A 111,063-nucleotide genomic window follows, 5' to 3' on the forward strand; every position below is an offset into this window, starting at 1 on the left:
AGTATTATTTCATATTAGTTTCAAGGTACAGCATAGTGGTTAGATATTTATTTCTCCAATGAGGACATACATACCGATGGCCAATAGACCTAGGAAAAGATGCTCAGTTTCCCTAATCATCAGAGAAATGAAAATCAAACCTGCAATAGATATCACCTCATACCTGTCAGAATGACAATCATCAATAAATCAAAACACAACAAGTGTTTTCAAGGATGTGGAGAAAAGGGAACCCTCATGCACTGTTGGTGGGTTTGCAAATTGGTGCAGCCACTGTGGAAAACAGTATGGAGATTCCTCAAAAACTTAAAAATAGAACTACCTTAGGACCCAGCAATTCCACTTCTGAGTATTTATCCAAAGAAACACTACTTTGAAGGGGCATGTGCATCCCTATGTTCATTGTAGCATTATTTACAATAGCCAAGATACAGAAGCAACCTAAGGTCCATTGGTAGATGATTCGATAAAGGAAATGTGAGACATATATACCATGGAATATTACCCAGCCAGCCATAAAAAAGAATGAAATATTACCATTTGCAACAATATGGATGGACCTGGAGGATATTATGCTAAGTGAAATAAGTCAGACAAAGACACATAACATATGATCTCACTAATATGTGAAATATTAAGAACAAAATTAACAAACAAACAGCCTCATAGAAACAGAACAAACTGATGATTGCCGGATGGGAAAGGGGATGGAACTGGGTGCAACAGGTGAAGGGATTAAGAAATACAAATTGGTAGTTACAAAATAGTCATGGGGATGTAAAGTACAGCATAGGGAATATTGCCAATAATACTGTAGTAACTATGTATAGTGGGTACTAGACTAACCAGGAAGGATCATTCCAAAAATTACATAAAGTTCTAACCTCTATGCAGAGGCCCAATCTGACAATAAGAAAATTTGCTTGTCCATTTTGCTCCTTCTTCACAACCACTGTATTTAACATTGGATTTTGTCTGCCATCTAATGGACTTTTGGCAAATTACATGTGAAAACTACGGAATTCCCTGTAATAGGTTATCCAATGGACTTGTTTCTGAAATTTAATCTGTCTTTATCTTTACCCTGCACTTTTAAAGCACTTTCATGTGCAGATTATTTTTATCTCAAAATTTAGTAAGTGTTCTGTCCTCTTGCATTTCATACAATTTGCTTCTTGACTAACATGTTATGTGACCTAGGACAATTAATCTGTTTCCTTTTTTTTTTACCCTCCTGATTTTCCATTTACTTTTACACAAAATGAGGTTAACATCTGTGTTAGCTACAAAATCCTATGGCACTATAACACCTTAATAACAGTAAAAATCACTACAATTTTTTTTGTTGATACTCTTTCTCTAGTTTCATACCTAACTCTTCCCTACCCTTCCACAGATCATGCCTCTGGATCAGTGAGTTATTAGAAAAACAGAATTATGTGAAAAGTCAAATGATGTTTTAAAAGGTAGTTAATGTATATCACCTATGTCATGAGAAAGAGGATAAAAAAAATACCCAAGGAGAGAACCATTGAATCTACATTAAAAAAAATAATAATAACTTATAGAGAGAGTATATTTTTAGGTCAGAATCATCACATAAAATTTAATTTTCTATGCACACGATCTCTGTGAAGCCTGTAAAGCAAGTGTCGCGATCGCTGTTTGCCAGTGAGCAGAGGAACAGAAATACTTAGTTGATCAATTTCACAAAGGCAGGCAGTTGTAGAAAATGAATAGAATGTAAACCAGTCCTACTGCCTCCAGAGTGGCAGCATTCGGACCACGTAGGAGCCTGTGAGAAATGCAAACTCTTGGGTCCCATCCTAGCATTCTAACAAGATCTCCAGGTGATTCCATGACCACTAAATTTTGAGAAGCACCAATCTAGACCGAGAACCAGTTATCAGACCAGCGTCTCTTTCCAGGGTAGTTAAGCTAACCGTGTAATGTTTAAGGAGTGTTTGAATCAGTTTAAATCTGAACAGAAGTTTAAATATGAGGAAATAATTGTCTCAAGTGAGAGGGCAAATTTCAAAATAATCAAAGATTATAGGAGGTCTGACAATGAAGTTTGTGAACTTGTTGCAACAATGTTGCTAACCTTTTTTGATATCAGAGGGATTATTCATTATGAATTTGTACCAACTGGACAAACAGTTAACCAAGTTTACTATTTGGAAGTGCTGAAAAGGCTGCGTGAAAAAGTTAGATGTCCTGAACTTTTCGCCAACAATTCATGGCTCTTGTATCACGACAATGCACCAGCTCACACGGCACTGTCTGTGAGGGAGTTTTTAGCCAGTAAACAAATAACTGTATTGGAACACCCTCCCTACTTGCCTGATCTGGCCCCCAATGACTTCTTTCTTTACCTGAAGATAAAGGAAATATTGAAAGGAAGACATTTTGATGACATTCAGGACATAAAGGGTAATGTGATCACAGCTCTGATGGCCATTCCAGAAAGAGTTCCAAAATTGCTTAGAAGGGTAGACTACGTGCTGGCATTGGTGCATATCTTCCCAAGGGGATTATTTCGAAGGTAACTATAGTGATATAGCAATGAGATATGTAACACTTTTTCTAGGATGAAATCGGGATCTTAATTGTCAAACCTTGTATATTTAAAATATTTAATTTTTAAGTACTTTCAATCAGATTCTTTTGCAAATATAATCAGTGTTTTGTTCTAGAGTAACAATACCGTTATTCTTGTTTAATGCATTTCTTTAACAGCATATTATAACTAGCAAATCCTTTTTTAAAAATCTAGAATGTTCAAGATATAAAGCACTTAGGTTAGCTCAATTCCTTCAATTTATAAATGTGGCAAATGAAGTATTCAGAATGCTATTGGCAGTTAGGACTAAAGTTGTAGCTGCTGTCTGCTGGTCTACTATTCTTGAATACACTTTCCCCTTCACATGTAAGGTGTGATTAAAAAATACAGTGACTGTTTTAATAAAAACATTTATTACAGTGAAAGACTCATTGCCATTAATCCTCCTCAAAACACTCTCCCTCCCTTTGAACACTCTTATCCCATTGTTCTTGCCACTTTCTGAAGCAGTTCTGGAAGTCTTCTTTCATGAGTGTCTTTAGTTGTGCTGTTGTAGCTGCCTTGATGTCCTGAATAGATTCAAAAGGTTTACCTTTCATGGTCATTTTGACTTTGGGGAAAAGCCAGAAGTTGCACGGTGCCAGATCCGGTGAATAAGGTGGATGAGGACACATCGTACACTTTTTATTTGATAGAAATTGCTGTAGCAAAAGTGACGTGTGACAGGAAGCCTTTCTGTTGTGATCACAAAATAGAGGGAATGCTGCTGCCGAGTGCCATCCAACAGAAAGGCAGGGATCTTCAATATGTGAAACAGTACGTTGAACCTTAGTAACAGTGTGTGACAAGTTTCAACATGTTTGGTGCAATCGGGCGTGAGCTACAGTTGAGAGAATGTATGTTTTAAAGTGTGCCATAAATCATCCTCCATCATGACAACACTCCATGTCACACAGCACTTCTGGTACACAGCAATTTCTGTCAAATAAAAACATTACGGGTATCCTCATCCACCTTATTCACCAGATCTGCACCGTGCGACTTCTGACTCTTCCCCAAAGTCAAAATGATTCAGGACATCGAGGCAGCTACGACAGTGCAACTAAAGACACTCACGAAAGAGGACTTCCAGAACTGCTTCAGAAAGTGACAAGAATGATGGGATAAGTGTGTTCGAAGCAAGGGGGAGTATTTTGAGGGGGATTAATAGCAATGTGTCTTTTACTATAATTTTTTTAATTAATTTTTTTTAATTTAAACATTCACTGTATTGTTTGATCACACCTCGTATATGGATTATAATTTGTCTACCTGACCATTTCCCACACCTGTTTTACAAAACACTAGTTCTGCAAGTTGCTCTGAAAAAAATATATTTGAGAAATACTGCAAAACATAGTTCATTCTTGGCAATTCATGGCACATTCTTTTAATAAATGCGTGTTCCTATCTCAAGTTTTATTGGAACACAGTCACACCCATCAGAAGGGTACTGTCTACAAGTGCTTTTGTGATACAGTGACAGAGCTGAGTACTGGCAACTACCACAGAGCCCATATGAGCTGCAAAGCCTGAAGTATTTCTATCGGATCTTTTACAGTTAAAGTTTGTTGATTCCTGTATCAATAGCTTAAGCACATTTTAATCAATGGTAAATATCTTATTCAGCATGTGTATAAAACTGAGTCAAACACGTAGCTTTCATGTTCATCAGTGAACCCTGCTGTTCATATACATTAATCTTTGAGAGATTTTGGTTGTAAACATTTCTAAAACGTGAGAGTGAATTGAACTAGTTACTATTAATGTTTATCCCATTTAATGGCATCAGTGGTTAAACCCACACATTAACTTACCCATTTCATAGTTCACCTTTAGGGACCTTCCTGTCTGCTAGAGAGCCAGGAATTTTATCTCAGCATTTCTCACAATAGAATTTTGTAACTATTCATGGCCTTTGGTCTGCACAGACCTTGAACCCGTCTATATATCTTTCTCAACCAGTTCAAGTCTTTCTTTTCTCAATCAAATAATTTCAGGCAACTACTATCAGTTACTAAAAGAAACGTTTGCTATCTGGGCCTTATACTACATATGCTGTTTATAATTTGTTTATTTAGCAAGCCTGTGGAATATTTTCTTCATGTTTTTCATGCAGAGTTACTCCAAACAAAGAAACTTTTTGTTCTTGATTCCAATATAGGAAGTACAGTGTTGTGTAGAAAATTACCATGATGCAGTGGTCTCCAAGTACTACCAGGGCTATCCCAGAGTCTTGGAACAGAATATCTCAGAGAACTTTAGATTATCGAACAACATAATTTATTAATCAATTTAAAATACACAGTGAGAAGTTAGCAGAAAGAGATGGGGTAGGTTTACAAACTTAGGACAGGGTGGAAGCCCCACTGTACATAATATTCGTATATCCTGTCTCTGTCTCTCTGTTGCATCAGCCTTTCCTGCTGCTGATGAGGAGATTAAGCCTAGAGTTGTGGTTTGAGCAAGGCGGTACAAAATACAAAGGTTCCTGGTGTCAAAATCTACCCTTGTTGCATTGGAGAGGCACAGGGCAATTACAACCACAGCTGTGGAAAACCAGTGACTGATGGCCAGCCATGGTTTTGGTTTTGGTTTTATTCTGCATGTTACCAACAGGGGACAAATGGGATACCTCTATGCTTCACATAAATGTAATATATTATACACATTTAATGACTTATGTGTACTTGGTAATTCCATCCTTTCCTATTTTCAACAAATGTTTTACTTTATATCTAACATGTCACACTAGCTACTTACTTCCACACTAAGTTTCCTCCGTCCTTGTCATTTGTTTCTCTTATTAGCAGAGTTTAATACTTTTTTCTAATTGAGTTATAATTGACATATAACATTATATTAGTTTTAGGTAAAACACATAAACATTTGATATTTGTATATATTATGCAATGATCACTAAAATAAGTCTAGTTAACATTACTTTATATAATTACAATTTTTTTTCTTCTGATGAGAACTTTGAAAGTCTCTTCTCTTAGCAACTTTGAAGTATACAACAAAGTATCATAAACTATAGTCACCATGTTATACATTGCATCCTCCTGATATATTTTATAACTGGAAGTTTGTACCTTTTGGCCCCCCTCACCCATTTGGCTAATGCACCCCCACCCCTGCCTCTGGCAACCACCAATCTGTTCTCTGTATCTATGAGCTTGTTTACCTGATTCCACATATAAATGAGATCATACAGTATTTCTCTTTCTTTGAGTTACTTCACATAGCATATTGCCCTCAAGGTCCATCATATTGTTGCAAATGGCAAGATTTCATCGTTTTTATGACTGAATAATATTCCATTGTGTGTATGCATGTGTACACACACACACACACACGAATATCTGTTAAATCCATCGGGACTAATTTGTCATTTATGACCAATGTTTTCTTATTGATTTTCTATCTAGATGATCAACCCATTGATATAAGTGCAGAATTAAAGTCTCCTACTATTATTATGATGCTGACTATTTCTCCCTGTAGGTCTGATAATATTTATACATTTAAGTTTTTGTATGTTGGGTGCATAAATATGTATTTATAAATGTTATTTTCTTTTGTTGGATTGACCCCTTCATCATTATGTAATCCCTTCTTGGTCTCTTATTACAGTCTTTGTTTTAAAGTCTACATATATATATATATATGTATATAGTCTACATATATATATATATACACATATATATGTGTATATATATATATATGTTTTAAAGTCTACACATATATATATGTATATAGTCTACATATATATATACATATATATGTGTGTGTATATATATATATATGTTTTAAAGTCTACATATATATATATATATATATACACACACACACACATATATATGTATGTATAGCTACTCCAGCTTTCTTTTGGTTTTTGTTTGCATAGAATATCTTTTTCCATCCTTTTACTTTTAGTCTGTATGTGTTCTTACATTTAAAGTGAGTCTCTTGTAAGAACAATATAATCGTCTTTTTAAAAACTATATACATTTACCCACTCTAAATATTTTTATTGGAGAATTTACATTTAAAGTAAGTATTGATAGATAGGTACTTATTGCCATTTTGTAAATTGTTTGGCTATTTTTGTAGTTCTTCTCTCTTCTTTTATTCTTCTTCCTTTGTGGTTTTATGCCTTTATTTAATGGAATACTTAGATCCCTCGCCCTATAGGTTTTTGCTTTGTGGGTACCATGAGGCTTACATACAACCACTTATATTTATGGCAGTCTATTTTAACTTGATAACTGCTTAAGTGTGAATGTATTCTAAAGCTCTACATTTTTACATGCCCCCCTTACTTTTCATGTTATTGATGTCACATTTTTAAATCTCTTTATTTTTTCTATCCCTTAACTAATTATTGTAGTTAGGTATTTTTACTACTTTTGTCTTTTAACCTTCATACTAGCTTTATAAGTCATTAATCTGCTACCTTTTCTATATATTTACCTTTATCTGTGAGTTTTATACTTTCATATGTTTTCCAGTTACTACGTAATTAGTACCCTTTCTCTTCAATTTAAAGAAGTCCCTTGAACATTTCATGTAAGAATGGTTTAGTGGTGATTGTCTCCTTTAGCTTTTGCTTGTTGGGAAAACTTACATCTCTCTTTCAATTCTGAATCACTTTGCCAGGTATTCTTGGTTGAAAGTGTTTTTTGTTTGCCTATTTGTTTTGTTTTGTTGTTGTTGTTTGTTTTTGTTTTTTGTTTCCAGCAGTTTGAATATATTGTGCAACTCCATTCTGGCCTACAAAATTTCTTGTGAAATTTCTACTGATACTTCTATAGGGGTTCCCTTGTATGTAGCAAGTTTTTTCTCTCTTGCTGCTTTTAAGACCCTCTCCTTGTCCTTAACTTGGGCATTTTAATTATAATGTGTCATGGTGTGGGTCTTTTGGTTTATCTTATTTGGAACTATCTATGTTTACTGGATCTGGATGTGTTTTCTTCCTCAGGTTAGGAAAATTTTCAGCCATTATTTCTTCAAGTAAGTTTTCTGCCCCTGTTTCACTCTCTTCTCCTTCTGGGATCACAAACGTGAGTCTGCTTGGTGTTGTTTCATAAGTCTCTTTAGCTATCTTCACAATTTTTTGTTCTTTTTTCTTTTTGGTTTTCTGTTTGGGTCAGTTCCACTATCCTGGCTTCAAGTTCATTGAGTCTGTCTTCTGCTTTATCTAATCTGATACTGAATCCTTCTAGTGTATTTTTGAGTTCAGTTATTATTTTCCTTAATTCTCTGGCTTTTACTTGGTACTTTATTGTATTTTCTGTCTTGTTGTTGCTGTTCTCACTGTGTTCATTTAATCTTCTCCTGAGTTTGGTGAGCAACTTTATGATCATTGCTTCAAGCTCTTTACCAGGTAAATTATTTATCTCCATTTAGTTAAGTTTTATTTGTGTGTTTTTTTCCCTGAGGTTTTACCTTGTTCTTTTGTTTGGAACACATTTCTTTATTTCTTCATTTTTCTTGACTCCCTATGTTGGTTTCTATGCATTAGTTGAAATAAACACCTCTCCCAGTATTCAAGGAGGGCCTCGTAAAGCAGAGGAACCTTATTGTTCATCCATACCCTAGTTCTTGGTTGCCTCTCAAACCTTTATTATTACCAAGCAGTCCATTTTTTTAAATGGCTCCCAGTAGTTGAGGTTGTGACAAACATATTAGTGTCCCAAAGGGGAGGATCTAAGTGAGCACCTAGATTTAGGTTAACTGGAAGCCATACCTTAGGCTGCAGCTTTTAAAGTATCCAAATATATACAGTCTGGTGGGACCACAAGTGTAAGCCTCACTGGCCCCCACAGCCAGGAGTTCTGGAGAGGTTCCCTGGTGTTAGTTGCAAAAGACGGGCCTCCAGACAAGTGTATAAGCTCCTTTCTTGGAGATACCAGCGAGCTCTAGTGAGGCATAGGGACAAAGCAAAGATGGCATTCCCAGGCCTTTGTTCCCTGAGAGTATCTCCATAATCCCCTATATGTGTGCCAAACTTGAGCCTGCTCCTTAGGCCAAAGCTCAAGGATAAGCAAATAGGCCTCCTTCACAAAAAGACTGGAGATATATTCCAGTCTGCTGTCTGTGCAGTGCTCTGGAGGTGGTAGCCTGCCAAGAACTGTCTCTAATTGTGACAGTCCTATGGGACCCACGACACAAGCCCTCTGGTCTCTAGAGCCAGGTGATCAGGGGGCGTTTGGCAACAGCTTCAAATACTGGGCACCAGACATAAAAGCTCCCCTCTCGCACAGCAGAGTAAGAACATGAAATTAGTGCCCTCTGGCTAGAGAAAGGCAAAGGGAACATGCATAGGCAGTGCCTGCCAGCCTCTGTCCCTGGAGAGTATACCAGCAGGCCCCTAGCTGTGTGTTAAATTAGATGCAGCCCCACATTTTAAGATTAGCAAATGAGCCTCTTTCACATAAAATCTGGATGCTTCTCATTGGCTGCTTGTGAACAGGGCCCTGGGGCAGGTGAGTCCAAGTGTGCAAGCCCTTTAAAGCTGTTTCTCAGTTTGCTATAGCCTTTTAAGTCTTGTGGGTAAGAGACCTGCTGACTATTAAAGCTAGATGTTTGTGGGGGCTCCTTTCTCAGGTGTAGGTCTTAAAAGTTGTGGTGTCTGATGTAGGGTTCAAAACTTTCATTCCTCAGGGAGAAGCTCCAGAGTTTTGAGTTTCCTCCTGAATGTGAGTCACCATGTCAGGGGTGGGGTTTATGGCAAGATTGTGTATCAGACTCTTGCCCTCATCGATGTGTTTTTTTCTTGTTTGCCCAATGTGTAAGAGTTGCTCAGCTAGTTTTTAGGTTTTTGTTTGTTTGTTTGTTTGTTTGTTTGTTTGTTTGTTTTCTTTCAGAGGAAATTGTTCCACGTGTAGCTATAGTTCTAGTTTGTCTGTGGTAGGAGTTGCATTCCAGATGTTCTTGTGTCATCATGTTAAACTGGAACCATAGCTGAATATTCCTAAATAACACAATGGACATAACAATACAGCAAAATAACAATACAGCAAAATAACATACTTCAGCAGGAATTATTTGCAGGAGAAATTTCTGAATCCAGGTGACCTAACTCTGTTTAGTTTGTTACTCCAGTGATGTCCCTGTTTCCACTTGCACATTTACTAAACATGCTACATGTGTGCTGGGGTTAGAAGGGACAGGAGACTGCGTAAAGGGAAATTACTAAGTTAGTAGCCAATGCACATAACATTTTCACAAACTTATAGGGTTATTATTTTTAAATGATTAGTCATGAATTGCACGGGATCCTGTTATATTACAGATTCTGACTCAGTGGGTATGGGATAGAACTGAGATTCTGCATTTTTAACAAACTTGCAAGTGATTCTGGGGCTGCTGGCTCAGCTTTCGCACAATTAAAGAAAAAAGCTCTTAAAACACTTACGTTTTCACTAGCTTTGTCAGAGTTTCCCTTCAAGAGTATATAGAATGGAGCATTTATGAAATATGTAGACATGAGCTTACTAGCATCTGAGAACAGTTGGGAAAAGAGAGTAATAGATAACCCATGAATAGATAATAACAGCTACTTATAAAATTATAGTAGCAAAATCAAACAACATTGAAATCAAATACATTCAAATATTAAAAATGAAAAGCAGAATCATTTTTCTCATAGCAAAAGTATTTGCAGGCATACCTCAGAGATATTGTGGGCATGATTCCGGACCACCGCAATAAAGCGTTTATTATAGTAAAAGTGACTCAATCTTTTTGCTGGTAGAGGGTCTTGCCTTCAATTTATAACAAAAAATGCAACATCTGTGAAGTGCAATCAGAGGTATGCCTGTGATGTCACCAACTTAAAAATGCAGCTACCACTGATCCACAAAAGGAAAAAGCAGACTATTCTTGGATGTATTTGATACAAATATAAAACACTAAATCATTTTTAGTTCATTAGTTCAGCTCATGGCAAATAACTCAGGAAAACCAATCATAGGTAATTCTGTTGTTATATGAAGAAAGAGATAATGAACAGTGATTATTTAGGCAGAGTTCAAAATCCATTTAGAATGGTAGATAAGCCGGAAAAGTTGGAAGGAGAGTTGTCACAATGTTGCAAATGCATTGGACTTTACCCAGAAAAACTAAATTATTAGTTAGAGCACACCTAAAACAAACTCCAGTGAGAAAGATATTGTGTAGCTCAGGCATTTGTTACAGGTTAAAAGATTGACAGATGATTGCATACATATAAATCCAAACACAAATATGCTGCATGTTCGGAGTGAATTTTCAGGAATCACCTTTTTTTTTGCTGAAAGGATACTCACTTTACCTCTTTTTTTGTGTGTGTGAGAACTGTAAGCTATATAGTGGATTCTCTTTTTTCATGCATTTGTCTGCAACAATCAGCGTTAACCCATTTTCAGATGCTGTAGATACTCTAACGCATGCTATAGATTTTCAAATTTAAGTCGTGAACAATAATTATAGTTTTTGTGTGCCTGACCAATGCGCTGTATACCTGAAGAGCTGAAGTAGAATAATACTGAATATCAACTATAACTAAATATATATATACACACACACACACACACATACATATATGTATATAGTCACAGGATGTGGAGTACAACATAGGGAAGATAGTCGATGGTATCGCAACAGCTATATAAGATGTCAGAGGGGTAGTAGCTTGGGGGGTGGGTTATCACTTCATGAGGGGTTTAAATGTCTAACTATTACATTGCGTTGTACATCTGAAACTAATAAAAAAGGAAATTTTTTTAATTATAGTTTTTGTGGTGGTTAAACATAGTTTGAAATGAAAATATGTCTACCAAATGGTGCAGTTTTTCTATGTAATAAAGGATATCAATTCATCCATGTATAATTATAAGCATTCAAGCATTTACCCTCTCTGAACACCATACACTTTCTCTAGGGCAAAACAACAAGTCACATATTTAATACATTCCCCAAAGCGCCCTACTCCTCTCTCAGGGCACATGTGTGCCATTCTTTTAAAGAACTGTTTTTCCTACTGGGTACTTTTAATATAATCCACTTACCTTACTATATGGATTGTCTTTCCTCATGTACATAATTCATAGAATTAGAGAAAAAATGGTGAGGAATGATAAAGATAAGAATATACATGTATTTAGTTACATAATACTAAAGAGGCATAAGTCAAAATATTTTCCCTGATACATAAATACTATAATGTGCACTTCTGTGTGGAGATTTCAAATCTGAGTCATTGTTTGGATATACAGATCTTACTTGAGAAAGTGTTTGGACTGAGTCCGAGTGGTTCCAAGATGTGTGTCTGAGAAGCCACAAGCCCCAAGAACACACCAGGTGGCTGAGTGCAAGACATAGATTTGTGGAGACTTACTAACTGGGGAGAGTCTTCGGTGGTGACAGGTGGAAGGAGTACGCAGGCTGATCCTCATGTAGGCTGAGAAGAAGCGAGGTTATACAGGTACAGAAAACAAAGAGCATTCATGGAAGAAACCATCTGGCAGGCCCTGCTTGTATGTACACAGTGTCCCAAGAAGCTGGGAGACCTTGACTGCCAGCCAGCTCATTGCTTGTTGGCCAAGTCCTTACAGGACATCCTCATCCATTTCTGTTTAACAGCTTCTACTTTACATATTTCAGACCCACTTGCTTCAAGAATTAAAGATATATACTTTGTATTTCTCTTAGATCAACATGTCCACAAATATCCTAATGCTAAGAGAATAAACTTTAATTATCTGAAGAGCATTTCCAGAATCTATTCTTACATGTCAGTATCTTAGAGGAATACTTTTTTTACTATCCCAGTTAAATGAAAAGGCACTAAATCAGTATGCTTTAAGTATCCTCAGATTTTCGAAAGATCCCTCTGAGTTGGTGGTGTTTTCTTGGTTTGGGGTTTTCAGGATTTACCCTAACAGCTAACTTGAGGAGATCAAGTTATTCTTAATTTTAGTATCCAAGCAAACCAGTTATTAATACTCCTATGGTCCTATTAACCTCTCTGTTTAAAGCATGCCAGACCATTCCATCTTCCCTTTCTAAGAGGAGTTGTTTGGAACGATTGGTGCTCTCTGCAATAAGTGAACCCCTGCTTAAAAAAAAAAAAAAAAAAAAAAAAAAAAAAAAAAAAAAAAAGTAGGATGACCTAACAGTATGTCTCCTAATAAAAAGGAAACTCACATAGAACTTACGTCATGCTGCTATAATAATGAAACCAAATATCTGTTTGCTTTACCTCCAGTTGGCTCAAAAAATTCGCCTAGGACAATGGAACAAGATTAAATTAGTATATTTCAGAAGGAACTATGGATTCATGAAGAAATAAAGGATTCAGATGAAATACTTCAGACAGAAAATCAGGATAAATGTTTTGTGATGCAACAGAAACTAGGCAAGTGCAGGAATTCAGGGAAGAACATCTTTTCATGGTTGAAACCAGTTTTTCTGAGGTGATTGTTAAAGCAAGAGATACTACAACAAATAACTATTAATGCACATCTAGTTCTTTGTATTCGTTCATACAGTTCCTTTATTCTCATTTATATCTTTTAATACTAGCACAGTGTTCTGAAGTTGTGAAGCAGAAGTTGTAGGTAACTGAGTGGAACGATCAAAATCTACTCAGATTTCCAGAAGAGCTGCAGAATGTGGAAAATGACAAATTCCTTAAACATGGGGAGCCAAAATATGCTAACAGTGACATCCATTTGCGTAATCAGTGACAAAAATGTAAGCCCATATTGTTATAAAGAACATAATTGTATTGCCTGCTGTTGCTGTACAAAGAATTCCAGAGAGAAAGAAACTTATGTATAATGAATGACTCCCAGCTAATCATTTATTTTCCGTTGTTCAGTGTCCTTGAAAATAGGTGATGCTCATTAAATGTGATGTGCTGACAGGTCTGGGGGCTGTTGAAACAGAACAGGGTCACTCCAATAGTGTTTTCCCTTGAAGATAAGAGTGCAGCGTCCAGAATTTGTTCAGAAAGTCCATTCCTCTTCTGAATTTGTCACCAGGGAACCAATTTGTGATTCAGTACCAAATAAAAATAATCGGTTCATGCTTGAGTCAGGTCTGTAGAAACTGAAATCAATTCAGTTGTGTACATGATGAATTTTAAAACGTGCCAAGTTCTTGTTCAAAGTCTGGATTTTAATGACATCTTAATAATCCTTTAGAAATGTGCTGCTACTTAATGCAAAAAAATGAAAAATGAAATTGTGCCAGCATTTCTTCACCTGTAAGATTAGGTGTGTTTTGTAAAAATAAAGTATATGAAATCTTCATTTTTAGGTCAGTATTAACAAATGTCCTGATGTTGCTGTCACATGGATGTAAAGATACATTTGGTGCCTGGAAAGCAGAAGAAATGTTATTATTTATCAGAAAGCAGTGGAAAAATAAACACGTAATACTCAAATTATATAATCCAAGATATCATATTTTCTATTATTCAGCCCAATTTGCCAAGCTGCAGAGAAAATTTCTCTGATGAATTTCATGGGAACAATACAGGTTCTCATTGAAGAAGGATAAGCTTCCCCACCTGTACGTAGCTAGAGAAGGAGTAGTAGCTAATGAATCTACCTGGACAAACATTTCTACTCTTTTCTCTCCCTTCAGGTCATCTTCCATTTAGAGGTGTATATACTACTTTCAAAAGGGCTGTTGGCTTATTCTCTGTTGTTATCCATTGAATAAAATCACACTTCAGCTCCACCGTCTTATATTTTATTCCTTTTTGAACACCATTCTCCTCTTTTTTTCCAATTGTTTACAAATGTTTCCCAAAGCATAATTTTTATAATATTCAAAACTGAGGCTTGTTTCAGGAAATCTACATGTTGTAATTCTAAATCTAGCAAATCAAGGATACTACAAAGACAAATTTTCTTCTCTACTTGTAAAGAAGAAAACATAGTTTTGTAAAGGCCAGTGACTTCCTTATTATAGTTAAATACATAAGTAAAACTAATATCTTTGTTGACAGAGCCACTCTGGAAAGCTTTCAACTCCTTATCCTTTTTCAGCCATGTAGAGATCTAAGGAATCTGACATTCAGGTCTCACTAAACAGCGATAAAAGTTATCATGTAATTTTAATAGAGAATACTTACAGGAAAAAAATTGTAACTACTATACTTCCTTTTGAAAACATGCTTTCCCCACCAGAACAACTTTTTTTGTTGTTGTTTGCTTTTCAATGGATTATCTTATCTCTCTATTACACAAATGGCTATATGAATATGTTTGTTTAATCATAACTTGTTACTGGGCTAATGACATTATTTCCTTTATTATGACGTGAATATATTGGGCTAGCATTTTAAATACATTCTGTTCAAATAGATTGTAGGCAGAATTGTTCAGCCTTCTTCTCCCCTTAAATAAATAGTGGCAGAAATGATCAAAACAAAAGATTGGGTTACCTTCCTACACCCAAGTGCTGACTCTTTCACTCACACACACACACACACACACACACACACACACACAATACTAGTAAGAAAATTCCACTTTAAAAAAATCATCAATTTGACTGATTCATGCTTTGAGAATGGACAATTCTGTGCTGTTAAAATTTACAATTTTCTGGAATGTTTGCAAAAGATAGAATAGATGCTGATAAATCTCTGGCTGTTGGAAACTCATGAAATTGTATTAGGGATTAGTTGTGATAGTATATGTAAAATATTTAGCATGATCTTGGCACAGTTAGCAGTGGCGGCTCCAGAATTTCCATGTAAGACAGCTTAGGGTTCACAGTCTACTTGGAAGTAAAATAAGAAGACTTGTTTTGCAGTTGTAATTTTCAAGTAACTATCTTGCTTTTATTTAGATTGTTTTTTTCTTTTGTGGTACCTGGGAAGGGAGGGCTGATGAGTTCTATGGGGGAAGCAGAAAATTCTCCCCCACGGTCCAAAACCAATGGCACCTGTGATTATAAGAAAGGCTTCCATTTAGGGAAGATGGAGACAGGCGTTCATTCCTGTTTCTGTACAAGGGCGTATGGCACTGATATCTAAAACACAGAGATCTGAACCACCTTCCATCTTTGCTAAAACTTAAATGTTGTTCATATTTGCCTGGTTTTTCTTCTAACTTCTGAGTATTTTGGTTTCACTGTATCGAACACTATTTTCTCCTATTGTCTTGTATTGTTATATTCAAATTTCAGCTCATGAATTTTAGTTGTCCATAGGGCTTCCACATTAAACATCTATGGTTCACACCTTGATTTTGGACAAAGCATGGCCAGCATATCTATCTGCAGCAAACTTGTTTTTATATTAATGTTATCTTCATTTTAAATTTTCTTTTGCTTCAGTGTTTATTTTTAATAGAATATTTTATCTCTATCATTTATTATTGAGTTTTCAGTTCTCTTATTAATTTCTGGTTATTTTCTTTTCTCTTGTAAATTTTAATCTCCCCAAATATCTAACATTTTTTTAAATTTTACATAATCTTTCCTACTTGATAATATCAAATTATTTTGGATTTTTAAAATTAACTAGAAATAATTGAGAAATGAAAAGTCAGAATTTTGCACAAAAGCTATATATATGTATTAACTTTTCAAAGGTGAGAATTGTATCTTTGGTCCCATTCCTCCCCAAATGAAAGTTGTAATGTAGTGATCTGCTCAATATTCTTATTTACTCATTCCGTCTTCATTTATGTTTTCATTTGCATTAAGCATCTCAAAACTTCGAGGATGTATTAAAAAATGATAGTTAGCAAGACATATCCAGAAACATTTGCAAACTAATCAATAACCCCACTTTGATCAAATGAAAACAAGTAATATATAAATTAATGTTACTGGAGCAATATATCATATATATACACACACACACACACACATATATATATACACACATTTGGTATATACTTACTTATTTTGCTGTCTTTGATCTGCATGCACAGTATGAAATCATAAAAGCAACAAACATCACCACACCAACACTGAGTAAGACCATTTCTACTGTGCCAAGGAGGTTTATCTTTCCAGTCACTTGACTTTTGAACATTTCTGCCTTCTCATCACCAACGGTACCAGTCTGTAATCAAGTTAATAATAGCATTATTTGAGTAGATAAGTGAAGGGTTTTAAGTATTTTCCCATTAGGGAAAAATGTGTCACTCTTTTCCCTAAACACCTGTATAGGTGTAAGTCATCTGTACCTATAAGACAAGTCAGTGGAATTCTGTTTGTAGATTAAAGTCATTAAATGTCAAGATGGAATACAGAATGAAATACAACCTTCTCCTTTTAGAGGTGTTATCTAGCACTCTTCAATAATACTAGGCTCCAGTGATCTTTAGAATGGTTTTACTGAAATTTTCAGTTTTCCAAAGGTGTTTCCCAGTGACAGAGGGAAATGGCAAGGGTCAACAGTTCCACGTCCTCTAAAGGCTTATACAATGCACTTACTGATTCTGTGGCTAATCAATTCCATGTTTTACACAAAAAATATCTTGTCAGGCATTAGGATAGACTGTCCACGTCCACTCCAACCTGGCTTTCATGAGCTTAGTTGGCTCTTATTAACACTATAATATTCAGTGAATCTTGTGTTATTTTAAGTTAAATGTGTACGTGACTCTTGCCTAACATGACTCTTGCACTACAAGAAAAAATGTTTAATAGACGCATTTTGAAAATAATCCAAAATGACAGGAGGTATTTGTTTTTCTAAGAGAAAAACACTGAAACTTACACAAACTTGTATTTCTGTGTGGTTTGGTTCTCTCAAGTAGCTATAATTAATAATTTATAACTCATCCATATAGGCAATGGAAATGCACAATTTCAAATACTATACATATTTAATTTTGCAACATCAAAAGCATTTTTGTATACAAAGAAGTTTACTGCTTTTAAAGACTAATAAATAAAAATACTAACCTCATTAAGCCAAAGAATAGGCACAATATAGTTCCGCTTCAGACCTTTCAATGCTCTGTAATATACATTGAAAAAAATATGAAAATATATACTATATATGTTACATAAATAATAGAAATTTTAGTAATTATTAGTGTAAATAAATATTCAGAAATTAGTTGCTTTCGCAACTTTGTTAAGTTCCTGATTTCTGTTCCTTGTAATGAGTCATTTAAATTTTAATACAGCTGTTTCTCAGACATCTTTTATTCTAAAAACCTTTCTAACACAGATTTCTAATTAAATTGACTTTTTTTAAGCACAGATTTTCCTTTTGAACAAATTCTCCTTAGCAAAGTGAAAATATGAATTCTAGAAACTATTGTCATAGAACTATTTGGAGAGCTAGAAAAATAAGAGATGCCACAATATACTTAAAAACATTCCAAAATATGTGTAAATATAACGTCAATGAATGCCAGGTGTAATTCTGAACTACAAATGAAATTTATAAGCATTAATTATTATGCCAATAAGAATTTCAAGTTTTATATTCTTTTCACTTTTATAAATTTACTTACAATTCTTACAAGAAAATACTAAAAATCATGCAATGATAACTTTGTTCAAGAGACTCACTCAATTTTTTTCGCTGGCTTGACCAATATGTTGACCTGTAGCCGTTTTGCAAATCGTAAAGTAAATCCAGTTATCTAAAAAGAGAACAAACTAAAATAATTACTAACTTCTTTTTAAAACATTCTTTTATAATATCCAAAATTTATTTTTACTGTTATATAAAACTTAAGGTAAAACTATTCTACTTGAAGTTTGTGAAATTTATTAAATAATTGGACATATTAAATATATACCTAACTCTGTATAATTACATAATATGTGTATATGCATATGAGTATATATACATACACATACATATGTATACATACACACACACACACACATACACACACACACACGTAATTTCTTTGTCCAACCTAATGTCAAGATTTTAGTTAGATTTACAATATTTACCAGAAATGGTTTTGGGGAATCAACAAGAACAGCAGTACTGAAACATAAGAGCTCATGCAGTTAATTTAATTCCTGAATTGTGCAAGATCAAATATATATATACTCAGTCGGAATCTATATACCATCAGTTTAATAATACTACTTCGATAATTATTTAAATTGAAACATGACTACTAAAATTCTGTCATTTCATTTAACTTTTGAAAATGAGAATATTAAAATAATTTAAAAATTAAAACTGTTGTGTTATGGGAATTTTTATAGATTTTTCTTGACACTAAGTATAATAGATCTTGCCCCAAATTCACATATACCCACAAAATCTCTTTTGATTCCTCATAATATATAGTGTCTCTTGATATAAGCAGTACTTGGAGTTAAGTATAAAATAAGCATGAGTCAGTAATTTATATCAAATTGTTTTAAGCCAATTAGAATTATTTCTGTCATTGATATTCCCACCCTATGAATCATTAAAAAGGCTTACAAAGTTCCATACACTTAAAAACTGAAACTGAATTTCCTTGATATTTCATAAGCAATAGGAAAAATAATGTAATTTTCACTGAAATAAAAGTTATCATTATTGTGATTCAATAAATGTGATCAATAAATGTGACAAAGAGAGAATTTATTTTTTCTTTTAACTTCATTCTTTTAAAAAACAATATTAAACAAGTCAAATAAATAATATATTTGCTTACAGGTTCAACATCTAAGTACGTTTTATGTTCTTCTTCATTTGGATTTAAGCCTTCAACAGTTTCTGCAATTTCAGGACTTGCATGTAGCAAATGAGGAAGTGAAAGGATCACGGGTTTTCCTGAAAACAAGTTTTAAAAAGATAATTGGGGATAAATCATTTTCCTCATTTCACATACCACTCAGAAAAGATTCTTTGAAAAAAAAGCTTTATACATTAAAAAAAAAGGCATAGTTGGGTTTGCACAGTAATTCAAGAGCATGAGGGAGAGGGACAATTATAATACCTGATCACTGCTGTACAAAACTAAAATATAAAATTCTGCATCATCCTACTAACCAGTCAGTTGATTGTCTATTCATTTCTTGGGTGTTGATTTTTAATATGTAAAGCTTAGCTGCTGAATTCATTTTCAGCCATATATGTCCATGTTTCAGGCAGTAATATGGATTGAGAATTAACTTAAGAGGTTTTTCTTTCTTTATTCATTCCCACTCCAATATAAAGAAGTGAACAAAATTAGACTCAAAATTGTGTTTAAGTCAATTCTTGTTACAGAGACATATTGAAAATATGTTTGTATTTTATTTATCATGCAAGGAAAGAAAAAGCTAGAAAAATGGCAGATGGGTAAGTTGGGATTCTCAAAGTGTTATGGGAATTATTTTCATTTTACCGTAAATCTGAAAGGAGCAAACGGATTCTGCGTAGTAAAGGAAACCATCAAAAATAAAAAGGCTATGTCTGGAATGGGAGAACATATTTGCAGACCACATATCCAATAAGTAGTTAATATTCAAAATATGCATGGAATCCATACAACTCGAAAAATAAAAATAAAAAGCTAAAAAACAGCCCAATTGAAAAATGGGCAAAGGGCCTAAATAGACATTTCCCAAAATAGCCCAGGGAGATATCAGTATGATTTCATCTAATAATTAAGTTTTGCAGCACTGAAATAATTGGGATCTCAAACACAACACAAAATCAAAACAAAGTTTTTCTCTCATCACCCTTACTTTTTGCCCTTCTTGCTTTCTCACTTTAAATCTCTGGTGGAAAGGGATTCTGGGTAAAAGTTACATTTCAAAGAATACTGTAAATCATGTCATGAACTGTAATATTGAGAACATTTACTCACCTTCTTTGCACTTGCTAATGTCTAGCACACCAAAAAATGTACAATTATTTGAGACCTCTCTGTCTGTGCAGAAGCAGTGGTTGTCTGGATTCTGAACAGGAGAGGCAAAGGCTTTGGGTGGAAGAACAAATCTATACACGTTAATTCCTTTCAGATTAAGTTCCTCTGCGAACACAGCATAGATTGACCTAAACACAGAGAAGAAATAGCTTCATTCTGGAGATCTGGGTTTTTTTCTTATTTTTAGATTTTTAGTCTTGCTTTAACAGAGAAAAATCCAACATACTCTCGTTAGAATTCTTGTTTAACTTTTCAGGAAAAAAAGTTATTTTGAAATTTTAAGACATACCAGAACTTGATACCTGAGTATGAGTTATTCTTACCTTTGTTTTCAAAAGCTTCTAAGAATAATTTTTGGTTGTAAAGTACCATGGAGTACTGATACTGAAGATATTTCTCATAGTTTATTTCCTCTATAGATTTAATAATCTATATGACTCCCTCAAATCCTTTATTTGTGCCCCGTTCAAATGTAATAAAAATGTCTATCTTTCAAACCTCAGTCATGCAGAGAAAGGCCACTTACTTTCTGGGATGTGTGCATGTGAGTGTTTGATATACAGAGGGTGCCAAATAAATGTATACACATTTTAAGAAAGGAAAATTGAAATGTGTATACCTTTTTTTGGCCATATACATAGATTATATATCCTATACCTCTATCATTTCCCAAGTGTCCACCATTTCCTAGGCCATGTGGTAGGGCTCAGTACATATTTCTTCCAATCCCCAGATGACTCTACAGGAAGAAATACTGCTGTCTTCAATTTTGCAGATAAGGAAAAGATTCAGAGATATGAAATACTTGCTCACAACTACACAGTCTTTAGGAAGAGGGTTTGAATTCAAGCATATTGATGTGGGCTGCAATGCTTGTGTGGTACCTACAGGACCCCATCAATTTGAAAAGATGCTGTAGTGACAGAAGTGCATATTAATTAACATTGCTCTGTGACAGTGACAGCATCCTCTCTGGACATCTTTAGAAAGATTGGGCATAACTTGACTGTTATTAAACATATTACTAGTTTAGTAAAAAAAGAAAAACAGTTCTTGCTTAGAAAGGACAAGAAAAGGATGTGCACTATGCAAAATATCCTCCATCCTTCCATTTTTTAAAGGTAAACACATCATGAATTGCATATTGTATTCTTCATCAAGAAAAGTTTCTCTAAGTGTATTTTATTTTTCTCAAGTAATATTATTAAGTATGAGCTTCTTGGTTTTGTTACTTGGGGAAAAAAATTCTGGACTCACAGAAATTCATTGGTGTCTTTGTCTTACCTGCAAATGTCAGAGGAAAAGAATTGCAGTACCCGGGTCTTCTCAACAAAAGGGGGAAATGTGGCTGCATCTGTTTAAAAATTAAGCCAGTGGCAAGGGATTAGATATAATGTGTGTCCTAGAAAAATCTAGAAATTTCTATTCTAGCATAGTCAATACAAATGATAATGCAAATTGTATATGTAATTTTAAAATTCTCTAGTAGCCACATTTTGAAAAAAGTGAAAAGAAACAGGTATGTTTTATTTAACCCAGTAGATCCAAAATATTATCGTTTGAACATAGAGTGGCACTTTTCTTACCATGAAGTTCATTTAGAACTCCTTTTAGGTTTGCATTATTTTACTTTTGATGGTGATTCATTTATCTGCCCTAATGGCTGATTAGTATTTTAAAAAATCATTTATTAAAGTTCTCTCACTAAACAGTTTCTTGCAAATGGTTTGAAAATATATCCATCAAACTAAAAAGGGCATTTTTTGAGTGTACTGAATTTCTGCCATGGTTATGATCCATGGGACACATTGGATACGTGAACAAATAACTAGAGAACTCCTCCATTTGCTCCTTAAATGAAGATCACCAAAATGAGCCACCACTGAATGTTTTTGTTCAATATGGTAAGAGCCATCCTTCAGTTATGAATTCCATGTTTTTTTTCTGTTAAATACTCCAACCTTGTAATCTTATTGCCTTTACTTACACTCTTGTAATAAGTGAAATATAACAGAAAACCACAGTGGACTTCATCCTGGCATTGGGAGAACTAGATATTAAAGATTAGCTTAAACTCTCCAGATAGGTCCCTGAAAGGGTATTACCTACAACTGCCTTCCCTACGCCTTAACCATGAAGGAAAAGTATAGATTAAAAATGTTTTAAATCATTATCTGAAATATCACTGAAGATTCTGTCATAATCATATTAGCAATTACCATAAACCATGAATATCAAATATAGCTGATATAGCAGGGATTTTTTTTTAATTCAAATGTATATCAGTATTTTCATTTTAAGTCTCTTCAAACTTATTGAAGATGGTAGAAAACGAATTATAAGTTGTGCTGAACACATATTGGAATTTTTTGTTTTTCATTCATCTCCTCTAGTATTGTTACCAAGAATCTCTCTCACAAGGATCACATTGGAGTCCCCTGCCCTGTCCTATCTACCTCTGCTCCTAGTTTGCTTTACTCCTATTTTCTCATGCATTTATATTCTCTACTTTTTGCATAACTTTGTATTAAACTTTCTTTATCTTTATTATGTTGTCTTCCTACAGAGTATTTATTGCCTCACCAACTTTGTAAATATCGTTCTGCCTCTGCTTCTTAGTTGTTGAAAGCTCATTTCTGATTTAAATTACCTCATGGTATTTGATTGCCATTGCTCTTTGAAATCTTAATTCTTAAACTAATAGGCATATGTGTACTTTGCTTTTCCTCAAGCAATGTAATAAGCCAGACCTAGCCACACTCTAAGTTCAGAGAACCATTTTTTTTTTCCCAGTTCTAATTCAGGATGTCCATTTTTGCATACATTTTTTCATGGTTAGCAGACATCTAACCTTGTTTTTTTTTTTCTTCTCTCCCTTATTCTGACCACCTTATTCAAAGTAGATGGCTGTGTCTTATAACTTCACTGATGCTACTTCAGCTTGAAACCTCACTTGGAAGTACGATTTATTTTTTGAAATTATCTTGAGTTTTTAATTTTCTTAATTTCAAATTATTATTTGTACAGTATTTACAAAAGATGTGAATAGTAACTACTGCTCTTAAGTTTTTTTTAACCCATTATTAAGGCAGCTCACTAAGTTTTTACAAAGCAAATATTTCCCTAGTAATGCAGTAAAGACTAATGATTGGTTAATCTTTAGAAATCCTATTACATTAAACAGATATTTACTAAGTGTATATGAGAATAGAGACTGAATTATGTTGTGGGGATATAAAAACAGGTCAATACACCCTCGCCACCTTCAGAATCCTGCAGAAAAAATGGTGGATTTGTGGGGAAAGGGAAGTGAGCTCATTATGATTATTGCCACAAAACAAATGCTCTTACCTGTACCATTAATCAAGTCACAATAATCTGACCAATAGCCGAGAGTCCTTAGGAATAAAAAGAAAGAAAATGAGCAAACAGTCTCATTTTAAGAGCACCTTCCTCATATTACTTTGTCTATTGTTATTAAACACTTCTAAAATAATAAAGATTAGACATGACAAATGCTAAGTTTAAGAAATGTCCATATTTTCTTTGGAGTTTTCATCTTGTTGAGATAAATTAAGTGCCTGATACCATTAAGTGACCAGATTATAAAATAAAAACTTCCAAATGTTGTTAAATATAAACAAGTTGGAATAGACACATTTCTGAAAAAAAGAAAATTGAGAAACATTTACCAGAAATTTAGATCTCTACTTAGGGGATGATTATTTTTCCAATGAGAGAAAAAAATTATTTGGTAGTATGTTGTGTTCATACTGAATAGGAGGAAAATATTAAGTGAGTAACTGTTGTAAGGTCAGTATGAGGAAGAAAAGGGGAGTAGGGAGGAGGAAAGAGAGAGGCAGATGTTTGATCAATAGAGATTGTAAACACGTAGATAATCAATTTATACTTCCCCCCCTTTTAACTCTTGCATGAGCTGGCATTAAAGTAGGACACGGTTTATTAATTTATACTCTGCTGTCTAGAACACACACACACACACACACACACACACAGAAACACACACACACACAAGAAAGGTTGGACAATTAAGTTCATGAACTTTCCACCGTACAGAAAAGCAAACTTAATTGTCCAACCTTTTGTGTGTGTGTGTGTGTGTGTGTGTGTGTGTGTGTGTGTGTAAGGTGCCAAAAAATGTATACACATTTTAAGGAAAAAACGGTATTAAAATTGTAATAATATATAGTCATGTTTGACCTCTGCAATTACAAGAGGTGCTCAAAGTGGTTACCATCAGCGTCCAGACACTTCTGATTAGCTTGAGCAATGTTGACCAAAGTGTTAACATCTCTTAAAATGTGGATACATTTTTTTGGCATCCCAGTGTTGTATATGCATATACGGAGGATGTCAAAAAAATGTATACACATTTTAAGAAAGGAAAAGAACTATTAAAATTACACTGATGGTAACCACTTTGAGCGCCTCTTATAATTGCAGATGTCAAACGAGACTTGTAGTCATCTTTTGTCATTGGTATATATTGAGTATTATGATTTTAATACAGTTTTTTCCTGTCTTAAAATGTGTATACATTTTTGGCGCTATATATACATATATCTATATCTATATCTATATCTATATCTATATATATATATATATATATGCAATAATAACCATAGTAGTAATAGTTTATCTGAATCCTCAGCCACTTTTTAGTGATGGAAAAACCTTTTTCTCACTCCTAACATATCATCCATTGAGATGTCAATGCAAGATGATGCTTCTTTTTTAAAAAAATAATAAGATATTGATTATGCTCAATGCTGCTATGATCAGTTAAATTAACCTGAGCATAATCTTAAACTGATGTGAAATTCTTACTCCAATTAGGAACATTTAGAATCTCTCCTCAAAATCTCTCTCATATATTGAAATGGAAGAAATGCTCATGTTCCTCAGTATATAAAGAGTGATGTGATTTCCCCCGAAATCAACATTTAGAAGTATTTGTTCTCCACTAGACTTTTCTATTTAAAAAAATGTGACAACGGACTATGCAGAAGAAAAAGTACTATACTAGTAAATATTTAATTGTATCCAATTTTTAGATAGGAACTCAGTGTGAGGGAATGGTTTCTTATATTAACAAAAACATTGCATCTATTTTGATTACTTTGTTCTTTTTCAGGCACTAAGTTATATAAAAGCATATTTATTAACGTAGAGAAGAAAAAAATGGCTTTCTCCTCTGATATGTATTAGAATTCTTCCTATTTTACACATATGATAAATTACCTATATTGCAGTTGAACAGAGAGGAGCTAGTAAAAGAAAGGAAATCATGGCTATATGAACATATCTCATTCTGTTACAACCTCAAAAGAAGCATACGCTTTATTTTCAAGTTAAAATGTAAATTTTAAAACTACTTGAAATGCTAATTCCTTTTTTGCGTTGATAAAAATTTTAAAAACTGAGTTATCAACATAGAAAATCATTTCAAGAAATTTTTAAAGGGGAGAGTCATGAAAGTGTTTGCATGGATTCATTAAGCTTTTATCTTTACAGACACATTAGGTCATGTCAATGGAATGAACAATTTTTATTTGATATATTCAATAAAAATGTTTAAAAACCCAATGAAATACATTCTTCTCCCTGCTAGATAATCAATGGATGTTTTGATTTACTTCTATTTCATGTGTGGTTATCTGATTGTATGGGCACACTGTAATGCTGGTTATGCAGCAGACATGGAAATCAAATCGTCTTTTTGGATTTCTTTATGTAAGAGAACCTATACATAAAGGTAAACCAAGCCCTAAAATGGGGCTGATTTTTAGCAGCTAGGCACTCCTGTGACTAGTTGTCTTAATTAAAGGGTCAATGCCTGGCAACACAGGAGTTTCCAGGGCTGAGATATAGGCAGGTCTGCTCTATAGCTTGGCTGAGCTTTTCCAATTGTTAAATGAATGCCACTCTTGCCTTAGAGTCCCCTAGTAACACACATATACAAACACACACACACACACACACACACACACACACACACACACTACCTGGATACTTACTTTTTACCTTTATAAGTGTCAATTATGCCAACTTTGCTTATGTCATCTTTTCCATTAAAAACTTTAAAAACTCCATCCGCAGTGTTGTTGTACTGAAAAGATATGAACAAGGAGAAACACTTCTAGAACAACCCATATTTTCCAAGTTATAAAATATGTGATTAACTCACTTTTGTATTTCTCAATGGTTATTCATAATTATCTTATATGATTTTAAAAAATTTACATGCAATAAAGTTTTTAAAGGATTAGTCTTTAACATGTTGAAAAGATAGACTATAAAAGGTGCCTAGAAATCAGTGCTCGGTGCTAAGACAAAGGAAGCAAACAAGTATCAAAAGTTGCATAATCCAGACTCTAGGACTCTTTGTCATAATTAAGCCAGTAAGACAATTTTAATTACTACTCCTATTATATTGAGTTGAGAGGATATTGAAAAAAACCTATGAGAACAATGACAGATTTCTAGATGTATTCGAAATGTTCTGATCTTTAATAGTGATTACCAAAAATTAGGTATACAAAATTAAAACCAGAATTACCCAACGAAACAGTTATGAGTATATGAGTTAAAAAAATAATAAATGAATCTCTGATCCCTTAATCTATCTACATTGATACTTAATTGATAGATAAGCTTGTCATTGTAAATACTATCTAAAAGTAAAATAACCACAATGAATTGGAGAATGTAACTATTATTATATCACATATCATGCCAAATCATAGTCAAAATTCCAATTCTAGAGTCAGCTTGTCCTATTTATATTTCAAAACATTAAGCTATAACTAAGTATATCACTGTGTTCGTATTTTCCTTAATCTCCAAACTGCCATTTCCTGACATTTATAGACCACTAGAAGTTTTTATGAACAACTCCATTGATATAGGATATTGTTAATTTATCAATCCCATTGTGAATTTAGGCTGACTTTTAAATTTACATTAAAACAATTTACAGAGAAGGAGGAATGATGGAATTAATACATTTAACAATTAAAAAAATGGTATTAAACTTGATTTTTTGAGAAGATAAATCAAAACCAAAAATAGTGTTCAAAGCTTTATCAGATTATAACCTATTTTAGAGAAATTATATATTTATCAGGGAATGGAAACCTGATTAAACCTCAGCTTCTTGATTTTAAATTTAATTGTGAAATTTAGATAAGTGAATTTTCTGAACGAAGCTGAAGCCATGTGAGATAGACTTTTTTTAAAAATTAGAATATATATTCCCATCAGAAATAGGGTTAACATACTAAATTATAAAATTATGAATTTTCAATGCCATTATATTTATCCAATTAAAGTATAACAATATCAACATTCACATTTGGTACTCACAGGAAAAAACACACCAACTGTGGTAGAAATAGGATATGGAACCAAACTCAAGAAGGGATCCTTGTAGCCCCACAATATTTCTTTCACACTTCTCCTTTGAAACATAGATGATTTTGACTTTTTGATAAGTGAATTGAGTAACACTTGAACAAATGCATTTGGATAGAGATGTGGTGCAGCCTGCAAAAAAGAAAGAAAGGAAGGAAGGAAGGAAGGAAGGAAGGAAAGAAAGAAAAGAAAGAAAAAAAATCACTGCTTAGATACCAATTGCAGTATCAGATATTTAACAAGTAAATTGATTAAATACTAGAATTAAATTTAGTAAAAATTTTAAAACTCTATCTTTAAAATTACTGCTTCCCAGACAAGAAAAAGCTAAAGGAGCTCATCACCACCAAACCAGTATTACAAGAAATGTTAAGGGGACTTCTTGAAGAAGAAGAAAGAAAATATAAAACTATAAATAATAAAATAGCAATAACTACATAGTAATCAATGTTTATTTTAAATGTAAATGGAATAAGTGCTCTAATCGAAGATATAAGGTAGCTGAATGGATAAGGAAACAAGAGCCTTACATATGCTGCCTACAAGAGACCCACTTCAGATTGAGATACACACAGACTGAAAGTAAAGGGATGGAAAATGATATTTCATGAAAATGGAAATGAAAAAAAATCTGGGGTAGCAATACTTATATTAGACTAAATCAAGTAGATTTTAAAACAAAAACTGTAACGAGCAAGGAAGAACCCAGCAATTCCACCTCTGGGTACTTCTCCAATGAAATTTAAAACAGAAATCTAATTTTCTTTTCTCTAACAGAAAAGATATGTGTATCCCTATGTTCATTTGCAGCATTATTTACAATAGCAAGATATGGAAGCAACCTAAATGTCCATCAATAGATGAATAGATAAGAAGTGGTGGTACATATATACAATGGAATATTACTCAACCATAAAACAGAATGAAATCTGGCCATTTACCACATCGTGGATGGACTTAGAGGGTATTATGCTAAGTGAAATAAATCAGACAGAGGAAGACAAATACTGTATGATTTCACTTATAGATGGAATCTGAAAAGCAAATGAACAAACAAACCAGAAACAAACTCATAGATACAGTGAACATTTTGATGGTTATCAAATGGGAGGGGGTTAAGGGGATGGGTGAAAAAGGTGAAAGGATTAAGATGTGCAAATTTCCAGTTATAAAAACAATCACGGAAATGTAAAGTACAGCATAGATAATATAGTCAATAATATTGTAATAACTATGTATGATGTTAGATGGGTACTAAATTTATCAGAGTAATCACTTCATAAATTTTATAAATGTCTAATCACTGCATTATACACGTGGGACTAATATAACATTGTATATCAACTGTAATTGAAATTAAAAAAAAAACTAAACAAATAAAATTATTGCCAAATCTTGCCAGAACTGAAAGTGTAATTTACTAATCCCTAGGTGAGGGATTAGTAATCTCTGCCTCAGTGTCAGCCAAAAAAAGACATTCAAAGTGAAGTCCTGTTTTTTTTAATGATACTTTTAAGTGGTCCTCTAATTCCGTTGATTATTATATGATTTTGTCATCTTTTCTAATGACCATAACTCTTTTCTAATGACCATAACAAACTAATGACATGGGAACACATCTTTATAAAAATGACAGAATAAATACTATCTAATGATAGTTCCAATCGAGTTTAATTACAGTGGATTTCAGAGTATTTCAAAACAAGTAATTTTGTTAGTATACTCACAGCTACAGCTAGATTGAGAATGGTGAAGTTGTCATTCTCGGATCCAACTGATAGTGAAGGTTCAAAAATGGCACCATTGGGCTGTACAAAAGAGACTGTGTTCGTCATAGGGTCATGGGTAATATTGTCCTTGGATAGATAACGAACTCTGAAATACAGAAGTAAATAAAATTCAACATTATTGTATCAAGTGAACATTAGGTCTCAAACATCATTCATTTGGGCAATAAATAATTTTTGAGTACATAGACTATGTCAGAAATTATGCTAAACAAATGGGTTTAAACGATAAAGAAGTCAATGCTGGGTCTCTAGCAAATTAAAGAAGGGCATCTTAAATTTGTATAGCAGGTGAGAAGTAATATATGTTACTACAAGAGTTCACACGGAGTACACGCAAAAACAACAGAACAGATGCAAATCCAGGCTTGGGATGGTCACGGTTGGGGTAAGGATCAAGACAATCTTTTTAGCAATTCCACATAAGTGGTTTGAGTTACAAAGAGAAGTTTAGTTCGGTGAAATAGGGTAGAAAGTAGCATGTATAAGATAAGAAGAAAGAACATGGTGTATTTTTAGAAATGCAGATGGTTGAATTTGGTTTGCTTATAGAGTGAGAGAATAAGGAAAGTGGTGAGAAGTAAAGCAACTGAAATAAGCAAGATTACAAACATAAAAGTGTTACATCCCATATTCAAATGGTTAGCCTTTATCCTGAGGGTAAGGAGGAGACAGGAGAGAGTTAAGCAGGGGAATACTAAAAACACATTTTCTTATATTAGAAGGAATGCTCAAAGTACATAGTCTGTCCAGCCCTGGCTTTTTCATATTTTTCAGTACTTTAATGAGAATTAAAGATGATTAATTGAATGTAATTTCCATTTTTACGGACCAATTCCCCTCCCCCCCCACACACTGTATATTGAATACTGACCTCTAATATCTCTAGGCTTCAAAGTACCAACTACTTTTTAGAAATGTGGTGAAGGGTGATTATTATGTAGAAAAATCTTTTGCAAGTACAAGGTATTTACTGAGATGAAATAATGTATACATCATTCATTGCACTATCGTATATTTGAAGGTCTGTTATGTGAGGTGAATAGAAAACTAAGGTAAAGAGTGAAAAAACATGGGACTGAAATGTAAAAAGAAAAATGAAACACATTTCACTCAGTTATAATAAAAATGGAAATTTTGTAGGATAGGTGTTATGAGTATTTTCTACACCAAGTACAGTGCCTGGTGCATGGTGAGTTCCTGATAAACATTTTTTGAATGAATAAATTAATGGCTCTCATTCTTTCAAAAGAGAATTCCCAGTCAGCTAGAAAAACATTTTATTTTTAGTATCATTTCATCAAAGCTTTATTATTTATTCTTCTTGGAGTCCTGAAGATAGATCAAGAATATAAAAATCTCAAACAGCACTCAGAACAGTCTATTACTAGTTAATTACTATTTTCCTTAGATAATTGTATTTTTAAATTATATTATATATTACAAGCATTTAAAGTTGAAATACTTTAATTTTCAGAAACATTTATGTGTATATATATATATAATTGAAATATAGCAAAACAAAACAAAAAAATTGACCTAAATTCTAGAGCTCATATAAATTGTACATGTAACATTATACCAGTAGATGGCGCTCACTGAGAAAAATCCTTTAACTGACACCTGTTTTTAGAATGTACTTTGAAAAGAGAACATAATCACTCATATTTTTTGTTTAAAAATTAGAATGTATACAGATTTTGGAAAGTGTTGGTTAATAAGTTCAAAGGGAGAAATTTTCCTTAAATTTTTACCCAAGTCTACTTTCATTTTACTCCTGCAAAAACAAAGTAACTTACATAAATAAATAAATAAATAAATAAATAAATAAATAAATAAATAAATAAATATTCATATTGGATCTGAGAATATTCTGAAGGAATTATCAAATCTTCATCAAGGTGGTAGAGATGGTATGGATTAGAATATATGTAATTAAGATCTCAATCCAGAAAAGTTCATGTAATATCCTTAAAGGAAAAACATAACCTCCCCACAAATAAATAAAAAATTAAACAGAAAACATGAGGAGTTTTCAAATTCTAACAACTGTTCTCTTTCCTCACATATGAGTATATGCAGTTCCGTCAGGTTGTGATTTTTCAACACTTAGGCCTAGCTACTCATTAGGTCCCATGTGAATTCCATATTTTCAGAGGTATACATCATAGCTACATTTTGGGGGAAAAAATATTCATATAGGCTTTTGAAAATAACATAAAGCAAGACCATGAAAAAATATACATGTTTTCCATGGTAAGATATTTTGGGTAACAATGAAAACCAAGCTTCTTCGACAGAGTTGTAAATAGTCACAGACATGTGTGTAGAGACAGCAGACTTGGGGATAATTGCTAGGATACAACAGGCACCAGGCCCTCTGCAGCTTAAATATCTTGCTATGGCAACAGGTACTGTCCTCACAGCTACCATATTCCATTCTATTTTGAGTGTGAGTTATTAATCTAGAAACACATTAATGTGTGGAAAGAAAAGATATATATAGACTACCTAAAACAAGATACTAAAACTATGAATTATAAGAAATCATTAAAAATATTTTTTGTGGTAAGAATGGATCATGGTGTATAACCAGTTGTAATTATCCTGGAGGGAAAATCACACATTTGTATAACAAATGATACAGCAGAACTTCATTATGTTCCTATATGGATATCATAAATATTTGCCTTGGTTAGGCTTAGTGTTTTAGCACCTCAATCTCCACTTTTTTCATTTTACTTTGCTAGTTGGAAAAAAGACATAGTCTATAACTTAAATAGGAAAGAAATATGCAAAAATCTAGGAGTTACCAGTTCCTAGGTCTGTATGAATATGAACAAATTGTGTCACATCCCCTGATGTCAATTTTTGTTGTTTTCTGTTTTTTTAATTACAAAAACACAAAGTTCTGGCTAATCATTTCCCTCTAGATCTAATAGTCTAAGATTCTATTCAAAAGTGTGTTAAACTATTAAGGAATGTAGGAGAAAGGTATAGTATATTCAGTGTCAGTACTGGAAAAGATATAATAATGAAACTACTGAATAATCGAAAAATACGTATCTGACATGGGAATTAGTTTGACTAGAAATCCTTAGCAGGTACTGTAGTCGTGTAAAATCTGTTTAATGCTGTGTTTCTCAAATTTGAGTGTATACTGGAATTATCCAGAGCATTTGTAAAACGTATTGGCTGGGCTCTAACCCAAGGATCTCTGGTTCATTTGGTGGGGTGGGGTCTGAGAATTTGCATTTCTGCCAAGTTCACACATGATGCTGATGCTCTAGACCAGGGACCATACTATGAGAACTACTGATGTAACATGTACATTCAATTTTAGAATTTTAGAATTCTCTAGTTTTTAAAATTCTGACAGGTTATTTTCTATTCAGCATGCCTATTTCATTGTTCAGAATATATTCCACAAGTGTAAAATACTGGTAACTTCTTAAATGTTGGACAGTTATTGGATGCTTGTTAATTTGTAATAAAATCTGTAGTTTTTATAATCATTAAATCCTTAAGTTAGGATTCTACATAGGCAGGAACAAAATAGTTCAATATTTATTATTTGCAAGATAATATAAGTACATATCAGTACAATGGCATTTGTCAAGTGGAAACCTTTTCAGAAATACATATGGTCAAGGAAAGAGTGCCACTTATTTGAGGAGACTCACTCACCTGTACGTGTAAGGACCTCTTTGCTTAACCTTAACATTGCTGCTATTAATTGCCACTTCATCTGGATTTTGCACATCAAAGATCCAAAACTGTCTGTAAACTTCTGTGCCTGTTGTAACCCAGTTTTTATAGGCAGTTGTACCTTCTTCAAGGGCAACTTCCTGTAAAAAAAGAAAACAAGTTTGAGTTATTTCTTTGTAGTAAATACAGGCACTTCTGGGAGTTCATAAACTTTACTTAGCCAATGAAAAGTGCATGAGCAAGTACCTTGAACATGAGAATGTTTGCAACCTAGCCACACACTTGCAACAGAAATGTTTCAACAGATTATTATAGCAACCTCTTTAGTTAACCTTTTACAAAAAGAATCAGTGTGTAATACTTGCACACATGTCTGTTGATCTTACTGGCCAACCACTGGCAAGCCTTCAGAGTGGCCCTATGAAAATGTTGCAACAGTTAGTAATACAATTAGGCACATTTATTAAAGCTGTTCCAAAAAGTTCCAAAAAGGTAGAACATTAACGTTTCTTCTGTCCTCAGTGAGTTGAATTGATGAGGCAAAACAGAAAAACTGAGAGGAAAAATCTAGTGGTATTGGAAGTTATTTCCTTTTCTTCAAAAGTTGTACACTTCAGGGAATGTTCACTTAACATTTATTAAATTAAGAAAACAAATGGATAAAAACACACAAATGTGACTCCCCCCTTCTAAATCCTGCTCAATATGGCTTTCCTAACTCTCAATATATTTGCAGCAACCAATAGTACATGTTTACAAAAACTACAGCAGTCTAATTCATTATCGGGTTACTGTGTTTTAAATAAAAGGATGAAATAAGGAACTTTCCCTAGTATTCTTTTGTGCAATACATTAAAAATTATTGATGCCCCCTCATAGTGAAAATAAGTAGGAAAAATATCAATAACAGAATCAGAAAGTTCTTTGTTAGAAATCTCTTCCCCTCTTTAGCTGCTGTGGGACTGGGTGGAAAGTCAGCAGACCTCTCAGGGTCAATTTTATTATCTGTAAAATAAGGGAGTTACAGATGCTCTCCCACTTTCCTTCCATGGCTTTCACTCACTGAGCCAGAGTCTATGAAGCTATAATAACTAGTGCCAACAAAAGTGGTTTTGTAGCAAGCAGTATTTCCAATTAAATACCTTGGGAAGAATGCCCAGCTAGGATGGAAACTCTAACTTACCTTAGTGTGCTAGAGGAAGAGGAAGAAATTCATTTCATAGAAAATGAGCCTAATGAATATAGGAACAATCTGACCTATTTGTTTCTTTCACCTGGAAGTATCAATTCATGGAACCATTGATCAGAAAAGGACAATAAACATTACCACATTTTCTAGTAGAGCACGCTGAGACTCTGAGAAACCAGGTGGCTCTCCCAAGGGCAACCAAGGCAAATCGTGGTAGAATCATGATGAGAATCCTAGTCGCTGACCCTTAGACTAGTCCTCTTTTACACCACACTATTACTGTCTTTTTTTTTTTCTGTCACCTCTGCACTTAGTTGGTAAAAGTCAAAATGCATTTCATATCTTCAGGAAACTTTACTTATTGCTTAAAGCAGAGAATAGGGGAATTCCTTAGAGAAAAACAAAACACCAATCTAAAATGCTGTTACAAAATCCTGTGTTATTGCAATCCGTTTACTGGGTACATAGGGACTGCTAATGTGATGGTAGACCCTGGTACTTTTACAACCAATTGTCCTTGAAGAACTTTTTATTTGTTCCCCAAAAGTTTGATTTCCATGCTAATAAGCCCAATATCAAGACAAAATTTCATATAAAGTACTATAGCTATCCTTCTAAATGTAGTGGTGTTTAATGAGGGTGTTGAAGCTGAAATCTATATGGAAGCTGAACGCTATATTAATTTACCCATTTCAAGAGACATTATGAGAGGAAAACACACACAGACTTATTATGTACAAACACATTTTTATTCTTGCCCTCTAAGAATCTTAAGGACTAACGCAATATAGTTATTTATCATGTACTTCTCAAGGCACATATTTCATTTTAGTTCTTAATGAAGAAAAATTAATAGAAGAACTGAAAAGGGACTGTGATTGATTGTACTTGGCAGTACAGAAAACCTCTCTAACTCTAATGCATTTATATTTAATATCAAAAGACATTGTAATATGCCTTTCTTCTAAAGGCCACGGATCACTTTGCCTTATTTGTTGGTATTGAGATGTTTTTAAAAATGGGAACACTGAAACACAAAGATTTGAAATGAATACACTGAATTATTAACTGTTAGAGTTAGTCATCTAACCCCAACCATTTTTTCAGAGATAGAAATGGATCCTAGAGAAAACAGATGTCTGATTCAATGATATGTGACAATTTTGTAGCAGATAATGTAGAAATCAGATATTTTCACTACAATTTTTTATAGTTTCCATATTATCATTATTTGTTCAGAAAAAGAGAAAAATATTGAAGCAGTCAAAATAGCAATGCATTTCTTCTGATCCTAACTCTACTATATGCATTAGAAAATTGTATAATCACTCCTTGAGTACCAAAACTAAATATGTCACATGTCCCTCTTAGAAGGAGCAACAGATTTTATGTCCTTCATGAATTAAAAAAAAGCCTTGAGTTTAAATTGGATTTGGGCTATCTAGCCTGTTTTGCAAATCTTTCACTAAACTGGAAGTACAAAGCGGATAATTATGTGCACAGAAAAAGTAATATAATTTAAGGTTCTCTCACTTGGCTGATGTGTGCATTAGTCTCTGTCCCTGACTTTAAGTATACAGATGATCCAGTCCCAGTAATGGCTGGATTCCAACCTGATGACAGTCACATAGCACGGTCTCCAGCTGGGTTTGAAAGTCATTGACCTTAAAACTTCTGTTACTGCAGGAAAACATGACTTATCTACATGAGTTTAACTCCTAAAATGCCCATGATATCCCCCTATGTGTGGAGTACATAGGGTACAAATGTAGAAAATATATTGTCCCATTTCTCAAGGACATTATGAAATATGAAGAGACAGAATCATATATAGCAGATTCCTTTTAATCTATGAGTTAAATTCCCTTCTCTGTCCTCATCCTGACCAAGTATAGTGTCTTCTTCCCTCAAAGCATAGTGTGAAGTGTTTAACAATGAATCTAAGATGATATGAGTTTGATCTCCTGTTTGGTCATATAGTAACCATTTAAACTGGGGCAGGGTATTTAATTTCTTTGTACCTCAGTTTCCTCATCTGTAAAATGGGGAAGATAATAACATTAGGTTGAATCATATGAAATTAGTATTTCTGAAAGTCAAAATAGTTGAATGTAGTTAGATTATTTATCCTTATAGTTTGTTATAAAGATTAATAAATATGAGCAATTAGAACAGTGTTAGCACATAACAAGAATTCAAAAAACATGTTAGCTATTATTGCCGTACAAATTCTGTCCACTCTCTGGAAGGAGAACTCTAATACCATTTACTTCCAGACTGCTTTAACTGCTTAATTTATCTTATTTACTATTTAAACCAGTCATGTGGCTATAACTTATGTAATATCATGTGACACTTATTTTTCTGCTACTTAATCATTTTTATATTTATTCTCACTCCAGTGAAATCAAAACTTCCTTAAAAAGCATAAACATACTGAAAATAATCTCCATTCTCCTCACTCAGTACCACAATTTGTTCTGCTTAGGACCAGTTACAAGCAATTTCCACACGTTCAAAAATATTTTTGATTTTTGTATGCATTATGCGTGTGTGTGTGTGTGTGCGTGTGTGTGTGTACTGGGAGAAAGAGAATTAAATTAGAATATTAGTGACAGTGGTGCTAAGAGTCAAAAAATGGCTCTAGTCTCAGATTATCAAGTCATTAATTAAAACCCAGAATAAACTTTGGTGAAACAGATTGAACATAATAATGTTTCTGAAACCCAGGAAATTAGCCTCCAAGAATTTATGTGAGAACCTAAAATGGGAGATTTTATATTTGGCATGAAAGGTAAACTGGTGTTAAATTGGGCTGGAAGAAGAAAATTATATATGCTTACCTTCTATTTCTTGAAACATTGTTTGTAAATGATTTTATTACTGAGATTAAAGTGCAAATATTTCTAGTGTTTAATCCATGTTTTTTACTGCTACTTTAAAGTTTGTTTTGGATTGTTTCATGTTCTCACATATTGTCATTAAATTTTAAAAAATTCTACCTTCTTTAACAACTACTACTTCAGGCATTTCTTTTTGAGCTTTGTAGATACAACTAAATGTACAAACTATTTTATCACATCTGGAAATACTATAAGCATATGTTATGAAATTAATATAAATTAATTTACATCATTAAAATATGGGCTATTGATTCAAAATCCAGTCATCTTAATAAACATAAACAATTATTTCAATTTATTTTATCTGAAAACATTTCTTACAAGCTACTAAAGGATAATGCTTTTCAAGAATTGGGGAAGAAAAGGATGGTATAATTGAATGATTATATAATTGAACATTAGTTTTTTAATAGGTAAAAAAGAAAAGGAATGCTTAATTCCCTTCTTGGCGTTCTGTTAATATAGGGAAATTAAAATTTATTTAAAATTACTTATGTTATATAATGTACAGTAAACATTTATCAAGTGATATTAACAAAGAGTTGAGTGATAAATTATCTTTTGTAAATGGTGGCAGAACTTTGTCCTTTTTCCAAAGTGCTTTGGTGGTTTCCACATTTGGTGCAGATTATGCCATTGACTTTTAGTCTATCCAGCAAAATTATGTAAGCCTGCTGACTCCATACAAATCTATCAGGAACCATAGTCTAAAGTTAAAATACTGGTAAAAAAAGGTTTTCAACTAAAAGCCATATAAAGCATGAAGTTCCTAGAAAACATCCCGTGGAAAGATCATATATATATATGATGCCAAAAAAAATGTATACACATTTTAAGAAAGGAAAACTGTATTAAAATTGTAATACTCTATATCGATAACAAAAGATGAATACAAGTCACATTTGACTTCTGCAATTACAAGAGGTGCTCAAAGTGGTTACCATCAGTGTCCAGATACTTCTGATGACGGCAAACTACTGCTTGAGCAACGTTGACCAATGTAGCCACTTGTATACATTTTTTTGGCACCCCCGTGTATATATATATATATTTATGAAGTAAAATTTCTGGGCTACTTTAGACCATTTCAAATGCTAGTTTCAGAGAGCCATCTTTTAGAACTGGATGCTGCCATAGAGTTCTGACTCTATATTTATAAATGAGATCATAATATGAGATGATTTCTGATCTTTTTCAATTTAGCACTTTAATTTAGCTTGTGTACAGGTGGTAACTTTTCTAATTTGTTATTAGTCAGTTAAATGAAGAAAGTAATCTTCCATGAGTTTCAATGGTAAACAAAACCTGACCAGTACTAAAACTTGTACATACGTGTAAAATAACAGTATTAACCGAAGTGCTCCCGAGGATGGGGTAAGACACTTTGCTGTCTTAGTTTACGTAATTCAGACATCTGACTCCTACTATACGCTGAACAGATACACATGCCAATCTCATTTTAAAACGAGCTTTGTAAACTAAAGAAAAAAGAAAGTCTTATTTAAACAAAGAAAAAGTCTCGGCATCTTTATATGAGTAAAATTCAAGGTCAACATGGTTGTGTAGAAATCAGAGAGTAAAATCAGGCTCAGCTGTACATGTGCCACAGACCCTAACCATTGAAGGGATTCTGATGATGTCTTAGTCTGTGGCTATGGAGCTGAAATACCATGTAAGTTATCATTTAATACGTTTTTGAAACTCATTCTTTCTTCATTTTTCGAAACTCATTCTTTCTTTACTTTTCAATCTTGTAGCACTTCCTTCTTCCAGAGTCTAGATCCATACTATTCCCTTTTGTCTATTAAAGGATTGCACAGAAAACCTCATTTCAAAAACAAGAAGGGAAAACTCTATTTCTTTGTTTCACCTCCCTGTTTATTACCCTACCCTACTGAAATTACACTTTCAAAATCATTAGCAACCATATTTTAACCATTATTTCCTGAATTTTCATATCCCTGAGAACATTTTATTCTCTTTCCTTGAGTGTTGGCCTCCTATTAACTTGCAAAAAATGACGCTCTTTCATTGTTATTTCTTCATATGAAATCCTTTCTTTCCCTTTTCTGTTTTGTCTTCCTACCTCTGATTTATGCACAAGTCCTATAGTAATTTCTGCTCCTTTGTCTCTACATTCAATCTCTCTGGAAAGCGAATCCACTGTTTAGTTTTATCAGTCATCTCTATGATAACAATAAAAGCTATCTGGACTCTGACCTTTGAAATACACACTGATGTTTATATCAAACCATTTATAAAGCCTCTGTGTTTTGTTTTCCTAAGGTGCACATTTTTATCAATTACTCAACTGGACATGTTGCAGTTCATGCTCCTCTATCTTGTAATCTAGTCTCTCTCCAAACTGCCATTGCATCCCACCACCATCCGTTCTTTCTATGCATCCATGACATTAGACAAGCGTGCCTTTTATACTATGTAAAAAGGTCTTTTTAAAAGAGAGTCATAAATTCTCCTCGAAAGTCGTCATTTCCTACATAGTTTTTCCTGTTTTGGGTCTTTTGACTTTCCAACACTTTCTATTGTAGATAGAGCACCAGACTGTGTATTATCTAGTTTCTGCCTTCAGATTGCCTAGGTTTGGCAAAAGGCTCCTCCTCCTCTTGGCAAAGTGAGTTGGCAAGATGCTTTAAGGTCTTGTGACTGTAAAATAATAGCCCCCATCTCATAGACATTTGTGAAGATTAAATCAATTAGTATGTATGAAACTCTTAGTAGCATGAAAAAAATGCCATTTGATGTAAATCTCTAGCTGCAGGTTTTGTTATATCTTACACACTTACCAGAAAACATACACCAACTCTTATTGCCTATCACATCTTTAATTAGTCTTTTGCCTGATTTTGGAAGCTCCCTAAATCTTATCCCATGTTGTTCACTTTTGTTGTTAATCCTACATTTTTGGCACATCCTCTATATTCTTTCTTTTCTCTTCACAACATTTAGTTGCATTTTCACAACTTTTCCATAGTATTAATCAGTCCTCTCACACCTTTATTGCTGCCCTCTTTGGACTTTTAAAATTCTGTACATCTTGAAAATCCCACTCAAATCTCACCTTCTTCCTGCAGTTACTGCATACTCTGAGATATCTCTTTGTAAATAGCATTTATTTTTCCAAATCATACACTTTCAATTCAATTATGAGTCTCACAGGTCTCTATTTTTTTTTTAATAATATACTTTTCCCCAGTTAAATGTTAAATTTGTTAAGATGAAAATGTATTTTATTTTCTTATTCTCTATACAAAAGCAAATTTTTGATTCTCAAAACTCTTATTTTCTCAGGATTAGCTATCATGAACATAGAGATAAATATTAAACAATTAAAATAGATGCTAGTACTTTGCATACCACCTAACAGAGAGTCTATATTACAAATATTGTTTAATAGGGAGAAAAAAACAGATGATCAACATTCACCTACTGAGAATCAATTATGTATCAGTAAAAAAAATTAGTCTAAAATGCTGTGCAGTGGGAGATTATTGTGATTTTTCTATTCTGAAGATTTTTCCAAAAGATGAGTTATAGCCTGTGTGTTAGCACAGACTCTGATTCTGTTCTTTCTACCCAGAGGATCCAGAAGGCAAGCACAGTTTATAGCATGTTAAGCAATAGCAGTTCCATCTCACACTCTTAGATAAGCCCCATCTCACCATCATCTGTCTGTCTCTACGAAAGTATATCAATAATAACAAGAAAACTGGGAATTCACCGAAGAGGATGACATTCAATTTATAATTTTTTTTGCATTTTTGCAAATTTATAATTTTTCATAACTTATATTATGAATATAATTTAAATTCATAGGGCCGAAGATTTGCAATCTCTTAGCAATAGAACAGATAGAAATATTTACTTTATTATTGAGCAAATATACCATGCAAGTATAGGAACTATTATCTTAAAAATGTACTATGGTACTATCATTCATAGGACAGTGAGATGATTTATTTTAAGTTTAAAACCTTTATCATTTTTAGTTAAAGAAACACCAGAAAATAGCAATTTCTTGTCATGAGTAACTAGATAGAAAATTAATTCTTCATGTTAATTTGTCAACTAAGTCAGTATTTCAGTGAAATAAAATGGTATTTATTTATATTCCTTGTAAGAGCAAGATGTCAGACATAGATAAATGGATGAGAGAGACAAAGGTCTTGGCAGTGACAGAAATTTCAGTAAGAATTGTAGGTGTAGCCCATGTTACGATTTAATTCTTGTTGTTCTCCATTGTGCACTATACTTACTGACCCTCTGTCCAGGCCATTGATATCTAAACCATCTGAGAACTGAGGCCAGTACTCAGATATGTTTTATTTGGCCAGCATTATGTTTTTTAAGAAAAAAGAGAGAAACACACAGGCCTTCAGGCGGGGCACACACTCTCAAGTTAACAATAGTCCCTGTTCTTCATTTTATCTTGTTCTTCACAGCTTCACCGTTTGTTTGCTTGTTTTTTGTTGTTGTTTGTTTGTTTTTGTTTTTTAAACCCTGTCTCCAAACTCCTGAAGCCATTTGAATTTGCCATCTTTGGTTTAGGACTTCATCAGATCTATTTGTTCTTCTTCTGGTTTTCCCTCTCTATCAATTAAAATTGGCGAGTGTGAAGCTGATTAGGGGAACTAAGATGGGAGATGAATTCTAGTCTGTTGTGCAAACCTGTCTAATTGAATCACTCTAATTGTAGTTAAAACTACAGTTGACTTGTTGCATATATACTGGCATATGTCCTACATAACATTTCTGAAAGAATTTTCTAAAAGTCACATATAAAGCTTTAAAAATATTTATGACAATCATATATTGTACAATACACATACATATTATAAAAAGCAGTTTACCAAATAAAAAATAGTTTACAACTTTTACCAAAAATTTCTATTTCATTATTAAGCATAATCAAGTTTAAGTAAGTAAGTAAGTAAGCAACTATATATATATACATATATACACATATATACATATGTATACATATATATACACACACACACACACACACATATATATATAGTAAATATATATGGTAATCTATATGGTATATATATAGATAGATATATGCATATATATATAATATTACATATATTACATATATATTTACCTTTCTCTGTATTAACCAAAGTACAACTACTTTTATGCATGTACCCTCACAAAATACACTTACCTATGTTTCATTCAAAAGCATATCAACATACTCTTTAGACATACACAATTATTTCAACTGACCTTCATAACTATAAATAGCTTTCATCAGAATTTGGATATTTACACTTACGATAGCGATGCATTCATGTTCAATATACCTTATACTTTTAACTTGCTCTAGCATGAACATAATAACTTTTGTATTGAAGTCACAAAGTTGCCAATTACCATGAAATATAAAACAGGAACACAAAGGAAATAAGGGACAGCAGACAGAACGAGTCAGAATTACAAGATAAGGACTTTAGGTTACTTGTACCTTTTTAATGGTTTTCTCAATTAGCAAGTCTCCAACTGGCATTAGAATGCCTCCAAACACAGCCAGGACTGCCCCAATCACAGCACCAGCGATGAGCCCATAGTTTCTATTACAACCCATTTTTCTTGTTTAGGGGAAAATTAAGGTTCAGCACCTGCTTCTTTCAGACTCTCAGTTCTAATTAACGTGGTTTCCAAGAAGTCTGGTCCTATCATTAGAAAGAGATCATAAAACAGAAGCTTAAATATCAATACAAACAGATCAAAGTTCAAACAAAACATGCAAATGAAACACATCATTTTGTGAGTTATCAATAAACAAATGCTTTTCTTTTTGTTTAAGAAACTGACTTTCTAAAGTATGTCCTCCCCTTTCTGTTTTTTACAACCTACCCATGGTAGAAATAAAAAATATATATTGTCATATAGAGTATTTTTTTTTAATTCTCCTCTTCTAATTTTTTTTCTTGTGGATGATTAACATATTGCAATCTTATCTAAGGAGAACATGCATACTGTACTCTCACGCTCATCTATCTTCCCTCAGCCTGGGACATAGTTGCATTCTCACCCTCTATCTGGCTTTTCCACCCAAACACAGCCATCAACACCCTGCCTGGAGTTCTGCAAACTGATTGTGGGTAAACTGACATCTTCTCCATCTGAGTGCTAAGCAAGTATGGTAACAGATGTTTTCTTTACTATACCTTATTCACAAATAAACAGCAAGATTTGGATTTTATAGGAAGAGAGCTGATGTTTCAGAAAGAATCAGTTCTAATCATTTGTCAGTGATCTGTCAAAACAAAAAAGCATGGGTAAATTGGGAAAGTACATTCTGAGAAAATTAATATTAGAATACTTTCTAATATCATGAAAATTATTATCACTGTTAAAAGATAATCCCATTTTCATGAACACTGAGCTCTTGCCCGAATTGTTTTCTATAAATAGTGTTGAAAATGCTAACATATTTTAAGGAAACATACTTTACTTTCAATTTTATTGTTAATAATTGACTTTTTGATAGACTAAAGGTGAAAGAATTTGAAGAAAATATAGAATGTAGAGGATGCCTCGTTTTAATGATAGGCATTACTTTGTTACTCGTCTCAAATATATTTTTTTACATACTCATTTGCAGTATTATTCATGTTGTCATGAAGAATTGATGCATGCCAAAATGAACTAGTTTGTGCCAGTATGTATTTCACATAATCTTTATTGGAAATGTTTTTATAATGCAGTTATTTCATAAAGATTGGAAGACAACGATTTGTGGAGTAGATTCTCTTGTAACAAAGTTAATAAGAATTTATTACTTCTGACTAATATTAGAAACTGCATTCATTTGAACTATTTTGGTTATAACAGCATTTTTTTAATGGGGTTGATCTGACATCCATGAACAGTCAGAATGTGCTTCATAGCTTATAAACTAATATTCTCTACTTCAAAATACCCATGGCCGAGGAAAACATACATGGCAACAAATGGCGGCTACAAAATGAAAAGTCACACACAGAATATTTTGTCAACACTGTACGTGTAATAGTAAAAATTGTATTTTGTTATGGTCTTAGATTTTTCCCTCCACAGCTTTGTTGCCACAGAAGAACCACTCTTATGATCTTATTAGTATTTATTTGCACTTCAGGAAACATTTATTTTTTTCAAGAATATCACTTGCATAGCTAAGAAAATAATGGTAAAAATATAAGAAAAAATTACACTTTCTGTCAAAATGCAGAAAGATAAATGTTGCAAATTTTTCACATGGCAATTTTATTTATTTTTATTCTTTCTTATCCTTTGTGAATTTCCTCTACCTATACTTTATACTTAGGATACTTACACTGTGAATCAGGGTGCAACAAACCTATTCACACTGAGGTCCTGGTAGCAAAGAAGCTTAAATAGACATGAGTGTCGCATATTTTTTTCAAATGTAAGAGGAAAACACATAAGCCTAAACAGGTTATTTCTTTTTCCTGTGGAATCTTGTGTCTCACTGAACAAGTGGGGTTGGCTTTTTATTAATTGCTTGAGGATGGAGTGTGAATAGCTTTCCCTGCCTTCTAAAAATCATATAACATGCTACTTCCTATGGCTTTGGCCAGGATTGTCATAATGCAATGAAACAAGTTATTTAAAGCAAGCTGATAATAAGGACTGGATATTATCAAGAAGAATTTCCTTAGAAAGTATAATCGTACAAGCACCTTAAACTTTTCTTGAAATATAATCTTTTAATCAACCATAGTAATTGCCAAGTACAGAATATCACCCTGCTGTCCTGTATACTATGAACAAATAATCATATTCAGTGTAGATTATTAAGTAATATTTTACTAAATACCATTTCATAGACCATCCCCCAACTCTCATTTGCAAGTTATGACCTAAGGTAGCAATCAAAATACAGGGATCCACTCTGGTGTAACTGAGATTAGTAGGCTAGAGATTAAACCTAACACTGATTTGCCACTTTCTTGCCAGGTGACTAGGGCAGACCTTTCAATCTCTCTATACCTCGATTTCCTCATATGTAAAATAAGATGCTAACATGAGATCAGCAGATTTTAATTTAAGCAGGTGAACTGGTGTTTCACTCAAATTCTTACACGGAAGACCAATAGACAGTAATTATACCAGGAGTGGTGGGAACCCAGAGACGCTGATTTCTAACTTGGTCTCCCCACTCCCACCTGACCCTCGCCTTCCCACCTTTACGAAGCTCTAGGAGAATCTTTGTAGAAACCTATGGCTTTGCAAACCTATTTAACAATTGGGGCAGGAAATCTACAGTGTCAAATTCCAGCCTTGTTTATATAACATCATGAATCTATTTTAAAAAATACAACTCAAAGATTAAGTTATCTCTTTTGGAAAGTTACAACTTTCCTATATAAACTTCACTAAAAATTATCCAGTATCAATGTCATTGGCAAATCTCTCTGACAGATAACTCTAAAATGATTTAAAAATTACAATTGTATTATTGCTAAAATAGATATATGTGCATATATTTGCTCCTTTTCAATTCTATGCCATACTGTAGTCATGAATCTATCTGACTTATCTAGAGTTTTTATCCTTTATTCCAGTACCCCCTTGTACTACAGGGAAGAGTTTCTACAAGGAGAAAACAGTCCCAGAAATGTCCACTGGAGGACCCAGAGGGCAGCACATGTTCTCCACTGCCTACCTCTCCAAATCTGAAAACTCATTATTATGACTTCTAAGTACCCTGAGCCCAGACGTGTCAAGTAATGGGCAGGCCTGGGTACACTGTAGGCTCTGTCTTCTTTGAATTTAAAACTGAAGTAAAACAGTGTATATTCCCCACGACTGCTGAATCAAGTTCATCGGAAAAAATAAGTATCAGATAATTTATTCTGTAAAATCATACAATTAGACAGTTATTAGTCTAACACCCATCTGGATGACGTTTAAGCAAGGCTACAAACATTACATCAACATGGACTAATAGGTTTGAGAGAGAGAGATTAAGTTATATCTACTTTTTCAAATTTTCTGATTGATTCATTTTTGTTAACTTGATGTAAGTTTCCAACTTTTTCCCCCCTAAAAATAGGCAAGATATTTGAAATATCCTTCATTTATGACCCATCAGTGCCTTGACGTCATCATGAGTAATTAAGTATTGCTATTAAAACTATAACCTTCCCTTTCAAATACAAAATGACAATCAGTTTTATTCACCTGAGGCAAACGAGGGCCAAACACGTTATGTAAGAGGTGAACTGAGTGCATAAAAGTTCAGGCTACACAGCACATTCTGTTTTACAGCTTTACACTCATGTTTATCTTCAGGGAAAAAAAAGTGTGGTTTGTCCCCACTCTTCTTTGAAATTTAGGTTATTTAGAGCATGTAAAATTTGTGTCTTGCACACTTGGCTTCCTTAATAACACATCTTCTAACATATTAAAACAGCTAATTTATTTCATTTGCTAGTTTGGATTGAACTGTATCCTTTATTGTTATTTTTCTTTCACAAGAAATAGACAAGACATTGATATCTGTAATAATTTACTTCTTGCTTAAAGTACCTAACTTTAGAAAACAAAAAATAATCACAGGTACAGGAAAGGAAACTAATTATTGAGACTTCAGTAAAGAAAGAAAAAATAAAAACTCACATTTTAAAATATCACTAATCATATATCTTTTTTGAGTCTATAAGAAAATCAGCTGTATCCTCTCAGTTTATAGGTTATAAATCCAATTCCTTTTGCAGAATTCGTGAGTGTACATTATCCCCTTGGGCTATCTTTGAAAGAAGGAAGAATAGGTTTCTTTTCTTCTTTTTTGGCTGTCAAATCAACAGTATTTCTAGTAAGAATTTATGATTATTATGCCTTTCCACTATGTTGGAAATCTGGTAGGACAAACTGAGAGACTGAGCTATAAGAAGCCTCCCCAATAAATAGGTCAGAAAATTCCCAGAGAATCTTTAATTATGCCCATGTGGGGATAAAGCTATGTTCCCTGGGACACTTCACCCAGGAAAGGCATGGCCCAGAGGTAGAATTTCCTGGGATGTAAACTAGAAAACTTGAAAAAGTTTCATATTATAACAGTACTTGTACCAATGAATGCCAGTACCTTATGATATATGAGTGAGTAGTATCTCAAATTTCCTATTCTATCCTTAAGCCTTTCTTCCAATTTCCTTAGAATAGAAAACCAGACCACACACCTCTGTTTTCCACTGTACACATACTATAATTCTTTTGATACAAGTCTTCCCTACCTAGTAAATACACTATCCGCCCACAAAACTTATTTTTGGAGTTTGGGGGAGGTGGAGGGATTAATTGAACAACAAGTTGAATAAAATGATGTAAGTTAGCTTGCAAAATTAATTAAATCCCTTTTCACGCTCTTACCCTACACCACATCTAGGTGTGTTTACAAAACCATGATTGCTTAGATACAAGTAAGATTCAGATTAGAATTCAAGCCTGCTGCAATGGATTTGAAATGACTGACTTACAACACTCATTTACATCTGGTTATGTTTCTTCATGTGGAAAGAGAAGGTCCTTACAAAAATACTTTATACATTTCTGTTTAGATTTATCCTTTCAAATTAAATCAAGTCTGGTAAAAGTGGGCATGAACTGTGACCCTCTCTCCTTCTGGTTACACTTCACTTGGGCTCAGAGACATCCCCACAGAACCCAAGGGCTCTGCAGAACATTTTTTAAATAAGTAGATTAGGAGCTCTCCAACATCTTTTCTTATTGAAGTTAACACAGTCCTTTTAACTTATATGTGCATTTCCATCCTATCAGACATATGGAGGTAAATACATATAATAGAAAAAAATTTGTAGATATCTATAATATAAAATAAAAACATAACTTCACAAAATTACACTTTTAAAATACTACAATTTAAAAGTTGTTTTAGTGGTAGCCTTAAAAATTTTAAACAATAAGTAAGTAGATTGGATTTCAGATAGTATATTAAGGATCCGTGTAGAAACGATCGTATCTTTCTGAATACTTTTTAGAGTGCTTGATTACAGGGATTACTATAGGTTTGAAATGATTTAGAGTAATATATGTTTAATTTTGAATAGGATTATCCAGAGCCAGTTTTAATCTTTGAACCTTAGACAGGAATGCTTTTTCCACCCCAAATTCTACTATCAATAATAAGATATTATATGATTTGCAATGGTTAAGGTTCTGGGCTTTCAAATCAAGCAATTTAGGTTCAATTTGGAGTCTTAATATTATAGTTTCTCTGTGACTCAATTTTCTCTAAAATGGGTATATCAGACATTAAGTTTGCAAATATCAAAATTAAATTAGATAATGTATAAAAATTCCTTTCATAGCAAATGTTATTGTTATTTTGAAACATTACTATGAACTATTTTAAACCATAACATTACTTCATATTGACCAAGTATTATTATAGAAAACCCTAATGAATGTATCTAATTTATACAAATAGGAATGATTATTTGCAAAACACTTAGATTACAATATAATCTGATGAGATGATTTATTCTTTTTACATACAGAAACTTAGAATGTCATGCAAATGGAAAGGTAGTCACTAAGAACAATGCTACCTGACACTTTTAGCTATGACGTGGGCCAGTGAACTAAAACATGTTGCAATTAAATCAGAAAATAATTACAGAATTAATTCCTTCAGGAACAAAATATCTGAGTCAAATGTGTTTGAGCAAACATTTTCATAAAAAATAAGGGTAGCAACTACAACTTCTAGGGTAAATTCCAAAATTTTCAGTACAATTTGTCTAAGCACATCTCTAATTCTAATTATGATATTCCTCCAAGGTTAACCTATTATATGATGACTATGTATTTGATTTGATTTGTTGTTCTGGTTTAATAATGATTTTTATAAATGAAAAAATGTCTTCATATTTTTTCTCTCATAAAATTGAATGGACCCCTGGACTCTGTATAACAAAACTTCTTTAAGATTTCATTTTGGTTATTTTGTGAACCAATATTAAAAACAATGCTTCTTTTAGAGTTACAAGACATTATTATTCAAACAACCTGAGCTTGGACTGAATAGTACATGCAAACATTTTAAAAAATCTTTCAATATATCTCTTGGTAATTCCAGCAAGTATTTGAGATTTGCTCTAGAGAATTTATGCCATTTATAGTTATATATGAATTAATTTCTTGTAATTAAATTGAAACTTATTTTTTTCAGAATGATTTATCCTTTATTTATACTTGGTTTCATCATTCAATAAGATAATTTGTTGATACTGTGTTTTCCCAAAAATAAGACCTAGCCGGACAATCAGCTCTAATGTGTCTTAATTTTTGCTCCAAAAGATGCATTAGAGCTGATTGTCTGGCTAGGTCTTATTTTGGGGGAAACAGGGTATTTGTAATAAGCTTCCTAAATAGCCCAAAACATGAATTTTGGCTTATTTCATTCTACTATCAAATTTTATATTAATTTGCACTTATGCCAGTGATAAAATCTAGAATCATTATTTGGAATTAATATAATTTACCATTCCCAGTAGCAATTACAATATCTTTGTTCATTTAAAAAAATAATCAGAACATATCAAAAATACACATTGCATTTAACCATGCAGACAGTCAAGTTCACCCAAAGTTGTGCAATTCAGATAGAAAATTAAATAAGCTAATGACTCTGTAAAGTAATAAGTAGTTAATTGCATATTAGAGGGCACATTGACATAAGAGGGGCAAGTCATTCACAATAGTTAATCTCACTACATTGATTTTCATTCATAATTGAAATTAGAACTTATGTATAAACAGCCTAAGTATACAATGAAAGTTTTACAATAATTAAATTGGATTGTAAATCATTTTAAATATTAACAAATAAATGTTTACACAAATCATAAGATTTTAAACATCAAGAAGTTAAATGTCATTGCCCATTGGACAAAGTTTTAATATTTGTAAGCATAAAATGTAGGAAGATTGATAACTTAGAAAATAACACAAATCTAATTTTTAAATAAAGCCTAGTGACTTTAAGAAAACAGTTACTGTTTTGTTGTTACTATATAACTTCTTAAGAGTGTTTGTTTAGTAATGTCATCTCCTATCATTTGGGAAACATAAATCTTTTTCATTTAAAAGAAAAATCATATGACTTACCTTCAAAAAGGCTAAGAAGGATTTTTAGTCAAATGCTCCAACATTTGAATAGACAATTCTTAGTAGGACCAAGTGGTATTCTGCAGAAAAGCCCTACACTGAAATCCTCATTACATAAAGTGTGTGAGTTTAAGTACACTTAAAAAAAAAAAAAAAAAAAAAAAAAAAAGATCACAACGTCAAATCCCAGTGAGTGGTTTGTTGCCAAAGGAATTTGGAAAAAAAAAAAAAAAGAAAGAAACCCACACACATCACACTACTGCTGAGGACCCATTACCTATATCTGAGATACTCAGCAGCATTTTTGTTTTGTTTTTTGGCCATTTTCCCAGGCAAGTAAGTCAGAGGCCAGAGAGACAAAAAGAACTAACTTACTGAGCTGCCTCTAATAGAGTTTTTTTAACCTCACAATCATTACCCCAAATGATGAACTAGGTCTCTGGGTGGAAATCATAAACTGGGGAAATTAATCGGAGTTTCAATTCCCTGTCATGATTTAGCTTGCCAAACTCATTTCATGAAGTTTAAATAAAACCCACTTTTCTATACAGCCTTAATCTGAAGTTCGTTGAGTCTAATAACTTTGAAAACAGTTGGAGAGACTGTCAATCCACAGCAATGACAAACAAACTTAAAAAAGGGAAATAGCCTATTGTTCTAACTGGAAGTTCTTAACTGTTTATCATTTTCTGTTAGTTTTATAAAAGTTTCATGAAGACAGCAAAATCCCTCTACAAAAAAAGCCACATTAAGTTTCTCTTAAATTTCTTGAGCCAAAATACAACTACAAAATACTATTTAAATAGAATTATTATTTAGTATAACCTTTTAGTATATATTTAAAAAGTATATACATAAGTTACTTTAAAAGAAAGTCATTATTTTTAAATCTAATCACTAGAAGTCCTTGTACTTTGGGAAAAGAAAGACCCTCAATATTAAGAATCCAGTCTTACAAAGAACTTCTCACAAACTTACAAACAAAATAAAAATCTTCAGAAGGTTAAACTGTCACCTATTAGGCCATCTGAATAAATACCTCCAAGTCAACCTTGAAATACAGCAACGCAACAATAACAGGCAGATATATATTTAGTTCATTACATCACATTTAACCAGTCCTTATCATTGGCTTGTTTCTGTTTCTGGACATGTCGTAATTCCTATCATTAGTTAGCAGTGCAATACAACTGGAGAAAGGACTCCAAAGCACTCTTTTTGTCTTTAAGCATTGCTTTCTTTTTCCAGGGTATTATACTGACACGTTTATTTAAAAAGTAATAATACTTTAGGTATACTGGGTTTTTGGTTTGTTTTTCTCAAATTTTAGACCACGTAATTAGGATAAAGAAGAAATGGGCTTGTGCAATCTCATTATAATTTATGTTTTTCATTTTAAAAGAATAACTTACAGAGATTTCAGGTAACTTAAGATAATTTCCCTATAACGGTGACATTTTATCTTTGTTGTTTTAAGTAAACAGGTAGTATAAAAGCTAATTTAAAAATATTTTGATTAAGAATATCAATTTTATTGTATTTAAACTGCTTTGCTTTGATATATTTCTTCTAAACCATAATTCACACACACACACACACACACACACACACACACACACTTTGACACACACCTTAATATGACAATTCAGAAATAGCTCACCAACACAGAAGTTCAGATAGGATCTTTTTTAAAGAGTATATTTTAAATATATTCAAAGGATAAATTATAATGAAAATCTGAACAGTATTAGAAAAATATATTTCAGAAAAAAATACATGCAAAATAGATGCCTAAATTGATATTGAACTTACTTGGATCACTATTTAATCAGTAGCTTAATGCCATCGAAATTCTCTGTCTCTGGAGAGGTAAATGTCACACACTCCCATGAGCAATCCAAAGAATCAAATTTACATTCCCAGAAGCAGCTGTTAAGTGTTCAGTCCCAAAGACAACAGTTCCTGAGTGGCTTAGCACACAAGACTCAGAAAGCGTACAGCTAAGTAAAAGCTGCAACTTTATAGATTTTGAGCAAAATATACACCTTGAATAACAAGGCAGAAAAATGCTGCACCCATTTTACAGTAAAGAATATTGAGGTTTTCATTTTTAAAAGATCACATACCCACAATATTTTGAAAGGATTTGTTTTATATGAAAATATGTCCTTGGCTTATGTAAATCCACTATAGCACTAGATAAATTAAGTAGAATGAAGGATAAAATTTTCAACATACTGAAGTCAGCTTAGGCAAGTTCTTTGGGAACTCTTCTGTTGTGCAAAACCACAATCAGACAGACATAGTGAATCCTGTTATTACAATGACTGGGGAATGAGGAGTTAAACAACTACTTACTCTGATTTTCTCAACCAAAAAAAAAAAAAACAACAACAACAAAAAAAAAACAACGGAGGAAGCTAAATAAGTTGATAATAAAAACTAAATCTGGGGCCTGATTACCCGGTATTCAAATGTGCTTCCCTTGCCATTGGGCCCCTACACCTGTTCTCCCTTCTCTGCTTTGTTTTCTGCAGATTACATAGCACCCTGAGACACAGACTTGACTTATTTTCTTGTCCTATCTCTGCATCTGCTGGAATGTTGGCTTCGTGAGGAAGAGGATACTTACCTGATTAGTTCACTGCTGAACCCCAGAACATAGACTAGGCTCATAGCTGGTGGAACGACTGAATTCACACAATGATCATAATAACAAAAATTGTATTTTGAAGGGAGTGAGTATGACCAGAAATCTGAGGTTATTAGTCTGCTCATTCATACCATGAATATACAATGGTTTGATTGGGATGAAGAGCCTTTGATGTAAAAGTGAATGGATCTAAGTTTGAATTGGGCATCCACCACTTCGTGAAGTTTACTGACTTCTTGCAAAGTAATTTATCTCTCCTAGTCATAGTGAAAATACCTTCATCTTAGAATTATTGTAAAGATTGAGAGTAATGATATGAAGGACTTTGTGCAGAGGCTGACATATAGTATTTGTTTAATAAATAAATGCTATGGTGATTATTGTTTATTAAACAAATTTTTATTTTAGGAAATTGATTAAAGTAATATGGAAAAGAAATGTTGAAAATCATAGAAAGGTATAAAATAAGAAGTATCTTTTCACCCCTGATTCTATTCATCAGAAGTAACCAATGGTAGATATGTTCTCCCCACCCTAGTAATCTTATGAATTTTAAACTTATATACATACACGTATGTGTTTGGGATAATACATATATTGAGTCATACTTTCTGCAACATATTATGTGCCTTGGAGGTACCCTCATATCATGGATAGAGTTAACTCTTTTTCCATTATTAAAAAAATATTTCATAATAAATGATGTATTGTCTTTTAAATGACAAGTCTCCTATTTAATGGATATTTTTTGTTGTTTCTAATTCTTGATCTTACAAAAATCATGCTAAAAACTTATGTACATATAGTTTTGTTTACTGGTGCTAGAAAATGTAATTTCTGGGTCAAAAGTGTGTACTTTTTTTTTAGTAAGAGAGTTGTACCAAATATCTGTTCATACACATACACAATGTGTGAGAATGCCTATCTCTATACATCACTCATGTTGGTTTATACAGCACTTTAAATCTGTAAACAAGACCCTTTTTATTGGTAACTATTTAATTGAATGAAGTTTAACCTATTTCCTTAAGTATATTAGCTATTTATATTTCAAAATATTTGTGATAATGTCCTTGTTCATCTTTTTTGTTATGGGTTTGTCCTTTTCTTATTAATTAGTAAGGACATAGCCAATCTTCTGACATTTGACAATTAAAAAAAAAGTTTTAACTATTTTCAACTTTATTTTATTGTATTTTTAAATTTTTATGCCATTAACTTCCATAGTAATTTTCTTTTAAGTATTGTGTCATGCCTTGAAAAACTTTCTCCACTTCAAGAATATAAAACTAAACAATTTTTTTTCAAGCATTTGTATGGTTCTTAAAAATCTTTGTAACAGTGCTTTTAGATAAGCTGATTCATGGAATTTAACACTTGTGAAGTAAAAGAGGAAGAGTAAAGTACGTTGAGTAATATAAATATTGCAACATATTTGAGAAGCAGATGATAGATGTATTACAAAGATTCTAGGAGAGGGATCACATGGCACAAGTGCTTATCACAGCTTTATTAACAAAAAAATAGGTTTGTGAACTGGGCAACGCACAGTAATCACGTCCCTGATTTCGTTTCTTGTCAAAGAGAGTAACTATGGAATCTACCTACACCCTCAAGTTGAAGATCGAATCAGATGGTAGATTTAAATTTAAAAATGTAAAGCTGTATGCAGGTTCTATGTAGTAAAGATTTTTAAATGATTAATTTCTGTTTTTATAATTCCACAAATGAAGAAGTTTAGTAAAACACGCATTGCAATTCTAGATTGTGTAGGTAGGCAAAGACTTACAAATTATGATGATGATACAATAACAGAGTTAACACATAAGGGGGCTTGCGACCTGCTAGTTGTCAAACTAAGTAGTTCATATGTATTATTAGCTCATTGACCTTTCATACCACCTTTCTGGGCTCTTTAGACAACTAGCTGAGGTCACACGGCTAGATATGCCAAAACAAGGATTAAAACCCACGTAGACTGACAGAAAAACCTATAGATTTTTCTGAAAGAAAAAAAAAGATAAGTTCTTGATCAATACCTAATTTTACACATTCTTTTCAACACATTTGTCCAAACTGAATAACAGCTTTAAATAACTGGATATTGTATTGAGACGAAAATCGTATCTAAACACAACAAACAAGGAATGAACAGTGAACATGCTCTGTAAGTGGCAAGAGACAGAATTATTTTGAGATTAAATAAAACAAATAAAATCCATTCTAAAGACCTTGTAGACCATCTCAAAACATTTATTACCAGTGTAATGCTACGAGGTAAAATTTGTTTTATCACTTTAATTCTTGGGGATAACTAACCATGAAGATTTATACATACAGACAGACATATTTATGCACATGTATATAACCCCATGATTTTATATGTGGAAGTGTATATAGATGAACATACATCTATTTTTTCAATTGCTGTATTGTTTATTTATAGATGTATTAAACCAAAGGCATGTTCTACCTACTTTGTATGAAGAGGGGCTTTACATGTAGAGATAAAAATAAATACATCTGAACATAATTTAAAAAGAGAATATTAAATGCACAAGATAACAATATAAAGTAATGCCAGTGAAAGGTTGAAAGTCTAAAATGGAGGTTTCTAATATCACCTTTAAAAGAATATTTCAAAGACATTATTAAAGATAAAATAAAGAATATCAGGGTAATTAAAGTTTATATTTAAACCATGTGCTCTAATGAATCAAAACACAGGATGAAAGTAAACAAACTTCATTAAAAATATAAAATAAACTTACCCATATGTTTAATAGAAGCTATGGTAGGAGATGTGTGTACAAGAGAGATTAAAGAGAAAGCACCTCTGTGGATAATTCTTATGTGGGTGGGGTAAGATCAATATGTAAATTTCATTGGCCATCTAAAAATGTAGGCTGATCTAATCTTTACTTGAAAAGTTTGCAGCATTAATTTTACTTTCTAAGAAGAGCGGGGGGGAGTCAACATTTAAATGATACTAAGAAATGTAAGGAAATATTATGATCAGCATAGTTGTCAGGGTAATTTGTACTCACACAGTAGATGGAAAATTATTAGGGGGAAAACAGAAATATTCAGGTAAAAGAATAACTAAGCCTCACAACACAGTGTGGTGAAATAGTAGGAAACAAAATCAATACAAAAACAAGCATTTACTTAATGAATGCCAAATTTTTTTAAAAAAAAAGGTTGAGAAAAAAATTTTGCAATCAATTAAATTGAAACTTCACAGGGCAGAAATATAAAAAATTCACGGAACTTAGGGTACAACAGATTTTAATGTTGAGAAATGTAATCTAGATGAGAGATACTCCCTGAAGTGGGGTATTAAAAATAAAATAAATAAAATACTTTTAAGAAGGGTTAGAGAAATCAATTTACATTCTCATTGTCTCTTGGCTTGGTCAAAATGATGGACTTTAAAATACTAAAGTAATATCAGGTTTTATTCTGTTTAAACAACATTTAAAAAGTTGAAGAACATGATGAATGTATAAAAACAGAAAATTTACATAAAGAAATCACGTGGATAATGAGACAAAGTGATTTTGGTCCATTTAATAAATAAACATACCACACTGGCAAGTCTGTCTTTGAAAAATTAAATTATATTGACATTTATGCCATCTGACAATCTGTTACCTTAATTTTAAAGATACTCAATATTTGGGCATCAGATTCCTGAAAGAATTACACACACACACACACACACACACACACTCACAAACTCACACACATTCACACTTTTCTGGGGACATGGAAGCATACCTAATTAGATTCCTTTTTAAAGGTGTATAAAAAGTAGTTCCTAAGAAGCACATTATATAATAATTTATTTTAAAACTCACCACAAAGGAAATAATACATTTCTAATTATTTTTCTGTTTGTTTTGTGTTTGTTTGAAGTGGGTAAGTTTGATCCTTCTACCTGACACTTCAAAGAACCATTTGGCACAAACCCTGCATTTTGGTGACACAGCAGATTCTGTTAGAAGTTTTAAAGAAATATAAAACAGTCTAACAAACCCTATAGTAAAATCAAACCATCATTTTCCAAGTTGGCAAGAAAGGTTTGCTTGGTGGGCTTTAAAGAAAGGTTTGCTCTAGGAAAAGCCTGAGTTTTCTGTCTTAGAGACCAGTAAGTTTAGAGTGCTACTTCTCAGAAACCCTTGGAAGAAATTGAAATATATTCTTAAGATTTCCAATGGTCTATAGGATTCAAAATGGGAACATCTTATTCTAAATGTATTTTTCAGTTTGAACAAAGCCTCATAGTTTATTTGTTAAAACAAAACAAAAAAAACCACCACTGGGTATCACGCGTGCACACACACACACACACACACACACACACACACAGATTATATATACAGTGTCCCCGAAAATAAGAATTATGGAGCAAAAATTAATATAAGACTGGGTCTTATATTAATTTTTGCTCTGAAAGATGCATTAGAGCTGATTGTCCGGCCAGGTCTTATTTTTGAGGAAACAAGGTATATCTTCCAGAAGCAAATGTTTTCCTAGAAATGTAATGGGTCTTTTAAATTGCTTTCTTTACATATTTCCATGAGTATATTCTAGAAATGTAAACATTCTAATCCAGACCAAACAAATGGTGACAGACTACTACTCTATGATGCATAAGAGAGATATCATGTAAATTCAGATAATTATAAAATGTCAAAACCTTGCAACTGTCCTGAGTGTGTCTCTGTGAAAGCTGGTTATCCGCTGGAATAAAACAAATTAGCACCTGTCAGAGGCAGAGTGAAGCCTTCGCTCTGGAATCTCCACACTTAAATTCTGAGTAGTAGAGAAGTTTGACTTACCTATTAAACTTCATTTTAACCCTGACACTTTAGTAGCAGCACTAAAGTTTGCTTCACATTATTGGGCATTGACAATGGACTTAATAAAGGAATCTACCTTGTGGCTGAGTAGAAAGAAATCATCCATCCTTCTAACGCTGCTAGGTAGATTTAGGTAGCATCAATCCTGTTTATATGGGAATATCTGTCATCCTCATTGATCTTCAACAAGCACCAAGGAGTCAAAACATGTTTATTGTGAGCATCTCCTTTCAGACACCTGAATGTCACTCTTCTCTTTATTTTGAAGTTGTGACCTAAGTAAACAAAAGTAGGTCTTGCTACATATGGAATATCACCCTTAAATGACTGCCAGTCCTGTTAGTTTTGCACTGTTTGATTAGTACATCTATCCTGAGAGACTGGTAGGACACAACTGTTTTCTTGGCTTTTGGAGCCCAAGGTCTCTCAGTTGTGGTATTTGGGTAAGCAAACTATCCTACTCCACAATGCCTCCAGTTCATGGGTAAAGATACAAATGTGAATTGAGTTGCTTATGTTGTCTGAGTAATCTTTGTGTTAACAATACAGTTCTTTCCTGTTCAGAGAGAATACACAGATTATCATTGTTTTCCCAAGCTGCATGTACAAGACTTGAAGCAGCATCCTCCATATATTCCAAGGATTGAAAACATTTTCTGGAGACAATCCAAGATTGTTGCTACGCCTGTTTTTCCTCTCATTTTCTACAACTCCTCAGGGAAAACTAGGTAATCACAGTAGGTTGCAGGAAAGAGGGCTACAGTGAATAAAATTTGGAGGTGAAATAAGTCCATAAAAACATGGAAACCACATCACTTCATGCAACTCAAAATTAAAAACGATTAATCATTTCCCATGTTACAAAGAAGCATGTCCCAAAATATTGTTTTTATAATCAGCTTCAGTATAGACTTTTTCTCTTTCACAAGCTTCTTTGTTTTCATTTTTCCTTCTGTTTTCCCTTGGTTACCATACATTTATCTGTCATAGTTGACATTTATTTGACAACTCATTTTTATCTTTCTAATATTCTTTCAAAATAATACATGGCTTTAGGTATGTAAATTTGGAATTGCATCCAAATTAACTTTCTTCAATTGCATTTACAAAAGCACAGCCATCCCTAAATCAGCAGAAACCGTGAGTTCCTTTGGTTCTTCACTCCTTTATGGATATGCTCGTACTATCACCAGATATTTGCACATATATTCTGTCTTTAAAGGAATCCAACTTCTAACAGCAGTTCAATACAGTATCATGGGTTTCCAAATGTTACCGAAAATATTTTAGTCAAAACTAAACTTATTCTGCCACTTATTCTTTTAACCTCATATATACCATTTATGCAGTACAAAATATTTAAATTCTTTAAACTCTGAAAAAAAAAATGAAGTTTCAGTTAAATTTGTGCTATTTACTAAATTTTCTCTGGCTTATCTGCCATGTCATTTAGGTTAGGGAAAATCCATTGCAGTGATTTTCCTTTTAAGTTTGTTTTGGTACAAATTACTTACTTAGAAAACCTCTTCTTTCTATAATAAAATATTCTACCTTTGAATATGTCACTTTCAGGCACTCTTCATCCAATCCTATGTGAATAAAATTAAGACTGAGAATCTGCAATGTCTGTGTTTTGAAAAATTCCAATTCTTGTGTGTTAAGATGTGTTTGTGAGCATTGGCTTCAATTTTTAGTTAAAGATGAAACATAATGAATGAATCTGACAAAATGCAGCCATTTCAGTTGACTAAATCATAACCCTTATGAGATACTTCAATATGCTTAAGAATTTCCCAGAGGGAAAAAAGATAGTAACGTTTACTCAAGAATTTAACACCCTCAGATCCTTAATGTATCCTGTGTGGAGAGGAGAAGTTTGTATTCCGGAAGCCATATGTGTTCCGGAAGCCAAGCATCACTTTCAGCGATGCCCTTTAATATTGAATTCAGAAGGAAAGATTCAAAAGCTGCCTCCATATTTTGATTTATAAAACATGTATTAATGCGGCATCAACATGCTATTGTCTCTTAAAAATACCAAAGTTCTCTCTAATATATTCCTTTATTTAATTGAATGGTATTATAAGAACATGCATGTTCCCTGAGGACTCATAAAAGTGATACTTCTACTTCTTTGTTCAATGTTGGTGGGAATCAGTCTTTCTATTATCATCTCTTCCCCATTCCCATAAGGACACTTGTGCTCATGCTGCTGGGAGCCATCATAAAACCTCAAGGAATGTCACCCTGGGTCAAAGCCAACACCCAAATAAAGGGAATAGCAGAGAAAGTTAAGAAGAAAGTACCAGCAGTTTGGTCCAACTGTACCTGAAGAATACTAACTCTGGAGTTTTCAATTACGTGGGCCCAAAACATCCCTGGATTGATCCAGTTAGTTAAAGTTGAAAACACCCAAACTGATACCCTGAGAGATTACAGAAATGTGGACTTCAGATTACATATATTTTAAACAACTCAGACATCTAACCAAGTTCTAGCTCATTCAGTGTGATCATGAAACATAACCAGTAGCCTTCTTTAAAAAAAGGAAAGACAGAAAAAAATGTATCCCTGCAATATGGTTTACTCACTATATACAACAGAGATACTAATAGAATATTAAGCACATATAAAAAATACCATGTGACTATATTTTATTCACCTATGTATTTCCAGAATACTTCAGAGTCCTACTCATGGCAAGTGTTACAAAAAAGTTCATTTCATCATTTACTTGTTCATTCAGCAGTTGCAAAGGAGTAAGTTACAATGATATATCCTATAATGTATTCACTGTGAATTGCATTAGTAGTGTTTATTATTATATCCCAGATTTTAAAGTAGTGCTTAAACATAATAGGAGTCCAAATATTCATTGAATTGAGCTAAAGAATCTATACTATAGGTATAATCACATAAAAAGAGAGACATGGGTATGTTAAATACTTTGTTAGGGGAGGAAGTAACTTGACTTCTCCAAGTTATCTGTTACCAAGTTTAAAAGGACTGGCTATTTTCCAGATGTGCATTTTTTTTTTAGTGTTTAGTAGACATCAGGAACGTAATGGAATAAAGAACAGATGTAGTCTAGATTTAAGCAAAAATCTTAAGGTATTAAACAGGTAGTCTGATTCTTCTACATTAGAAAATATTCTTTTAAAGAGCTTTAGTACTCTTTTCATTCCAGTGACATTTATTGAATAAATCCAATACAAGGATGAATGACCTACTCCTGCAAATAAGCTTTTCCCAAACATTTAAAATGATCTAATGTGCCAATTGTGTTTATGTGTCCTTTGCCAGGAATAAATATATCAAAATGAAGACTTCTAAAATAAGTCTTAAAATAATCACACCAAAAAGCATGATTAGATATTAAATGTAGAGCATTAGTAAGTGGTTGTATTGGATTATTTTGTCTATTAAAAATTCTTTCCAAGTATCTTGAATGTTATACTCTACCGTCTAATTTTTTTACATCAATCTACTACTCTCTTTATAGACAATAATGTGTGATTCCCTTGCTAATAATTTGATTCCTTTGGGTTGCTTAGTGGATTTGTCCCGTACTGCTCATTTATTTTGTTAATAAACAGTGGGACTTTATCTGGCTACAACATATACCTCTGTTAAGGACGCCACTGTAGCCTGACACAAGGACTCTGGGAACTGGCGTCTCTGTCCTGGTGGCCGTTAATTCAAGAGAATCGGTTTAGGGTCTGTCTTTGTACTTGTTTCCATTTGAGACACACCCTCATTAACATGGGCATTGCTCAGTTGAATTGACACACTAGAGGGTTAAAAAGAATTGTAAAATTGGAGAATTCCGTAGAAATGAATGAAATATAAAGAAAAATGGAAAATCTCAAAATGTATTCCTGTGCCATGAAAACCTCAGTCAGACTGATTCTTTTCATGTCTCCCAAGAGAAACTTAAATATGATGAACTCTTAATATCAAAACAAAATGCATCAATGCCAAAACCCTGGAGAAAAGGACAGTAACCAGAACCGTGGCGTGTTCCTGTCTCAGGAGAGGCTGCCGGCTTTGCCTCTGCTGCTGACTGTGATCAACATACAAGAGTGGGAAGCAGTAAGGAGATAAGAGAAATACAATGCCTGCCTCTGAAGCGGTAAAGAGATTACAGTTTATATAGTGAGGAATATGTAACTAGTTGGAAATGTATTTTAGCGAGGAAATCCTCAAATTGAGGATGAGAGTAGGTCCCCTTATGTCTTTTCCGTTATTGTAAACACGAGTTTTTCAAATAAATTAATATATGTGTGTGTCAGATTAGATGCATATTACTTAAGGCATAAGATTTTAAGGAGAAATAATTATGGTAACACCTTTAAATATATTTATATGTGAATAAGGAGTTAATGTAAAATGGAAATATCATTAAAATATACTACATATACATATATGGATGGATTATTTGTTTAGAACTATTTATAGAAGTCAAATTTAAGACCCTTTTTATTACCACATAGATTTTATATATAATACTAGTCTTGGTTTCTTATGCTTTTAATTTAATGCAATATATATACATATATATGTATATATGTTTATATCTCCACATATATATATACACACACACACACACACACACATATATATACATATATATGTTTGGACAATAGGATAGTAACCAGCAAACATAATAAATTTGAAATAATTAAAATAACATTGTGAATTTAAGCTTAATTTTCACATAGTTGCTATCTATTATAAACTATAAATTACAATTTTCAAAATCTGGTAAATATTATTTAGTTTGTGTAAATAATAAAAATACTAACATGATAGAAAAACTGGTCTGAATATTCTTACCAGCAAAATATGGAGATCTGGCACAATGCCAGCTAAGTGAGTTTTGTATTCACTGATAAATTGGGTTGCCATAGTAAGTCACAGTAACTGAGTTTCTAAGCAACCTAAGACTCCACAGACTTCAGATACTTAGGAGTCCACTGATCTTTCATCATCCTTAAGTGAGAAATATGAAAATCTGTGGTACTAAACTCAAAGGAGGATTTCCTGATTACCCAATAGAGCAGTGGCCCCTATGAAATGTCCTGTTTTGATACCCATTTAATTTGTTAAATAATAATATTTGTACTGGGGAAATAATTGACTACTCAAAGTGCTAAGTGGATGGAATTAGGTGCAGAAATGGTCAGTATCTATGTGTTGGGCAGACAAATTGTTGTTGAATGAATAAACAAGATGCAACACATAATCCAACTCACTAACGACAAAGTCATTTACATAATTTTGACATTCATAAAGCCCTTGCCTTTTATATAAAAATATATATGTTTAGTAGCATTACTACACAGCATGTCATTTCAATTTTTTTCTAAGTATTTATAATTAGATGATGCATAATTGTAAAGCAGTAATTGCTTGTGATCTGGTATTGAAATATTTAATTATGACTTATCTAGATGCTTAAATAACTACATTAACCACCCAAATATCAAATAGAATTATATAGGTCTGAAGTGTAAGCAAGGTTATGAAGTATTCCTTGAATAAGGTTGTGTTAACATTTTCAAGGGCCCCTGTCTGTGTTAAAGGCATTTTCTTCTTCATTTTCCTATCTTCACACAATACCCACTGAGGCAAAACATTGCCTCCGATATATTCTTTTAATTCACTAGGCTCAGTTTCCAACTATTTAAGATAATCACAAAGAAATAAAGTTAAGGCATATAAATAGTGTTTGTTCCTACAGAATATTGTATCACAGTGTTGTAATAAAATTTATTACAGTCCAGTAATAAAATGTCATTACCAGAAATAGTCATATGTGACCAGTAAAGTGAGTGTCTGGAATCAGTAAAATTTTACCTAATTCTGTCTCTGGTTTTCTATGCTCCCGTTATTTTATGTAGCTAGTTCTTACCAAGAAAACCACCAGAGGAATGATTTGCAAACTGAAAACTGGCTTTCACTTAATGGTTAATTTTTTAATGTTATTTCCTATATCCTGTTAGCTATTGCATCAAAGATTCGGGAACTCAAAGCAGCTATACAATATGATGACGGAGTTCTCTAACCTGGCGGTAATATAAAGTTGCAAAGTAACCTCTCAGACAGGACACAGTAGCCACCTGTTGACCTGTTGACTAGAGCCATTCCAGGAATGCCAGCAGTAGAAACTGCCTGTGATGGCCACTGGTTACTGTTGTCTGTTAGAAGTGGGGGAGGTAGATTCTTCTTTCTCCAAGATTGGGAAGACAATCACTCTGCTTTACAATCTGAATATAAGAGAGCCCAAAAATTACATAATGATATTTATTATAAGTGCATCTTCAGGTAAAAAGTGGCCATCTACAAATTAGCAATCTTCCTGAGCAAATACATTCTTAAGAATGAAAGATGACTGCACATGAATTTACACTTTCAGTATGTAGTTCTATTAAGATACACCTATCTCTATTGTTGAATGTATATAAATGTATGTATGAGTTTAGATAATTTCTAGTATTTGTTAATGTATTCTTATCACTTACTATTGTAGTTATTACTGATAAGATCATAGTAAAGTTATTACACCAGACCAACTCCTTCCATTTTCTTTTAGATACAACTTTTTATCCAAAAGCTTGGGACAGGGTGTCTGAATGTCTATAATATCTCATATACTCTACTTCCTGAGAGAAGAGAAAAATGCAAGTACAGCTTAAACTGAACAGAAACAAAGCAAAAATCAGATCAAAGTAAAAGATTCTAGCATTGCAGAATCGGTCTTGAGTCCTACATTGCTAGGCCAGATAACTTTACAATGATTACATACTCATAATTACCAGTTAGAAGTCCGATGAAAAACTGCAAGGCCACCACTGTTAACGCACTTTCAAAATGCTGGTTGGAAGACAACGGGATTAATACTGATGACTCTGGTTGTTTGCCCCAAGTGCTGGGTCAAATACTGTTGTACATCAGTCAGTCCCACTTCCAAGTAGCCAAGAATGGCTGTGGAATTTTGATTGACACTCCAGTGAGGCAGTGGGATTCCTAAACCAAAGTAAACCCTGCAGCAGGTGTTTGCCAAGCTCTCCAGCTTGTAAATGAGCTGTTCTTCACTCTGGTTCCTTCTTTTTTTTTAAAAAAAAAAAAAAAAAAAAACAATTATTCTGTGACGTTTAAAAGAACACAGAAGCAGCTCCCTCTCCAGGGATATCCCTAGTTATTTTCTCATAGCAAGTCCCTTGACTTTTTCTTCCTGTGTCTTAGTTATAGGACTGTACAGTCCTCACAGGAACCACATAACCACATGCACACCCGTGTTTAGGATAAGGAACAAAATGCATCAGTGAATATTCTCACTGTGCAAAGCTGGAGATCAGAACAACTTTGGGCAGGGCCTTGCAAAATGAACAAGTTCAGATTTGCAATAGCTACAGCATTCTTTTACTATATAAGAGAAAATAGCAGTATTTGGTAGGTATAGTATTATATATGCAACTCATAAGAATAAAAAGCATTAAAACAAAAATAAAGACAACACTAAAAACAAATCAAGCCATTACAGTATACACTAAATTAGACAAAAATATATATATATACATATATATATATTTTCCCCCCATATCATTTAAGGTGATAATTCTTTGGGGATGAATGTTAATGACATGCATCCTCTTACACACACATATTTAATGAAGATTTCTTATGAATATGTGGCACTGTGTTCCCAGAACTACCACAAAGAGGATGAAAGCATGACCCCTATTGTGACATTTTCTGTAATGTACTTCAAATTACTTCCATATAAAATATATGAGTACTGAGTACTTTTAATCTACCTTCTCAAAGTGGGCAGCTACCCTAGTTGTGAACACTCATTCCAGAGCTATTTACTTAGAATGTAATCAAAGTCTATAATTTAGTTCTCTTTATCTCCTAAAATCTAGACATTTGCATAATAAATGTAACAATGAGGTTTTCATTGGTGAAATTAATGCTTTCAAAGATTTATGAATTGGCTAGAACTACTACTGGCTAACTCCTTACCCTGACATCACAGGCTGTAAAAACACACCAAACCCAGTTGCCTAAGGCTCAGTTCCGAAACGGCCCATCGTCTAGCTCTGGATTTCAGGGCCCTCCTGGTTGCCCAGCAATGCCTGTGTAGTTAGCTGAATTCCACAGTGAGCATGTTCTGTGTGTGCCTCTGACGAATCTTCCAGGCAAGAACTACTGAGACACCTAAAAGGACAGGCAGCCGAACTTCATGGACTCAGGGCACAGGTTAGGGTCCTGTTTGCCACTGAGTCAGATGCCAACCAGAGAGGGCTTTCACTGTAACTATGCTGGGGAGAAGATCTGTCACTCGCCCATTGTTAGTTACTAAGGCTACCATTATTTACTAAGATAACCCAGTAACAGTATGAGCCCGCTTTGGCTTGGACAGTGTAGCGACACTTACTTTTGAGGAGCTCACATACTAGAGATGTAGCTCTGACACACAGGACAATTCCACAGAAAGATTCAAGGCAGAAAACCACCAAGTCAGTTGGGCTCATAAGACATCCACATTTATTCAGATATAAATAGCTGTGACTCTTAGTTCAAAGACCTTTCACCCACTTCTATGTATGGTACATTTTTTCCTCTCTTGTGCATGACCCTTATATTGCAGAAATTGAAGGAATCTTAGGCATCAGCAAGTCCTGATCCCTTAACTGATGAGGCTTTAGAGATCCAGGGAGCTGGAAATTCTTGTGCTACGTTGCTCTAATGGCTATTAAAAAATCAAAAACAAATAATCCGCAACTAGAATACTTCTTTCTTTTTCTCATTATATTTGTGTTCTCTCCACTTTTTACCTCTTTTCACATATCTTTTCCCAGGTTCAGGACTGATATTTGCTGAAGCACTGTTTTAATTGTTTGTGTAAGTCATTAACCTTCTGTTCCTCTTCAACAATGCTAGTCAGTTTAATATTGATTTCCTAGAGAACTGGAGTAAGTTATACCTCTTTTTGATTCCATATACTGTTACTAAAGTTATTTGTTAAAAACTATCTGGTTCCAGTGCTCTTTTGACTTTTCAAATTTTATTTTATTTTAAATATTACTGATGTAAATTATTTGAATTATTACATATAAAAGTGAAATATGTCTATTTTATTAATATATTCTATTACTTCCCCGTCGTGTGGAACAACTTGAAAAGTTCTAGGAAAGGAGAAAGAAGAAGACAAATATCTCTTAACATAATACCATGGTTTATTATTTAAGTCAGCAAAAAATTCTAGAGTGAGGTGTTGTCAACCACATTATTACAGAGGATATAACTGACAGAGGGAAAATTAGATAAATGATAAGATTTCCAGAGTTAGTATGAAATAGGTGACCTTGAGTTTATGAATCCAGGAGACAAGTAATATCAAATAATGGTAAGAGGACACAAGGATACATGGTTAAGTACAAGCATTTTCTTGCTCATATCTAAATCCTTACCTTTGGTCAACGTAAATCTCTCAGCAGAAACAATTTGCTATACTATTTTGATGTTTTAGAATTATTTCCATTACTTTTATATACAAATTATAGTTAAAACAACAAATTTATTCACACAATTATTTAATAAACTATCCTTCTTTGGTACCAAATATTTCTGGATCCAGAGATTATGAAAATAAATACAATAAATAAAAACCTAACTTCACGGCGTGATGGTTAAACAGACATATAGAAAAATTATTATAAAATAGGACAATAGGTGGTGTAGTGAAAGGTTTATGGTGCAGTGAAGGACTTACAGAGGGGGGAGGTTTTAGAAAGAGAGATGACAAGCTTCACAGAGGACCACACCGATAGTCTAGCTCCTTCCTCAAGCGTCAGTCTGAGATCAATCACCTTGTATTAGCCAACACAAAGAAGGGGTAAAAGCAGAGGATATTTCTCCATCTTTAAAAAGATACAGCGATTTCTACCAGAAATCAGTGACTTCAAGGAAGAAAACAAAAAGTTGTTGCAGCAATGTCAAAATAAATAAGATGAGAGAGAATTCATTGTAAATTATTTGAGTGCCTGCTATGTTCAGGCACTGTTGCGGCGGGGCGTGGGGGGGGGAATGCAGTGTCATTTTAGAATTTAGTAACAATTCACATTAAACTGCCAAAAATTATAACTTTGCTTATAAAAAGAAGCACAAGTAAGAACTAAAAATTTGGCTTTAAAGCACAAAATTTTAATTAATGCTGAAAAAAAGAAAAACATACTGGATATGTTTTACAAATATCTTTGTTTTGTTATTTGGCATTTTTATAGATAAAGAAAGGTTTATTTAAACTTAGAAAATGAGGGCTTTATGTTGACTATTATAAAAGATACCAATTTGAAAATCATGAAGACTAAAAGTAAAGGTATATATATAACTTTGTAAGCACTTTAATGATTTCTAAATCTAAACTAGTTAGACTAAATATATCAAAAGGTAAGTGTTTATGACAGCTACAGAGTTGTTTGCTTATTAAGTAATACAAATTTTAAGCAGATATTAGTGGGTTTGCATGTCTCTTACTATGGATAGGGCGTATCATCTTACTGTGAAATGTTAGGAGTTAAAGAAAGCAAACATTCATACTGAGGCCTAAGGAAATATGAAACCTGAAGTTGTACAAATACAAATTCACAATAAGACAGAGACTTAAGTAATGCGTTCTTATTTAAATAAAATAAAAGCAAGGTGAAATTTATTTCCATCTGAAAGCCTAGATGAAAAATATTTTTATATAAAAATTTATTGGTTCTTCTATTTTTCACCATAAAACATTCTTAAAATCTGGATAACCTATATCATAGCACTGTGTCATAGGAGTCGGCTTTTTGGAAGTACTGATTTTCCTTTAACCTCCTTTCTTTCCTTCACTTTCAAAGTCTTTAGATAGTTCTACTTATCACTTATTTTAAAATCTACTCTACAGGGGCACCCAAGCATAATGATTTCTGGTCATATTCATTTCCAGGCTCTACTAACCTTATCAGATGCAGAGACAACGTGAGGACAGCAGACTCAGTGTGTAACTTTTGCTCTGGCCTCTGTCGGGCAGTTTGTCCTGGAGTCTCTCCCTTTTTCCTATTGCTCAACTGGATTAGGTAATAAGAACAGAGCTTTGCTCTTCTTTGTCAAATAGGTAACTCCCAAAGTTCCCGGAGGCAGGGAATGGACTCCTCTTCCCCTGAACATCACGGAACTTCAACATTTCAACCGCAAATAAATGTTCAGATATATGGGCAACCTCCTAGAATGGCTACTGGGGAAATAGTTATTTAAATCTAATTATAAATACTAACAAAACAGTATCGTATGGCCTTTCCTTCTTTAGGCTGTGTAGAATCACAGCTATTTCTGGTGAGTATTTTTAAAATGTACTGAGATTATCTCCAGAATCTGATTGGAGGGCAGGAAACGAAGGCTTGTTGTGTGTTGACTGACTTTTAAAATAGTTGCATCACCATTTTTATCCCGTGTAATATATCTCTTTGTACTTAGTTTTTGAAATGATAACATTATCACAAGCACATCGTTTGAAAAACTCAAATTGTGTCGTACGCATGATTAACACTGAGAGTCTTTACTGCAGGCCACACATCATTTTAAGAACTTTATGTGGATTATTTAAATTAATCTTCATAACAACTATCTGAGGTGGTTGTTATTTTAAACAACCATTTGAAATATTTGGGGAAATATTGTTTTGCCAATAGTTCAAATGGCAAAAGTAGCAAAGCACTAAGAGGTATAAGCATTGAGAAATTAAGTAACTTGCTCAAAGAGTGCTGAGCTATGGGTGGGTGAGTCGATTGGGATGCTTTTGTCTGCAAGTAACAGAATACTCCAATAAAAGTAGCTCAGTATATAGGGGGACATGTATGTATTTGTCAAATAACAAATATTAAGAAATATCAGCTTCCAAAATGCTAGCTTTTCTCCAAAACAGCCATTTAAAAATACTGGGGGGTCAGACTATCTCTATAACACAATTATTTGCTCAAATTGCATATGCGTGTTCATGTATATATATAGTCAACTGAAAATAAAGACCATAGAAATGCTCCAGGATCTCCTATCACCTAGAAGTGGATGTTTCTTTAAAGGAAGAAAATGGCTTTAAATGTTAAGGCTTTAAAATCAAATCCAAGTTCAAAATACAAATCAAGTCCAAGTTTCCATCCCTCCAGCAAACAGAATCGTCTATCCCAATAAAGGGCCTGTGAAATATAAAATTAACTAATCTAGAACAACCTGGAAAGCATTGTCCAGTCATTTTGGCAAGAAGGAACTATCACAGTTGAAAACTTTGGGAATGGTTGAATATTACTGAAAATGAGTTTCACAGTCACAAACTTAGGAATGCAAAAATAAAAGTTTGTTTTTCTAAATTTTATTTTTACCTCGAGCATCCATTGTTTCTGATCTAGCATATTTCATATAGTCACTTTTAAAAAATGTTCCATTTTTCACATTTCTCAGTCATTTCAGGTTAAAGCTCAATTATATTCTTCTGAGCAGGTGTTACATTCAGAGGAGGATAGAAGATCACAGAACATACTCTCGCTAAACTCGTGACCATGGCTTTCCCTAGTCCTAGCCATGATCACTTTCCAGATGATGCCTCCCTTTTTCTCAGTTTATTATCACAACCGTCTGGGGTCTTGAGCACAGTGTGAGAGTCCAAGGGGCTCCAGGAATCTGCTTATAAACATAGCTGCCTACATACCGCACACAGCCCATGATACTGCACTGCTCTGCTGCCATGATTGAAGCAGTGTTTTCTGAGGCTTGTTCTCTCTGAGCAGCACCTCTGCTCTGAGATCCTCATACTTGCCTATAGGGTGAAAGTAGAGAAAGTTTCCCTTCAGGAATGAGTCTGAGGCAGGCCAATATGGTAGCTCTCTGGGATTTATTTGCATCTAAACTCCTGTGTTGCCACTTCTGTCCAAATTTATGGCCCTTTGATTTATTTGGGGATTATGTTGAGAACAACTATTTCAGGTTGATTGTAACCGCTTTTCAAATCTTTATTAACCTGAATGGTGACCTAATGTCTGTTTCTTGTCTCCACTAAAAGTCCTTCCTCAATTTGCAACTTCATATCTTGCAGTCAGAAAAGAGAATGAAAATGGTGGGAGGGACAAAACCATTTGAATTAATACCTCACTCTGTTATTTTATCATATTACAAAAACTGCAAACTGTCGAAAACAAACACATGAAAGAAGTTTAGCTGAGAGAGAGATCAATGGGGACTGAAATCCTAAGAATATGTTCACAGAACTCTTAGATCCTTAATCTTCCATAGAAGATTAGTTGAATATAAATAAGTAGAAGGAAGTGGGATTCTCGACAAATTAAGCAATTACATGAAGCATTTAGCACTGTAATTGGTATGGTTGAAAAAAGGCATGTGAACAACCTACGTCTGGTTTGACATGAAGGTCTTATCTACAAGTAGAGGGAAGTGTTTCTAGATCAGGTTATAGGAGACTTAAATGTCTGAGCATCATCTGGCCAAAAGCATTAAAGAAGATAATTTGAAGGTTTAACATCATGACTAAGACCTCTGGTTAAATGTGGCAGATTAAATACATTTTTACTTGCACCTGAAATCTCATTGAAATGAGACAGAATTTATAAAACCATGAACACACCAAAGATTTAAATGAGAGAGGACAGAAAACAAGTCAATATTTAGAGCGCAACTGCAATTAAAATAATTGCTTAGCAGTCCCTAGAGTGTCAGATTCTAAACATCTAAGCCTAGAGCAGAAAGACAACAAAAAGCAAAAATAATCTGCTGTATAATCTCAGGGCCATGGACGAGCAGCAGGGGTGCCATGGAAATCAGGGTCTAAATCGTACAATATCTTTAGAAATCCTAATCCTTAGATCTTCTCCTCATATAGTCTGCAGCACCTGCCCACTGTCCTTTCTCACCTGCCGAAAGGTGGGGTTTTCCTCTTTGGAATCACTGAGCCAGATAACTCTGCACATAAAAATAGGAGACAGCCTGGGATATGAGGTAGATAGATCCATGATGAAATAAGTTTACCTGAAACTGCACATACAGATTCCTTTTCTACTGCCACTTCCAGAACTCTAGCAAGCAAGAGATTACCAGATTCCTTTCTGGGGGAACTGACTGGAGTTAGAGAAAAGACTTGATGCTACCTTTTCAGAGAGGTGGAATGGTGAGGGAAAACAATGAAATTTGTCAGGACCTTATCCGATCATTCTCGAGCTGCACTGTCCAACAGAAAGTATAACATGAGCCTCATTTTATATGTACTTTTGGAATGTTCAGTAGCCACATTAAAAATGTAAATAGTGACATTAACTTTAATAGTATATGTTATTTAGTCCAGTATCATAAATACTATAATTGCAATCAATATACAATTATTAATGAGATATTTTGTGTTTTTGGTACAAAGTCACAGAAGTCTGGTTTTTATTTTATTTTATAGCACATCTCAATGTGGACCATGTCCATTTCAAGTTCTCAATAGCCACCTGTGGCCAGTGACTATACCGTATTAAACAATGCAGCGCTGAAACGAGATCATATTTATCGGCCACAATTTTAAATAGATATGGACAATCACCAGACATTTGAGGGACATCTCTGACATGCAAGACAAATTTTACAAATAAGCAAATAATAAGGTTGAATATAAGGAAAGGGAATGAAAACCACTAAATATTTTTGTGATTAATTAATTAACTTAAGACAACTAAGAGAAGATATTACATCATGAAAGTAGGGACATAGAAAACCATGAAATTATTTTTAAAAATTAAACAACGATTGTAGAAATAACACTGTCAGCAAAGCAGTTGGAATATCAGAGTTAGAGTTAGCATTAGGGTACAAAGAAGCCATTACAGCAACACTAGGCTAGTAGAATGGATCCAATATCCATGCGATGGAATTTCCAGAGAAAACAAAACCAGAAATAAAATGGGAAAACAAGAATAGAATACATTAATATTTTCAGAACTGAAGGCTGTAAGTCTCCAGAGTGCAAGATGGCACCCGGACACAGCCCAACGGATTAAAGAGGCCTACCTGCCTGACCTCAAATGTCTTAAGAGTATCGAGGATAAACAGATCTTCAAAGCCTCTGGTGTGGTTGGGAGTAATGTCACATACAAATCAGAAAGACAACAGACTTTCATAGAAACACTGGGAATTTAGAAGTCAAATGAGCAATCGCTTCAGAAATCTGAGGGAAAATTACTTTCACTTGTTATCCTCTATGCAAACAAATTTTTAAGAATGAGGATAAAGACATTTAGTACACATATGTCCCGAGGTTTATTTCTGTTTTACTGTTTCTTAGGAAGCTCGAGCAACTCCCAGAATATGAACTCCACAAAAACAAGGAAGTAAACCAAGATATCAGAAGACAGAGGATTGAGGAAATAGCTGATCTATTTGACAATGAGACAAAGGGAATTTCCAGGAAGAAGTTGAAAGGAAGTTTCACAGTAGCAGGCATGTCACAGACCTAGGAAACAAACCATTTAGTATTGGATCAGGAGGACAGAGGATTTAAGGAGGCAATTATCACCACCAGGAAAAAATAAATTGTACCAGAAAGAAAGCACTCATACTTCTTGGCTCTGTTTTTCAGTAAATTTATAACAATGATAATGTAAACAGTCAATAATAAAAATGGAGCTACGTTGATCGGGTTGAAAGAAGAAAATATGTATGTGGAGATGGTGAGTGAATGAGTGAAGTGGTATTGAATTTGGTACTATAAAACCTAGATACTTTTCTTCCACAGGAGGAAATGAAAGGCTAATGTGTGAATTAAACCAGTTTTACAAAGTCAAGGAATAGCACTGTAAGTATGTTGTCTAGAAATAGTTCACAGTATTTTCTTCTGGAAAGAGACATGGGAATGGGAGAAGGGGAAAATAGGGCAAATATCTTTTTTTTTTCCCCAATAAATTTTAAGATATTATTTAACTTTTTCTAAAACAAACAGTCTTTTATGGTCCAAATACATTTTTTTTATTAGTTTCAGGTGTACAAAGCAACGTAACAGTTAGACATTTAAACCCCTCATAAAGTGATACCAAATACGTTTTTAAACAAGGTTACATTTGTATTGAGCTGTGCTCAATAACTGTTTACCTATCCTTTAGTTTCTTCCCCCATCTTGTGACTCTTACGTTGACTCTTGGTTCTGCTGAACCTTCTTCATTTTCTTAAGAACTCCCCTGGACTCCTGGCTTCTCAGCATACAGCTTTATTTTCTACTTTACTGAAAAAATCGAGGCCATTTACTGTATAATCTCAACATCTCTACAAAGATATAATACTTGCTGGACCCGGGTACTATAATCACTCACCTAGGATCCTTAACTCTTGTGAAAGTATTTTTGTGCATGGATAGCTGTTCAAATTGATGTTTCCAAGAAGAGAGATGGGTACTAGAAACTTCTGTAACTACCATTTTGCTGACATGATTTCTGTTTACTCTAAAAATTTTATCTAAGTCTTTATAAACACTTGCTATAATTCTGTACATCAGAAAATCAACCCACAAAAATTTACATCATTCTTTTTTGGGAATTTGACCAAGATATAAATGCCAGCTGCTTACCAGCTCCCAAACACCTCCCCTGTAAGTCTCAAACACAGTCCCCTGTTGAAATTATCTTTGTCAATAATTTTTAAATATATTGGGGAACTTCAGTGTTATCATATATACAGAAGAAAGTAAATAGAGTCATAGATTCAGATAATAGATAATCAAGTAAACGTAGATTGGAAGTCTTTGTAAATAATCTGGTACAACCCTCATTTTAGTTAAGAAGCAGAGATGACATTAAAAGTTACTTTCTCAATGTCACAGATAGTTAGAGAACAGGAACCATGTTTACATCCCCTGATTCTGAAATCTGAGAGGGATATTAAGAATTACGTAATCTAAATAACTAATATATTTCAGATGAAGAATATATCCACTAGGCTACTAGAATGGTTCCAACATCCATGTGATGGAATAAGTTGTTCATATACAATTTGGCTTTGCAGACAAAGCAGGGGTCACCTACTAAACCTGACAAGCTCAAGGGAGGCCCACATGATGGGCCTTACATTCCCAGAGACCAAACTACATAGAGTCTGAATGAAAAATTCCTCATTAAAAGTGAGTCATGCTGGATAGTCACGTCTCAGGCCTGTATCTCCCTTAACAAAGGTCAATCTTTAACTTTGAAACTGTCTCTTTTCTTTGTGCATCTAGGATAACATGACTTTGAAGTATTAGAGTAATCTTCTCCAAACCCCTGGAAGGCATAATCCCAGATACCACCAGATCTGGAGACCACACTGTTATCTTGTTGCCCACATACCATCTCTCTGTGCTGTAAATGTTAACTATCATGTACCCACCAATGTAAAAGAAGTATGTGTCTCTACGGTTGGCTTTTTATTTGGTCTCAGCAATTTCTGCCCTCTTTGCTTTCTCCCATTTCCTAATCTACCACAAACGAATTACATCTCCTCCATTGATTCTAATGTATAAAATCAGCAGCAAAACTGTCATTTTCCAGAGCACTTTCTCAGTCTGTTGAGATGTTGCTCCCTGCATTGGTCGTTAGTTTAGCTCAAATAAATTCTTATAAGACTTTTTCTTAGGCTGAACACTCTTTCATTGACAGCTTTTAAAATCTTAACCATAAGATAATCTTGCACCCATTTTATAGATGGGAAAACTGAGACACTGAGAAGTTACATAATTTATTCAAAGTCACAAAAATGATATGTAGCACTTGACCTCAAGTCTATCCAATGCCATATAGCCTGTAATTTTTACACTTGGGAACTACCATCAGGGAAACTTCCAAGAGCTGTCATGAAGCTTCCTCCCTGAGTTTTTTTGGGGAGATTTTATAAAGAGTAAAAGTAAAGACAATTCCAAGCTTTAGGTTAAAAGGGAAGAAAGTGGTCAGGAACTCATTTAATTCCTTAAACACTTACTAACCATTGACTATATCCAGACTTTGAGTTTGACACTAGGATACAAAGATGAATAAAATATAGTCTCTAACAGAGTGTGGTTTTGTTCAAAGGAGATAGACTATAAAATAATGGCAGGGCTTCAATGGATACTTTCTAATCACACAGAGGGAGATATAAGCAGAAAGAACATATGTATAAATCCCAGGCAGGAGCAAATGCTATATTTGGAAAATCACAAATATTGTTTTTAGGGAACTAGCAAAGAGTGAGGAAAATGGATAGAGACCAGATTTTGAAGCCTCTTGCATGATATTTTAACCAGCTTGAACTTTATTTTGGAAGCACAATAGAATCACTAAGTAATTATAAGTAGGGGAAGTGACAATGGGATAAGAGTTTTCACCTTTAAAGGGTCGTATTAAAAGCAGTAAATTGAGATGAGAGTCTACATAGAAGACTAATAAAATAATACTGGGAAGACATAGGTTCTGAAATAAAAATTGAAGAGAAGGTGGACTCATTCTAGACAGTGTGTGGATTAGTGAAAAAGTATTTGCAGTTTATGGTGGCAGCCATGGCAACAAGGGCTGTAAAATTAAGAAGCAAATCCTAAGAGTCATTATCATGAGTGAGAGAAATACTCTTGCTAAACTTTTTTGATGGCACTCTAAAGCATAACAGTAGGAGTGAAAAAAAGGAGAAGTAATGAAAACTGGATAAGAACTGAAACATCCATCCCAGTAAAAATAGAAACAAGACACCAAATACCAAAGGAACTGGGAGACTTAGCACTTCTTTTATATTGGCTTTGGTTGAAGTGACAACTCTAGTATAAAACCAACAAAGAGCAGAGCAGATAGCAAGGGCACTCCCAGACTTCAGATGCCACCAGGAAGTATTTAACCTCCTGATTTCTCCTTTTCCTCACTTCACAGTCCAGGCTGGAGTTTGGCTCCCGAGGGAGTGCAGAATCAGGGCAGCATTGCAGGGTCACAGGGTTGGAGGTAAGATGAAGGAGATTGGGGGGAGGAGGGGACAAGGACAGGGCCCCACTGCAAAGGGGTACAGACCAATAAGCAGAAGACAGGGATCCTTAGATGTACTGAGTCTAGAGTCAGTGAGGACTCAGTTAAAGACAGACTGTCTCAGGAAGAAGCAATGAATAAAATGATTTTAGGAACCTGCTTTTTTGTAAACATATTTATAATGTATCTTGTTTGACCAGCGAGTATATAAAATGTAAATGCATTGTGATAGTTTAAAGAGGTATAGGATAAAGAGCAAAAGAGAATCTAAAGCCAGTGGAAAACAAGGGGACTCTCCAAGCAGTAATCTGGGTACTTTTTGTAATTAAAAATAATTACCACTGTTTGCCCCCATAGCTGATATGCTCTAGAGAAACAAGGATTCGATGTAAGCAAAAAAGAGATAGTCGCCATTTTATTCTAGCATAAGCCATACAGCAACCATTTAAAAAATATTTGTGATGTTCAGCGAGTTTTCAGAAGCACACGAAGTGCAGGAGCATTTCAGGTAAAAATACTGATTGACACTAATCCTCTTTTATTTCCATTTCACATAGGTACCTGCTGCTATACTGGACACACAAAATACTTATTTTGACCATCACAAAAAGCAGTAATAAATGTTCATCTGTAGCAAACTTCTAGACAGTAATAGTAAAGAATATACATATCATATCCAAAAGTACATTATGCATATTTGATCTGCATAAAATGTAGAATGGACTCAAAAATACTAATTCCCCACGTAACTAATGGATATTATTGGTATTGTTCCCCTTACATTATTGTTAATAAGGAATTAAGTCAGTTTTCAGGATCCTATTGTAATTTCACTTTGAATCATTCAGAGTTAAGGATCCAAAGTGCTGCCATTGGTTGTAAAGAGTTGAATAAAACCACATCCACATCACGTAGGCCTACCACAGGCATCTGTAATGCAAAATGATTTAAGCCTTTTGGTTTAATTAAAAGTTAAAATGTTTAACTGAAATTTTAACTTCTCAATTTCAGTTTCCTGTTCAGTAAATAATTATTCCTGGCTCACATAAAACAGAACTACATGTTTTACTTGAAAACAGGAAAACTTGAAAACAGCAAAAGGGTAAACCTTAAGAAGAAAGTGAAAAATGAGCATCTTTCTTTGTTTAGATCATATGTTCAAGGGTTACTAAAGAGCAAACTCTATGAAGTTCAATCCAAATAGCTTCTCTTTATTAGCAAGATAATATGATAAAGCAGAGGTGGAAAACCAATCACTCTATCTTTTGTATTGCCTTAATTATATTTTAAGACCTAGCAAAGAAACTCAAAGACAGAGAAACTTAATCTTATTTACATATGGGCCTGAAACCTTCAGTTTATTATGCAAATTATGTTTAAAAAGCATATATGTATAAATCAAAAAGCAGGTATACTTAACAATATTCCAAATGTCTTGAAAATTACATTATGGAAAGATATTTTGTTTCCATGTGTGATTTATGGAATCAAGTCTAATTTATAGCCTTATCTCATCTACCCCCAACACTGTAACACCGCCTTATAGACTTATAATAACAAGTTACAAAACAAATTATAAATATAGGACAATTTTCAATGTTTCTAATCATTTTAAATTCATAAAATACGGAAATATTGAATATTATTCAATCATGAACTTGAATCACTTACTAGATGTTCTTTTCTTTAAGTGCAACTTATAATGATAGTCTATTATGTAAAAGAAAAAGATTACCCCATTTAGAGGCATCTAGAATATCTAAGTAGAAAGTTTGGCATATGTATATTTTAACTACATTTATATATGTTCAACTTAGATTCATATTTCCAAAACTATGTTGATTTATGATAATTCTCAGTTAAAAGATTCTTAATAATCTCTGATTTTTAAGCTCTTTGTCTATGTAGTAATTGGAAAAAACTCTTAATTCACAAGTGATTTTCACTAAGTAAAATTAAATTTCATTCCATGTATTTCATATCTACCAATGGTATACATTTTTTAATTTATGTAACAAATTAGTTTTTATGGTATAAGTGCAAAAAAAAGCTAATTAATTTCCTAAGCAATTTATACACTTTATAGTTATTATATACAGGTTCTCCTCTTGTGGTTTTTATTGATCATCAAATTGCTAGCATAAGAAGAATGAAATTTTGTGTTAAAATACTCCAATGTATTGAGGGCTTAGGGAGAAAATTATAAAGAAACTCTATTAGAATCTTAACCCCAAAGTAGTTAGAAGTGGATTTCACAGAAATGTGTTTAATTGCTGAAATAACAAAGAATTTTTGTCATCAGATGGAGAAAACAGTCCTTGCCTCTCAGGACCTGGCCTGGTGCTATCTGCTAGGTCTTGTTTCTGGACACTGGCCTGGCATTCGTAATCAGGCCTTGACGTCCTCTGGTTGAACATAAATTATTTCACAGAGCATCATCTTTAGACAAGGCAACATGATGATGATGGATCAAGACAAAACCAAGATGCTCTGTAATCCTGTCTGAACGCAGACCAATTACAGACATTGTCTGAGCCACAGATACCACACAGCCCCTTTTCCTAGCTAATGAGTCACATTGCTTCTTTATCAATTTCAGCCTTAGGAGTCTCATCTTGCCTCCTTATAGATAAGATTTATTAAAACACCCAGTTGTAAAATGACCTGGCTTCCTGACAACAATCCCATTCAGAACAAAGCTCTGCTTCTTTAAACCTTCTCCCCAAATCACCCAACCAAAGTCCACATTCTATAAGAGATTCTTTCTACATCTGCATCACCCATGGCTCCCCGTATGCAATAAATAATGAACTAAACTTGGTCAACAACGTGTGTTCCTGATGGTCTTTGACTGAAGGACATTTATAGTCACAAGGCATCTAAAAAGCTTGGCTCCTCTACAGTGTTATCAGGAGGCTCTGACATATTTGTAGTATAATCCCCAGAATTTTGGAGAAGAATAAACGGAACTTCAAAGGAGGAAAATTAGAAGATGCCATGGTGATAGAAATGGGAAGGATTATTGTAGGTGTGCAAAATGACATTGGACAAACATTTTGAGGATATAGCAGCGGTGTCAATATGGAAAAACTAGCGTGTGAAGATGAGGAGCTTAGGCCAGGGAAGAAGGAGGGGCATATCATCAGCTGAAGGGTCATCAAAAACTGAAGAGCTTTATAATCTTTCAAAGAAGCTAGAGGAGAATATTAAGTCTGTGTCATCAAAACGTCATTAAGGGGAAGAAGTCTCCACCACTATATTACAGTTACAAAAGAGGACGTAAGAAGAGCATGATTAGAAAACTAAAGATGCTTCCAGTAAAGAGCTATCAAGGTAATAGTAGGTGAGTTTTAAATAACTTGTCAGGAGGGATTAAGACAAGGACTGTATTTAGAAGAGATTAAAATAACAGGTTATCAGTGAGGTGGGCAGTTGAGGGTAGGAATGGAGATTTAGGACAAACAGTAAGAGTGGTGATGATGATAAAGAAGGAGGAAGAGGAAGAAGAGGAGGAGGAAGAGGGAATTATAACAATATGATGATCTACTTCCTAAAAACAAGCATCATGAGTACTGAGGTAAGCTTTTTGGGTTATTCTCATGCCTACTACTTTTTTGAGAACTACTGTGCTAAATCTAGTCAGATTTAAACAGTTCCGTTGAAACGGAACTGAGTGCTATGAGATAATACTTCCTGCTTCCAAGTTTAAGAAATCATTCGCCAGTTCTTATTTTCCAAAAGAAAGAAAGCTTTAAAACTGAGTTTGTTTCATCCATCATAGTGCATGTCCTTCCCTGATCTTATCTTGCCCTCAACCCTTTGCCTACATAGCAGGCACTGCTGGGCGGTCATGCCTGCAACCTGATCCAAGTTCTCATCTGGTTCCCTTCACTACAGATCACAACCCAGAAGACACGCTACTGGTTCTAATATAGGATCATTTTCCCAAGCAAACTCTTTCTCATTCTTGAAATTCTCAGATTACTTTTGAGCCACTTTTTAAAAATCATAGTTTGAATTATTAACTTTGTTTTTCATTTATTTATGTTTTTATTCCCTCAGTAACACTAGCAAATGTTTCACTAGTCTGTAGCCCTTGCAAGCATAAAACAAAATAAATTCCTTAAGCGTTTTTTAGTCTGCCTTTTAACTGGGGTAAAATGAGAGCATCAACAAAACAAAAACCTGATACTTTCCCTCAAGTAGCTCACAGCATGGCTAGGAAAACAGATTAATAAACAGACAATTATAATATATGGTGACACCTACAGCCATGTGTGGAGAATGAATGTTTTGTTAGGAAAAGCTGTTAAAGGACAGCTGGTGGAGGAAGTGGTAACTTACCCGCGAGTTATAGAATGCAGGTCTGGGTAAAGGGAATAAAGACATTCCCTCAAAATATAGATCCATAAGAAAACATACAACTGGGGAAATACAGATATTTTGGTAAGGCTTTGGTATGATGTATGAGTTTTGAAACCACAAGGCAGGACACGGGATAGCTCTAATATAATGCATAACATACCAGACTGAGGTTTGTGCCTGAATACCTAGGAATTCTTTTCAAGAATTCATCTTGAAAGCAAAGTGGAGCTACTCAAAGATTTTAAGGAAGGAGAGCATGATAAAATTTGGGTTTGGGAAGATGCCTCCGGCACATGGAGAAAAGATTGGAGGAAAAGCCAAAGGAAGTTTTCTCAAATAATCTAGGCAGGAAATATATGGTTTGAATTGAGGCTGTGGTTAGGGAGAAAAAAGTTGGGAAAAATTTCCAAAATATTTAGTAGAAAGGGGAAGATATTTGGAAGGTAGCATGAATAGCTAAGCCTTGGTGAATGATTTGCTAGGTAGAGGGTAAAACAAATCAAGAATGAGTTCTAGGTTTCAGGCTGGAGTTAACAGGATAAAAGCAAAGACGATGTGGTACATATATACAATGGAATATTACTCAGCCGTAAGGTGAAGTACTACCATTAGTGACAACACGGATGGATCTTGAGATATTATGCTGAGTAAGTCAGACAGAAATAGTTGAGAACCATATGATTTCACTCATATGCGGGATGTAAAACTGAAAGCAACAAATGAACAAGACAAACAACGAAAAACTCAGGCACAGACAACAGTTTAGTGGTTACCAGAGGGTAAGGGGGGCAGGGAGGATGGTAGAAAAGGGTAAGGGGGATCAAATATATGATGATGGAAGGAGATCTGACTCTGTGTGGTGAATACACAATGTGATATATGGATGATGCATTACAGAATTATACACCTGAAACCTATATAATTTTACTAATCAATCACCTCAATAAATAATAATAATAAAAACAGAAAAGAACGGCGAGGGAAATATGGCTAGATTTGGGGGTGCGGTGGGGTTAGTTCTAACTGGCATTTTCACCAACTAGCTATAAGACCCTCGGTCAGTTTTTTAATCTCTGAGTTGGTTCATTCATTCTTTAAAAAGAATAACACTATCCACTTTAAAATTTTTGTAAGAATTAAATAATAATAGTTAACCCTTCCGTAGCACTTGTCACATGGAGGCACTTGTATAAGTATTTTACATATAGTGACCTGCTTATTTTGAACAATTACTCCATGAAGTATATACTTTTATTATCCCCATTTTACAGATGATAAAGCAGAGGCACAGAGAGGTTAACTTATTTGCCCAAGGTCACAGATCCGGGAACTGTCAGATCCAAATTTCAAACCTATTTAGTTTGGCAACAGAAAATGTACCTTAACCAATAATTTACAATGTCTCTTATTAAATACTAGGTATTTTGCATAATTATTACTAGCATGCCTTGTAGGCACCCAGCAGGTAATAGCTATTATAATTATTTAACTGATCCATTTATTTAAAAAAGTTTTTACAGAGTACATGTGTGTGCATACATTTTACTGAACACTAGAATAGATTCAAGCATAACAAGAGACATACCTATCATGGGGTTGTTTATAATTTAATTTTGAACATTAAAGGTACATCATGAATCAGAACACAATGATAAGATTTTGTGTTGAAAGAGTTTAGACTAATTTCAATTCAAGATATGGAGCATCCACTCTGGGAACTTGACCAGCAGGCACATAAACATATGAGTATGAAGCGCAGGGAAGAGATTAAGATGATGAGATGGAGATTTGGGTCTGTTCAACATATAGATTACAGGTGAAGACGTAAAAATCAATAAGATCCCTCAGTAGATATCGATGGGGAGGGAAGCCTAGATAAATTTCAGAAAGGGAAACTGGGGAATGACAATGCGATGGCGAGGCATCGGTATAAAAGTTCACTTAATTTCTACGCGCCTCAGTCGTCACTTGTAAAAATTTGTACATCTTGGTTTAAGAATGATTCCCACATCTATTGTTTACAGCTTTTGCCGTGAACAAATGTGAACATTGGGAGAGCAACTGAAAGTAGACTTTCAGACTTAAACCTCACGGAAAAAAACAAAAAAAAACAAAACCAAGCTTTTATGCCATGGTAAATAATTTCTAAGGAGTGTTTTTTTATTTTATTTTGTTTGTTTGTTTTGTTTTCACAAAAGACCTTTCAGATTGTTTTAATTGCTTTTATTTGTTTACAGGATTTCAGTTTAAGAAAAGCTCTTACTGTTACTATGTTGCATACAGAAGTCCTGCATGGGAGATTTGAGAGAGAAAACAAAATGGCATCTTTAACACTCAAGAGGAATATGAAGGGAGTAGAGAAAGTATTGTGAATAAATATAAGCTTCCTTTCATTCGGCCTCTTAATCATAGGATTTACGTGTTTCCTTGCATAATCCTGTTTTTCCTGACTTAATCTGATAAAACAGAATTTTATTGAACTATCATACTAGGACGCAATATAAGGATACAATACAGAGGTTTGAAAAACTAAAGGTAAGAAACTTCTAAGAGTCTGTCAGTGAGGTTAGAAGGGGGCTCTGACCAAGGGATGGAGGCAGAAAGCAGATGATGACTGCATCTCTGTCACCAGCTGGAGACTTCCTCGACGCCAGAAAAGGTTTTGGGGGCATTTGCTACTAGGCTAACAAACAACGACTACTATACATGCTACGGTTTCCCATAAAGTGAGAAGTGGAGAAACCATGATCCATACCTGGAGGCGAATTTAGCATACCTCAAGGTGAGCACTGGATCCAGAAAGGAGCTTACTGAGCTGAGTTTTTCTCTAGCTTTATCCAAAACTTGGTACCCAGTGAAGATATCTAAGAGACTGAACACAGAAGCAAACACACCTAAGCTTTGCCTGCAAATTGAGGGAAATGATGAAGATTTCAGTGGAATTCGGTGAAATGATTGAGCTTCAGGGGCTGACTGAGAAATTGTCAATGTCTATGCGTTTATATACTTACTGTAAGTTGAATTATAGAATATTTCTCTATTAAATTTCATAATTAATTTAAAATAGATAATCTGCTCTATATTACAAAAAAAAAAGCAGACATGCTGGGAAGGGCAGCGGTGGTGCTGGGGGTGGTAACATTCCACAAAACGACCTATCTGAAGCTTTCTCATGCGAAAAACTGCACAGACATATGGATAATTGACCCTTGAACCACACGGGTTTGAACTGCATGGGTCCACTTATACGTGGACTTTTCTCAATGAATAGCTGTACTGTTTTCCATCTGCAGTTGGGAATCTACAGGTATGGAGGGATGACTGTAGGCATTGATCTTTGCCATTTTATACAGGGGACTTGAGCATCTGAGGATTTTGGTATCTGTGGGGGTCCTAGAACCAATGCCCCTCAGATACTGAGGGACAACTTAAATTTTGGGGGAGTCAAAAATGTATTCAAATTTTCAACTGCACAGGGGCCGGGTACCCCAACCTCTGTGTTTTCCAAAGGTCAACTCTATTACTTTATGGTAGAGAGATGTCCATTTGGATATTAAAAAAGATTGCTAAGAATAAAATGTGGAAGAAATAGATATTTAAATTCTTTAAATCATCAAAACCTCTTAAAATGTTAGTCATAATCCTTAGTGGAAGGTGAATGTTTTCAGTTAGAAAAGATTTAGGTGTAATATTTTGAATAAATGAATAAAATCTATCTTTTGACTGCTTGCTATGTGTCAGGCTCTGGGCATTGCTGATAAACAAGCTGCAGATGACCCCTGCCTTCAAGGAGTTATCAGCCCAGTGGGAAGTGCCAGCTCTTAATAGCAAAGGTCTGTAAGAAGTGCCCTTATCACTTCGTATGGCCCTTATCTGTTTGTGTCCTCTTGCATTGTAGTTGACCATCTAGATGGCAGCTTCCATGTAACTTTTGACCATGCAGCTCTTAAAAGAATAGGGCTCATAGAAGCTAGAGGCTTCCATAGAAACCACAGGTGTTTCCCTTAAGAGAGCAAGCTAAAATTTAGATTAGTATTTGTCCCCCACTTCAGACAAAACAGTTCAACAGGAAGTGCATTTAGCAAGCTATCAAACCTGAGACTTAGACTATACATTGCTGTCCAGTTATTATTCTGGAAGGGTTCCAATGGCTCTATGTTAGTTACTTAGCCTTTTCAGAGTAAAGTAGGCATTTGGAAAGGCAATGGCAAGAAGCTAAGGGTGGGTAAGGGAAGAAACTCTGTCCAGTATCTTCCTCCTGTAAATACAACAGTCACTTGTTTGGCCTAATTTCTTCAGGAGATTGATGGTTCATTAAGGGGTCTGTTTGAGTGCAGGGTGGGGAAAATGTTCACAAAATGCAACCTATGTCTTCATCATTTACAAAGTTAACAGATTTTTTTTTTAAGCTTTCATCAGAATGTTTCATTCCATATAAACAAAATTTAGAACCACCACCTGTGAAAAGATCCTGGATTCTTATAAACACTTAGCATATTGTTTCTAATAATAGAACAGTGTTTAGCAAAGAGTAAGTGCTCATAAATATTTTTTTAACAAATGTGTCAATGAATACATGAATCTGAAAGATAGTGGCTCCATCATGTATGGAATCAAAAAACATGATTTTGCTGCTTTAGGGTTGAGTCTTAAAGAAAGAATAGATCGCACTTATTAAAAATCGATGACTGCTCTAAAAATATATTGTGTTTGGGGGCCATACTATGGGACCACTGGACTGAATGAAACAGCATTTATTACTTCATTTCTGAAACTTCCTAGAATGAGACACAAGGACACCTTACAGGGGAATCTGTTATATTTTGAATAGAGTAATAATGAAGTCCCAGAATAAAACAAAATGAGCCTCCAAATTAATTTCTATTAGACTATAGAACACCTATTAAACATCATGACATGACTATAAATATCCTTTATGATTTCCTAAAAATTCAAATGAGAGAAATTTAAGATTTACATTTGGAAGATTTAATGAGAAAAACAACAACATTGATTAAGAGATGAAACTAATGTTTTAAAAATATCTGTCCTTATTCCACTTTTAAACTTCACAAACACTGAAGGGCAAACAATGCTTTTCTATTTGAGTACACTCTGGAGTCCTTGGTGAACGCAGCCAAGCTGTCTGCTATGTCCCCCTCTGCAATGCTTGCCAATTTTCTGTCATTTCCTCCTTCAGATGATAGGGTTTGTGTGACAAAGTTCTCTGAGTATATTTCAAAACATCTTAAACTACTTAACATTGTACCACCGAGCACCTATTGAAAAGTGTTATTTATCGCCCCACAAAGTTTGTCAGAAGACACAAAGAAGAATTCACTTTACCCTTCTCCATAAAGAAAGGGCGAGAAAAATCACTGTTGAAGCAATGGCATACTAATTGCCCTTTGGAAAAGCAATAAGTTTCCAGTGGCTTAGCCAGTTTCTGTACTTTGACATACAACACACTGAACAGCAAAACTAATTATTTACTAAACGCTATTTCTTTTTACATTCTCTATGCACTTCTGCTAGTTTTAGACTAATTCCTTTTTCTGATGAGTTATTCATGGTTTGTGAGTTGAGAAAATCACTTTGGATGAGGCATTTTTTTTTAGGTATCCAGTAACCTGATATGGAAACAGTCACTCCTCCTCTAGTTCCTCCCTGCTCCTCATTCCAAATCACTCCATTTAGGTTGTAGTAAAGTGCTGACATACTTTACAATTTTCATTCAAAAAGCAATCAAAAGCACATAAACAAGTAACTGATTTATAAAAAAAACAATTTCCCCTTTTTCATTCATTTTAAAGCATTTCTTACTCAATACAAAATTTTGTGAATTTTTTTCAAAGAATTTAATGATGAAGCTTAGTTTATAAATACTATTAAATTCCTTAATTAGTCATCTTAATCAGGCATTTGTGATTAAAGCAAAATTAGCCATAGTCACATCAACAGCAATGTATTATTATATATTTCTTCGCTCTAAGAAAAACGTATTCTTCCATTTCGTTGGCCCACTGGGCAATCTTCTATGGTCTTTGCCATTGATTTGTTAGCACTTTAAAGCCTTTTTCTTTGCCTAACAATGATTTTTGTGAGCTCAGGAGCTTACCTCTTTTCCCAGGTGAAAATTGTTTTATTCTCCTCAGGTGTTTGCTTTCTTTCCTAAACTCTCAGAACAGTTCACTGTAAAGTTGTCCCAGTGCTTTACAAAAGGATCTGATTCCAAGTAATTAGTGTTTGTGTTATACATCATTGGGAAATATTTCCCCTTTCTGCTTGTCAGGATTACAGGAGTCTCATATACTGCACAACAAATCCCACTTTAATTATTTAGTCAAGTAGACCCAAGAACAAGACAGGTTTGCCTATTTCTCTTCATCTGGTTTGGAACCCACCTGAGTTCTGAATTTTTCTCACAGGAATTGAACAAGAAGTTGGCACATTTGTAAGTATCAGCCCAGTATGCTTTCCCCTGAATTCAGCACAGCTCCAAGCAACCATTTTCCAAAGAATAAAAGGAAGTGACTTTTTTAAAGGTGAAGAAACCCATCCAATTTATTCCCAGGCTTTATAGAGTAGCTGAGAAGTCAGAGGGAACTGCTTTTTTTTTGTATTAGCATTTAATTTTGTCTCTAATTAAGTATATCTTTGTTTCCTTTCTGCATAAGTCATTCATTACTTTATCATGCAAAGTTTCCTGATCTTATATAGCCATATTATGAAACACACCATGTTACAAAACTTCTCTTATGCAACAAAATCCCCTCCCCCACAAAATAAGATTTCTGGTGCCCACAATAAATACAATTTCTATGATCAGTAATGATCAATAAGTTTATGTATAGAAAGATTTCTTTCCCTTTTCCTTCTGGGAGTCAATTTGTTAAGAGGACTGGGTTTTTTTAAATTATTTCTTAAATATACTTGTCAATCTTGACAACATGCCAAAAAAAACATTTTCATAGCCTCATGAACAAAGGTCATTCAACTTCCAGTCTCATTAAAAAGTGTTTTTCCAATTCGGAAGACAAAAATCGAATTGGTCAGATTTTTAGAGTATTATTTTTAAAAGAGTAATTTTTTAAAAAACCTATTAAGAAGGTAAGCACACATTTAAATAAAAAATGAAATCTGTCTAGATTAGCATATGCCAGACCAAGTTAGAGAACCTAAAGAAATAAAAAATGCTACTAAAATTATACTTCTTGAAATAATTAGAAGTTTAAGCTTTCTGATATTTCTAAATAAAAGGCATGAAAATGTGCAAATGGAAATTTCATAGGATGAATTTAGAGACTAGATGGAAATGTAAAATTGAAGTGTTAAATGTCATTTCTAATCCATTTAGTTGAAAGCTTCCAAATCTGTTAAAAGACTTAATTATGATACCAGAGAATACTCATCTTGCTAACGAGTTAAGAGTAGTAATTATTATTGTTTAGTACATTACAGTCCATCAACTACAAAGTCATTGATAGTCACATGCCTTCACCAAAATAATTCGCTCACCAATATCTAGAGGCTCTTGCTTGTCCAGATGTAGGATCTTAAGAGTGGCTTCAGAGAGACTGTTGTAGGAGGAGACGCAGAAAACAAACACATGATTTTCACAGCACAGCAGCTGAGAACTCAGAAATGAGGCAAGGGGTCCTGGCCATTCATCTGTTTTGAAGGTTATCCTGACATCTGAAAGCCGTTGACATCCTGAGATTTCTAGCACTTGGGACACATGCCTAACACAAGATAAATATAGATCCCTGACACCTGAGCCAGATGAAAGTAAAGTTAACAAAAAAAATCTCACTCATTTTGTGCCTCAGTTGAGGAAAATAAAACCCCTAATCCTTTTTCTGTTAAAACCTGTTATGTCCCTTCACAAGAAGCTGCTGTGTTTACGAAACATGGGAATTCGAATAATCAGTCATTAATAATCAATGTGCTTCTCTCTGTGATTATCACTTGTTGTGATAATATTGAGACAAGTTCAAAATTGTTTTTCTTGATTAGGTATAAAGGAAAGATAATAGTGAATATTGAGTATCACTTATTCAACAAAGTTTTTGTTTTAGTGACTTTCGCGGATAAATCCCTGAAATGTGAATATCTATTTGATAAACTTTCTGGTGTGTTTTCTGCTAATATGGTTTCAGTGGTAATGGTTCTAATGGCTCTTTTTTGTTTCCCTTAATTAATGTGGCAGAAAGTGTTATGCATTGCCAGGGTGCTAGGGTTCAATGTAATCTTTTGGTATAGTTATATAATGTACGTGATTTAGGTTGAATTTTGCGTAGTATAATTGGTAAACATATGACTGAGGCTCTGTCCTCAGCTTGAATAGACACTATGATTAAAGTTATTACTCTGAAAATATAATGGCAAGGTTTCTAAAACTAAAACACTTTCTGAGATTCATATATTAAGAATCTCTAATTATATATTAAAACAAAGTGAACAGAGGAACTAGAAAAATCATACTGCTCTCCCAAGATTTTCAGGTATTAAATAGTTTCCATTAATATTATATTTTGAAGAATGCAATTCCGTTAATATTATCTTTTACAGAATGGATCGATTTTGGAGTTACTGCTTTCTAAAAGAAACTGATGTGCAATCAGTAGGAACTACCATTTCAGAAAAAAGAAAGACTTTTTTTTTTTAATTACCAAAACTATTATTTTTATATTTTAATAATAAGTACCATGTATTGAACATTATTTATGTGCTTGGTACTTTGCTAGATGGATATCATATAATCTTATTCTCTTTTCCTAATCCCAAAATACCCATTCAAATCAAGTTAATATTTTTAGGACCCATTTTACAGAAAATAAAACTGAAACCAGAAGGTTAAATATTGATAATGGACACATGACTAGTAAAGGGTTCATATAAAAGTCTAACCCATATAATTTTGACTGAAAGCATGCTTCTTTTGCATCCTACAATATAGTTATAGGTTAAAAATGAGTTTCACCCATGCTTTACTGTATCATAGTAGCCATCCTGTAATAATTTCAAGGCTTTTATTTATTTTTTTTTTAAACAAAGTTAGGGTAAGCATAGAAACGGTCCCTATGGAATATTGCTATGACACCGGAAATCCCCAGAAATAATAAGTCCCTAACATGAGGAAAAGATAGAATATCTGTAAGGTAGAATTCTAGCCAGTTATAGTTCTCATCTGTTGCCTTCACACTTTCCAAGTTGTGCTTCTCAGTTTGTACAAGCAGAGTTTCAGCTACGAGAACCTGGAGGGCCAGTTCTGACGGTCACCTACCAGCCACAACACCACGGTGGGCAGGCAGAGGTTGGACAAGTGGCATGTGGGAGGGACATCTATGGGGCAAGGAGTCAGTGTGTGAGGTCAGGTGGTCAATACCAGGGAGATCTTTGCATGAGAAGGAGGGCCACATTCTCAACTATCACACAATGTGACCCTTTTGATTATGGAAAACAAGTGTTCTTTATATATGTAAAAAGGTTTTCTATGACTTGAACTAGAAACTTGTCGAACACAATGTCTGATCAAAAAAGTGATAAGACAAACTAAAAATTCAGTGAACGCAGGCTCACATATATTTTCTATGAATCGTAATAAATATCATGTCTCCAACATTCTAAATACCATCGTCTTCAAATATGGATTATGTCCTATAAATAAGAATAGGAAATCCTGTATTTTCTTTCCACGAATTATATATTCATTGTCATTAAATTGTCCATTCCCTGCTGGGCATCAACTTATGAGGGATAAGTGGTGAGGGAGGAGGAAGAACAGTGATGGAATGAGCTAAAAAAAAAAAGCAACAACTATGGCTCTGGAGTAACTAACTAGAACAAGATCTCTGACCCCCTTTATCCAGAAGTAATCAGAAATTTTCTTCTGAATTTATCTATAAAAGTAAACATTTCGGCACAGAATGTCAATTAAACCCAGAACTTTTTTTCCTCCAAATTGGTTCCCTTTCAAGTGTTTATAAACCTAGTTTTTAACTAGACAAAATTTAAACCACATCTGTGTTTTGTTGCACAAGAGTGGCATAACTTTAAAGCACTTAGTTAAACCAACAATTCTGCTGTTAATAGCAGCTGTTGTCAGCTGTCAATAGAATGCTCCTCATAAGATATTAGGATGGTGCAAAATAATTGTGGCTTAAAAGGTTAAAAATAATTGCAAACACCTCACTTACTTTTGCACCAACCTAATATTATTGTAGAATTCCCCACTTCTGGGTGAAAATGTTTTCTCAGAATAAGCAATTAAATTTACATATGCAAAGCATCATAGATACAGTTGCAGTAGCAGGACTCATATTTTCTCTCCTTCCCAACACCTCCCCAAATTCTGTTTCTCTGATGTTTCCAGGATGCTATACCTCTTTCAGGTATCTTTCTTCTCTGTTCAGTCAGCATCATACACTGCACTTTACCTACTAGTAATGCTTTGACTTCATCAAGTATGTCATGCCGAATATGTTTAAGACTTTAAATAATATGACGCTTTAAAAAAATTCCCTTTAGAGAAATTCAAATTTTAAATCCAAGATTTGCCCCTTATTTTATATTCCTGTCCACTGTGTAAGAGTTAACAGTATTATCCTTGAATCCCTGGCTCTGTAACATAACATAACAAGGGAAGGGATAGTGTGTGGCCTTGTCAGGAAAATTTGGCATAAACCCCTGTACACACTTGAAAACAATGAAAATATTTACCAAGATATTTAAACACATTAACCTACTAACGTGTTTTTAGAAAAACAACATTTGGAAAACGCCCTTGGATTATTATCAGTTTGCACAAAGTGTACATTCAGGATCCGAAAGACATTTTGGAGCTTATTTGTGACTGATTCTATTAGCACACTCTCCTTAGCAGTTTTTTGTCTTTTTACTGTTCCATGTTAGCATGGAATGAATAAGTTCCCCAAAAACATTCTTCCTAAGGAGGATTTTCCTCCTGGACAGCCATGACAAAGGCTTAATTCTTCTCTTTGCTTAACTTGCTCTTCTCAAATCTACATATATGTGAAATGCCTGTATTCTTACATCAGCTTAAGGTAAAGCTTTTATTGCCATTTCTTTTCAAAACTGACTTTAGGGAAGAGTGCTGCTAACTGTTTGTTATTCAAAGTAATGAGGTTTGATGGAAATGTATACTATTGAAAATGATCTAATGGAGTAGAGCTCTTAAGTCTCTGAACCTAAAATTATTGCTAAATTTCATATCCTTTCTTTTTTTTGCTTCCAATGTCATCTTCATCAGATATAAAAGCCTTATGAAGAATTTGCATAAAATATAACCCCAAAGCAGCATCCTTCCCTTTTAAGTGGATGAGTGATTATGTAATCATTTATTAAATCAACATCAAGATATACTGAAATTCGATCTGTGTATATGGTTATCGTGCTACTCCTTTGGGGGAAAATGCTGAGAGGTAAATTTATGCTCTCAAGTATCTTTTTGTTTAGTGAAGGAAGATAAGCACTATTTAACAAATCACAATGTATTAACATAAACTGGGATAAATAATGAAGGAAAATTTCATTGTGATAAGCTAAGTTGAAAGATCAGAGAAGTGTCCTATATATATATAGATATAGATATAGATATAGATATAGATATATATAGTGTTCATATATGTATGTGTGTATATATAGTATGTATTTGTACATATGTGTATATATGTACTATATAGATATTTTGTGTACTTGTTTATATGTGTATATACACATATAGTATTATAGAAGAAAACATATATTAGGAAAGCCTCTCTGACCTATCTCGGCTTACCTAATCATAGTGTACCATTCCTTCACAATTTATCCCAGTTTATCTCAGTTTATAATAATACATTGTGATTTCTTAACTAATGCCTATCTCTTTTCACTAAATAGTAAGATATTTGATCTCTTTGGCTATTTATTTGCCATTCAGTTATATATATATATATATATATACACACACACACACACACCCACACACACAAATATCTAAAAATGCGTAAGTTTTAAATGGCAAAGAATTCAGAAAGCATTCAAAGGTAAGAAAACAGAAACTGTAAGGAGCCTGCCAGGGAGAGGAAGGAACATTGTAGACTCAAGTAACGGAAAGCCAACAGCAGACCACCGTGGCTGGATGAGAGAGGATGGGGTAAGGCGATATGAGATGATGCAGAAGGGTCAGGGTAGAGCCAGGTGTCGTAGGACTTTGTAAGGATTTATCTTATGAGCAATGGGAAGATACTGAAGAATTGTAATCAAGAGAGCTACATGATTAGATCTGAATTACGTTTGAAAAGCAAACTGTCTGACAGGAATATGTCTAATGGATGAGAGAGAGGTAACAATGGATGTGGGGAAACCAGCAAGACAACTATTACTGACTTTCATTTTAAAGGTAGCTTGACCTACAATGGATGCAGGGGAAAGCGAAGACAAAATACGTTGATTTCGGAAATGTTTAAAAGGCAAAATAAACAGGTTTTGGTGGTAGTGGTCATGGTGTATGAGGAAAGAGGAAGAAGAAGAAGAGAGGAAGTTTTTAAACTGAAGCTATTGTAGAAATCATTCTACACCCTAACATGAACATGTATTCTTCAGATAACACATGAGAATGCATCTAGCTCAGGGATTGGCACAGAGCTGGTGATAAAACAACATTTCTTGAAAGAAAGACTGTATTAATATAAATGAATGAGTGAGAGAGTGGAATTGTGCACAGTGTGAACAGGAGTGAACAGTTCTACTGCCACGTCAATAGATCTTTTTTGTTTGGGTTATCATAGGTAGCTTTCACAAGGCTATGGCAGAGAGAGTCACAACACACTGAGGGACACCTTAGAGACTGGACGTCGAGGGAGGTAGTTAATTCTCATAGAGGAAGGACCACAGGAAACTGAATGAATCCAATATTAAAAGAAAAAAAAATATTAAGTGACTTAGAGAAATTCTGCAAGAGTCTTGCATAAATCTGGCTATGTGTACAGAATTTGTAATCTAATGGAAACTTGGGTCCCGCTGGACCAAGAGCAAATAATATCCACAGGACATAAAGTCCTGCTTCCAACATAGCAAAACAACAGGCTGGTAGCCAATTATAGTAGCAGCCAAGCAGATGTCCCACTGGTTTTTAAATCAGACAGAGATTTGGTTTGTTATAATTATTACTTCTATGCTGTAGCACTTTCTGTTTATAAAATTTTGTTTCGATGTTATCACATGATAATCAGCTAATAATCAGACAATTCTTGTGTACTTGCTTGGTGAGCAATTGTACGAACCGGTGTCCAGTGCACTGTAGCTCGATGCTCATTTCCTCAAGAGAAATGAGAAAGCTGAGTAGGACAAATCTGAGGTAAATCAAACGTTTCTAACAAAGCTCTAGAATTAAGACCTCCAGCCCTTAGATTATACTTTACATATGATTCCGCTGTTTCAGCATATTTTTTTCATGTAAAGATCAGACCCCTACCTTTTTGGCTATCTTTTCCCTATGCAGTTTTGGGTTTCCCCCTTAGGTATTTACTAAGGCCTAGTCCCATTATTTCTCTTCCTATGTCTTCTCTTTCATGGCAGTGTGGATACTCTATGGGTTTAATTTAGTATTTCTGCACAGTTAATCTCCAAAACTATTTTTACCCCTAAACTCTATCCTAATATTAAATTTAGCTAGCATTCCTGAGTATTCTTTATACACTAGTACATTTATACTAGTGTCTGAATTATCTCATTTAATTTTTTTAAATCTCTGGAGAGAAAACTAATATTTACAATTTTACAAGTTTAAATGGAGGTTTAGTCAAGTTCAGTAATTTACTTCACTGTTACAACGCTCCAAGTAGCCCGATGTGGACCCACATCGCCATGGTTCTAGGTCCTGAGCTCCTAGACAGTGTTGTGATTGACTCCATTATGATACGATTGCATGTCAACCTTTAATGTGGGCATCTCTACCCAGCTGCCTTAAACACATATCTCCCCTTCCCTATCTCTATGTTCTCAGTCTTTGTAAAATTATATCACCATACTTCTATTACGCAGCCTAAAACTATTCCCCACACACCCAATTATCTTCCAATGCCGAACAACTCTGCTTCGTCATATATTTTCCATTTATCTCCTGTGTTTCATTTTCACTGACTCTACCTAAGTAGCTTTCAATCACATCTTCCTTCACCATTACCATAGTCTCTTAATCGATTTTCCTACACACAGAATTACTCCCCTCTTGTTTATCCTTTCCACTGCTTTCAGATGAATCTTCCTAAAATGCAAATTATATTTTATGTTATTTATTTAAAATAAAACAGTAATAGTACCCATTGTCTAGAATGTGGACTTTACTCTCCTTAGACTGTGACTGAGGTCCTCAACTATCATTTCTATTCCTGCATAAAGTCTGTTTTTCAATAAAACGGTCCTTGCATTCTCACCTCACATTTTCCACTGCTTCAGCTATTTGTATCTAAAATCTTCAGGGCTCCTGGTCCAAGATGGCAGCATAAGAAGATCCTGAACTCACCTGTTTGCACAAACATATCTAATCTACACCTATAGACAGAGCAATTCTTCCTGAAAAAGAACTGAGGGCTGACTGAGCTGCTTTTGCAGGACGAATGAGAGGGAGACCTCAGAGAAAAGGGTAAGAGAGCGGGAGGCTCAGTACCATGAAACCCCCTCCCCCAATGCACCGACCTTCAGTAGGCAGTGCTCACTGAAGCCCCTGGGAGCTGACTCACCCACCCTGGAGCACAGTGAAAAAATAGTGACCCCATAGCAGTGTCCACTGCTGTAAACGCGTATATCGCATGGCAGGCCTTAGGCAGGGGCCCAATGTAATCCACTTGCCAGCGAGTGAGGGGCACCCTCCCTCACATAATCTGCTGTGTCTCCCAGGGGAGCCTCCGCCTTTGGGGGCTGTCCTGGGCACAGACGGCACAGTCATAACAGGCATCTGCTATCTCCTGCCATTTCAAAGGCAGACCCCAGCGTCTGCTCACCTGCCACATGGTTCGGCTTCCAGCGTGCTGCAATTTCCTATGCAGCCAATGGGCCACATCAATGGTAAGGGCCCGTTCTAACTATAGGACCCGTGCTAGGGCGTCTTCTTCATCGTTACCTGGGGACATCATTAAGGGAGAGTGATTTGTGACATGCATTAGGGTCACCTCCTTTCTCTGCCCTAGGTCCCAGAGGTCCTGCCACATGGCTTGACCCCACAGTGGACGGTGTCCTACCAACCAGTTTTGGTGTTTCCACGTAGGGAGCCACAACGTTAGGCCCCTGAACACTGTCCAGCTGTTAGTACAAATAACTAGGGGCCCGGGCTCGTGGCTGATTACCATCCACACAGCCCGTAGCTCAGCCCACTGGCTACTCTGGCCCACCCCAGTATCAAACCAAATGGTGTCTGTTTTGGGCTGCACACCAATAGCCGTCCAAACAGCTGCAGCCCCTCGGCTAGAACCATCAGTAAACCAGGCATCCTCAGGTACTGGGGGCTGTCCTTCTTTATAGGGCGAGGGCTCCAAGTCCTCCCCTCTAGGCAGAGCGCTTGGCTCAGCCTGGGCTACAAGCTCCACAGGCCCCAGGACCTGTTGTAGCTCTGTGCTCAAAGGGCTTGAACTAAGGGTGCTACGTTGCTCCAAGTAGGCACCCCACTTGGCGAGGGTGGTGGTCTGTGCCACCCCAGTTTTGGGTCCCTGGGTCCACGTACGGACCCACCCCTGGACGGGATAGGTTGTTTGAACCAACACCCGTGCCGTTCCTGTGATGGCTTCTGTGGCCACTAGGGCTGCATACACAGCAGGCAGTTGTTTCTCTATTAGAGAGTAGCGGACCTCCGCTCCTTTCCATAATTGGGACCAAAATCTCACTGGCAACCGGAGACGCTCCTGCTGTTGCCAGAGACCCCATCCGTACCCCTCTTGGGTTACGTGAACATCAAGTTCAAATGGGCGGCCGGGGTCCACTACTTGCAGAGCCTGTGCCTGCTGCACTGCCCATTTTGTGGCAACGAAGGCTTGCTCTACAGCCTCTGTCCAATCCCATGAGGCCCCCTTTTTTTTATCATATTGTACAAGGGCCTTGCCATTTGTGCCAAATGGGTACAAATGCCTGCCAATATCCTAGCAGACCCAAATATGTCTGCAGTTAGGAGACCTTGGTTGGCCAGGGAAAGGCTTGTATCTTATTAATAATTGCCTCAGGTATAACCTTTGTCTGACCCGACCACACAACACCCAAAAACTTGACGGATAAGCCAGGGCCTTGGACCTTTTCCTCATTCACCGCCCAGCTGCGTGACTTCAGGTGGCGGAGAAGAGAGGGAGCTGCTTGCTCTAAATCAGAAAGAGAATCTGATGTTAATAGAATATCATCGACATAATGAAAAAAGGCCACAGAGGATGGGCAATCCCACTGTGCCAAATCCTGGGCCACGAGCTCGTGGCAGATAGTGGGGCTGTGCAAGTATCCTTGCGGAAGGACTTGAAAAGCAAACTGCTCTTGACACTCGGGTGCAATGTCAATGGAGAAAAAAGCATTGGCCAAGTCCACTACGTAGTGATATGTCCCCAGGCGGACAGTCAGACGATCCATCAAATCGTGTATTGAAGGTACTGCCGCGTGCAAAGGTGGCATCACCTTATTTAATTCCCTAATGTCCACAGTCATTCACCAGGTCCCATCTGGCTTCTTGACAGGCCATACTGGGGAGTTAAAGGGACTGTGCGTTGGCCTCACAATATGTGCCTTTTCCAATTCCAATATTGTACGACCAATCTCCTCCTGCCCTCCTGGCAGGCGGTACTGTCGCAGTGTAACCACGCGCCGGGGCTGTGGCAACACTTGAGGAGGGTGGTGAGCATGCCCGCGTGTCACCACTTTCACCACCCGGATCCGGAGACGGAACTCTCCTACCGTCGTCTGTAAGCTGAGGCCATGTAGCACGTCCACCCCTAGAATATACTCTGGAACAGGGGAGACATACACCTTGTAGGTACGTGGGGGAAGCCTTCCTATACCCAGTGGTAAGGAAACAGCTTTCACAGTCACAGTCTTTCCCCCGTAGCCGTCAGTGCAGATTGCTGGTCCAGGGAACAGTTCTGGGTTCCCATAAACAAGACTACAGTCTGTGCCAGTGTCAACTAGGGCCAAAACCCTCTGCACGTTAGAAGGGGACCAATGTATAGACAGTTCCAAATGGGGCCTCCGGTCCCTGCTCGTCCCCTCTGACCGGGTACCTTGGCCCCACCTCTAATCAAGCTGAAAGGAGTCGGCCTCAAGCGGCCGCATGAAGTCCTAAAGGAACATGGATCACGCTTTCCCAGACTTCTCCTTTAGGCTTCTCCGGAATTGCTGTTCTGGACGCAACTGTTTCCAAAGTTCCAGCAGGAGTGCATTGGGTTGTCGGTCTATTTTCTTCTGATCGACCCCTGCTGCCACGAGATCACGCCACATCTGTGTGTGTGTTACTCTCTGAGGCCCGCGACCTCATCCCTTTACCTTTGGTTTGGGCTTCCAGGTCTCAACTGCGTGGACCTCCTGTCTTAACTTCCTTTGCCTCCGGCTTTCAACATCCCCTAGGGTGGCCATGGCAGTTGTAACTTCATGGATCCATCGCCCTACATAGGGCGTAAGAATGGCAACCAAGGATCCAAAAGCACTCGCAGGTGCAGTATCCAAAACCAGATCTCTCATGCTGGCTGTAGAAAGCTCGTCATCCGGCCCCTGCATGTTAAGGTTAAAAATAGCATGTCTCATACCCATTTCACGGATGATCTGCCTAAGTTCCGTGTATGACTGCCATTGACTCACAGTGTCTGGCAGCTCGCCAGCCTGTCCCCATACTGTGCGTACCACAGCAGTGAGCCACTCCATTAGAGAATGGTTGCCCTGGTCGTGGGCCAACCTATGGCAGTTCTGTAACGTTTGTCGCAGGGACGGATGCACTGCCACGAAGGCTAGCTTTTCCATCTCGCCTGGGGAGCAGAGAATGCTGTCTGCTCCCTCATCCCATAAACGTAGTAGCCAAGCCGAGACTGGCTCTCCAGGGCGCTGTCTGTACCGCCTCCTCAGCTCCTGCATCTCAGTGGGAGTGTAAGGGGTGTAGGTTGTGAATTCAGTCACAGCTGGGTTGCCGGCAGCAACGCCCCCGGGGCCCAAAGTTTGCTCACGTTTTATCCTTTGCTTCAAGATTGGCCAGGCTTGGGGGTTGGGAGCTACATTGTCTCCACTGGCTTTCTCTGCCTTCGCCTCAGAGTCTCCACTGTGGGACACCTCTTCTAACAGGCGGACTTGAGCTTCCAGCGCTTCCAACCAGAACACCTGGTCCGGCACCTGGGCCATTTCATTAAGCGCATTTTCCGTGTTGAGACTCAAGTCCATGAGGAACATCCATCCCACACGACCAGCTGTAGCCTTCTCCTCCTCTGGCAACCGCTCAGTCAGAGCCTGCAGGGCACTCTCCACGCTGGCCGGAGAGGACTCCATGCAGTCCATGTCCTCCCACCCCTCCTTGGGGGTCCAACTCCTGAGAACAGTGGCCACCGGACACTACACACTGTGTGGGGGCCACACGTCCTCCTGCCCAGAGTCAGAATCCTACCTGGCCGGAATCCTGCTCGCCGTGCCAGGTGTCTGAGTGGGTGGTGGCCTCGGTGTACAATGTCCATAATCCTCGGAGCCTACAGCAGAAGCAGATCAACAAAGGAGGACAACGCCTTCCATGGCCAAGAGGGAGGTGTGCCATCTGGAGGCTCGAGTCTCCCAGGCACACTGTGCCTCCTACTCCTGGCGTCGTTCCTCACGGGCTTCCCGAAGCTGAACTTTGTACGCATAAACTGCTCCACCATCCTTCGGTGAGTTTTAGCAGGCACCATACCCTGCTCGCTGCGCCATTTGTCATGCAGGGCGGTCTGCGGGGTGTCAGCTCCCGCTCCCCACACAAGAACACAGGATATGGTGAGGCCAAAAAGGAACACCCACGGAGCCATAGGTAGGGGAGTCATACCACTATAGTCTCACTGGAGGCTGGATTCACACAACATGCGACCTGCTGTCTGCTTTTCTGTCAACCAACCGACTCCCTGACTTCCCTCGACTCTCCTCGACTCCCCAATGTAGCCTCGGCAGTTATATTAGTGGCCAGTGGTTCAATGGTTACAGCTGACGACCAACTAGCCACAGCTGACGGCCATCTACTACCAGAGCCAGCACCCCTCCACATGAGGCTGAGAGCCTCTCTGGGGCTCTGTCCCCACACCCAGTCCAACTACAACTCTAGGCCCTTGCTCAGCTTACCCCTAGGACTCCCCAAGTCTCATACCCACTCCAGCTTTGGCTCCAGACCACAGTGCCCAGTGTGGCTTATCCCTGGGACTTTCCACAGACCTTACTCATTTCAGCTACCAGTCCAACTGGCCTCAAGGTGGCCCTGGTGCACATTGCTCCAAGAACTCCCTGTGGCCCTTGCCTACCCCCTGTACAGCTCCAAGCCTTAGTACAGCTTGTCCCCAGGACCCCCTGCAGCCCAAGCCTGCTCCAACTATAGCTCCAGCCAGCCTACCAAGGTGACTCCAGTGAGGTCTGACCCTGGGGTGCCCCTTGGCCTGAGTGGTCCCAGAAAGGTCTGCCCCTGGGACACTGTGTAGCTTGCACCTGTCCCAGCTCCAGCTCTGGTCCCTGGTGCAGCTTGTCTCTTGGACTTCCCACAGATCCCACCCACTTCAGCTCCAGCTCCAACTGGCCTGCCAGGGTGGCCCTGGTGCTGTAAGGCCCCCAGGACTCCTTTCAGCTCATGCAGACTCCAGCTCCAGGTCCAGCTGGCTGACAAAGACTTGCGGCATACACAGTCTGCAAAGGGGCAGCTCCTACGGAAGACCATTCCTTACAACACCAGGAAAGGTTGCTGCTCTGCTTGATCCATAGAGAAAAACACAGAGAGACAGCCAAAACGAGCAGACAGAGAAGTATATTCCAAACAAAAGAACAGAACAAAGAACAGAAAAATAACTCAATGAAATAGAGACAATCCACGAAGTAAAGAGTTCAAAACAGTGGTTATAAGCATGCTCAGTGAACTCAGGAGAAGAATAGATGAACTCAGTGAGAATATCAACAAAGAGACACAAAATATAAAAAAGAACCAATCAGAATTGAAGAATACACTAGAGGGAATCAACAATGGATTATATGACAAAGAAGAGGGAATCGGCAAGCTGGAGGACAGGGTAGTGGAAATCACCTGAGTGGAGCAGCAAGAAGGAAAAAAACAAGAATTTTAAAAATAAGGATAGCCTGAGGGACCTCTAGGACAACATCAAGAGTACCAACATTTGAGTTATAGGATTCCGAGAAGGAAAAAAGAGAGAGAAATCAACCGAAAACTTACTTAAAGAAATAATCACTGAAAATGTCCCCAAACTAGTGAAGGAAACAGGCATCCAAGTCCAGGCTGCAGAGAGCACCACCCAGATAAACCAAAAGAGGTCCACACCACAATTAAAGTGCCAGCAATAAAGATAGAATCCTCTATAAAACTACAGGTTGATTTTTGCAGGCCAGATGGGAATGGCATGATCAATTTAAAGTGATGAGAGGTAAAACCGACAACTAAAGAATATGCTACCCCGCAATGTCTTCATTCAAAATTGAAGGAGAAATAGTTTCCCAAACAAGCAAAAACTAAAGAAGTTGATCACCACTAACCTGGTATTAAAAGATATGTTAATGGGGCTTCTTTAAGTATGAAAAAAAAATACAAAACTAAAAATAAGAAAATATGAAAAAAAAGATTTCACTTATGAAGGCCAAAGTCTCAGTAAATTTAAGACGATTGAAATCATATCAAGCATCTTCTCTGATCACAAGAGTACAAAACTAGAAATCAATCACAAGAAGAAAATTGGAAAAAAAAAACCCACAAAAATGTGTTTTAAATAACATGCTACTAAGCTATCAACGTGTTAATGAAATCAGTAAAGAAATCAAAAAAATATTTTGAGACAAATGAAAATGGAAACACACAATCCAAAATCCTTTGTCACACCAAAAGTAGGTCTAAGAGAGAAATTCATAGCAATTCAAGCTTACCTCAAGAAACAAGAAAAATCTCAAATAAATAATCTAAACTTATACCTAAAAGAACTAGAAAAGGAAGGAAAGAAAAAAAGCTCAAAATGCATAAAAAAGAAAGAAATAATAAAGATCAGAACAGAAATAAATAAAATAGAGACTATAAAAACTGTAGAAAAGATGAGCAAAACTAAGAGCTGGTTCTTTTGAAAAGATAAATCTTTTTAGCCAGACTCACCAAGAGAAAATGACTCACCAAGAGAAAACGAGAAAAGACACAAATAAATAAAATCAGAAATGAAAGAGAAATCACCACCACCACCACCACAGAAATACAAATGATTATAAAGAATACTCTGAATTACATGCCATCAAATTGGGTAACTCAGAAAAAATGGATACATTTCTAGAAACATAATCTTCAAGACTGAATCAGGAAGAAACAGAAAATCTGCACATACTGATTAGTAGAAATAAAGTTGTATCAGTAATCAAAGATTTTCCAACAAATGAAAGTCTAGGACCACACAGCTTTACAGGTGAATTCTGCCAAGCATTCAAAGAAAAATAAATAACTTTTCTTCTCAAATAATTACAAAAAAATAAAGAGGAGAGAATGACTCCAAATTAATTCTAGAAGGCTAGCATTACCCTGAAACTGAAACCAAAGACAATGCAAAAAAAAAAAAAAAAAAAAAAAAAAAAAAAAAAAAGGGAAGGAAGGAAGAAAGGAAGGGAGGAAATTACAGGTCTATATCCCTGACGAACATATATTCAAAAATCCTCAATAAAATATTAGCAAAACTGATGGTTGAAAATAAACAGATCCTTGCCAAAGGGAAGTGGGTAGGGGTTGGCCGAAAAGGGGAAAGGGATTAAGAAGTACTAACTCCCAGTTTTAAAATAAGTCATGGCGATGTAATGTACATCACAGGGAATAGAATCAATGATATTACAATAACTATGTACAGTGACAAAGTTATTGTGATAATCACTTTGTAAGGTATATAAATGTTGAAGCATTGCGTGGGACACCTGAAACTAAGATAGTATTGTACGTCAAATATAATTAAAAGTAAATTTTCAATTCTCCATCTAACCGTTCCTCTTACTTTCCAAATTCAGTGATCCTTAGCATGGTGTGTACACTGAAAACTTTAAAAACCATAACATGTTCAATCTCCATCCCAGAAAAATTGAATCAAAATGAATGGATACTTCCATGTTTAGAAATTACTGTGAGTGCTACTAATAGCCCATTCGTGACTTATGCATGTGAATGACACCACTTCTTCAAAACTCTTTGCTGTAGTCTGCAAGAAAATCGCCATGATATATATATATATACGCATATATACATATAAGTATTATATATATCACATACATAGTAGTATCACATATACAATGTGAATGGCACTCTTTAATATCATTCAGTGTACAAGTATTACAATACCCAGAAGCCCACAATAGTCTTACTTTAAGATTCAGTGAAATCATCTCCTCTCTATGATTTCTTCTTCATTTTAGCTTGGCCAGAAAAATCTTTTCCTGCATTGACCTCCCATATTATTTATACTTCCCTTTACATTTAAATCTTGTTTTATCCTACTTCACATACATATTTAGCCTTTTTGATAAATTAAGGGCTTATGCATTTAATTTAATACACAGTCTCTAGATACTAAACAATTGTTTCATAAATACATTTCATATGAATCATAGTTCTAGAAAAAAAAATCTCTGATTGGCAAATGTAGGGGTTTCATTGATATATAAAAATTATACCTATTTCCAAAAGGTATTTAAACAACAGCATAAAATCAATGGAGACATGAAACAAGTTACAAAGAAAATAATGGTGAAGGAGAGATGGATGACCCCAAAAGCTTAGCTGAAGAATGTTAGTTCGCTCACATCCAAGCTTGGAGTTTCCTGGCATCCAGGACCACAAGGGAACTGTGATGTATTTCGTAGCTCTCATCAGAAAAGAAAACTTAGCAGTCGCTCAGAAGACAATAATTTTCCTCAGACACCAAACTCTAAGATAACTTCATTACCTAGATCCTTATAAGAAATAAACATTAAAATGGAGTTTTAATGGAATATGCCAAACTACATCTCACCTCCGGACCTCCTCCTGGCTATTCCTTCTACTTCAAACCTTCTTCTCCCAGATTATTTCTGTGCTGGTTGGGCTCCCTCTCTTCATTCAGCTTGTCTGCTCAAGTGTTTTCTCTCTTTGGGCCAATGTGTTTAAAGGAATAATCTCTCATCTTACTTTAACCCCACTTTATTGCATTTATTATGCTACCTGATTTTATCACATATTTGGTATTTTTTAAATCTTTACTAGCTACCATCCATATGAAAATCTAAGTTCCCTGAAGCCAGGGCATTTTCACTCTCTTGTTCACTGCCGTATTTCACACTACTTAAAAGATTGCCCAGCACGTAGAGAACAGACCAGAAATATTTGTTCACCAGTGGAATAAATTATCTTTCATATATTTATTTATTGTGTTAATCCATAACTAAAATGTTTAAGATTTAATGCTGAACCTTAATTCCATGAAATAATTTCTGTGGGGAATGGAATATCTATAGTCCAAGGAATAGCTTTCAGATGATTTGTCTTTATACAGGAAATGATAGAAAAAGTGAAACAAAAACAAAAGCCACCACTAACATACTAGTTTTCTATTGCTTCATAACTAATTACCACAAACGTAGTTGCTTAATGCAGAACCCATTTATTTTCTCACAGTTCTGTATGTCATAAGTTCGGGCATGAAGTTGCTGAATTCTCTTCTTAGGGCCTTAGAAAGCTGAAGTCAAAATTTCTGCTGGGCTCCATTCTCATTTGAGGTGTCTTATCTTCTAAGCGCACATGTTTTTTAGACGAAGTGAGTTCCTTGTGGTTGTAGAACCAAATTTCTTGCTTTCTTGCTCGTTCTTGACCAGGGATTGTCTTGAGCTTCTAGAAGCTACTGTTAGATCCTAGCTATACGTGACCCTCTCACAACATGACAGCTTACTTCTCGAAAACCAGCAGGAGAATCTTTCAAACTTGAAGTCTCCATCCCCATTTGAGGCCACCCAACTGATTGACTTTCTTCAATCTTGCAACATAACAGACCATAATTACTGGAGTGAAAATTATTATTCATATGATAGTCCCACATACACTCAAGAGCAGGAGCAGGAATGTCAGGGGCCGTCATGGAATTCTATCTACCATACCTAACATGCTACTATTCCAAATCAAGTCCAAGGTTGGACTTGTTACTAATTATATTCAGAAGAACAGATTGATAAATGGCTGCTTACCTCTATGGAACTGGCGCAGTTATGGCAGCTTCCTGGTCTGTCTCTAGACAGGAGACTAGTGTTATTTAAATTCCAATATCTATCATGTATTAAAAATGATTGTGCTCGTTCTTTCCATCTTAAATTGATTATTTGATTTGAACTTAGAAACTGCTAGCCATGGATATTGAAAATTAACTTATTACTAATCCAACAAAGCAATTTATTTTAGAGTTATGCTTTATATTTGAAACACATGCGTTCTTGTATCAGGAATGTGTTCTTGTATCTTGTAAAGCAGGAATCATGCTCTGAAAATTCCTGTTCCTTGTCAGGAAATCTGCATAACTTTAAAACATATGTTCTCATTCTAATAGAAATTTCGATCCTAAAATTCCACTGTCACTATAGATATATTTTATTATTTAAGAGTCAATATCTAAAAGTAATTCCAGCACATTTCTTCTTTTCATAACAGCATTCAGGCACGTTTGTGAGAAATAGTGGGGAAGCACACAATGAACTGAGACCTCTACAATCTCTTGCCCAATCCAGCTAGCTAAATATAATAGAAGAAACTAAAAAGATGCCAGTGATTTGGGGATTTAGGCATGAGAAAATTAGGCAGATTTTTCTGAGCTTTGGAAAAACATCTGGGAATAATATATAATTTTCTCCATTAATCAAATAAATTCTTAATGTGTATTGATTATTCATTAGATTGAATTTTATAAAGATGTATTTCTTTTTTTGATTTGGTGTAATGTATTGTAAAAGATAGAGAAGATGGAAGACTGACTATTGTTTTGCAGCCTCCTCAGGAGTTTACCAGTGCAATCTGAAACCAGTCCTCATGTGCTGAGGGCAGGGCAAGACCAAAGAAAGAGGCAAACCACTCCACATTGGTAGGTGGTAGTTGTAATGAGCAAGGGAACTTCTGTATAAGGCTTGGTCAGTTGAAAGATGAGTAGTTTTCTGCACCACCTACTAAATCTTAAAAGTTTATTCACAAGCCTTAGTTGGGTTGATCCCAGTAACAGGTACTATCCAGACAGTATAATACCACATTTCTATCTCAAAGCTTCATCCTTAGGGGAGCATCTGAGAGTGGCCAAGGCAAACAGAAAGCACATTCCACAGTCTAGGCGAAGATGGAGAGCCTCAAGTTGTCCAGGTCCAGTTGGCAGGTCAACCAATGGTTACATCTTCTTAATGACCACCCTTAATATTTCACCCCTCATATGTGGCTCTTAAAATCTCACAAGCAATGTGCCCTGAGCAGTCAGCAAAGGGTTTCAGTAGCATGGAAATGGCTCATTTGGCAGCTATCTGGCTTCATTGGAGGCAGATGCCACAGCAACAATACAAGCACATGTGAGTGAAAACACAAGTTAAGACAATAATTCCCCAAATCAGTGACAACTTTTTCCACCAAGGAACCCATGACCCAAACCATTGATTTTCCTAAGTCTGTCAGGATGGGGGATCCGATCACTCAGGGCATTTCCTTGTATCCCTGAGTGATTTAAAAAAGACATATTAACAGACTCATTAGGTATGGAGACAAAACATTCTGTTTGGATAATGGCACATGTGCCTTTTTGCCAAGCAGTAATGTCCAAGGCCCTTCTGTTTTGGAGGACATCTCTTCTCATTAGAGACATTTCAGTATTCAGTAAGGACAGACTTTGTTGGCTATTACTCAAGGTTTTCTGGATGAATTTAGTCAGGGCTTCTATGTGTGCTATAATGTCCTCCAGGCCAATGGAGGGAACAAAGATGGCAGCCAAATGATGGTACGAGTGGAAAACAGAACTTGGTTAGCAGATTAGGAATTTAACTGGTTGTACATACCATATATGTTGGCTGGGCGAGGCAGCACTCTCAGGTGTGAGGAGATGGAATGGAGGTGGGATCTGTCAGACCAGGATCTCCACTTCCTCCCCTCTTTGAATGGTGTGGGATCCATTCCAAGTATAGCACATTTCAACAGATGCAGCTTGTAGCAGACAATGGGATTTTAGCAGAGACTGAGTAGTTGTCCCTCACCCAGGGTTGTGAAGTAACTCGCCCATCCCTATGGTACCCTGGCAGTTTCTAGTAGATGATTCCTTTCCCAAGAATAATGGGGCTTGGTGTCCTCAGCAGATAGCGTGTTGCTCCATGGTTCAACAGCGCAGCGAAAATGGCTGTTTCCCATGACTTCCATACCGTCACTCTAGTAGGTGCCTCAGCAGGGGTTCCCAGTCTGACATGTGGGAAATCGGGCCCTACTGGTTGATCATTCAAATGTATGAAAGCCTGGGACAGTACTTTAGTACAGCTGGCCAAGGTGGATTTACCTGTTAGTAATTTAATATGCTGCATTAATATTCTATATTTCCTTACTAGCAACCGTGGTGCTTATATGTTATAGGGGAGATGAAACTTCCATGTAATGTCATGTTCTTTTGCTCAGTCTTGCATATCATGACCTTTAAAATGTGACCCCCCTAGTCATTATCTATTTGATGGGGGTATCCATACATGGTACTCAGCTTCTGTAGTCCTCTAGTAGTGGCAGCCTGGTTTGTACAGTAACAAGGGAAATCTTGGGTTAGGCCATAGGCTGTGTCCACACAAACCAGGGCATATTTGGAACCCTTACTCAGAGGGAGGAAGCCAATATAATCAACTTGCCCTCCCTCACAAACTCTGGTGAGCGGCCTCATACTCCTTTGGCAGTTGCCGTGGGCCTTGTGTCTAACGCACATGACGTGCTGTTACTGCATTAACCAAGTGACTGTGTTTTAAGGGCAATGCTGCATCCTTGGCCATATGCCATTCTACGTGGATAGTGTGGTGGCCACTTTTTCTATGCAACCAATATGTCATATCTATTAAGGGGTTAGTTGCTAGAGCTTGTACCTGAGCTAGGGCATAAGCTTCTTGATTGCCAGGGGGTGTCAATGCTTAATGCCTAGGAACCGAGATATGGAAGACAGTGAGGATTGTCTCAGACTCTTGCAGGTGAATATAATGCCACTCTGCACATCCTGACTCTGTAAGGGCCAACTCATGAATCATTCACCCCTAGGTTTCCCATTTTCCAAGCCATAGAGTTCATCTCTTTAGAGCAGCCCAATTTACAGTGCAAAGGGTTAATGGCTAGGGCTCGTGAGTGGTCACCAACCAAACCACTCTGAGTTTAGCCCACTGGCTGCTGCGGTTCATCCCCTTATGAGAGGTTTCACCTGGAGGAACATTGTATACACTGCTAGGAATTGTTGCTCTGTGGGGTATATCATGTTTCTGCCCCCTTCTAGAGCTGGAACCAAAATCCTAGGGATGCTCCCTCCTTCTGCTGTCTTTGCCAACGTGCCTAACCCATACCTTCCGGAGTCACAGACACATCTCACTCAAATGGTAGCCCTGCTTGCTCTGAGATGCCCAGAGTTTCATTTGCATCACTAGTATTTTTGTCTTTTCAAAGGTGGTTTGTTGCTCCCCAGTCCCATATGTGCCTTTTTTTTACGAAGTGTCATAAAGGATGGAGGCACTGTGCCAGGTGGGGAATAAAAGTCTCCTAAAATTCCAGAATCCAACAAAGGCTTACATCATTTCTCTCTCTCTCTTTCTTTCTTTGTTTCTTTGTTTGTTTCTCTCTCTCTCTCTCTCTCTCTCTCTCTCTCTCTCTCTCTCTCTCTCTCTCTCTCTCTCCCCCTCCCTCCCTCCTTCCCTCCTTCTCTCTCTCTCTCTCTTCCTTTCCCCTGACCCTTTGTGATATGTGACAAATAAACGTGGCAAATAAAACCCTTACTTATATAAGTTCTCTCAGTTAGGTGTTTTGTTACTCGCAGCTAAATGCAATACTAATTGACTCTGAGCAGTCAATGTATGTAGCTCAGCTCTGTCCTTCTGCCTTTTATCCTGGGAACAGGTATTTGTGATATTACTACTGCTGTCACATTAAACAAAATCTGTCTTTTGCCAAACTTTCCGAAAAGAGTGAATCACCATGATTATTCCAACATAGATTGTTCTTTAAAACCTGAAACTTTTACTTTTTCTATTTCATAACTTGGTGAGATATAGTTTGTGATTTCTCTGGGTTTATTCTAAACCTCCTTTTGTCCCTAATAACTGCACATCACTTTTGTAAACAAACCTTTTACAGTTTCCACCTGGAGACTGCCATCAGGGCCAATTCCGTTTCTTCTTTCAATAACAAAGCTAAGATATCTTTATTTATTTATTTATTTTGGGGGGGGGAGTATTTTAATATAATCAATAATGTGGTAATAACGCTGTATATTGCCAGGTGGGTACTTTTGAATAACTATGATGTACACTTGAAACTACTATAATATGGTATGCTAGCTATATTTTAATAAAAATCTTTTTTTTTTAAATAGGAAACTTATAAACCAAACCAAAAAAAAAATAAAAATAAAAAGCAAATTTAACTCTAAAATACAATGAGTACAAATTTCTGGATACCATTTATATAACATTGTTGTTTTAATTTTCTCAAAAAATATTCATACTGTAATTTTAAAAACATATTCAAAGCTCACTTGTTTTCCAATATACATTTTTATAGGCACATTGATATATATATAATATATGTATGTGTATCTTATGTATGGATGGGTATATATATGCAAACAATTCTATTGTCCACAATTCTCTAGAATGTTATATTACAATCTGACATTAAGACATATCTTTCCAAAAATAGCTTCTGCACAACATGTTTCTTACCCAAACAAACAACTCCCTTAACCTTATGCTGCTGCTTGGGTTTTGAATTTTCTGGATCAAAGCTCATCTTCTCCCTCTCAGATGTTCCAGAAAAGGCTGCAGAGTGTCCTGAAGCTGATAAAGTTTATATCTTCAATGTAATGGGCCCATTTTACTGAAGTAGAACAGGGACAGGTAGAAGGCTACAATCCCATGACTTATTGTGAGGCTATGCAGGGAGCCTGAGGGAGCGCTTGAAAGGTTCATTATTGTCTCTCCCATATGAAGGCAAATTGACCTTACTTATCAGAAACCTGTACTTGTCAAAGTCTTTCCCATGAATGTCCCTGAAGATGAAGCACTTTTGCAGCAACACTTTTTGCCAAAGCATCAGAGTAAAACAATAACTG

The 111,063-nt window shown here is 35.2% G+C and overlaps 1 protein-coding gene across 4 annotated transcripts; it reads right to left on the reverse strand.

Annotated features, from left to right (window-relative positions):
- Nucleotides 1–13,118: 13,118 nt before the first annotated feature.
- Nucleotides 13,119–69,224, reverse strand: CD36 (CD36 molecule). Of its 4 annotated transcripts, none has more exons than XM_033088184.1 (15): nt 69,147–69,224; nt 43,661–43,749; nt 42,955–43,162; nt 33,354–33,514; nt 29,607–29,754; nt 27,832–28,011; nt 26,484–26,575; nt 23,797–23,843; nt 21,730–21,799; nt 20,386–20,573; nt 19,246–19,364; nt 18,149–18,222; nt 17,531–17,585; nt 16,518–16,682; nt 13,119–13,972 (listed from the first exon to the last, which is right to left on the reverse strand). In XM_033088184.1, exons 3-14 carry the CDS (start codon nt 43,072–43,074, stop codon nt 16,518–16,520), a joined length of 1,419 nt encoding a protein of 472 aa, XP_032944075.1. In that variant the 5' UTR covers nt 43,075–43,162; nt 43,661–43,749; nt 69,147–69,224; the 3' UTR covers nt 13,119–13,972. The 4 variants fall into 4 exon arrangements, with proteins under 4 accessions (XP_032944075.1, XP_032944074.1, XP_032944073.1 ...); XM_033088183.1 differs by lacking the exon at nt 69,147–69,224 and adding an exon at nt 56,052–56,143; XM_033088182.1 differs by lacking the exon at nt 69,147–69,224 and adding an exon at nt 50,628–50,774.
- Between the last annotated feature and the right edge of the window lie 41,839 nt (nt 69,225–111,063).

The sequence above is a fragment of the Rhinolophus ferrumequinum genome, chromosome 20, assembly GCF_004115265.2.
Source record: "Rhinolophus ferrumequinum isolate MPI-CBG mRhiFer1 chromosome 20, mRhiFer1_v1.p, whole genome shotgun sequence".
NCBI classification, from domain to species: Eukaryota; Metazoa; Chordata; class Mammalia; order Chiroptera; family Rhinolophidae; genus Rhinolophus; species Rhinolophus ferrumequinum.

Bases quoted from the DNA above. Each gene is read 5' to 3' on its own strand.
- CD36 (XM_033088184.1), bottom strand. From the start codon at position 43,074: ATGGGTTGTAATAGAAACTATGGGCTCATCGCTGGTGCTGTGATTGGG. The intron at 26,576-27,831 runs GTGAGTACCAAA...ATATCTTTTCAG, and splicing joins CAGTTGGTGTGTTTTTTCCT to TACAACAACACTGCGGATGG. The intron at 19,365-20,385 runs GTGAGTAAATGT...ACTTGTTTTCAG, and splicing joins CATTAGCAAGTGCAAAGAAG to GAAAACCCGTGATCCTTTCA.